Source organism: Barbus barbus, assembly GCF_936440315.1.
Source record: "Barbus barbus genome assembly, chromosome: 3".
Taxonomy (NCBI): Eukaryota; Metazoa; Chordata; class Actinopteri; order Cypriniformes; family Cyprinidae; genus Barbus; species Barbus barbus.
The window spans coordinates 6,724,885-6,865,891 of NC_136731.1; the positions used below are offsets into that span (position 1 = coordinate 6,724,885).

The 141,007-nt window shown below is 40.1% G+C and overlaps 2 protein-coding genes across 2 annotated transcripts; one reads left to right on the top strand and one right to left on the bottom strand.

Moving 5' to 3' along the window:
* Positions 1–31,628: 31,628 nt before the first annotated feature.
* Positions 31,629–34,979, bottom strand: LOC306858180 (patched domain-containing protein 3-like; the record flags this gene model as incomplete). Its single annotated transcript, XM_079398593.1, has 4 exons — positions 31,629–33,265; positions 33,337–33,482; positions 33,561–33,688; positions 34,293–34,979. The coding sequence occupies 4 exons, from the start codon at positions 34,977–34,979 to the stop codon at positions 31,629–31,631; spliced, it is 2,598 nt and encodes an 865-aa protein (XP_079254719.1).
* Positions 34,980–50,452: 15,473 nt separating this feature from the next.
* On the top strand, positions 50,453–120,726 carry LOC306854958 (NACHT, LRR and PYD domains-containing protein 12-like). Its single transcript, XM_079393279.1, has 11 exons — positions 50,453–50,550; positions 52,824–52,979; positions 56,594–56,665; positions 65,692–67,474; positions 67,651–67,821; positions 72,818–72,988; positions 74,075–74,248; positions 74,356–74,526; positions 77,488–77,661; positions 106,500–106,546; positions 118,977–120,726. Exons 1-11 carry the CDS (start codon positions 50,478–50,480, stop codon positions 119,501–119,503), a joined length of 3,519 nt encoding a protein of 1,172 aa, XP_079249405.1. The 5' UTR covers positions 50,453–50,477; the 3' UTR covers positions 119,504–120,726.
* The last annotated feature ends 20,281 nt before the right edge of the window (positions 120,727–141,007 follow it).

Below are 141,007 nucleotides of genomic sequence, written 5' to 3' on the forward strand. Positions count from 1 at the left end.
GGCTGCAGTGATGGTTGACTTTCTACAACTTTCTCCCATCTCCCGACTGCATCTCTGGAGCTCAGCCACAGTGATCTTTGGGTTCTTCTTTACCTCTCTCACCAAGGCTCTTCTCCCCCGATAGCTCAGTTTGGCCGGACGGCCAGCTCTAAGAAGGGTTCTGGTCGTCCCAAACGTCATCCATTTAAGGATTATGGAGGCCACTGTGCTCTTAGGAACCTTAAGTACAGCAGAAACTTTTTTGTAACCTTGGCCAGATTTGTGCCTTGCTACAATTCTGTCTCTGAGCTCTTCAGGCAGTTCCTTTGACCTCATGATTCTCATTTGCTCTGACATGCACTGTGAGCTGTAAGGTCTTATATAGACAGGTGTGTGGCTTTCCTAATCAAGTCCAGTCAGTATAATCAAACACAGCTGGACTCAAGGATGATCAGAAGAAATGGACAGCACCTGAGTTAAAAATATGAGTGTCACAGCAAAGGGTCTGAATACTTAGGACCATGTGATATTTCAGTTTTTCTTTTTTAATAAATCTGCAAAAATGTCAACAATTCTGTGTTTTTCTGTCAATATGGGGTGCTGTGTGTACATTAATGAGGAAAAAAATTTACTTAAATGATTTTAGCAAATGGCTGCAATATAACAAAGAGTGAAAAATTTAAGGGGGTCTGAATACTTTCTGTACCCACTGTATATAAGTAAACCTGCCTCTCATTTTAAAACACCACAGCATGCCAATGATATACACTGCTCAAAAAAATTAAAGGAACACTTTGAAAACACATCAGATCTCAATGGGGAAAACTATCATGCTGGATATCTATACTGATATGGACTGGGTAATGTGTTAGGAATGAAAGGATGCCACATTGTGTGATGGAAATGAAAATTATCAACCTATAGAGGGTTGAATTCAAAGACACCCTGAAAATGAAAGTGAAAAAAATGATGCAGCAGACTAGTCCATCTGTATCTGTAAACAATATTCTTCTATAAATGACTAAATATTTCTTGCATTTTTCTTTTTCATCACTTTGAAGGCTTTTGTAGGCTATAAGAAATAATCTCATAAAATGCACAAAACGTTGGTTTCACTTAGCCTATTAAGATTTGTGTATATAAAATTTTCCCAGCAGAAGTGCTGTTAACAAGTCATCTTTGTTAATTATTGTGTGCTCGGGGAGGACTTATAGACCATAATATCAGTGTGATCTTGCATTATTTCCAGTGGTTTATTGTGACAAAGTAATAATACTTTGTTACAGTACTTAAGAATTTTTTGGGAGTATCTGTACTTTTACTTGAGTTTTTATATTTCAGACAACTTTTACTTTTACTCCACTACATTTCCTAATTAAAATGTATATTTTAAGCCCGATACATTTTCCATATTCGTTATTTACTACAAAATAGTCAGAGGTCAGAAGAACACAGACTGCAGTAAAGCAGGTTTGATGAATCAGTGGTCTGGCGCTTGCAAATTAGACTCCTAAAAACACCTTTGCTCATGTGCAAACAAGTGCACGCGCAACTGCGGATAATTTCATTTTCCACTTTTTATGTTTATGTAATTTATTGTTAACAATCTATATCACACAAAGAGTATCGTTTTTCTGCAGATATGTAATAATCATTTTATACAAGTTCAGTAAAGCAATAAGTGACTAACATTTTAGACATAATGCTTGTTTTTGCCAACGAAAATAGTTCCAAACAAAGATCACAGCACTGTTTTGCGTCTATGAGCAATGGACGGTGTTTACCCATTGAATGAATCAGCTTTTTGAACGAATCGGCTGATAAAATTGATTCAGTGATTCACTCATTAACAAAGTCAAATGTACTATATTTATTTGTTTGCCCAGTGTCATTGTGGGTTTTGGTTCTTTTGCTGTTTTAGGCTGTAAGGACCTTTTGAAATAACGCAAATCATTTGGCGAAGTGATATGGACATGTAATGCGGTGCCTGGAACTACGTTCGCCGTGCGTTTCCCTGAAAATAATTGCACACCTTTAGAATGTTCGTCAGCCAATCAGATTCAAGCATTCAATGGCCCCGTAGTATAAATATATTTATCTGCTTCTTTTCCATTTTGCATTTACTTGTACTTTTACTTTCAATACTTAAATATGTTTATTAAGATTTAAAAAATAGTTTTCATACTTAAGTACAATAAATATCACATGGGCTACTTTAAGACTTTTACTCAAGGAATGTTCTAAACGGTGACTTCAACTTCTACCAAAGTCATTTTCTGGTAAGGTACCTGTAATTTTACTTGAGTATGGCTTTCAGGTACTTTATACATCAATGGTTATTTCCTTATCACTTCTCATGTACGTTTGGCTGTAGTTTGCGGATCAGACAGAGTTGTCGGCGATTCTTTCTATTGTAAAGTCATGCAGTGTGTAACCTCCTGTCGCCGATCCATCATGCAATGTGAACACAACAGCAACTGATTGCTACCCCAGATACACATGCAGTTTTCATGTTTTAATATTATCATAATTAACTAATTTCATTTTTTTTTAATTAGTTCCAAAAGTTTTGCTATGGCATCGACATTGGTGTCAAGCACCATGAAAAATTGCTTGATTCAGCTGCGGGCACCATTTTCTGGCGAGACGTGGGAATTCACTCGGCGCGCGACTCTCACAGGGCATTATGGGTTATCTCTAGCCGTTGAGTGTACATCGGTTGTACACTCGTTTTTGCGGTGCATTGTGGGATTGAATGAGTGCATCACACTATGGTTTCGAACACCACTTAAAATGGCTGTCCCCTCAAATAATTAATTTCCATCATTTGCGATGCCTTTGATAAATATTCTCTGTAATGTATTAGATTGTAATGTATGACCTTTTTTATGTTATTGAATATAACATAACTGCATGGGATGGACAAGAAAGTTGAAGTTCTAAGCTTTCAAATGTTACCATATATGTCTAGTTCACTGCTCCACAACATTAATTTTTTACAATAGCTCTGATTTGGTAGGGCAAATTTGGACCCACCGGGGGGGTGCAGAACTGAAGGGAAACGTGGAACAGTTAAGCAGGGAACACACTGCAAGAAAAATCTCAGTGAAAAAAAAAAAAAAGGATAATGTCCTGGCAAAAAATTACCAGTACTTTTCCCATTAAGGACATTTCCAGGTGTACAGTTTTAACACCAATAAAACAAATCCATACAGAAAATTCCTTCATGTCCTTAACAGTACTTTCGGACATCTTAAGAGTGCATTGTATAGGTTTAAAGATGACACTTTTCTGCCTATCATATTTTTAAGTAAGCAATGTTATATAACTCTGGCTATATATTACTGAAACTATTGCAGTATTTAATCTGGGAAACATAGACAATGGTTCTAATAAATCCACCAACTGGACTTTCTCTCTCCTCAGGGTTCAGTGCTGAGATCGCTGCGTTTGTGCAGACAGGAGCTTCTGTTCAACTGGATATACAGACACAAGAACTACTAAAGGATAATGTGCAAACACGCACTCAAACAATGCATTTGCAGTGCAAATCTATCAAATAAGTCTCATTTAGATTTACCAAATCTAGTCGAACTGTTAAACTGTTAACTAACCTTAGATGAACTGAACTTAATTCTATACATCTCATTTTACAGAGAATAATCCAGTGCGTATCCACACTAAGCCCTCTGCCCTTATTGCATCGATTTCAGTGGCAGTTTGTATTTTGCCGGCTCTTTTGGTGATTATCTTTCTCCACCGCAAGTGTAAAAAAGGTATTTCACTGTTCTTTCTTTCTAAAATTTTGAAATATAAAACTGAAATAATATTTTTTTGCAAAATGTCCTCCTATTGACAAAACATTTATAGTGTAGTTCAATGAGTTCATTGCCTGTTTAGTTTAGTAATTGTTAAGGAATGCATTTTAAAAATACTACTTTATGTATTTAATTAGGTCAAAGCCCAGACGCATAAGGAAACTGAAGATACTCCACCCACCACAACCTACTCCACAGTAGGACAATACCAAAAACCTGCAATCCCCCCCTGAAACAGAGCATACTATTTATTCTGTGGTGAACAAACATCCAAGCAAGAAACCACCCACCATTTCATCTGATGATGCTTAAAATTCACTTTGTGGCTATTTATTACATGGGGAAATTGTCACACGGGCTTATCTCAAAATAGCATCCTACGTTTACTATCTCGGATATATTTTTATATTAATAAATATTAATATTTATATTAATAAATATTAATATTTATTTTATCAGAATTACGATATGCCGATATGCATGGCCGAGTGAATATGCTGTCCAGGGGGCCATAGAAACCGTAGTGGCGCCCCTGATGTATTATCTTAATTATAAACACAATGGTTTGTGGTGCAAACAGTTTTACCGTTTACTGCACTTCGTTATTCTTCACACATAACCAAAAGGTGGATATTGAAATTTTTGGTTTGTGTTCGCAGAACGTTGCACTTCCCATATGGTACTTCCACTGGTGGTTGTTAGCAGTCTAATTTTTATTGACATAAACTCTGACTTGTTAGAGAGTTGTTTATCTCTTTTTGCTTTAAAAAATGTCACAGATACAGTGATAGAAATGTCTGTCATTTATGGCTCGTAGATGTACACACGCTTACAAAAAGTCACAAGCAAATAAAATTGAAGTATAATTTGATATTCAGTTTATAGCTTAATGTTCTCCAATAAATTGTAACGTGTAAGCTGTTTATCCTAATGTGCTGGTATTAATACTATAATCTATCATTTTAATATTAACCACGTCTAATATATTTAAAACATATACTGAAAATTGCAACATAGGAACATTGGTGTTACTTATTTGTGTATTTGTATTATTGTTAATATTTTGGGTAAACCGCGTTTTCATTCATTTTCAATGTGTGTATGAATGCTTTTTTTGGCTTTTGTATTTTATTAATAAAATTGTTCAATTCAGTTAATATCTTTTCAGATTCATTTGGAATGTTTTTGGTTATTGGAAACCATGAATTAGCCTAATGTAAAGGGCAAGTTCATGAAAAGCAGCCCATTAGTTACTCACCCTCCAGGCATCCTAGATGTATATGACTTATTTCTTTCAGACAAATCCAATCGGAGTAATATTAACAATTATTGATTCAATGTAACAATTTGACTCAAAAGATGCACACTTTTAGAAAAAAATGGCTTTACTTATGGTAAAATTACCCATAAAAGGTAAAAGTCCATTTAAACTCACTGATGTGAAATGACCACACAGAATAGAGCTGAAGATCTTTGTATATTAATTTATATAATTTTACACAGGCTCGGGCCGGCCTCGGGCTTGCGCGGTAAATGAGCGGTCATGTGATGCATTTCGATCAGCGCAATAAAGATGTGAAAATGGATGCTGAGGAGGTGAAACGGAGGCTTGCCTCTGGCGATTACTTTTTGGTTGCACCAGCAACTAAAGCAAAGTCTGAGGTGTGGAAAAGTTTTGACCATGTAATTATATCGACCATAATGAGAATAATGAGCCAGTGGGTTATGTGAAATGCAAAAAATGCGACATTCTGTTAAAGTATGACAGCAAAACGACAGGGAATTAGAGTTCTGAGATGTTACGATGTTACAGAGGACTTTTTTTATTTCTTTGTTCCAACTTCCAAGTGGCCTATAGCCTACCATAAATTATGTTAAAACACCTATAAATGACTCATTCTTGACAAAAGGCAAAAGAGCTGTGTGTGTGCACACATTTGAATAATGTCGGGCTGTAAACGGGTTCGGGCTTTTAAAAAGCTGTCGATCAAAATGTACTTGTCAGACTCGGGCCGAATTCTGTTGGGCCTAACATTTAAGGACTGATTACAGCTCTAACACAGAATATGAAGAATATGAAAAACTGCATCTGTCCACAGTAGTCAGATTACATCACAGTAACACACTCTGCAAATATCGTCTGATTATCGTTATCAAAAAAATCCCCAAAAATATTAATATTGAGATATCAATTTTTTTTCAATATCGCACACCGCTATTTGAGAGACATCTTTGTTTGTGAAAATGGCATTTAGGCTGTTCCTGTTATTTGCTCTTCTTATGGACGACACAGTTACAAAATCCAATTATTTTATTATGATAAATAAATATTCTTCTGGTGATAATGAAGTGAAGTGAACTTTTAGTTACAAAATAACAGAAATAAGCAAACAGCTACTACATTTTTCCTATAAACTAAGACTTATTTTCTCTCTCCTCAGGGTTCAGTGCTGAGACCTCCGTGGTTGTTTAGGCTGGATCTTCTGTTCAACTGGATGTACAGATACAAGGACTACCAGAGTGTAATTTGTTTCTTTAATATCAAAACATGCTGCACATATTTTACTATGTTAACATTATTTATGTTCATTTGAGGACATCTAGATTAAATATAGGAATAAATTACTGCATGTTTGGTCTTGGTTTACTTAAGTTGTGAATTGGCAAGTCGGGCATCACTGAATCTGTGTGTGTGGCCTTAAATGTTTTAATATGTGTGTGTTTAGATGCAGTGGATGCTCCAGTCCTGACTGTGATATAAAATTGATCCAGCCCTGACCCCTGTAACATTACATGTAATGGAAGTAACATTATCATCAGCTTCATGTATGATAACAGCTGTTAGCATATTATAATTATGCAATTATAATTAACAATAATTAATATAATAATTAAGACTGAGCTGCAGTGGTGCATTTATCATGTGTAACTACAGCAACCCAATGAGCTGGAAGACTGACACAAAGAAGGTTAATGAACTCTGCACTGTTAACCCTGCACTGTTTGGGGTCTTTTTTGACCCCAAATGACATTTGCTGAAATAAAAAATGTTCCCTTTATCTAAATGGCTTGAGACTTTGTACTTTTGTCAACACGTGGTAGCTCTACAAATACAAAATTTAACTGGATTGATATCTGGTATTATGTTAGTGTGAAAAAAAAGTCACACTCATGATGTTTGGGGTCTCTGGAGACGCCGCATTGAAATGAATAGGGAATTATCAAATTGATACCTCTACTTTTATAATTTGTCAAATAAAATCAATAAATCCATCACAATGCAGACCACAAAATAAACGAAAATAAAGTGGCAAATAAACTAAAATAAAGTGGCAACACTTCCACATGTTCACAATGCAGAACGATTACTCTCGTGCACACACCTTCCCCCCACCCTGCAAAAATCACCCATAGACATCAATATTTTTTGTTACATAATTTGTAAAAAATGTCAGTTTCAATGCAGACAACACAAAATCAGAAGGGGTGACACCACAGCAATCCACGATGGAGGAAAAACACACACACGACTTACGCTAGAGGCCATGGCCTTTAGCCTCCTTGTTAGAGCGCCCGCCTCCTACGCCAGAGACTGCGGTTCGAATCCCACTCAGAGCGGGGCGAAGTAGAACCGGTTACATTTGGTGCCATGACCCAGATGGGAGTGAGGTTTAGGTGAGTGTAACAGACGTAGGCAAGTAGGTGCTGGTGTGTATAAACTTCACTCCACTAGAGCGCCTCAAAAAGAGGTGCGACTAACGCTTGAGGCTGTGGCCTAGCGTCTGCCTCCCACGCCAGAGACCGCGGTTTGAATTCTGCTCGGAGAGAGGCAAAGTAGAACTGGTTACACTTGAACATTTTTAACCCTGTAATGTCAACAGAAACTACTTTTGTAAGATACATCTGTATTTGAGGCCAGATTAATTTACCACGCCACCTGATTTTTTTAGCATTTAATTGCCAAATGTTTACTCTTATTATATGTTTATGATAAAACTTCAGGTTTCTGGATATTAATTTTTATCAACTAAACAAAACAAGATTCTAAACTAAACTAAATATTTATTAATATTATTAAAAATCCTCTTTTAATTTCAGTTTTTTTGACAACTGGTGATTCCAACCACACAATATGCTTCAGGGTTGGCAAATCCACTGTAGTTGGAATAGTTCCATCTGTAGCCACAGCCATTTGGGAGTGTTTGGTAGGAGAGTATATGCCAGTGCCTCGGAAATCAGATTGGAGGGAGATTGCTGAGGGATTCTCAACTAAATGGGCTTTTCCACACTGCCTGGGTGCAATTGATGGGAAACACGTTACAAGCTCCTGCTGATTCTGGGTCCCTTTATTATAATTACAAGGGTCAATTCTCTATTGTTCTTCTGGCAGTGATGGATGCCAACTACCTCTTCAGAGTGGTAGACGTTGGTGCCTATGGCAAGAGTAGTGATGGTGGTTCATTGTCTGCCTGTGCTTTCGGAAGAGCTCTCAGAGACGGAACACTCAATCTCCAAGATGATGAGCCCTTCCCGAATGGTGAACACCTTGGTCCAGTACCATTTGTGTTTGTAGGAGACAAACCTTACGTTTACGTCCTTACCCAGGAAGAGCAATCCCTGTTGACACAATTTGGATTGTTAAAAGCGCTATACAAAAACAGCGACTTGACTTGACCAGAGGATCTTCAATTTCCGTCTGTCGCATGCAAGGAGAATTGTGGAAAATGCATTTGGCATCATGACAGCTCAGTTCTGTGTCTACCACAGAGTGATTGAGTTGAGCTCATGTAATGCTATAAAGATTGTGCAAGCAACCACCATCCTCCACAATTTCATAAAATGGGGTCATCGGAATTCTCCTTCCACCACTAGATGCGCTGACCCAGGTGCTGCACTGAATGCAGCTGGACGGACGAGAAGCAACAATGCGTCGCGGGAGGTATTCAATGTTTTATGTTTAAAATATCAAAACATTATGCATTTGTAACTGCAGATTGAAGTACTCCATGACCCTCTCAGCTGAATTAAATATTGTGTAAATACATCTAAATGCCATTCAGGTGCATCTTCTGCAAAGATTAATTTTGACACATTTTCATTTTTAGGAGAATTATTTCTTTAAGGTTCATGTGCTTTAATTGCCAGAGCTGAACTCATAATAGAATTTATAATAATTTTTCAACTCGGTGACAAGAGAAAAATTCTAAGCGCTCCCACTGCAAACATTTGAATTTGGTATGCTGGCCTCAGAAAACATATAGCATAATTATGTCTATAACAGTTGTTCACTGTATACTGCCAGAGATATAAATGCTGAATGTTTGTCAATACAGGCAGTCTCTAGAGTAGGGCTGGGCGATATGGCAAAAATGTAATCTCGATAATTTATTTCCATATTGAACGATAACAATATATATTTCGATATAAGTTGTTAATGCCCCCAGCTTTAAAAGAGTATCCCAGCTAGGGCTTGACGCTTACCTTTTCCCCAAGGAGCACATGTGCTCCTAAGTCAAAAAATTTAGGAGCGCAATGCAAATTTTTCAAATGAGGTGTTTTAGCTTAATAAGGGGATACAAAGAGACATTTACAAGCACAATTATTTAATTTATCAGAATACAGAAAGTACACAAGGTTTTTAAATAATTTTAATTCAGACACTATTTAATAGGCTAATTATGTAATTAGTTATAATCCTATTAAACTGTGTCGGTATAAAATTTTCACAATAATCATTGAAGCTTTTGTCACGGTATATGTTTTTGTTTTTAAATCACAATATATAATTTCTAAGTGAAAAAAAGTGTTGTCCTCCTAACAGGTTAAATAACTTTATTAAAGATAATTTACTAAAAGACTTTTATAAAAAATACATAAAAATATAAAGTAAACAAGTGTTTCAAGATTAGAGTGCAAAAGATTGTTCAAATGAACGAAAGAACAATAGGTAAGGAAGGTCCCATTTGTTAACATTAGTTAAAGCAGGTTAACATTAACTAAAAATGTGCAATAGCTAATTGTTGCAGTAGTTAATATTCTTTGTTAATGTCGAATGAGCGTCATTCAGCGCGTCTTCACTTTAACTCGCTCCGCTTTTCTTCTCATCTGTGCTCATTTAAATTAAACCGTTGCCTTTAAAGTTCTAAAGTAATCATATGAGGCTGCATCACAATTTTTCCATAAATAAACAGAATAAATTAATACGTTTGTTATAGGCTACTGTATAAGTTAGGCTGTTTTGTATTTTGTTTTGTATTCGCACTTGTGCTCCTAAATACATTTTCCAGTTCGCACACATCTATTTTTAGTCGCAAATGCGAGGGAAATGCTCGCACTTTCGAGCCCTGATCCCAGCAATGACTGAAGCCACAAAAATTAGAGGATTCATTACATTACATTTTAAAGTATGGTTTATTAACAAAAACAGATTACACATTTGGCCTTAAAAATTAAAACAACTTACTAAAATAAATAAAAGTTGTCACAAAAGATGGTAAATGAGAGTAAATGTCCGTTGTGATGCACACATAACGGTCCTCGCTAAGGCCCCAAGATGCAAGTGCATCCTCCAGACCCGCAAAAAGTATTTCCGCAGTATGGTCATCCGGAAAATATGCAGTCTGCAAGCATCTTGATTGCAGACCCCACTCCTCATCGATGTAATGAATGGTGAGGCTCATATATGGCTCGGATGTGCAGCTGGACCATAGGTCGGTGGTAGTGGCAAAGTATCTCACATTTCTTAGATTATTTTCCAGCTTTCCGTGGCATTCTTCATATAGCTGAGGCAGGGAGTTCGTACCTGGAGTCAAGCACTTTAACTAATTTCCTAAACCCATCTCTTTCCACTGTGCTTAGGGGCATCATATCTTTCGCTAGAAAGTAAGAAATGGCCCTGGTTATATCCTTGCTCCTTTTAGAACAGTTTTCATAAGGGGTAATGGCCACGAAGGACGACACAATCGATTTCTGCTTCGGTACAGCCCCAATGCTAGCCCTGCTTGTTGACGGAGTAGCATCAGCCCGCATTTTCATGCTTTCAGTGTGATCGTTTGGGTGATACTTTTTTAGGTGATGGAATAGGTTGGTTGTGTTGCCAGTCTTGGTTTTCACAAAACAACAACATATTTTACAGATCGTTTTAGTCTGCTCCTTGTCACTTTTCAGATAGCCAAACCACTTCCATATAACGGAATTCGTGCTACCTTTTTTGTCAACAATTTCATCATCTTTGGATAATAACTCGAGGTTAGTTTCGCTTTCGTCGCTGGTTCCACTAATTTTTTTATTTTTTTTTGTCGTCCTTGTGTCGCGCTTGCTTGCAAAGTGCGGTAGGAAATAGACTTTGTACTTTGACGTGCACGTGCACGCTGATTGGTTGTTGTCACATATTTACTGCTGTGTGATTGGCTCTTAGATCAATCCATATCGAGTAAAAATGTCCAGACCTCGTTATCGTTATCGACATAAATTTTATCGCGATTTGATATGATATCGTTTATTGGCCCAGCCCTAATATATATATATATATATATATATATATATATATATATATAAAACCTAAAAATAGGTAAATAAACATATAAATATATAGCATATTTCATATATCTATGTACACCAAGAGGACTTTGGAGCACTGAGCAACAGTCCAGTTCTTTTTCTCCACAGCCCAGGTAAGATGCTTCTGGTGTTGTCTCTGGTTCAGAAGTGGCTTGGTAGCCCTTTTCCTGAAGACGTCTGAGCGTGGTGACTCTTGATGCACTGACTCCAGCTTCAGTCCACTCCTTGTGAAGCTCTCACAAGTGTTTGAATCAGCTTTGCTTGACAGTATTCTCAAGCTTGCGGTCATCCCTGTTGCTTGTGCACCTTTTCCTACCCAAATTCTTCCTTCCAATCAACTTTGCATTTAATATGCTTTGATACAGCACTCCTTGAACAGCCACACCTTTCAGTAATGACCCTCTGTGACTTAACCTCTTTGTGGAGGGCGGCAATGATCATCTTCTGGATCATTGCCAAGTCAGCAGTCTTCTCCGTTATTGTGGTTTCAAAGAACAAGAGATACCCAGAATTTATACTGTAGGGATGGTCATTAATTGAATCTCAAATGTAAATATTCTAATATTTTGAGATATTGTTTTTTGACTTTCATGAGCTGTAAGCTCTAATCATCAAAATTAAAACAAAAAAACTTAGACATAGAAGAAAAAATTAACTTTTTCACGACATTTTAATTTATTGAGATGCACCTGAGAGGCAACTATTTTTTTACAGCTAACGTTACATGAGAGTGAACTGGGCCAAAATACAAAAAGGAAGTTAAACATTCAATGTGATGGATATATTATTTGAAGATGTAGTCTATGTATCAAGTAATGGCCAAATAGTTATTTTAAAGAATATATTAATCATGCAAATTAAGTTTACGGTGACAGTACATTTACAATACTTTACATACAGTACACAAATAAGTTGTGAATTTTCTACAAATAAAAATTCCAGAAACTACTGAACTTTCTGTGTTTGATTATTTTCTCTTACAAAGTTCTTAGAAATTCCAGCCACTATCAAATTCACAACAATGTATATTACAGATGATTAAGCATATAAATTGTCAGTTTGATGTTTTACACACATGCACACAGACATTATTTCATACACAACATAGTCGAGATGCATAAGAAATCTTTAGACACGTAACGCAAACCATAATCCATAACAACAAAAGACAGTACTTTATTTGATCTTTTCCGATAAGAAGTGTGCGCTTTATTATTACTGTTACGGGGCTGACGAGACGTGAGACGTACGGATCCATTTGCAAAGCTTTATTATAGGACATGGTCAAGACAGGCAGGGTCAAACAACAGCAGACAGGTATGTAGAGGGCAAGACAGAAGCGTGGTCAAGGAAACAGGTGTAGTCAACGATCGGCGTACAATATCCAAACAGGGCAAGGCAGAAAGAATAATCCAGGAACACGGGCAAGAATCAAAACACAGGAAAACCACGAGGAAAACTAGGAACAGAGAACGCTTTGTAGTGCAGACAGGCTAACAATACTCGGCGGTGAGCAAGAGCAAGTCCCAGGCTTAAATAGAGTGATGGTGATTGTGAAATGGTGATCAGGTGTGGGTGAAATAGTGAACAGCTGTGCAAGTCGTCAGTGCAATGAATTGTGGGAAATTGAGTCCAGTGTGCTGTGTAGTGTAAAAGTCCATGTGGTGAGCGGGTGACCTCTGGTGGTGAGTAAACTGAAGTGCATGGCCAGGATTCGTAACACAGCCCCCCCCCAAGGAGCGGCTTCTAGACGCTCCGATACAATCAAGGAGGGCGGTGGAGCGGAGGCGGAACAGGGGGAGGGATGGAGGGCCAGATCCCTGCGGATGTGCAGAGGCCGGGGATCGAGGCAGAGCCGGCAGGGCAGGAAACCAGGGCGGAGCCAGATGGCACGGGAGCCCACCAGGGCGGAGCAGGCGGAACAGAAGCCCACCAGGGCGGAGCAGGCGGAACAGAAGCCCACCAGGGCGGAGCAGGCGAGACCAGAGCCCACCAGGGCGGAACAGGCGAGACCAGAGCCCACCAGGGCGGAGCAGAGGACCGCCACGGCGGAGCAGATGACCACCAGACCCGAGCATAAGACCACCACGGCGGGGCAGACAATCACCAGACCCGAGCAGAAGACCACCATGGCAGGGCAGAGGACCACCACAGGGAGGCAGACAGGGCAGGAACCCATGACAGAGACTGGGATCTGGGGAGAACAAGGACAGACAACACAGAGAGAGCAGGGACAGACAACACAGAGAGAGTCCTTGTTGCAGGGCAGGACGGGACCAGAGTGCACCTGGGCGAAGGAGGAGACCCCCAGAACCAGACAGCTGACCACCACCGCTGAACAGACAAAGCCGGAGCCCACCAGTGTGGCGTAGACTGGGTAGAGAATCTCCACGGTAGAGCAGACTGCTCAGGAAGCCATGGCAGGATCAGGGATCTGGGGGAAACAGAGACAGACACCACAGGGAGAACAGAGACAGACAACACAGAGAGAGTCCCCATGGTCCCAGGGGCCGTGACAGGGCAGGTCGAGAGTTCGTAGACGGTCTCAATGGCCGTGGCAGGACAGGACGAGGATTCAAAGGCAGCTTCCATAGCCGTGACTGGGCAGGACGTGGATTCACAAACGGCCTCCATAGCCGTGACTGGGCAGGACAAGGATTCACAGGCGGCCTCCTTAGCCGTGACGGGACAGGGCGTGAGCGCACAGACGGCCTCTTTAGCCGTGACGGGACAGGGCGAGAGCTCACAGACGGCCTCTTTAGCCGTGACAGGACAGGGCGTGGGCTCACAGACGGCCTCTTTAGCCGTGACAGGACAGGGCGAGAGTTCAGGAACGGTCTCCGTGGCCGTGACGGGGCAGATAGTGAGTTCAGGAACGGCCTCCGTGGCCGTGACAGGGTAGACAGTGAGTTCAGGAACGGTCTCCGTGGCCGTGACGGGGCAGACAGTGAGTTCAGGAACGGTCTCCGTGGCCGTGACGGGGCAGACAGTGAGTTCAGGAACAGCCTCCGTGGCCGTGACAGGGTAGACCGTGAGTTCAGGAACGGCCTCCATGGCCGTGACAGGGCAGACCATGAGGTCCGGAACGGCCTCCGTGGCCGTGACATGAGAACTGGATTCTCGGGATTCGGGAGTAGGTGCCACCACTTCGGGAGGTTCTGCAGCGGAAGCCGCCACCTCTGGAGGCACGGGAGCAGACTCGTGAACAGGAGAGACTTCAGGAACAGACTCGTGGACAGGAGAGGCCTCAGGAGCACAGTGTGCAGCCCACACACTCAAAATGGCGACCGCCATAACGGGAAGCACTGAGGTCAGGGGAACAGTCTCTGTAACAGCCAGGGTTGAGGCCCTGGGAATGCCAGCTACTCGCACCGACGTTAGTGGTGGGTCCATCACACTGGATATCAGAACTCGAAGGACTGACCTTGAATCTGTGGTAACAGCCTCTGGCAGTTCGGTGGAGGCGTGAAGAGACTCTGGCTGGAGCACTGAGACGTGGTGTGACTCTGGCTGGAGCACTGAGACGTGGTGTGACTCTGGCTGGAGCACTGAGACGTGGTGTGACGACGTGAGCAGGCTCTGGCTTGACAGCGACGACGTGAGCAGGCTCTGGCTTGACAGCGACGACGTGAGCAGACTCTGGCTTGGCAGGCGTGACGTGAGCAGACTCTGGCTTGGCAGGCGTGACGTGAGCAGACTCTGGCTTGGCAGGCGTGACGTGAGCAGACTCTGGCTTGGCAGGCGTGACGTGAGCAGACTCTGGCTTGGCAGGCGTGACGTGAGCAGACTCTGGCTTGGCAGGCGTGACGTGAGCAGACTACACTTTCTCCGCCGGCTGAAAAGAGCAAGTCTCCCTCCACCCATCCTCACCACATTCTACAGAGGCACCATTGAGAGTGTGCTGACCAGCTGCATCACTGTCTGGTACGGGAACTGCAGTGCTGCTGACCGCTAGACCCTCCAGCGGACAGTGAACACAGCTGCAAAGATCATCGGTGCCCCTCTCCCCTCCATCCTGGACATTTTCCTTACACGATGCTCCAGCAAAACCAACAGCATCGTGAAGGACCCCAACCATCCCTCCCACAGTCTCTTCCAGCTCCTACCATCAGGAAGACGGTACCAGAGCATCAGAGCCCGCTCCGCCGGACTGCTCAACAGCTTTTTCCCTCAGGCTGTGAGAGCCCTGAACTCAAATCACCCCGCCCCCCTCTGAAACCCCTACCTCCTGAAACATGGACCCCCATGTGCAATCCGAAGTGTGCTACACACAGGTGAGTGGGCCTGTACAAACCACCTGTAGTAACACACTCTCCTCTATGTGCACTATGGACACTTTACACTATGGACACTTTACACTATGTGCACTATGGACACTTTACACACACTGCTGCGTGTACACAATCCCACAAAAGACTCAGCAATATATGTATGTTTACATGCTCATGCACTACAAATCATCCCGCACTGTTCCCCAACCAGCTGCTGACTCAAATGTCTCTCTTTGCAAATGTACAGTATTTGTGAAGCATTCGTATAGTTTGTATTTTTTATCCTCTATTTTTTTAGTTTGTATAGGGTAAATACTTATATATAGTATATTTATAATTAAATCTGGTCAGTAGGTTAGTTGTGTATAGGTTTATAGTGTTTTTTACTTCATTGTTGTATGTCTGTATTTATGTAGCACCGTGGTCCTGCGAGACACAACATTTCGTTCCACTGTATGTCCCCACATGTAGCGGAATGACAATAAAACTCAACTTGACTTGACTTGACATCCAGACACAGTGACAGTTCAAAAGGTACAATCCCTTCACGCAAATCATGCAAAGCATCAGGGGGATACCCTGATGTGGCCTGAAAGTAACTCAGTTTGTCAGAGATGGGACACTGTATTTTAACTCCACAATGATGAGCTTTAGCATAGTCCGACAATGCTGCTTCGACATGGAGGGTATGGCTGGACTTAGTTCGTAGAGGAAACATTCCTGCTCTTACTTCATATTCCTGGATCTTTGAACGCTCTCCAGTGCAAAAGTGAAAAAAATGTGAGGAAGAAAAGCTTTCAACAAACCCACCGGAGTGAGCGCCAAGATTATCAGCTGCTACGGCAAATACAGTGCCCTTCACCACTTTGCCCAGACTTGGTACAAATATACCATCATCCTCCAAGCATTTTAAATCTTTAAGCAGTGGCTTAAAAGGCTTACACTTTTGGGTATCCATATTGGTTGACATCATCTGCCTTACAAAGAATGGCTAGATAAATGGAACTTAAGAGTAGATCTTAAGAAAACTACATGATGGCGCCGCTGTGTTCGGACGCCGTTAGGGTCGCTCCACTGAGAATTTGCTTCTACTTTCTTTTTTACTTAGTTTTACTTTCTCTTTTTACACATCTCACGTCGGCACTGATCACCTACAACATAGAAACACTTTTGGACATTGGAAACCGCTACACCAACCTGTTTCAGGACACTTTATCCACGAATCCTACGTGGCCTCTGGAGATTCTTCGGAACGCGGAGATAAACAACACCCCCCCGAGGCGACGGATCAAGAAACACCGCGGGAAGTGCGCTGGAATTCGAGTCAGACTCAGGAAAAGGGCTCACAGTCCTCCTCTCCCAAGCATTCTCCTCGCTAATGTCCAATCCTTGGAGAATAAGATGGACGATCTTAGAGCCAGGATTAGTTTCCAACGGGACATTAGGGACTGTAACATCCTTTGTTTGTCAGAAACGTGGCTTTCGTCCTCGGTCCCGGACACTGCTGTAATGCCGAGTGATAACTTCTCTGTCTTTCGGACGGACAGAACAGCAGAGGCCGGTAAATCCAGGGGTGGAGGAGTATGTTTCATGATCAACAAGAAATGGTGTGACCCCAGGAATATCTCCATTCTGTCGCGTTCCTGCTCGCCTCATCTGGAACATCTTTCCATTATCTGCCGCCCATTTTATCTGCCCCGGGAGTTTTCATCGATCATTGTTACTGCTGTGTACATTCCACCACAGGCGGACACTGGATTGGCTTTGTCTAAGCTTCACGATGTGCTCAGCGGCCACATTAACAAACATCCTGACGCTGCCTTCATCATCGCGGGGGACTTTAACAAAGCCAACCTCAGACAGGTCATGCCGAACTTTTATCAACATGTATCCTGTCCAACTAGAGGACCAAACACACTGGATCATTGCTACACTCAGTCCAAGGATGCCTACAAAGCCCGCTCACTACCGGCTTTTGGCAAATCGGACCATGCCGCCATCTTTCTAACACCGAGATACAAACAAAGGCTCGTTCAGGAACCTCCGGTGCAGAGAGTAGTGACGCGCTGGTCCTCCCACTCAGAGACTATGCTGCAGGCGGCGCTTGATGACGTCGACTGGGACATGTTCCGGGCGAGTTCTTCTGATGTCAGCGAGTTCACGGATGTAGCATTAAGCTTCGTAAACACGCTAACCGAGCAAGCTACAGAAACAATAACGATAAGGACATTCTCCAATCAGAAACCGTGGGTGGACAGAACAATCCGTGCCGCGGTTAACACACGCACCGCCGCTTACAATGAGGCTCTTCTGTCTGGGAATACGAGCGAGTACAAAGCATCGTGCTATGCTCTCCGACGCGCAGTAAGAGCCGCCAAACACGAATACAGAGAGAGAATTGAGTCTCATTTCCAGCTCAACGACTCTCGACGGATGTGGCAGGGACTGAGGACCTGAGGACGCTTAGCTGAGCGCATCTCAGGGTCTGCTCTCCCCTCTCTGCAGGACATCTACCTCAAACGCTGCAAAAATAGAGCTGTCAAAATCATCAAGGACTCAAATCACCCTGGTAACCAGCTATTCACTTTGCTTCCATCTGGTAAGCGCTTCCGTAGCCTGATGGCAAAAACTGAGAGACTTAGGAGGAGCTTCTTCCCCCAGGCCATCAGGCTCCTAAACTCTAACTCTGTGTCATAACATCACTTGACTCCATGTAAATATCACCATATCAATAAGCTATTCATAATTTTTCTCTACCTCATCTTGCTGCTATTATATACCCTGTACAACTTTTTTGCACATTATTTTGCACATTCCTCTTAGTACTATTTAAGTCAACAACATACTGACCTGCACATTTATATTTATATTTTTTATCTATCTTTTTATTTTATTCTTTTATTTTATTTTATTTTTTTCTACTTTTCTTCTCTTAATATTTGTATACTTTATAATTGCATTGTCCTTGGAGCGGACCTGACCTACATTTCACTGCTGGTTATACTCTGTATAATTGTGTATGTGACAAATAAAACTCTTGAATCTCTTGAATCTTGAATCTTGAGATCGCAGGGTAGCAGGGATGTCTGCAAGCACCCAGTACACACCAGTGACTTTATGCTTCTTGCGTGACGTCCCCAGAGGGTTGCATATTTCGAAGTCATCTATGTAAAGAATCAATGGGAGTTTAAGTTCATCTCCAGATAAACAGCTGTTTTCTCTGTAGCAAGACCCATCATGCAATGATCTGAATTCAGAAGAAACATTTACATGGCCTTCTGTTCTGTAATATTGTGTCCCGAATGTGTTCATTGATTACATTTACATTTATGCATTTAGCAGACACTTTTATCCATTCAAGTTACAGTTTTTACATTTTATCAGCTCTTGCTTTCCCTGTTCAAAAGAGAACAATACAATAATGGGACAATAATGGGAGAATCGGAACATACTGGAAGGTTGCATTCTTGCTGCTATCAAGTATGTACTCAACTGGCTCAGACAGGGAAAGATGCTCCTTTATAAATTGTTATAAAGTGTGTGCTTAAAGGCCCATCCAATCCTGAAGCAGCACAGAAAGGGTTAAGCTGGCTAAGATCTTTCACCAGTTCTGAAATCACAGAATCTTAAAAAATGCAGCCATTCATGGCAGGTAAGGCTGAAATCCTGCTCCTTGGGGGCGCTGGCTACCCAGGAGTTCCGTACTGAGACGATTAAAGGAAAACCACTTTGGTGTGGGCGCATCAAATACCAATCTCCTACTGTCACTCTACATGAAGTGAAGTGACATTCAGCCAAGTATGGTGACCCATACTCGGAATTCGTGCTCTGCATTTAACCCATCCAACGTGCACACACACAGCAGTGAACACACACACACCGTGAACATACACCCGGAGCAGTGGGCAGCCATTTTATGCTGCAGCGCCCGGGGAGCAGTTGGGGGTTTCGGTGCCTTGCTCAAGGGCACCTCAGTCGTGGTATTGAGGGTGGAGAGAGCGCTGGACATTCACTCCCCCCACCTACAATTCCTGCCGGCCAGGGACTCGAACCCGCAACCTTTGGATTACAAGTCCGACTCTCTAATATTATATCTCTAACCGACTCTTCCCCGACAGTCGTGGCCTACATGCTGGTTGCTTTCATCTGGAAACCATTTCCTTTCTGGTAGTGAAGGGACCCACCGTGGACGTCATCCTGGGGTGCCCCTGCCTCTCACAACACTCACCAGAAGTCAGATGGGATTCCAGCAAGATTCTCTGATGGAGTAAATCCTGTTTCAAGTTCCCTCCAAAGTTCCTACACCCCTTGTAGTACTTCCTGTCTCCAAGTTAACTCCACCCTCGGAGAGAGCCCCGAACCCCTAGAGAAACACACCATACCATCTGACTTTGAGGTGTTCCAGGATATTTTCTGTAAACAGGCAGCCAAACAGTTACCCCCACATTGGCCATGGGACTGTGCCATAGACCTGCTGCCTGGAGCCACACTCCCCAAGGGTCGAGTATATCCCCTGTCCATCCTGGAGTGCAAGGCAATGGAGGATTGCATCAAGGAGGCTCTCAAACAAAGGTTTATCCGTCCTTCCACCTCTCCGGCTGCCTCGAGCTTCTTCTTTGTGAGCAAGTACGGAGGCTTGAATATCGAACCCTCAATGCTCATACCGTCAAACTCCCGTATCCACTTCCCCTGGTCCTAGCCGCCCTCTAGGAACTCCTTGGGGCTTGCGTCTTCTTCAATCTGAACCTGAGGAGTGAGTATAACCTCATTCTGGGAGGGCAACAAGTGGAAGACGGAGTTCATAACCCCCTCCAGCCACTACGAATATCAGATTATGCCGTAAGGCCTTTCCAACTCACCGTCTGTTTTCCAGGGGTTCATGAATGAGGTGTTCCTCCATCCTTTTGTCAGTTTACATCAACGACATTCTAATTTACTCCTTGAAACTGGCTGAACATCGCCACCACGTCACGCAGATCCTGGAACAACTCAGGAGATGCTGCCTTTACCTGAAGTGAGAAGTGTGAGTTTCACTGCTCCATGTTGCATTTCCTCGACTACATCCTCAGTGTAGATGGCATCCAGATGGACAAGGGGAAGGTCCGGGCCATCCGTGACTGGCCCCAGCTGCAGTCTGTCAAGGAATGATTCCTCAGATTTGCCAACTTCAACCGCAGATTTATTCAAGGCTTCAGCCTCTTCTCAGCCCCCCTCACTTCCATGCTTCGTCTCTGTCCTGGACCCCCGAAGCTCGGGCCACCTACAAAAAGCTCCAGGAAGCCTTCAGCACTTCAGTTCTCTAAGGTCTGCAGGGGAATTCCCCTCAGAGGCCTCACCATTTGATAGACCTTAAGTGGATGAGGCTGAGCAAGTGTAAAAGTTCAGTTAAGGGGTAGTCTGAATCCAACATAGCTGTGTCTGGGAACTTGTGGCGTATACACTGGACAACATATGGGACCCCCCCAGCACCAGCTAATAAAGCTTCTACAACTAGCTCCTGCTCAGGACCATTTCATAACCAGCTTATAACCAACTAATAATGACCGGATTAAACCAGCTCAAATCAGCTGCCATGCATCAAAACAAACATCACCAGCATATTCTTGTATCATCCATTTTTTCCTAGTCAGACTTACTTGACGCTCTCTGAATCAAAGTTTGTTGTGTCTGTTGGGGAAGTGTGAATATGATAGTTATTTTTTCATAAAATCCAAAAGCCAACTTGTTTGTTGGTGATTATCTGTGTGGTGTGAATTGGCCTTAACACCGTCAACAAGAAAATGACAGTGGTTAAAGCAACTGATCACAGGGATGTGGATATGTTTACATTAGCTCTGCAATTTAGTATTAAGTCAAGTCACATTTATTTAATCCTATATGGTGCTTTATACAATACAGATTGCTTTGAAACAGCTTAACTACTAAATAGCAAAGAACTGGAATCCCTGAGCACACCCACCTATTGTTACAAAATGATGTGAAAATAATTCTGCTCATTCACAGAAAACAATATTTTGATTTAGCTCTTGCAAGCCATGTTTTGTGTTAGAAAAGCCACATGCGAGGGAGTGACAATGGCCATGAATATTTAGTGATTCACACCTGAGAGACAAAGGGCCTCCCATAATGAGCCATCAGTCAGTAATGTGTCTGTGAAGCAGGTAACATAAAATGTGTGGAGAGTAAAATAATGGGGGTTTTGATTATTTATATTTTATTTATGTGACCGGTGTTATCTGCATTTAGTTTTTTCTCGGAGTAGTAACCAGACGGACATCGGTTGACGGTTCGACTCTTCATTTACTGTATAAAGCATGAAACAGTCTTTACACAGTGTCAGTTCACCCTTTGTCTTTTCTCTCCCGTGCACAGACAGTGCAGAAAAGGGGAAGAGAAAATAGAATAAAACTGTCAAACAATAAAATCAATTTAACGAGTGACAAAACAGCATACCTGTATAAAACATGAAACAGTCTTTACACTGTGTGAATTCGCCCTTTGTCTTTTCTGTTAAATGGAAGGGAAAGGGAAGTGGTGTGTGTTCCCATACTTGGAATTTGTGCTCTGCATTTAACCCATCCAAGTGTACACACAGTAGTGAACATACACCCGGAGCAGTGGGCAGCATTTATGCTGCAGCGCCCGGGGAGCATTTGGGGGTTCAGTGTCTTGCTCAAGGGTCTCACCTCAGTCGTGGTATTGAGGGTGGAGAGAGTGTTGGTTATTCACTCCTCCACCTACAATCCCTGCCGGACCTGAGACTCGAACCCACAACTTGATCAAACTTAGTGAAAATACAGAAATAATCAAATATACATGTAAAATAATGTAACAGATATGATTTAAACAGTATAAAGTATAAAAGTACTTTTTAAAGTAAAAATGAAATTAGATTAATCAGAGCTCATTAGAAACCCACCTCTCCCATGCACAGACAGTGCAGAAAGGGAAGAGGAGGTGCAAAGACAGGAAATTAAGGCTACGTCCACACGAAGCCAGATTTCTCCATATCCGATCTTTTTTTTTGCCTCAAATTCCGTAAACACGGAGTCGTCTCAGGAAATATCTGCGTACACACGGAATCACTGAAACCGACTGAAAACGATGTAGTACACATGCCAGACCAATATGTGGCGCTGTAATTCTGCCACAGAGATACACAAAAAAACAGAGAAGAAGACTTGGACCATGCGCGTAAACCTTGCGTGCTGAATACAAACTAACACACAAAGCAGAAGATTTTGCTTTAATAAAGCTAATGAGCTCAGTAGGTTCTGCAACACGAACACAGGCACGTAGTCTGACATTGTTGTTGTCGCTGTTATGTGACGCAGCGGTGTCTGATTAGGGGCGAGACGTGGGCTGATGACGTCATCGTTTCAGAAAATATACGGATTCGCCGTCCACACGAAAACATGAAACCGGCGTTTTCAAATTTATCCACCCTGGGACCCGGTTTCAAAAATGATCGGTTTCACTCTTCGAAAACGCCGGTTTCGTGTGGACGAAACGCCTATACGGTAAAAAATTTATGCGTATACAGAGAAACCCGTCTTCGTGTGGACGGGGCCTAAGACTAACTCTGCTGTCAGAAATTTAAAGGGGAAGGTGCACACACAGACAAGGATATCAGGTATACATTGTGAACATTTTTGTGTAATTCTACATATGAAATGAACATTACTTTGCGTAACTGTTACATGCCAACACAGTATAATCAAAATATACAGAAGATCAAGGACACAATTGAACATACTGATCTAAACACTGAGACTTGAACAGCAACAGGCCTTTGTGCCAAACATTCCTAGACTAAAACATTCATAATGTTACAATAAATACTCATACCACTTTTATATCTTGTGGTTTTATATTTTATAGAACATTAAAAACATACTGGGTGTTGAGACATTTAGATGCAATGAAATGACACAGATTTCAATAGGTTTCACTTGATTTCACTCATGTAGTCAGGAATTTTAGTTTGGGAAAAGAAAAACTAGTAAAATGTGTACAAGTTACGTCACAATAACACTATTAACAATAACTAATGCAAGTAATCTTACTCATGTAAATGATCTCCTCCACTTGATCCAAGCTGTGCGATGCATCGTGTTCTTCTTCTGAGGTAAATCCTGGGTTATTCCTCTTAACACGTCTTCTTCCAGAAACAAGAAAGTAGCCGAGATGAACCTGAATCTTCACATTTGTTTATGGAGGTGATGAGGGCATTTACATGTCCGCGTGTCTCACGTGGATATTTAGAATTTGAAAAGCGCCATCGGCTCGTAGGTGTAGTCGCATTAGAGATAATGAGCTCAGACAAGAAAAAGTGGACATGCCGTTGGTTTCATACAGATTACTTTATCAGAGAATATTTGTTGTTGATGTGACTTCATTTAAAACGACACATTTCAAGCTTTCTATATATATATTTCTTATGTCTACGAGGCAAGTATTCGCTGAGATTCAGGTTATTTACATGTCTGTGAAGAGAGTGACAGAGACCGAGATGGCAGAGGGCGCACCTTGTTTGTTTCCTTTATTTTACGGACCCCAGAGGGTGAATCTACGCAGAACGAGCGACATGAGGTGCAACATCAAAGTCTACATGACTGACTTTCATTTGTGACAGCAAGATAAGAATGTTTGCCCAAATCCTTATCAGTATTTGTGGAAAAAAAAAAATAATAATAACAGTCAGGCGTTGGTTTAAAGTAGAATTAAAGCATTTACCAGATGTACACATGTAAAATTGATTGCTCTTTCTGACTGTGTCGCATGTTTATTTTGTTGTGTTCTATTTTGGTTACGTTTTCACACTGTTTGCACAATCATCCCCTGTCTATTTCAATCCTTTGTTTCCTGTGTTTAGTGCCTGTCTCCTCTATTGGAATGTGTAGTTGTTATTCTCCTGAGTTTACAGTTTGTAAACATAATAAATACAGTTTTTGTTCTCCATCTCCTTTGTTGTGCGTTTTACTACAGGACTAAATAACATAACAGGCAAAACATTATGGTTCTGTAAAACAAGTCATCATAAACGTTATCTTAAGTGCATGAAGCTACTTTGCCAAAATAGGCATTCCTTACACGTGAAGACTTATAAATCAGGTTAATAATTACATCTGTGGATGGTTGCGTAAACTCCACAAACTAGTCTGAAAAAGTTAGTCATCTGATTTCTTTCTTCAAGACTGTCATAACTTTTTTAATTCAGTTACGAATAGGTAGATTGGTGTAATTTGAATCTGAAAAGTAAGACTGATTACTGCTAGTTGAGCAACCTTGTTCTTAAACTCCATTCACAGTCCATTCAAACCTATTTCTGAATATCAGACAAAAAATGACTGAACTACAGCCATTTGAAGGCAATAGAGTCAGCAGAGTTAATTCTGAGAAAAACAGTTATAGTTTTCTGAAGATTCCAAAGCAAAATCACCAAGCAACATTTTTTTATTTATTATTTATTTAGTCACTTAGCAGACGCTTTTATATAAAGCGACTTACAAATGAGGACATAAGAAGCAATCAAAACAAACAAAAAAGAGTAACAACGTGCAAGTGCTATTACAAGTCTTGGTTAGCCTAACGCAGTACAGATTATTATTATTATTATATTTTATAAATAAAATTAGAATTAGAGAGTGCTAGAGTTAGAGGGTCAAGTAAAGATGGAACAGATGAGTTTTTAGCCGTTTCTTGAAGATGGGTAAGGATTCGGCTGCTCTGATTGAATTGGGCAGGTCATTCCACCAGATGGGAACAGTTAATGAAAAAGTCTGTGAAAGTGTTTTTGTGTGTCTTTTGGATGGCACAATAATGCGTCGTTCACTTGAAGAACGCAAGCTTCTAGAGGGCATATAAGTCTGACGTAATGAATTTAGGTAAAGGGGAGCAGAGCCAGTGGTGGTTCTGTAGGCAAACATTAATGCCTTGAATTTAATGCGAGCAGCTATTGGTAGCCAGTGCAAATTGATGAACAGAGGCGTGACGTGCGTTCTTTTCGGCTCATTAAAGATTAATCTTGCAGTGGCATTTTGGATTAATTGTAGAGGTTTAATATAATTGGCTGGAAGACCTGCCAAGAGAGCATTGCAATAGTCAAGTCTGGACAGAACAAGAGCCTGAACAAGGAGTTGTGTTGCATGTTCTGAGAGAAAGGGCATGATATTTTAATTTTTAAAATAGGTAGGTAGGTAGGTAGGTTAACTTTATTGTCCTTAAAAAGGCAATTCTTTATGTAGATAGCAGTAAACATCAGTAAACATGCAACAGCCACACAACACACAATATCCAACAAGAAAAAAAAAAAAAAAAAAAAAAAATACATTGGCCCGCGGAAACATTACCATGCCTGCATTTGTGATCGGAGAAACAACAAGTTAGCCAACAATAGTCAATGACTCTAGTCCAAAACAGGGGGAGTCACAGCAATCTGTTGGAGACTTAAGGGCTGAAGTCCAGCTGTTATAAGCAGAGGTGGCAGTGCTGCAACTGTGCCTTCATGACTCAATTGACCTACAAATAGGCATGCTTGACCGCTTAGTGCATTAAAAGTGTACTGCACCTTTTAATCCACAGCCAGCCAGCTCAGGGGGAAGTTGCACACACATGTAAAGACTGTGTCTTAAGAACTTTTTCAGATTCAAATTACACCAGTCTACCTTTTCATTACTGAATTTTAAAAGTCTTGGGAAAAAAACTAAACTACTTTTTAAACTAGTCCACAGATGTAATTATTAATCTGATTTACAACTCTTCTCATGCAGGAATGCCTTTGATTTTGGGAAAGAAGATTTATGCACTTAAGATAACGTTTACGATGACTTGTTTTACAGTACCATAATATGAGCTGTTGGTCAATGAACAGAGGAAACGGGGCTAAAATAGACGCGATGATTGAGCAAACAGTGTGAAAACATAAGTGCTGGTAAGTGCTTTTATTCAAAGCAATTTATATAATTATAGCAATCGTGCATTGTGTTATTGTTGATGCGCAAACAAACTATGCGCGCTCTTGGCACATCTAAAACATCGTATTTCTGCTTGAACACAGTTCAGTATATTCACATTGCTGTCAAAATTAATGTACAGCGAGAGTTTTGTAACTGATGCTTGTCGAAGTGTGTTTTGGAGAAGTTTGTGAGGATCAATTATACAGTTAATTTATATTAGAATCTAGAAAGTCAAATAAATCATTTTCAATTAAGCAACTTAAAGTTAAAGTAAACCAGTTAATTCAAAATTGATATATAGTAAAAGAGTAACGATTTCAAGTCCCTTTAACATGCTGCAATCATGTTTGAATGAGAAACCTGATGCAATGGTGTTAAATCAAAATTAATTGTTTAAATAATGTGAACAGCATCAAAATAAATAAATAAGAATTCAGTGCATTTGTATTTACTTCCTTTTTGCTGCTGCAGGTTGCATTTGTTGCATGTTGGTGTGGTTTTCCAGGCTCTTCTCCTGGCAGTTAGATTCTGCTCGACTAATTCTGAATTAAGTCAAGTCAAGTCAAGTCAAGTCAGCTTTATTGTCAATTCTTCCACATGTACAGCACATACATACAGAGAATTGAAATTGCGTTACTCTCAGACCCTTGGTGTAAACAGTTAACATTAAACACGTTCAGATACAGATAATACGGTTTAAACATATGTACATACAACTCTATAGCTATACAAGTAAGGACATTGTAGAAAAAAAATAAAGAAATGGATAAAGTGGCATAAGGCGCATGGCAGATAGTGCAAACCAGTTAAATAAAAACAAAACTGTGTAGATATATTTGTAGTGCAAAAAGAGCTTATCAATCTGAGAACATTGTTGAAAAATAAAAATAAAGAAAAGATAGATAAAGTGACATAAGGCACATGGTAGAATAGATGGAGTGCAAACCAGTTAAATAAACCAAAACTGTGCAGATATATGTATAGTGCAAAAAGAGCTTGTCAGTCTGAGGACACTGTAGAAAAATAAAAAAAGATAGATAAAGTGACATGGCAGAATAGATAGAGTGCATCATTCTCATAGTTCTCATAGTGTCAGAGTTCAGTGTTGTATGGGGTAAGAAGAGGGGAGGGGGGGGCAGGGACGGGAGGGAGTTCAGCTTCCTGACAGCCTGATGTATGAAGCTGTCCTTCAGTCTGCTGGTCCTCGCCTGGAGACTCCGCAGTCTCCTCCCTGATGGCAGCAGACTGAAGAAGCTGTGTGTCGGGTGGGTGGGATCACCTGCAATGCGGAGGGCTTTGCGGGTGAGACGGGTGCTGTAGATGTCCTGGAGGGAGGGGAGAGAGACACCAATGATCTTCTCAGCTGCTCTCACTATTCGCTGAAGTGACTTGCGGCAGGATGCGTTGCAAGCGCCATACCACACAGTGATGCAGCTGGTTAGGATGCTCTCGATGGTGCCTCTGTAGAAGGTGCACATGATGGGGGTCGGGGTCGGGGCTCTGGCTCTTCTGAGTTTGCGGAGGAAGTAGAGACGCTGCTGTGCTTTCTTGGCCAGTGCTGCAGTGTTGTTAGTCCAGGAGAGGTCCTCTGTGATGTGCACACCCAGGAACTTGGTGCTGCTCACTCTCTCCACAGTCGCACCGTTGATGGTCAGAGGGGCATGCTGAGTGTGTACTCTCCTGAAGTCAACAACAATCTCCTTCGTCTTCTCCACATTCAGAGAGAGATTGTTGTCACTGCACCACCCGGCCAGGCGGCTCACCTCGCTCCTGTAGTTTGTCTCATCTCTGTTGCTGATGAGACCCACCACAGTTGTGTCATCCGCAAACTTAATGATCAGGTTAGAGTTGTGTGACGGTGTGCAGTCGTGGGTCAGCAGAGTGAAGAGGAGGGGGCTCAGCACACATCCTTGGGGGGCCCCAGTGTTCAGTGTGATGGTGCTGGATGTGTTACTGCCAACCCGTACTGCTTGAGGTCTCCCGGTCAGGAAGTCCAACAGCCAGTTGCACAGAGAGGTGTTGAGCCCCAGCTGGACCAGTTTGTGTGTGAGCTGTTGAGGGATGATTGTGTTGAATGCTGAACTGAAGTCTATGAACAGCATCCTGACATATGAGTCTTTTTTATCCAGATGTGTGAGGGCTGGGTGGAGGGCAGTGGTGATGGCATCATCGGTCGAGCGGTTGGACCTATATGCAAACTGGAAGGGGTCAAGTGAGGGGGGGAGGACAGACTTGATGTGGTGCATGACTAGCCGTTCAAAGCACTTCATGAGAATAGGAGTGAGTGCTATTGGACGGTAGTCATTGAAGCAGGATGGAGATGACTTCTTCGGGACTGGAATGATGGTGGTAGCTTTGAAGCATGTGGGGACAACGGCCTGATTTAGCGAGATGTTGAAGATGTCTGTGAAGACATCAGTGAGTTCCACTGCACAGTCTCTCAGTACACGCCCAGGAATGTTGTCAGGACCCGGAGCTTTGCGTGCATTGATCCTGCTGAGGGACCTCCTCACGCTGTCCGGGGACAGCGTCATCACCTGGTCGCCGGGAGGAGGTGGAGTCTTCTGTGCAATGGTGCTGTTTTGTGCCTCAAAGCGAGCAAAGAAGGCATTCAGCTCGTTCAGCAGGGGGATGGTGCTGTCACAGGTCTGTGGTGGGGGCTTGTAATCCGTAATGGTCTGTATCCCCTGCCACAGGCTCCGAGTGTCTCTGCTGTCGCTGAAACGATGGGCTATCCTCCTGGAGTACTGTCTCTTGGCCTCTCTGATGCCGCGGGATAGGTTGGCCCTAGCTGTCTTCAGGCCCTCCTCATCTCCAGCTCTAAAGGCAGCGTTCCGAGCCTTCAGCAGTCTGTAGACTTCCCCTGTCATCCACGGCTTCTGGTTGGCCCGGACAGTGATGGACTTTGTGACTGTTACATCATCAATGCACTTGGAGATGTAGGCAGTGACAGTCTCTGAGTACTCTTGGAGGTCTGTAGTGTTGTTGTATGTGGCAGGCTGTTTAAACATATTCCAGTCAGTGGTGTCAAAACAGTCCTGAAGTGCCTCTGACGACCCTTCCGGCCACACTTGAATCTGTTTGTGTATTGGTTTGATGACTTTGACGAGCGGTCTGTATGCAGGCATTAGCATGACAGTGATGTGGTCTGAGGCTCCGAGGTGGGGGAGGGGGAGGGCCTTGTAAGCTCCTCTCTGGGTGGTGTAAACAAAGTCCAGGGTATTTTTTCCCCTTGTTGGAAAGTCTATGTGTTGATGTATTTTTGGGAACACACTCCTTAAGTCTGCGTGGTTGAAATCCCCGGCCAAGATGAGAAAAGCATCTGGGTGGGCTGTCTGCTGCTCACTGGTGTGCTGGTACAGTTCATTTAGTGCCTCACTCCTGATGTTGTTGTTGGAGCTGGGAGGGATGTATACAGCAACGAGCAGTATGGCTGTATATTCCCTCGGTAGATAGAACGGCCGGCACTTAATAATCATAAACTCCACCAAGGGTGAGCAGTGTTTGCAGACCACAACAGCATCGCGACACCATGCATCATTGATGTAAACACAAAGCCCGCTGCCGCGGATCTTACCTCCCTCGACGAGAGCTCTGTCAGCTCGATAGCATGTTAGCTGGTCGAGCTGTATGGCGCAGTCCGGTACGCTGTTGTTAAGCCAAGTTTCCGTAAACACAAAAACACAACAGTCTCTTACAGTCCTCTGAGTGGAGCGGAGTAGTCGGATGTAGTCCAGTTTATTGTCCAAAGAGCGTACGTTCGCCAGTACGATGGTGAGGATAGCTGGCTTGTGTGGGTTGGCCGCTATGTATGCGTATACAGAAAAACACGTCTTCGTGTGGACACTTTCTTGTCTTTTCTAAATAGACAAGAAAATCATTATTTTATAGAAAGATTACTTTTTTTGACTATTTTCCATTGTGGTACAGTAAAGTTTTTTTTATTTGCTTGATTGAAGCTGTTTCATGAAAAACGTAACTTATTTGAAAAAAAAAAATCACGGTTAGAACACAATTCATAGAATGTGGTTGATATTGTTCCAGTGTTGGTTATCTGTAAAACAAGTGATTTAATCAAAGTTTAACAAAGACTGATTTCATGTCCATCTTCATATAACATTATTTCAAGGTGCAAACCTGATAAAAAAAAAAATCAATGTTAAATTTCAACATGAATCCAATGATAGTTAGGCTGATGCATTAACATTGATTCAGTGTTGATGTAGTGTTGGTATACTACCTGGGTTATTAACTTTAGGCTCCTTATGCTTTCGAATCGCTCTTGCAGTACTTTGATATCATACGACGATCGGTCTGCGCTGTACTCTTCTGAATCATTGCTGGATCTTAGTCTTGTTTGAGAGTGTTCCGTGACAATATTATAGACAAATTAGATGCATTATGTCCTTAATAATATCTGTTTAGTGTGTTTAGTGACACAGAATAGATGGTTTACTGTTTAACTTATTGTTTTACTTTTTACATTAGCATTGACTTGCTTTCCACAAGGACCAGGAACAAGGAAATGGTGACCAGGAAATGCTGCCTCAGTTTATATCTATCATGGCATCAAGCTTACAAGATGCAGGAGAGAACATTAGGGGCATTCGTGCATATACAGTGTCATAATTTAATCAATCATTCACTTCAGTGACAATTATGCTGAGATCAAGGTCTTTTAATGCCATAAAATTCCCAGTGTTCAGCAATGTGGTTTAATCAATGTACTTGAAAGTGGATTTGAACTGGTTACAAATTCAAAGCTGTGTTTCCATTGACGGGTTAAAATGAACAGATGTGCATATTAAATAGAAATGCATTGAAAATAATATTGAAGGCAAGGATAAAAAGAAAAAGAAAAACTTGAGTAAAATGTAAATGCACAAAAACATGTAAAACGCAGTGTGAACATACATACACACACACTTATAGACAATTTAGTCTCAATTTCATATGTGCCTTTGGATTGTGGGGGAAACTGGAGCACAGAAATGAACCTTGATTAATAAATTCTACAGGTGACATTTTTCAGAAGAGTAAGCTCAGTAACAGTCAGGATCAACAGACCAGTCATTCTGAATCACGATTGCTTTAACTTTCCGTTCGCTTGTGTCACTGTGCTCTGGAAGATTTTCTTTGTTTTTTTCATGACTGTTACTACAAGTGTCAAGGAAGGTCAGGAACACAGGTATGAATATGATGCCATGGAGGGCCCCAAACAGAATGACTAAGAACATGATCTTGAAGAAGGTCCTGAAGATGTAGCTTTTGGCAGCCGCGAGCACCACCACACCAGCGATAGTGGACACGGCACCCTGAATGATCGGATAGCCCAGTTTATTGATGGCATCCATGGCTTTTTCATTTGCCGAGGATTTTTCACTTGACACAAAAGCATAGGATATGTGAGCAGAGAAGTCAACAGAAAATCCGATACAAATAACAAGAATTATCATAGACACAGCGTCTAAACTAACATCCCATAATGCCATGAAACCGGCCACTCCCACAATGACAGATGCGATGGAAAATGTCACCCAGAGAGAGCAGAGAGGGTTTGGGATCAGCAGGAGTGAAATAACTAACATCGCAACTGTAGCAACCACTAAGTTTTGGATTGTATTACTGATGATGACAGCAAATTGGTCGAAATAGATGAATGAAGGGTGGTACACAATCAGATCAATTGGTGTCTGCAACTTCCCACATATTTCTGCAGTTTCTCTAAATGCATTCAGCATGTTCTTCTCATCGAGCGATGTACGGATGTTCGCAGTCTGAATGAACATACGTGATGCATGAATTTGGTTGTTAGTGAAATTAACATCTTGACTAAATCCAAACTGAGTAAGAAATGCAGTTAAATGGCTTTTGAATTGCGTTTCATTGTCTAAATCGAAACCAGCCTTCAGTCCAAACTTCATGTATGCACTCAGCCAAGAAACATGTAGAATGCCTGAATCTGCCATTGACAGATTTTGAAATTTTTCCAAACACAAGTCAAGACTTTTGCGAGCAGTTGTGTTCCAGTATTGAAAGTCTTCATCCTTTATAACTAACATGACATTGGGACCAAAGGCAGAGAAGAATTCATCTTCTTTGTCATAGTAACTACCAACATAAGAGTCATCTTCTGCTAAATTTTTCACATCTAGACCTTCCTGTATTTGGAAGCACCCATAGATACTGACTGCCAAATACCCGGCGTAGATCAGACACACGAGTGTCTTAACCCACGCTCTTGTTAGAAACGGGCCGTAATAGTTTTTAAAGAATGAATCCATTGGCATCTCAAATTCCTTATGTGTGTCTTCATCATACGCCCCACCAACACAACAACCTGTACCATCACCAGTGGCTTCTGGGACTTTCATGCAGGTCAGCCAGTGTCTGTTGCCTTTCTCTCGCCTTCCGTTCAGTGCGAGACACGCGCCAAAGAAAGTAATGTTGAAGATGAAGCAGAACAGTAGAGCTGTGCTGGTGTACAAGCAGAAGGACTGAACTGAGCGGAAGGGTGTCGCAAGACCGACGTAGAAAGCCAGCACATCCGTCAGCGTGGTGATCGTTATGGACACGCCGGCCTCCTTATATGTTTCTGCTAAGCGAACCTCGACGTCTTTATCAACTTCAGTCTTCTGCCAGCAGGAGATCATAATGAACATGTCGTCAACACCAACACCTGGACAACAACAGAGCCTGTTAATATCAGCTGCGAGACGCCTACTAGGTGAGGAAATAAATTAAATTTACCGAGAATCAGAAAGGGGGCTGTTTGCACGGTCATGGCAAATGGCATCCCACAGAACATCAGCAGTCCAAAACTGGCCAACACGGCCATACCAGCAGAGACAACGCCCAACGCAGCCACCCACACTTTCGTCCTGACACAGTCTAACCTGTGGAAAGACACAAGGGATGAATAACATAGCTAGTGATAGAAATGTGCTAATGGGATTTTTAATTCTGTACCATACCTTAAACAAGACAGAACTGAAATGGTAATGGCCAGGACATACGTAACAGCGAAAAGGGGGATGATAGAGTCTGAGTTGTTCTCAAACTCATTCTGTCTTGATATCGATGTAAAGTAAGACACATGGACCTGTAAAAATTCAACACAAATGACTGTTCATTATAGTTACTGTGAAGAATTCGTTTTGTATATAACATAGTGAAGAATTAGTTAGGGACATGAACAGCCTGCAGAAAAATCAAGAAAATGTACATAGATTTGGTTCATTTTCTCAAAATTTTGGAACCGTTGTCAAAATGACTTTTGGTGCTTTAGTTTCAGTTATTGGAGATTAATTGATTAATGACACTTGAGGTACTTTTACACACACACACATGTTGGTTTTTGTGGTTTATGGGGACTCTCCATAGGCGTAATGGTTTTTATACTGAACAAACTGTGTGTGCTATTGCCCTACACCAACCCTACACCTAAACTTAGCCCTCACAGGAGACTTTGTGCATTTTTAGATTTAAAAAAAAACACCATTTAGTATGTTTTTTTAGCCTTTTGAATTACGGGGACATAGGCAGTGTCCTCATAAACCACCTTCATATTGTAATACCTCTGTCATACCCATGTTATTATACAAATTTGTGTCCTCATAAACCACATAAACATGCGCGCACACACACACACACACACACACACACACACACAATCAGGACATCAGGTGATCATTTCTTTTGCTTACCGTTTTCTGTTCTGTAGAGTTTGAGAGGAGTTTTACAAAGCCATCGAGCCAGTAAGGGGTTTCCTTTGTCTTCTTCTCATCTAAGAAGTAAAAAAGCCTGACCGCTCTGGCACTGGTGAGCTCTGATCTATTCAGCTTGACACCGCCAATGGTTGTTCCCAAAAAAATTTTATTATTTATCGGATATGTTATGTTTGAAGACAACATTTCAGTAGCATTGTAATTGATAATGTCTAAAATTGCATTTGGTATGCACCTTCCCTTTGTTTTGGCACAGAGGTTTTCAAAAGTGTTTCTTGTCATTATACTTTTCACTTGTCTGTCTATCTCTATAATTTCGTTGAAAGCTGCTTCAGTTAATATATTTTCTCCTTGCAAGTCTGTGATGATCAAAGAGGCATAAGTGCCTTCAGACGCAAGCCGTAACTCAGAAAACTCTTCGGATTGTGGGAAATTTTCCACCACAATTGCCCTCTCCAACTTGGCAGGTCCATTGATAGGTGTAAACTGGTCTTCAATATCATTTGCCTCCCTCTCCTGAAGAAAAACAAAACCAGCTCCAAGGGCAGCAGCCACATATAAAGATAATAAAAGAAACACACATGGATGTCTACCAACAACACAACCAAGTTTTTCAAAGGCCAGAGACAGAGGTCGTTCGATGCAGTCTGTTTTACACTTCGCCATCCTCCATACACTTCAACAGTTTACGGTGAATCTCTTGCTCTTCTGCAAAGCCCCAGAAACATCCTCCTTCTACAACGAATCAGTGTTTTCATACCATATTTATAGCCTGAGCTGAACACTAATTTGTTACTTTTTAACAAAATAAGGTTACTCATTAACAGACTTCCCCAGTGTGTCACTCCCAGGAACTGCGTGATTAACTAATGGGACATTTTCAATCTTAGGGGAATTTCCTACAATGCCCGGGAATTCCTCCATCCAGGAAATATTTGATAGAGCTTAAAACCTGCACTAGCCAATTCAGATTCACTTCTGCAAGGGCAAAAGGGCAAAAGACATGGGTCCGTGTGTGACGATTGACAGCCCTGCATTGCTATAGTTTCCGCCCTCAGCGGTTGTACACTGTCCTCCATTTTCTCAGCGCACAAGCAGTTGTAATGTCAACAGTGTCTCTCAAGCAATCCCAGTCCTCTCTGTTTGGATGCAAGACTGAACATAAGAGTCTTTATTTTCTCCCAACATCTGAGCTGCTGAGGACTAGAGCTGCACGATTCTGGATAAATTGAGAATCACGATTTTTTTGTCTCAAATAGAGATCACGATTCTGAACTAAACAAAATAATGTGTGACAAAATATTAATTGCTGTAGTCTATTTAAAGGGTTTAAATTTAAAGAATTAAGCAGTTTAATATATAATACAGTATGGCCCGGTTTCACAGACAGGGCTTAGACTAAGCCAGGATTAGATCATAGTTCAATGAAGACATTTAAGCAATTTTTATAAACTTGCTTAGAAAAAAAACATTACTGGTGTGCATCTTGAGACAAAACAAAGGCACTGATATAAGATCAGTCAGTGCGAGTTTCTTTCAGTTGAAACAGCTCAGACTTACATTTTTGTCTAGGACTAGGCTTAATTTGAAAAGTATTTAAAATATAGTGTATTTAATACACCAACGTTTAGAATTAAAATGCTGAAAAACTGGTTTGTATTAATAACGACTCACTCATACCTCACTTGTTTCATTAATGGATGAATCAGTGTTTTTGAACGAATCTCGAATGATTCAATAACAAATATATTTTTTAACAGTCACTTGTCGTCACCTAGTGGTGAAACGATGCAATCGACACAAACGTTATTTGAAGCGCCACTTACTTTCAAAAGATGAGTGGCTCTATTTTGATCGCTACCATAGACATCAGTGTTTGTAAGCCGAACTATATACTTTTATCCCAATATTTCTATGAATGACTGTAAGACAGAAATAATACTGTGTAGCTGAAAAGACTGTTTGTGAAGCTTTTTCTTACCTAAACACGTTAACTGTCTGCTCTCTGGATCAGCAGCAGCATGAATGCAGATTTGAATGTTCCGGTGTGATTTTCTCAAAGTTTTAATAGACACGGGCGAATCGTTCTCATTCAGAAATTAGATCGTGTGGGTATTTAAATTGAGATCGCGATCTTTTAACGATTAATCATGCAGCTCTACTGAGGACACTGTGGATTACTTTCATTTTTCAAGATCAAAATCTACCTAAATACGTGTATTACTCCAGACTCCTTTGTGAATGTCATGTTGTTACAGTGCTTAGCCTTTTAACTGTATTTGTGTGCATACATTGAGTATTTTTAACTGATCAGCGCCATGCTTGTGAGATTAGTTTGCACCGTTTATAGCACAAGATTCGTTTGGTAGCACTCAATTGATCCACGCAGATAACAGGTCAGTGCATGAGTGTTTCGTCCCACTTTCAGTGCATTTGACTTCCCATATGCAGGGGTCTGTCCAGGATTTTATATTTGGAGTGGCAAAGTGGGGGCAAGAGCAGTATGAGAGGTGGCAACTAGGCTTGTCAGCAGGGTCACAATTGTACATTTGCTGAGGGATATGCAAGATCAGTGTTGTCCCTCGTGCATTCTATTCCCTAACACTAACCCTCACATAAAACTTTATGCAAGTCAAATTAGGGGTGAAAAAAGTGATGAATATGCATCCCTCCTCTCCCAGTTTTCCAAAAGAAGCATTTTATAACAACCCATTAACCCCTGATGGCCATACTGTTCCCATTTGAAGCATTTTTTTTTTCAATTTGTCTCCAAATTATGCCTATTTTTTTAATGCATTGTTTCCCCACCTTTGTCTTTTTCTGTTTTGCACCCCTTAACATTTCCCTCCTCTATTCATTTTATTTAATATAAGACAGTGTCTGTAATGTCAAAGGTTGAGAGATTTATGCTCAGTTGATAATTCTTATTTATTAAAACTTATTTCATCTTTGTTTATGTGTAACATGTAATCTTTTGATTATTATGCACAAATGTAGCGCATCAGAATCATGGGTTTGAATTGATCTCAGGCAGGGGCAGTTCTAGGGCGAGTAGATATACGGAGCCCTAACACATCCGTGAATACTCGGGGGAAAAAAATTATATATAAAAAAAAATAAAAATAAAATATATATATATAAGCTAAGTAGATTTCGACATGCAGGGTTCTATAGCCTAGTTTATATCCACATTCATCTGCACTGTGCTTAGTTACAATTTGTAAAAAATATAAAAAATTGGAATGTAGAAATATTGAATGATATGATACTTTTAAATATGAAAAATACAATTGCCAGTAGATGGCAGCAAACCACTGTCTTAAGTGAGTCGCTGAGTCATTTATGCAATCGATTCTTTCAAAACGATTCACTCAAAGAAAGAAACTATTTTTGCTATTTTACTATTTACTCACAGACCATGCTAACCAAACCGTTCATATAATCGCTCTAAATGCGTGTGTGTGTCTGTGTCCTATAGGAAAACTGCATATAATTGATTATATATATGCTGACCCAGAAGTTCTCTAGAAAAGTCAAACCATGACAGATGCTGTCAAACACACACAACGTAATAAGATTTAGTAAAGAAAAAGCCAAGACTTAAAATGCAGTAACCAACTTTTTATTAACATTAAAAACAAAGCCCAAATGTTATCTGCTATACAGTACAACCTCCTCTCTCCTCACTGTTTTTCAGAAATTCTTGCAGATATCCAAATAACTGCATGTAAAGTTAGAAACAAGGTATTTAACTGAGGAACTAAAAAGTTAACCAGTCCTGATATTTGTTCATTGTTTTGCAGGTGGCAGCGGGACTTCAGCTGGAGGGTTTGGCTCATCGTCAATCTTTATATCACGGCAGAACAACACTGGTTCTTGACCAAGACCCATTTTGTACTGCCACAGATATAAACGCTCATTTGGTTTCAGCTCAAATGTGAGATTTTCTTCCACTTCAGTTGCTTCACTCCAGCTTTCGTTTTCAGTGCTGACATGTGAACCTCCATATTCATCCCTTTGTAGTACTCAACTCCCCATTCTGAGGCTGGCTTGAGGAAGTAGTAGTGGTTTGGCAGGCCCCAGTAATACAGACCGTTTCTGCAGTTGGGATGCAGAGGGTATTCTACAGCATCCGAGTCTTTATTCATGTTTGTTGTTCTTCGGTAAGTGCCTTTTCCTTGGAAGATGATGTAAAAATTGCCAAAAGGCTCCGAGGTAGTGGTCTCCACCCTGGCAGTTGGGATGAAGGCTGTAAACCACACTATCGCTGTCTGTCGTCAGGTTGCTGACTCTGCGGTATGACTTGTCCTTGATGATGTAAAAGTTGCCATTTCCAGTACCAAGGTAATGGTCTCCATTTTGGCAGGCAGGGTGCAGACTCAAAATAGTGATGTCTAAACCGTTATTAAAATTACTTGACTGCATATAGCAGCCGAGGTCAGAGCGGATTATATAATAGTAGTCGTTCACGCCGCAGAAGTCTGTACCTTTGGTTTTGTTCTTGGGAATAATCCCCTTCATCGTGCCTGAACCTGCAACACAGAATAAGCCAAGCGTTCAGTCTCCAGCCCTAATGGAAATCTGTCGTTCTACTCGTACTATAGAGTGGGCTGACTGATTACCAAAACATTGCATCTTAGTTCATGAAAGAGGAAAAAGAAATGTTGCTATAATTCTGAGCTTTTATTTAAGTATGATTAATAGTTTTGCAGGAAAAATAAATGCACCTCTAATATGTAATGTTTTGTGGTGAGTCATTTATCATTTATATTTCTCCAAACAAACTCGTGGCTTATTGATATTTGTATTGTTGTGATTAGGTAAAGCCGTGCTGATGTGGATCTGCTTAAGGCTGCACCAGTCTTGGGACTTGGACCTGCATCATGTGAGGTAAAAGTCCAGGGTCCTTAAACACTATGCTGTCTGAAACTAACAAAAAACATTACTGCATTATCAATTGCACAATACACAGTTAATTGTTCTGACCGGTGGATTTCATTTGCAACTATATAAACCCTTACACTGTTTTCCCCATAAAATCATCAGCTTCTGGCTGAAACATCAAGTTCAGAATTGAAAAATCACATTAAATCGCACTTGTACTGTTTTATCACTTTACAGTTGAAAACCTCTATCTGAGCTACAGTATGTGTGTACATTGGTACACTGTATCAACCATTCCTGGAAATACATGACAGGCAGTTTTTGATAAAACTATGAGTCTGGCGAACAACTATTGACAAAGAAAACTGGAAGACATCTAGAACACTAGACTAAAAAGTTGAGTTTGCTAAATAATGATCACAATAGCAATATGCAAAAATAATAAAAGATGCACGTCTATACATGGGAATGCCACCACTCGTCTAGAAATGGTTTGCATTGTGGTCCTATTGCTGTTATAGTCATTAATTAATCATGTCATCATTTTGCTAGTTAGAATTTTTAAAACATGTAAATAATATTGTTTGAATATTTGTAATAGCTGTCTTCTTCTAGTGGTACCCAGCAAACATATAAACTATAAGCCCACAAGTGCACACTTACTTGGACAACTGTAGACTGCAGAAGTAGTTCTGAAGAGCAGCTCTTCTGTCAATCTTGAGAGATACCCGCGCTCCAAACTCTTTTAAAGCTTCAAAGAGGGCTGGAGAAACACACCCACAGGCTTCCAGGAAGACCAAGTATAGGTCTCTGCAGGAAACCAATGGGACTTACCAGATCGGTGGGCAGGGCCAAAACAGAGGGGGGTTTTCGACCCAGAGCCGTTGAGAAACAGAGTTGCGACAACGGAGGTTCAAAACGTTCGATCGTCACGTGATTCACATACACCTCAAATAGTTTCAGGAAGTTCATGAATCAAACTAAGCATGCTGTTGTAGCATTATTTACACCACATCATTTATTTTTATGATTTTAATTCATCATCATATACGCTTCAAAAGTTTTCATTTACTCTAAAAAATGAACCTGCTCTTGTGCAGCAGACAGTTTAGGCCTCCATTCAAGAATAAAAGATGATGCACTTACATTTTACGGCTTTCTCACGTATCTATAGTGTTTTTCTGAGCTTCCCACACGGCAGTGATTAAAATCATACTTATTTTACTGTGGTGGGGATTATTAAGAGCAAACAGATTTAAATGTTTAATTTGAACACTTTATGTTTGTAATCTGACATCTTTTTTTATTTTTATTTTTTACAGAAATTCTGAGCTGCTGCATGAACTCATGCATGCACATTCATCAAACATATGAGGTGCGAATTCTGGGTCTGGTCCTAATGACTGTAAAAAACTGTAATGCTTAAGATTTAATAATTACCTAACAATATATATTTATACATATATTTCAAGGTTGCAATTTGTAAAAATGTTCAAGCTAATGCTGCTGAAATGGAGGTCAAGGGGACTATGAAGAGGTGGCTCCAGCGGGCAGATCATTTACATTTACATTTATGCATTTAGCAGACGCTTTTATCCAAAGCGACTTACATTGCATTCAAGTTACAGTTTTTACATTTTATCAGCTCTTGCTTTCACTGGGAATCGAACCCATGACCTTGGTGGTATAAAAAGTGTGTTAATGTTTATACTGTAGTGCATTTGTTAATTGTTAATATATATTTATATGAAAGTATTTGGTGACTTTGTAATTAAATCCTTCTTAATGTTTTTAAATGGTTGTATTTGTGTTTCACTGCTGAATTACATTTAGAAGTTTCTAGGCCACATTTGGCCGGATCTGGCTGACTCCTGGGAGTTCTTAGAGGTTCTAAAGTGTTTTTATGCATTTGTTGATGTCAGTTTTTCAAAACTCAAATAAATTCACTTACTAGGGGGTATTGAGGGGGGAACTGCACGTATGTGTGTGATATTTGTGGAAACGACATTATTAAAAAAGACTGGAGGAAGTCTTTAATAATACATTTTTTGTAGTTTTTTAGAGAACCAATTAACTACATGAACAGTTCTTATCCATGTAGGCTATAGCAAACAAGCTAATATTGTTTTGGTAAAATTAGTTGTTGTTGTTAATTAAATAAATATTGGTTTGTATTTCATATACATTTCCATTTGGAATCCAGACTCAGAAGAAATAACTCGGCCCGGATGCGGTTGCCGATGCGCCAGAATCGGCCCGAGTCCGGCTTGCCGGATTTGGCCCGTTATCGGACCAGATCATTTTGGCTACCTGGGGATGTACACTTGCTGAAGCACTATTTCCCACAATCCAATGCGGAGATCCGACAAGCTGGAACAGGGCCGGCTCCAGGCATGGGCAGGGGTGGGCTAAGCCCACCCAAACGACTGCCTTGCCCACCCAATCAGAATTAGATAAAGATTGCGTTGTTTTTTTATGCAGTGATTAAAAACAATCTGAAGCAAACTGCATTTTGAGAATTTTAAGATATAGCTGCAGACTGCCCCAACAATAATAAAATGACACCAGAAAATTGCAACATTTTTCTTTTATTGGCGGAAATCAAGGCGCGCTGAATTCATGCAGAGCTTCTGTCTGTTGCAGAAAAGCAGAGGCTGACAACGAGCGAAAATGGGCAGAAATATTTGCGCGCTATCACGGGGAATTTGTGAGTTAAGGGGAGTTTAATAGGCTACATGAATATGCATCATAGCCTACCACTGAAATTACCTGAGCAGTTTTAATGTTCTAAAAAACCCGCTCGTACAATAACGTACAATAAACAATAAGCATCTAAAATGCATGTAGGCTATACAGTTCAGTTGAAAGCTTACCACTTTTGGCTTGCTGTTTATGCTGAATGTAAGAATGAATATTGAAAGTAAAGAGCCTGTGCCATGAAAGTTGCGTTCGTTACTATAGCAACAGTCTGCTCTACGGTAGCATTCCCCTTATGAAGTAAACCAGTTGTTCTCAGGCTCGCTCTAGTGGTACGCAGAGGAATCACTAAATTAAACAAACATTAATGCTAAAACAATACATTTTAATTTAATCTTTATTTGAGTAAAGTTTTTTTTTTTTTTATTAAGTACACATTTAATAATTTTAAGTTTGTAAGCACCGTGCAGTGTTAATGTTCAAACTGTATTTACAATGTTAAAGTGGCTAACAACAATAAATATTGTTATTAGGAATACAACTGCCTCATTTTTGAACTGTGCAGAGCTGTAGCTGAATAGTTAGGCCTACTATGCTACTGTATTTTAATGTTGGTCATTATGATGGTACTTGGAGAGTCAAATATTTTCTGAGGTGGTACTTGTTATAAAACGTTTGAGAACCACAGACGGTAAACAACCAACAAAATCCAGAGATGTAAACAATTTGACTTTTTTTGAAATCTCCTTTTTTTACACTGATTCATAATTGATTATGATGACAATAGCATTTTTCTGTTTTGCTTTTTCTGAAATTGAATGGATGCATATCTTAAAACAAAAAATATTGTTTGCAAAATTTTACACAAATTCTTATTCTTTTACTGTTATTTTCTTCTTTAAAATTGATTCCCCCAAAATCCATTTAAATCCTTTATTTATTTAGTTTATTTAAATAAATACCATTACCATAGTGGTCTGGTCTTTACTTTCCTCAAAACAACTTGTCCCCCCAATGTTGTACATAATTACGGCCTTGTTTGGTATAAATAAAATGTTAGTTGAAAAGAATCACCATCGCAGAAACAATACATAACAAAGAGGGCTTTTTTATTCAATAAAGAAAAAAGGTCATGATATTATAATCTAGGCTGTCCATGAAAGCTTTTTTCAGTGTACATATAATATAGTTAATATAGAAATATCTACAGTATAAACATTTTCTAGACTATGATATGATGACTACAAAAATGCCCACCCAGGATATCTGCCAGCCCACCCTTCTATAGCCGTCAAGAACTGGGCCTAAGCTGGAAGAGAGAGCAGGAGCGAGTGACTTTGAATGAGAGATTCCATTTAATTTACAAAAATGATGCTAATTTGGTGTATATTTAAAAATGTTCGTTGGTGGCTTATTTATTCTGATGTCAAATGAACGGTTGCCTGAGGGCGCTCATTGTCATCTTATCTATGAACAAAAACGCTGCTCGGGAGAGAGTACTACAAAGATACTACAAACAATAAATACATAAAATTATGAACGTGTTAATGTGAGTTCATTTTTGTTGACAGTATTTTATGTGTTTAATGATGAACATAAGAATTACAAGACAAATTAATATCATCAATGAAACCAAGCTGATTACAATATTAAGTCATTTTAAGTGTTATTGCTATTAATATTGTTTTCTAAAATATATAAGTACATATGTGAGGAAGATGTCTACGTAAATCACGTGACGATCAAGCGTTTTGAATTTGGACTTCCGTTGTCACAAATCTCTCTACGGCTTAAATGTGGGTCCCCACCCTAATATTATCCGTCTGCACTTTCAGAACCACAGTTGTAGGACCGCATTTATAGGACCCTAGTTTTTTGTGACAGCACCACCTACTGAGACGGAGAACTGCAGTCCCAGGAACGCATTTCCAAGACCCTAGTTTTGGAGGACCGAAAAATGTGCCATCAAGGCAGTATTTCCACCCAGTTTTAAATACATTAGAGTTATAGAGTTTTATTACACCCAAATACTATTTTCTTTATTGCAGTTAAACCTGGTTCCTATGAATGTTGAGTTATTATTGGGTCTAAGTAGCGTAATATAATAACTCAAGTAAAATAAACAAGGAATCATGGTGTAGTCTTTTCAGTCACTAGATCAACCACAATTTCAAGTAAAGAGGGAAGAAACAATACTTGTGTCTCTGGGGGTAGATTTAAGATTGTGTATATTTTATCAAATAATATATTACAACAGTTGAACTTGAACAGACACAAAAACAAATTTGTTCATGACATGTATAGCGGCAGCCTGTAGCCGCTAAGAGGCTGAGTAGAGGGATTAAAGATGACGCGTTTCCATTGATCCAGGTGATAATTTATTATAACATTGAAAGAATAGCAACATGATGATGACGGTAAAGTAAACAAAAAAGAAATGAAATAAAATAAAATAAATCTAGATAAAAATGAAAACGGTCAACAGAAAGTGAGCGTCCCAGCTACTCACCCCCTTCCTCCATGCCAACCACACGCAAACTAACAGGTGATATGCACCTAAAACAAGTGACGTCACAAACCAAAAAATACATTTCAAAATAAAAGACATCAACCCAAACCTGGCACCTACAACATGAACCACATAGAAAGAACTTCATGGACAACGTCTTCAATGACTCCTAAGAGAGAGAAGTGAATGAAATGAGGAACATTTAGTTGAACGTGTTCTACTCTCTCATTTTAAATGTCATGTTTAAAAGATCTTAGTTACCACAGAGTGCACATATGATACAAAAATAATTCTATCAATCTTCATACCAATTAATGTTCATAATAATATTATTGCATGCTGTTCAAAGATTTGGGAAAAAAATATTTTGATGTTGTGTGAAAATATTTTGATGTTGTGTGAAAAGGTTCTTAAAACATTCATGTCAATAAAGCCCATCTGAACTGAGAAAATAAATAATATAGAGAGAGGCAAGAAATCTTAATAGAAATAACATATTATTGCCATGACTTTTCCTGACCTTTAAATGTTTAAAGCACACATTTTCTCAGTTGTTTCTCTATCACTCTATTAAATTCTTCCACTTCACTGAAATAGTAAATGGAGAACATAATCACTGCTAGGTTAACAGAAATACTGTTAATGCTTAAAAAAAGGATACAATGGACATTGTGTAAAAACTATTGCATTTTCTACTCTTACCTGAGATGGTAATCAGGACCAGAGAGGAAGGCCTGCTCAGTATCCTGCAGAGACAAATTCTGAAGCCCAGCCAGGCCATATATAATGGCCTATCAAAAAAAAATTGTTAATTGAAATATAGCATAAGGTATGCTATACAGTAGGGTTCGAAAGGGCAGAAACATGCACAATACATTATATTGTTATGCACTTCATATAGAGTACAGTACACAGTAAATGACACAATCTAACACGTGGTATTTTAACAGTCAGTTATTATGATGGCCTCTCTGTTATGTCTGACTATTAAAATGTCATATGTCTCAACCAACATTATAAAACCATGTCAAAATGAAGAGACGTACTCATAACATGTATTGTGGGGTAGTGTTGTCACGATACTGGAATTTCTAACTTCGATACGATACCTTGAAAAATATCGATACTCGATACCATTTTCGATACCACGGTGAAAAAAACTGCCACAATATTAAGGGGGTGATTTTTTTAATTTAAAGATAAATGTAACAAGTCGAGAACATGCGGTATATTTTACGTGAACAAAAAAATGTCTTGAGGTACTGCATTTGTTGATTTATTTATTAGTCTTTTATTAATCTTAGTTAAATGTTAATTGAAACTAACGTTTACTAATACATGTACTAATTAAAATCCAAAGTTCTATTTGTTGATATTCTCATTTGCTTCATAACCAAAATATTTCCAGATATAGGGCCGTATGAAATCCGTTTTATTTTTCCCCAAATTCCGTTTTATTTTTTTCTACATTCAATTTTTTCCATTTTAATTTTTCTGGATTAAGTTTTTTTCAGTTTGAATTTTTCTGGACTCTTTTTTTTTTTCAAATTAAATGCTATTAATCTAAAAGCATGTCTAATTCATTAAAATCATGAAAATTATACAGTTTAACATTTAATTTATTAAAAGTGTAACAAAAATGACACGCTTAGAGCCGTATGAAATGTTTTATTTTTTTCTCACCTTATGTTTTATTGTTACCAAATTCTGTGTTTTAGCATGTCTATTAGGCTATTTGAATGCATACAAACAATTTTTATTTATTCTTACAGTAGCCTTATGAAATGTGTTTTCCCCCTCAGAAATTCTGTGTTGTGTATTTAAATTTTACTGGATATCAGATGAAGGCATAAAACTATTTTAATTCATTTATATTTGAATTAATGAAAATTAAACATTTACATTTTTGGCAAATGAAGGGGATTTAATATTAAAATTAAAATATTTTGTGATTATTTCTTTAAAAAAATTAACAGTAGTAGTAAGTAGTAGTATTATGTACATTCTACTAAATAATAGTAATATAGCCTATTTCTGGCACACGGTCTTTAATAGGCTGTTAAACCGAACTTTTATTTTGACGGGTTGCCGTGAATACTCTTCTGTGTGTGTATGATATGATGCTAGTTTTACTCAAATTAAATGGTAAAATGCTCGTAAAGTGCCTTTCAGATCAGGGGCTCGTTCTTCGTACGTCGCTAACTCAGTTAGCTGGATTTGATTGTTGACGATTTGGCATGATCTTGGATTGTTTGGTTCTTCGACGCTCATCCTGGACTTGCTGTCATAGCAACAGGTGCGCAAGCTTAAACCTGATTAGATCGCGGCTTTATAAGCAGTGGAGATAGGGAAGTCTGTCGCAGCCATGTCTTGCCCGTTTTTACGAGAGCAACCTGTTGCGGAAGGTGCAAGGATAATTCGCAGAGCTTTTAGAATTAATCGCGTTTTGTGACACAGACAGGATCCATTAGCACAGCTTTTGAAAGATATCGTTTTTCACGTGAGGGTGTCATTTACATAATAAACTTGTTAGAACCTCATATTAAAAGTTCTACTCGTCGGAGTCGGGCTTTAACCACAACACAAACTGTGTGCATCGCGTTGAGATTCTTTGCGAGTGGCACTTTCCTGTACACTATTGGGGATGCGGAGAACTTGGCCAAAAGTGCTGTCTGTCGTGCCATTCGTAAAGTTTACCTGGCGCTCAAGCAGTTTTTAGATGTTTTTGTAGTCTTTCCAAGCCACTTAAGACCCCAAGTTGTAAAACAGAGCTATTTCGCAATTGCAGGTACATTCTACTTGTTAATGAAGATCGTATGAATATGACCACACTAGTAAATATAAATCGATTGTCCCCCAGGCTTCCCTAATGTGATTGGTGCCATAGACTGCACACACATTCATATCAAGGCCCCATCAGGCCCCAAATGAAGGGGATTTTGTGAACCGAAAGGGGGTACATTTATTCACAGTATAAATGTGCAGGTGAGTTAAGTATCACTATTCTTAATATTTTATATTGGTAATATATACAATGTATTCCATAAGTATGCAGTTGATTGACTACAATGTCTTAGACTCTATGTGTCATATCACAAATGTGGAAGCCAAATGGCCAGGATCTGTGCATGACTCAAGAATTTTCAGAGAGTCACAGTTATGCACATTATTTGAACGTGGTAAGGATATTAATGTCATGCTCACTGTATTACACACACTTATTGTGGGCCTAACAGAACTGCATTTTACCATTGTACAGGTGATTACGATGGGATCCTGGTTGGAGACAGGGGCTATGCCTGTAGGCAGTATTTTATGACTCCATTCCCTGGACCACAAACCAGTTACAATGCAGCTCTAGCCAGGACAAGGGCACACATTGAAATGACCTTTGGGCAACTAAAGGGAAGATTTCAGTGTCTGAAAAGTCTGAGGGTTGCACCTGACAGGGCATGCGGCATTATTGTCGCATGTGCTGTATTACACAACATTGCCACCATTAGAAAGGAGAGGACCCCTGTGGTGGAAGTGCAGCCTGATGATGACCTCCAGCCAGTGCACTTGGATCAACCTAGTGGCAGAGCTGCACGGGACAGGATTGTGGAACACCATTTTTGAGAATAATTTAATAAAAATTAAGACAAATAAAAAAAACAAGACAAATATGGATTCAATGATTTTTATTAGTTGTTATTTGAGAAAAAACAAATTAGGGTCATCTTTTGCCTGTAAAGAGATATTGTTATGCAAGGTCAACAGTAGTGCTCTGAAATGTGAATGTTTTAGTACTTACTCTGAAGTTCCTTTTGCAGCAACTCTATTTCTAGAGCAATTTTCTTCTTCATTAGCTCTTGGAGCTCCATTTCTCCCCTCAGTTTTTGTTTTTTTAAATGCAAATATTCAACCTTTTGCTGTAGGCTACGTTTATAGAGGGAACGGATGTCACCCTGTGCCATTTGCAGAGAAAATAAATTAGACTCAACGCATACAAAAAAAAAAAAAACTGAAAGTAAAAAAACAATGCAACACTGTCCACCTCTGTATCAGTTCTCTGTGCAGACTCCCTCTCTGCAGGCCTCTGTGCAGACTCCTGCAACTCATATTGCGGTCAAAAATATAAAGGACATTAGTTGATAAGTTTATAGGGTATGTTATATAGTGCATTTTTATGTGTAGTTATGCACTTACAGGTACTTCCTCCAAAGGACACTCATCCGAGAGGGTCTCTTCACTGTCCTGTGCAATGAAAATAAATGGTATGACAAAGTGATACGGTGTCTCCACTATTGATATTGATTTCACTATTGAGAAAAAAAAAAAAAAAAAAAGGACAAGTCCACTTACTGCACATGCTTCAGCCACCACTTGCATGGGAACAGGTAAAAGTGTGGGTGTGTTATGTAAAACTGCACAGAAATAGAGAAAGACATAAAAATTCATTACAATGAGGTACACAGTAAAAGAAACATAGAAACTTTTTAGTTATTATTTTAGTTAATTATTACCATTTTGTAGAATATTCTTGTATTTCACCTTTACTTCCTGTGGAGGCTCTAATATGAAAGATTAAAGTATGAAAATGTTTAATGTACATATACTGTAATAACTGATTGAAAACCTCTAACACAATCACTACTTACGCATTTAATTTGTCTGCAACTTTTTGCCAGCCCTCTCTCCTGGCTTTTGCAGCCTTTGAGGTGTTCCCTGTCGTTTTTATTAAATTTTGGAACTCCCCATAGCCCTCCATCAAGAGTTCTTGTTCTGCCGCAGAGAAAAAGTGGGCGCGCTCTTTGGCCATTGTGGGCAACCAATAACAGCGTTGCTGATCAGTGTTTCTACTATCGATACATATCCCCTTTTAAACCAGCGCATGAACGCGCAGTTATCTAAGATAACTCAATCCAGCGATACTAATCATCAACAACAGGTCTGTTCGAAGAACCCAATTAGCCGGATCATGATTAGCACGATGAAATCATCTCGGATGTCTCATTTGATCTCGGATGTTTTAAGCAACGTACGAAGAACGAGCCCCAGTTCTGGAGATATTGTTGATGTATTTATGTCCTCATTGAGACGGCAGACGCTAAAATCACCGCGAGCGCCACATTAGTAAACAAAACCGCAGGTGCAGCACATTCACACAGAGACGTGCAGAACATGCAGGATTCATATTTAAATCCACTTTTGCAGCTTAATATTTACAGATACTAGTCCATATCGCGATTTGATTTAAGTGTAATGACCTACTTTTGATTAATTCATCCAAACTTTGACACATTCCGCGTTAAACTGTAAATTCCGTGTTTATGACTGGATTTTGTGCGCGTTCTCTGCATCGCGGAGATCCTAGATCCCTACAGATAGCGGTCCTGCTGTGTTCTTTAACAACCAGAGCAGTCATCTTTCTGTTCACTTCACTTTTGCTATTTAACCAGAGCGAAGGAGACGAGTGCGGTCACGTGTGGTGCTTGTTCACGCGCCTTTGGAGAGAAGTGAGTGACAGCTCGGCTAGTATCGGTGTATCGATACTTCGGGAAATTAATATTGGTACCGTTCAGATATTTCAGTATCGATATTTATCGAAATATCAATATTTTTGACAACACTATTGTGGGGTAACGTTAAACAGGCTGACTGTGAGCACGTGACAGTTAAAACATTAAGATCATTTTAACTTAATTAAAATGGAAAAACAATGAGTAATTAACAAGCTTTCACAACGAACGTGCTACAGTTTATTGTGCTGTCAACAAGTCAACACAGGCTTATCATGCCACAGTTTCGTTAAATGAATGTGCTAACAATTCATTTTACAGCATTAGAGGCTAATGATGGCTATGCATTCAAGACTATTTAGCAAATCTCGATCACTTCGGCTATGCGCTGGTCCTCTAATTCGGTAGGTGGTGTCACTAAAAGCCTAGGGTCCTAGAAATGCGGTCCTAGGACTGCGTTCCTGAAAATGGAGCCACCGGTTTTCAGATGAGTCATCAGTGTTTTGTTCGCTGAGTAAATTCTCTGGTGAACCCCACCCTCTGAATGCAGGAAGAGAGAGACGGTGTACAGTGATGAATACTGACCTGATGGCGTCTAAACTAATTAATCCCTCGGCAAGCACAGAAAGCACAGCTCGTGAAGCAGGTACGTGAGCTGTCATCATGTATTTTGATGTATAAAATAAATAGAGCCTTATTTGAAGATGGATCATTATTTGCAGCCATTTATTCTGAGTTCAAAACAGAGCGAGCGCCCTGACGAGTTTTAAGTTTGTGTATGTATGAAGCTTTGAATCAGAACTGATCGACTGTAATGTGGTGAAGTTGGTTTTTTGTTAGACATTAGTTCAGGGCTGCTGCTGGCCAAATGGGTGTCCTAAGCATGATTGTAGAGAAACTTAAGCAGTTTTACTACGATCATGGTACATTTTTGTAAGGGTTGTTTTTACCATGATTACCATGATTCGAACAACTCACGATAAATAACTTCTGTCCAGTATAAAGCACAGTTTTCAGTAACAGTCTCATGTGCGCACAGCAGCAGAGTAGTTTCGTTTTGAGTGAAACTAGGGTGGAAAAGCTGAGGTTTTAAAAGAGTCCTAGAGCCGATCCTCCCTATACACAGATTACGCAAGCTGCGTAGGGCCCCCGAAACACCCTTGCTCTCAAAGATGTTTTAATTTTAGTTTCGTTTTTGAATTTGGCCACCGGTTTCTGCATGCCTTGCTCTGAACTTTGATCGGTTGATGAAAAACAAGCTTATGTGGATTCTACACATTTAAACAATTCAGATAAACTATCTAGAATTATTTCTGGAGCAGATCAAATACTTATCATTTATTAATCAATTATCATTATGACTTAATCCTTTTCTTTGTTTAAAGGCTGAAATGTAAGGTTTACATTTTTATGAAACTTTTTCAAAGCTTTATTTGAACATTTACATTAGATATTTGAACTGTTGTCAGTCAAGTTGTTATTTAAATTCTGAACATCATTGGTCATGTTATTGTTTTAGTAATTATGCAAACAAAAAGTCATTTTGTTTGTTGATTTTAAATATAAAACTTGGTGAAGTGATTTATGTGTAGATACATTTTGAACATCTCCAGCACATTTTAACAATACTGTGATAAAACTGACCTCACCAGAAAAAAAGCTCAACAACACCATCTAGTGGATATCCATAACACATTGATTCTCCGATCATCCACCACTGTTGTCCTCCATGGACGTCCAGGCCTTTTTATGTTGCTGAGCTCAGCAGTGCATTCTTTCTTCTCAGAATGTACCAAACTGTTGATTTGGCCGCTCCTAATGTTCCTGCTAAGAGTGCAAAAAGAGACATCTTTTAAGACATCATCTTGAACAGCTTCGAGCTATGAATAAACATGACGAAACTGCACCGGCAGCATTTCGTTTTCTTTACAGCACATTAACAAAACACTTGGATGCTTATTCTTCATCATTGTTATTATAAAAATATGCAGTTAATAAGTTATCAGTCTAAAACTGGGCTCGTCATGGGGCGCACCGTCCGAAGCGCTGCATGACTGATGTAGCCTGCCTATCCGTTTAATTTAACTTTACTCCAAATATATGAATTTACCTGAAAATAATTTTATCTTTAACATGTTCGTTTATGTCCAACACAAACTACTTTTGATTTTTACTTTGATTGATTTTTAGACTGACAACTTACACGCCGATGCGGCAAACTTGTCACAGTAAGACGTGCGGTCCTAATAGCCATGTATGACTGCTGTATGCGAATATGAACTAGCTGTTTTAAATATTTTTATATTTAACATGTTAGTTTTTCAGTATGTTTGAAAGTATATTTTTTCGGTTATTGGTACTTCCAGGCTCTCTCTCTCTCTCTCTCTCTCTCTCATGCACACATGGTTTAAAATCAGCAAATAGTTATGAAATAGCCCATGCACGATAATATCATGTATCTGCGATCTCACAGGCTGGCGATATGAAAAATGACCATATCGTCCCCAACACTAGTTCACAGCAACAGCTTGTGATGCAAATGGGAAACTTAGAATCAACTCCAGACCTTTTACCTGCGTAATTAATGTAGAAATAATGAAAGAATAACCCACGCTTGTCCATGGAACAGCTTTTGAGTCAACTGTCCATTTACTTATGTCTATTTACAGATTAAAGAGCTGTAATTCCTTAACCTTTCCTCTAATTTTGATGAGAATACTCTTAAATTAAAGCTCAGAGTGTGCACTTTAAGACCATATTCATTATATACGTAACCTGCAACTTGAATATATTTTGGTCAACAGCTAAAATAATAAAAATTGTGTCAGTGTTGTCACAGTGTCCAAATATGTATGGACCTGACTGTATATAATGTAAACCTGTGTAATAGCCGTAAATCAATCTCTCTCTCTCTTTCAGTACAACATCTTCCAGACCAGATGAGAAGCAGCACTTCGAAAGAAGTCAGCATTGATGTGAAAGCTGAAACAGGAGCATGTGTAAATGCTTCTGTATTTAAGAGTAACATCTTCACAGGACCAGTACATTTCTCTGGACAAAATGCTGCAGGAAATGGTACATTTACATCACTATGACAAGACACACCACAAATACTAACATCTGAGTTAAGACTCATACCCCTGGTTTCACAGACAAGCCTTAAGCCTAGTCCTAGACTAAAATGTAAATCTGAGCTGTTTCAACTGAAAGAAACTTGCACTGACTCATCTTAAAACATGTCAGTGCCTTTGTTTTGTCTTAAGATGAACACCAGTAATGCTTTTTTTCTAAGGCATGTTTATAAAAATTAAAGTAAAGTAAAGTAAAGAGACTTTATTGTCATTGTAGTTATTCAACGAAATTTGTTTGGTAGCTCACAGAGGCCAGCAGCAGTAAAACAAGAAAGCAGCACACAGAACATAGTAAATGTAGTAAAAGTATAAAATTACTGTATAAAATAAAATAAAAAGGCACTTAGTATAATAATAGACAAGATAAATTTAAGGATAGAAATGTAACAGTATTTACAGTATAGTAGTTGAGTGCAGACATGAATGTCCCATAGAGTGTCTAGATAATAAAATATAACACTATTTACAATGTGGTAATTTAGTGCAAACATTAATGTGCAATAAGTGTATTTGTGCATTAGCAGCAAACATGAGGAAGGGAGAAGAGAGGAAGGGTTAACTATTTGTGTGTTGGGGGGGTGGCACAGGCTACAGCTCTGGGGAAAAAGCTGTTCTTTAGTCTGTTTGTGCGGGTTCTGATTGTCCTATATCTTTTCCCTGATTGGAGGGGTACAAAAAGTCTGTGTCCTGGATGAGTTGGGTCGTTGATGATGTTGCTAGCTCGCTTCTGTAGACGGCTAGCATAGATCATGTCAAGGTTCGGGAGTTTGATTCCTATGATCCTCTGAGCAGTTTTGACGGTCCGGGTCAAAGCTCGGCGGTTTTCTGCAGTGCAGCTGGAGTACCACACTGTGATGCAGTGACAGAGGATGCTCTCTATTGTACTCCTGTAAAAGTTTACTAAGAGCTGGGTTGGCACTTTTGTTTTTTTGAGTTTTCTTAGGAAGAAAAGTCTCTGTTGAGCTTTCTTCACTAAGTGGGATGTGTTAATGGTCCATGTGAGATCTTTTGTTATGTGTAGACCCAGGAATTTGATGTCATTCACCCTCTCAACTTCCTCACCATTTATGTAGAGGGGGGGTGGTGTTGGTTTCTTGACTCTCCTGTAGTCTACAACGATCTCCTTTGTTTTGGCAGTGTTCAGAACCAGACCGTTGTTCACACACCATTTGATTAGGTGTTGGACGTCCTCTCTGTAGTGAGACTCATTGTTTTCTGATATCCTTCCCACTATAGTGGTGTCATCAGCAAACTTCACTATGGCGTTAGAAGAGGAGTGGATGGGTTTGCAGTCGTGTGTGAATGGGGTGAAGAGAGCTGGACTAAGAACGCATCCCTGCTGTGCTCCTGTGTTAATGGTGATAACAGATGATGTATGGTTGCCCACCCTGACATTCTGTGGTCTGTTGGTGAGGAAATCCAAAATCCATGAACAGAGTGTGGTGGTTAGTCCCAGGTCATTCAGCTTGTTTACAAGTTTGTATGGCACAATGGTATTAAATGCCGAGCTGAAATCTACAAATAGCATCCTAACATATGTATTGGGATGCTCCAGATGAGTAAGGGTGGTGTGAAGTGCGATTGAGATTGCATCCTCTGTTGATCTGTTCCTACAGTAAGCAAACTGTAGGCTGTCCAGGTCAGCAGGGATGTTGGCTTTGATGTGTGAAAGAACAAGTCTCTCAAAGCACTTCATGATAATTGGTGTCAGAGCGACTGGGCGATAGTCATTCAGACATTTTACTGACTGTTTTTTGGGCCCAGGAATAATGGTAGTTGATTTAAGGCATGTTGGGACTACAGCCTGCTGCAGAGACAGATTGAAGATGCTGGTGAACACCCCCGCCAGTTGGTCAGCACATGACTTCAGCGTACGACCTGGAACTTTGTCTGGTCCTGCTGCTTTATTGACATTGATCCTCCTTAGCGTGGATCTCACCTGATGGCGTTCGAAGACAGGTACCGGCTCCTCTATGGGTGATGGTGCTGTCTGGATTTCCATGCTGCTGGAGTGACCGTCAAAGCGCGCAAAGAACTGGTTCAGGGTGTCAGGAAGCGTGGCATCATGGCTGGACAACGAGGGGCTGTTCTTATAATCCGTTAGGGCTTTAATGCCTGTCCACATGCTGCGGGGGTTGTTATCTTTAAAATGGCCCTCGATGCGTTGTTGATACCTGTGTTTTGCTGCTTGAATGCCCTTCTTGAGATCTTTCCGAGCATTACTGTAAGCCAGCCTGTCCCCTGACCTGTAGGCAGCGTTCCTCACTTTCAGTAATGAGCGTTTATTCCCATCAAGCCATGGTTTTTGATTTGGGTACAAAAACCCAATTCTGCAGATCAGAGGTCTGTAGGATGGAATCAGGTCTATAGAGATGTGATCTGACAAACCTAGGTGTGGAGATGGGGCTGCTTTATAAGCTCTTGGGATGTTGGTGTATACTTGATCCAATATATTATTGTCTCTGGTCGGAAAGTGTATGCTGGTGTGTAGTTTGGGCATCACCGTTTTTAAATCCACATGATTGAAGTCCCCTGCTACAATCACAGCTCCCTCCGGGTATGCATTCAGCTGGCTGTTGATAGCTTCATGCAGCTCTTCTAGCGCTAGCTTAGCATTAGCCCGTGGTGGTATATAAACAGCTGTGATAACAATAGCAGTAACCTCTCTCGGGGTGTAAAAAGGTCTGCATTTTAATGACAAATATTCGATGTCCGAAGAGCAATGTGACTTAATAATGTCCGCCGATGTACACCAGGCATTATTAATGTATATACACACTCCGCCGCCTCTGTTCTTACCAGAGTCGGCCGTTCTGTCTGCTCTGTATACGGAGCGGCCCGCTAGCTCGATAGCTGCATCGGGAACAGCGTTATCCAGCCAAGTCTCTGTGATTACCATAACACAGTTGTTAAGGCGATGTGAAATAATCCTGAGTCTTATTTCGTCCATCTTGTTCACGAGTGACCTGGCGTTTGTAAGAAAGATACTCGGAAGCGCTGGTCTGTGTGGGTTAGCTTGTAGCCTAGCCCGTACGCCGGCTCTCTTTCCCCGCTTTTGCTTCCGGTCTCTTCGCCGTCTTCGACGCGTATGATGAGCGTTCCGCTAAGCTCCTCAGAGCGCAGAATCTCCGAAATCTCCGGTGAGATGAAATTTATGTTTCCAGGTGAGTAATCCTGATACTGATTTCCGATTTTAAGCAGTTCGGCTCGTCCATAGTGTAATTGTTGAGTTAGTGCCTGATAAAATAAACTAAATACACTTAAAAAAACGCTGCTGTATGTCTGGGAGCTCCGAGCCACCGCGTCTGCACGCGCCGCCATGTTGCTGAGTTGCCATGTTGCCATGTTCTTACTTAAATGTCCTAATTTAACTATGGCTTAATCCTGGCTTAGTCTAAGCCCTGTCTGTGAAACCGGGTCATAGTGTTACAACCTCATAGTAATTTTCATAGGACACACATTATTTAGCACTATTTTAATGCTATGGGACAATATCTCAAATTATATTTATCTTCCATTTCTCTCATTTTTTAATACATCTTTTTGTTTTCCTCACAGATCAGCAGAAATGCTCAGAGATGAAAGAGATAAAAACAAAAAAACAAAAAAGAGAACAAAAAAAGAAAAAAGGTAAATCAACAATTAATGTGAAGAATTAGGTGTAAACCACCAACCCATTGTTTGGGTTCTTTACTTGAGACTTTGCTTTGCTGCAGTTCTCGAAAATGGTGGCACTGGAGACTAAATGTTTCCTGATGGTTTACACCTAATTCTTCACATTAATTCTTAATTCTTTTGCAGTTAACGTGTCTTTTCTTCTCCACCTGTTTTTTTCTGACCCCACTGCCCAATGCACATTTTGCTGCCCAATGGTCATGTCTTGACTTTGCAATTTCTGTATTGCATTAGTTTTTAATATTTCTCATGGGAATTTAATCATTTTTTGACATCTCAGTCTGAGTTAAACATCTTTTTTGGCTCATTTTATCTGTAAAAGAAAACCTACCAAATATTTCTGCACACCTGAATATAAGGAGTTTTCACTTCCAGCCTCCATGGACAATTATATATCGCTTACAAATGATTAAATACAAAATTAATAGTAGTTAAGATTGATGTTGAAAAATTTTTAATTAAATGATTTTAGTGTTTTTTTCATGTAGATGAATTGGCCGTAGCCTTAAAAAAAAAAATATGTGTAAATAATTTCCTTAACATACTTAACATTTAAAAAAAATGTTCTCAGTAATTAAAGTGTTTAGAAACAAAGTATTTGCATTTAATTTGAGATTTTGTAAATAATGATCTCTTATTTTTGTTCTATAATTTCAGAGTTGCCTTCTTAAATTTAGTTAACAGACTTATTTTTCTTGCAAATTGCATAAACCTGATAAAAAATAAATAAAAATACCATTCACTTAAGCATACTGTAGCAGTGATCCATATCAACCACAGAAATTAGATATTTTATTTTATTTTAATACAGTTATTGCTATTATTGGTCGCACCACATGATGAGTGGTCGCTCCACATGACAAATCTATTTAAAAAGACGTGTGAAAAGTGCAGCACATGGCATTAACTGCAGACGTTTCTTTAGCCCCAGTTATTTCTGTACTTTGCCCAATATTGACTGCTCAATTGACCCTTTCGCCGGGCGTTTGATTAAAAGACAGTCTGACACAGTCTGACGGAAAAACAAACCAGACAGGAGAGTAAATTAACGTTGGTGGGCTTGAACTTGAGAAATGGTGTGTACTGAAATCTTTTCACGGTTGAAACAAGATACCTTCTGATGTTCATTCATGTTTATTTTGTGCTATGACTAGTAAAGATGAAGAGATGAGTGGTTCATGTGCCGCTTGAAATTAGGTGCTACAGTGATCTGTCACTACATGTTAAAGAGCCACAAAACAGTATTTCTTGTTTGAATTTATTTTCAAAAAATGACAAAATTTTAACACTGAGGATTTGTTTCATACTAAAATAAACCAGCTCTGTCTAGTCTGTCAGTGTCCTCTTTGCACCGTGATGTATTTTTCAATGCATGAGAACATGATGTGTGGCATAAAAGTGCCATGGTTTGTCGGACGTAGTAACAGTAACTAAGGGGGGTGGGTCTTTGCAAAAGGTCAATTTAGAGTAAGGGGAGGTTGCTGGCTCAGGTTCTGAGATGACAACATGAACATCTTTCTTATAGTAGAAAATGACCTCTGGAGTTTGTGCTAGACTGCAGAGTCAGAATTAACATGTTGCCTATGGTGAACGTTTATTTTACTTTGCTTGGCAGTATAATAATCTGGTAAAATAGATTAAAATATATAAATATTAATAAATAAATAATACATTACTAATAAATGCATAATTACCAAACTAAAATTACATGCTCTGAATTATTATTTTTTAAATTCTTTTTGCATTTTTTCTCATATTGTACAAAGATTAAACAATAAACAGTCTGAAATGAACCAAATTGCATAAAAATATATTCCAAATTATTCTAAAAGCAAAAAACTGCCAATCTGGGACATATATCTATAATGGAAAACACTCTGCAGTGGTCGCACCACATGATATTTTCAAATTCAATCAAAATTTACAAGCACAGAATTGGTCACCTAAACAAAACAAGCTAGCTTCCCACAAAAGGTCACTATGAAATTTATAATGAAAATAAATAATTGCAGAAATAACTTATTATTCATTGTTTTTTTGAGGTCATACCACATGATATCTAAATGTGGTAACTACATACCAGCCGTTAAAAAGATTTTTTTTTTTTTTTCAAATTTAAAAGAGTCTTACAAACCTGCTTGATGCTTCCATGGGTCCTAAGCAAATTGGTATATGATGCAAAGTCTTATCTTTGAATGGATTTCAACATAAAAGTCCCAAAATGGTAGTTTCTTGATGGTCGCACCACATGCTATTTCATAAAATGGAAATCATATGACAAAGTTTGTTTGTATATTATGACGGAAATATAAATACAAATGCTTTGCAATTTTATACAGTATTACAAAACACTTTGGAAATTATGCCAAATAGTGCAGAAAATTAATCTGAATAAATTTAGGGTAATTTCAAAGATGTTTACAAAACAAAAGTAATGGCCGGACAGTCGCACCACATGATATTTTGACACTTTGAATACCAGAAAAATTACAAATAACTAATGTTTTTTGAAAAGTTAAAGTGAGTTCATACATGGGAGAGGGCCTTCATATACAGTATATGGCATCTTTTTTATGCATTTAAACCTATTTTTAACTGAGAAAATGCAATCGGACTGAAAATTTAGGCGTCACGTCACTAACCCATATATATATATATATATATATATATATATATATATATACACACAGTGTTGGGGGTAACGCATTACAAGTAACGCGAGTTACGTAATAATATTACTTTTTTCAACTAACTAGTAAAGTAACGCATTACTTTTTAATTTACAAGAAAATATCCGAGTTACTTTTTCAAAAAAGTAACGCCAGTTACTTTTTTCCCATTTATTGACTGAGAGTGTGCTGTGTGAACATGCTGTTACTGTAGTTCTAGACTAAATGTGAATGTGCATTAATTCATGCCATTCGCAAAAAATAGATTTAGTATTCATCAAAATGAATTAAAACAGTGAAATGCAAACTCAGAATATGATGCAAACTGCAATAATTAAATATGTTAAACAACACAAATGTATCTAATCCCATTTTATTAACCAATGCCTTTGCTGCTGACCTTTGATGATCCAGTTCAACCATACTAATAAGCAAAAATTACTTTAAATAAACTAACAATTGCTTCATTGTTTTTTTTATTGCCGAAGAGTGTTAAACCTTCTTCTCCTGAGTTCTACTTTACTTTTCCTTCAGCCTGAGGTTTATTCATTACACTTTTTGGTGTGAAAGGGCTTTTACATCTGCTGTAAATAGAACTTCTTGTATTAAAAACAATCAAGCCCTGCTCATATTTAAAAAATAACACAAAAGTAACGTAACGCATTACTTTCCATAAAAAGTAGCGTAACGTAATTAGTTACTTTTTTAGGGAGTAACGCAATATTGTAATGCATTACTTTTAAAAGTAACTTTCCCCAACACTGTGTATGTATATATATATATATATATATATATATATATATTGTGACGAGTTGGCTGCCTCCCCCCTTATTATCATCACCACCCCGTCCTGTATTCGCCACCCTTCACCAGGCTCCCGACGGGAGTGGGTGTGTGGAGGGGCGCTGAAACAGCCAGGGCTGGCGGCGTGTGATGAGGCGCACCTGATCAAAATAGAGCCTCATCACCGCTGTTTAAATGCAGAGCGCGCCTCTTCTCGAGAGACCGGTCTCTTCCCTCTGCATGCACGCTGGTGTCCTTGTGGGTCCAGGAAGGGAGCGTCGAGAATGAATCGAGTTCCGCACCCGCAGGAGGGCTGACGGGCCAGGATGCTGGGCCGTATAACTCTCGGAAGCCCAGCAGGCCGAAGAAGGATGAAGCCGCTAAAAGAAGCCGCCGCCCCTCACGCCCCGGTCCCGAGAGGGGAGCGCTTGCGACCGCCGGACTCAAGTCAAGTCAAGTCAAGTCTGCTTTATTGTCAATTCTTCCACATGTATGGTACATACATACAGAGAATTTAAATTGCGTTACTCTCAGACCCTTGGTGCAAACAGTTAACATTAAACACGTTAAAATACAGATAATACAGTTTAAACATATGTACATACAACTATACAGCTATACAAATAAGGACAATTGTAGAAAAAATAAAGAAATAGATAAAGTGGCATAAGGCGCATGGCAGATAGTGCAAACCAGTTAAATAGAGACAAAACTGTGCAGATATATTTGTAGTGCAAAAGGAGCTTATCAACCTGAGGACATTGTAGAAAAAAAAAAAAAAGAGATAGATACAGTGGCATAAGGCACATGGCAGAATAGATAGAGTGTGAACCAGTTAAATAAAACAAAGCTGTGCAGATATATGTGTAGTGCAAGAAGAGCTTATCAGTCTGTTAAATTGACAGGAGAACAGTCTTTTTATGAGACTATCAGAGAGGTAGTTTGCAGTCAATGCTGGATGAGGTAGTGATCAGTCCAATGCTGCACAAGTGACAGGTGCTGGTCTCAGTTTTAAGTTGGTGGGGGTGGTAGGTCCCGGGGGTGTGTGTGTGTGGGGGGGTCTCATAGTGTCAGAGTTCAGTGTTGCGTGGGGTAAAAGAGGGGGGGGGGCAAGGACGGGAGGGAGTTCAGCTTCCTGACAGCCTGATGTATGAAGCTGTCCTTCAGTCTGCTGGTCCTCGCCTGGAGACTCCGCAGTCTCCTCCCTGATGGCAGCAGACTGAAGAAGCTGTGTGTCGGGTGGGTGGGATCACCTGCAATGCGGAGGGCTTTGCGGGTGAGACGGGTGTTGTAAATGTCCTGGTGGGAGGGGAGAGAGACACCAACGATCTTCTTAGCTACTCTCACTATGCGCTGAAGTGACTTGCGGCAGGAAGCATTGCAAGCGCCATACCACACAGTGATGCAGCTGGTTAGGATGCTCTCAATGGTGCCTCTGTAGAAGGTGCACATGATGGGGACCGGGGCTCTGGCTCTTCTGAGTTTGCGGAGGAAGTAGAGACTCTGCTGTGCTTTCTTGACCAGTGCTACAGTGTTGTTAGTCCAGGAGAAGTCCTCTGTGATGTGCACACCCAAGGAACTTGGTGCTGCTCACTCTCTCCACAGTCGCACCGTTGATGGTCAGAGGGGCATGCTGAGATTGTGCTCTCCTGAAGTCAACAAAAATCTCCTTCGTCTTCTCCACATTCAGGGAGAGATTGTTATCACTGCACCACCCGGCCAGGCGGCTCACCTCGCTCCTGTAGTTTGTCTCATCTCTGTTGCTAATGAGACCCACCACAGTTGTGTAATCCGCAAACTTAATGAACAGGTTAGAGTTGTGTGACGGTGTGCAGTCGTGGGTCAGCAGAGTGAAGAGGAGGGGGCTCAGCACACATCCTTGCGGGGCCCCAGTGTTCAGTGTGATGGTGCTGGATGTGTTACTGCCAACCCGTACTGCTTGAGGTCTCCCGGTCAGGAAGTCCAACAGCCAGTTGCACAGAGAGGTGTTGAGCCCCAGCTGGACCAGTTTGTGAGTGAGCTGTTGAGGGATGATTGTGTTGAATACTGAACTGAAGTCTATGAACAGCATCCTGACATATGAGTCTTTTTTATCCAGATGTGTGAGTGCTGGGTGGAGGGCAGTGGCGATGGCATCATCGGTCGAGCGGTTGGACCTATATGCAAACTGGAAGGGGTCAAGTGAGGGGGGGAGGACAGACTTGATGTGGTGCATGACTAGCCGTTCGAAGCACTTCATGTGAATATGAGTGAGTGCTTTTGGACGGTAGTCATTGAAGCAGGATGGAGATGACTTCTTCGGGACTGGAATGATGGTGGTAGCTTTGAAGCATGTGGGGACAACGGCCTGATTTAATGAGGTGTTGAAAATGTCTGTGAAGACATTAGTGAGTTCCACTGCACAGTCTCTCAGTACACGCCCAGGAATGTTGTCAGGACCCGGAGCTTTGCGTGCGTTGATCCTGCTGAGGGATCTCCTCACACTGTCTGGGGACAGCGTCATCACCTGGTCGCCGGGAGGAGGTGGAGTCTTCTGTGCAGTGGTGCTGTTTTGTGCCTCAAAGCGAGCAAAGAAGGCATTCAGCTCGTTCAGCAGGGGGATAGTGCTGTCGCAGGTCTGTGGTGGGGGCTTGTAGTCCGTAATGGTCTGTATCCCCTGCCACAGGCTCCGAGTGTCTCTGCTGTCGCTGAAACGATGGGCTATCCTCCTGGAGTACTGTCTCTTGGCCTCTCTGATGCCGCGGGAAAGGTTGGCCCTAGCTGTCTTCAGGCCCTCCTCATCTCCAGATCTAAAGGCAGCGTTCCGAGCCTTCAGAAGTCTGTAGACCTCCCCTGTCATCCACGGCTTCTGGTTGGCCCGGACAGTGATGGACTTTGTGACTGTTACATCATCAATGCACTTGGAGATGTAGGCAGTAACAGTCTCTGAGTACTCTTGGAGGTCTGTAGTGTTGTTGTATGTGGCAGCCTGTTTAAACATATTCCAGTCAGTGGTGTCAAAACAGTCTTGAAGTGCCTCTGACGACCCTTCCGGCCATACTTTAATCTGTTTGTGAACTGGTTTGGTGACTTTAACAAGCGGTCTGTATGCAGGCATTAGCATGACAGTGATGTGGTCTGAGGCACCGAGGTGGGGGAGGGGGAGGGCTTTGTAAGCTCCTCTCTGGGTGGTGTAAACAAAGTCCAGGGTGTTTTTTCCCCTTGTTGGAAAGTCTATGTGTTGATGTATTTTTTGGAACACACTCTTTAAGTCTGCGTGGTTGAAATCCCCAGCTAAGATGAGAAAAGCATCTGGATGGGCTGTCTGCTGCTCACTGGTGTGCTGGTACAGATCATTTAGTGCCTCACTCCTGTTGTTGTTATTGGAGCTGGGAGGGATGTATACAGCAACGAGCAGTATGGCTGTATATTCCCTCGGTAGATAGAACGGCCGGCACTTGATAATCATAAACTCCACCAGGGGTGAGCAGTGTTTGCAGACCACAACAGCGTCGCGACACCATGCATCATTGATGTAAACACAGAGACCGCCGCCGCGGATCTTACCTCCCTCGACGAGAGCTCTGTCAGCTCGATAGCATGTTAGCTGGTCGAGCTATATGGCGCAGTCCGGTACGCTGTTGTTAAGCCATGTTTCCGTAAACACAAAAACACAACAGTCTCTTAAGAGTCTCTTAGAGTCCTCTGAGTGGAGCGGAGTAGTCGGATGTAGTCCAGTTTATTGTCCAAAGAGCGTACGTTTGCCAGTACGATGGTAGGGATAGCTATCTTGTGTGGGTTGGCCGCTAGCCTAGCTCGGATACCTCCGCGCTTACCCCTCTTCTGCTTCCTCTCACGCCGCTTGTAGCGCCTCCACTGTGGGCGAGATGCAGTAGTGGGGGTCGGTGATGGAGTAGGCTTTCTGAGCAGACCGAGGTCCCGCAGCTCTTCCGCGTGTGCTGAGTTTAAGTCAAAAAATGTGATTCTGCCGACATCGAGCAGAAACTCACGACTGTATGCGCGCTTGAAGACAGGTAGACGAGACGAAGATGTGCAAAAACATTGCGACTTACAAGACAAAAAACACAGAAACACCGTTCTGTCGGGAGAGAGAGAAGCCGCTGCGTCTGTGCGCGCCGCCATTTTGTTTTTACTCCGCCCCTTACCTGGACCCTTCCTTTCAGAACACTGCCCTCCTTCACAAACCCCGCAGCACGACGAGGACACCAGACCCCCTGTTTATTTTTGGACACTTTAACCCCTTTTGGACACTTTATTTTATTATTTTGTTTAATAAAAGCCTCTTCGAGGCCTGACGCCACACCCACTGTGTCTGCCGTTTGCTCTTCCTGCCACAATATATACAGTATATATGTATATATGCGCCAATGACGTGATGCCTAAATTTTCTGTCCGATTGCATTTTCTGTTAAAAATAGGTTATATACACACACACGCACATATATATATATATATATATATATATATATATATATATATACACACACATCCATGCATAACTATTTAATTTTAAAATCTAATATATTTATTTAATTCTCATCTCACACATTCTGCAACAGGATATTTTATTTGCTATAATGTATAATAAAAATACATATTTAATATTGTAAATGTGTATGTATGTGTATATAATATATCTTATAGATATTCTAAATATTACAATGTGGAAGAAAAATGACCAAAAAATAATTAAATGATAAAGCCATATTATCTTGTCTTTCTTTTCTTTTACGGGGCAGTCGTGGCCTAATGGTTAGAGAGTCGGACTCGTAACCCAAAGGTTGCGGGTTCGAGTCTCAGGTCAGAATGTACAGCGCTCTCTACACCCTCAATACCACGACTGATGTGCCCTTGAGCAAGGCACTGAACCCCCAACTGCTCCAAGGGCGCCGCAGCATAAATGGCTGCCCACTGCCCTGGGTGTGTGTTCACGGTGTGTGTGTGCACTTTGGATGGGATAAATGCAGAGCACAAATTCAGAGTATGGGTTACCATACTTGGCCACATGTCACATCACTTTCACTTTTCATTATGTAATTAGCATCAAACACAATATAATTCTTATTCATTAAATGAGAAGATTAAAAAATAATTGCACAACCACCAGTTAGGTGGCGATAATATGTGAATGTAAATCGCCATAAGAAGAAGAACACATATAGCGCACTTATGGCAAATAAGAGTTCAGGCTATATGTGACTGAAAGTTAACCTTGCTTTCTGGAAAACACCCCTGAAGAAGTTTAAAGAACTCACCATTATGGTGATTAGGGTTTCCTTTAGTTGCGCACTTGACCCTTTTGTTAATATGCATAGTAACTAGTTATATTAAATGACAAAAAATGAACCAGACTTCCCATCACTATGAGTTAAACAGATCATCTCTCAAAGATGCAACAACATACAGCATCTTTGTCATTGAGACACTTAGACATCAGCACTCATTATACAAACCTCAACAATGTATAAAACATCCAGTTTTTCAAGGCTATTTCCTTAATCTTATTTATGTTGATTTTTTTAATTACAGACACTTTGAGGTTGCAAAAATTCTTTGAAATTCACAAAACCAGCATGAAAAAGAAAGTTGAACTAATTTTTGAGGTCAAGGAAGAAAATGAAGCATATCTCAAGGATGTTTACATAGAACTCTTCATCACAGAGGGAGATATTCAAGATGTCAATCAGGAACATGAGATTCTGAAGATGGATGATGCTTTCAAGAACAACAAAACACAGAACAAACCAATAAAATGCAATGCTATATTTACTGAACTGAGGAAAAATAATGAGAAAAAGATTGTGCTGACCAAAGGCATCGCTGGAATTGGGAAAACTGTCTCTGTGCACAAGTTCATCCTGGACTGGGCAGAAGGAAAAGCCAATGAGGATATACACTGTGTGTTCCTGCTTCCATTCAGAGAGATCAACGTGATTAAAGACAAAGAGGTCAATCTCCATGAGTTTCTACAGATATTCTATCCTGAACTAAAAGAATTGGAAAAATTAAACTTGTTTGAGAAATCTAAAGTGGCATTTATATTTGATGGACTTGATGAGAGTCACCTGCCTTTGAATTTTGTAAGTGGAATTCTGTCATCTGTTGAGCAAAGATCATCTGTAGATGTGCTGTTCACAAGTCTGGTCAAAGGGAAGCTGCTTCCATCAGCTCTCGTCTGGGTGACCTCACGACCAGCAGCAGCCAATCAGATCCCTCCTCGGTGTGTAGGTTTGTTCACAGAGGTGCGAGGATTCACTGACCAGCAGAAGGAGGAGTACTTCAGAAAGAGAATCACAGATGAGACTCAGGCCGACAGAATCATTTCGCACATTAAGACAAATCGTAGTCTCTACATCATGTGCCACATTCCGGTGTTCTGCTGGATCACGGCCACAGTACTTCAGAATATTCTCATTGAAACCAATGCAGAGAACATTAGCACAACACTCACTGAAATGTACATCCACTTCCTACTGATACAGATGAACATGAAGAGCCAGAAGTATGATGGAAAAGCAGAAAGACAACGTACAAAGCTCTTACAATCAAATAGAGAAATGATTTTGAAGCTAGCCAAGCTAGCGTTTGAACAGCTGAAGAAAGAAAACATTGTGTTCGATGAGCAAGATCTGGAAGAATGTGGTATTGACGTGAGTGAAGACACTCAGTTCACAGGAATGATCGCTGAGTTCTTTAAGAAGGAAGATGGGCTACATGAGACAAAGGTCTTCTACTTTGTGCATCTGAGTGTCCAAGAGTTCCTTGCTGCAGTTTATGTGTTCCTCTGTTACCTGAACAAGAACATGCAGGAGCTTCAGTTTTTCTTTGACAAGCCAGAAGAAAATATCTTATTGCAGGACCTACTGCATAAGGCTGTTAATAAAGCAATGCAGAGTAAGAGAGGACATCTGGACCTGTTACTGCGGTTTCTGATGGGTATTTCACTGGAAAACAGTCAGAGCCTGCTCAAAGGCCTGATCCCACACACTGAAGACACCACAGACGACATCAGAATAATATGTGCACACATTAAACAATTACTTAAAGAGGATGTCTCCGATGAAGTTTCAGTGAACCTATTTTACTGCTTACTTGAGATCAAAGATCATTCATTACTTGAGGAAGTCCAGAAATACCTAAGCTCAGATGCACATTCAGAAAGAGAACTCTCATCTTCAATGTGCACAGTGCTGACCTACATACTGCTGATGTCAGAGAAGGTGCTGGACGAGTTCAACCCAAAGAGATTCACGTCATCAGATTGGAACTACTCAAGACTCGTTCCAGCTGTGAGATGCTGCAGAAAAGCCATGTGAGTCATTTCATTCACTGTTGTTTAGTACAATTTTGTTCTACGTCACTAAGCAACTTAATGTCAAAATACAGGGTTAAATATCAAGCTGTCCAGATTTTGAAAGGTACAATTGTGTTGTTGCAGAAACACTGAACATCAAAATCTAAACTTGGCTAAACATTCTATTTTGGCAGATTTGACAACTGTGTTCTTGATGAAACAAGTTATGACACTGTGTCTTCAGCTCTCCAATCACCAAACTGCCATTTGACATGGCTGGACCTGAGTAGAAATGACCTGCATGATTCAGGAGTGAAGCTGCTCTCTGATGGACTAATGAGAAACTGCAAGCTGGAGAGGCTGAGGTAAATGTTTTTTTTGTTTGTTTTTAATAAAATAATTATGGACTGAAGAGTTCACACTGTCACCTGAACATGCTGAGGTTTGACATTCATCAGCATGTATTTTCCCCTGTGTATATTGTTGTATGAATATATCATCAACATTTTATCCAAGGACACAAGACAGACAATGCTTACTCAGAAAACCTAATGAGGAAAAATCAGCGTTCCTGGAAAATCTGGAAGCAGTAAAAGAATAAAGAATAAAATAATACTTAAATTTCAGAATCAGACTAACATAAGCAAACTGTCCAACACCATCAGACAAAGATGCTTAGAGGGCAAGAGGAAGACCTTTGGTACAAAGCCCAGGAAGGACAGGAGTTCTCATTGGTCAAAATGCAGTTTCTGTTCTTAACCCACCAACAGACTGTTTCCTAAGGTTTTGGCCTGGGACTGCCATAAACATTCCATAGGACCTTTAGATGCAGCAGCAGTGGGCAAAGAGAGGTCACAGATATACATCCAAATCCATTCATAACTGTTCTCAAACCTTAAACTGGTGCAAACTACAACACACACATCTAATACTTATTCAGAGAAATAAGTGTTCTCAGTGACAGCGACATGTAGTGCAATATCTTACACAAACTCAGCTGTTGATGGACAAATGAATGCATGCACGACAGTTCAATCGTCTTCCATCATGTTTGGACTTAATGTGTTCATAACTTTGCCAAAGGTATTCTGGTTGTGGTTTGGTAAGTGAATGATGCATTGTTAAAACTGTATTGATACTTTTGTAAATGTGTGTTTGGACTATGCAAATAAGTTCCACAGGAGGAAAGAAGGGTGGGCCACACCGTGTCTCCCCTCTCTGATGGAAACAGCCAACCACATCCTGGAAATGGGGAAGTGCCAGATTGCAGTCTCCTCCTCATTGGAAAGAGATAAAGGTTCCTTCCCAAAAGACACTCCTTGTTCTGAGTATCTGGCATGTCCAGGGGACACTAACAGATCATAAGTTTCTGAGTCTCCGGCCTGTTACAGGGAAGGCAGCAACAGAAACAATGGTCCCCTGCCTGCAAGGGTGAGACAATAGCAGATTAAACTCCATTCCAAGTCTGAGTTCTGTCAAGGAAAGGACTGCAACAGATCACCAACGTTCTGAATCTCTGGCCCGTGAGGGAAGAGGCAGTAATATAGACCAAGTCCTTAGTCTTCAGCTTTGAGGCAACAACAGATACGACCACGTTCTGAGCCTCCAGCCTGTGAGGAAAGAGATACTCTACATTCAGACTTCATTCAGAGTCTTCGTCCAGCGAGACAACAACAGATGCAGCACGTCCTGAGTCTCCATCCTAGAGAGACAAAGTGGATCGACCAAGTTCTCAGTCTTTAGCGCAGAGAGGCAGACGACACATAGACATCTGCAACAAGGTTAACCCCCTGGGGTCGACTGGGGTTTTGTGGCACATTTTCCTGATAAGGCCGAAATGAGCTTGAATTACTCTGCCATTTTTGATCATACAGATAAGAGCAATACACCATTCGAATCTGTAAGGTGTCTACTTTTATTTGTATACACTCATAATAACAACTAAACTTTGTGCTTTTGAGGAACAAAGAAAACAAACAGGGTGCGCTGTCTGTCATCTCTGTCTCCGCAAACTGCTTTTAGAAACTCATCACCATAGGTGGGTAGGGTACTCAAAAACTGTACTCAAGTAAAAGTAAAAGCACTTCTAGTAGTATTTACTCAAGTAAAAGTAATCGTCTGAATAGTTACTTGAGTAAGAGTAAAAAAGTATCGGATAAAAAAAAACTAGTTAGTTACTAGTTACTTTGGATTATATAGGTACTTAACATAGTTCATTATTTTGAATCCAACACAATGTTCAATCTTTGCCGTCTATATTTTATTACACTTGTGTCTTCCTGTGTTGATAATGCAGTAAAGGTTCTACAAATTAGATATCCCACCAGTCTTTCTTATGTGATGTACTCATAACCACACCTGAAGTGATCTGGGATCCAGAAATCATAATGTTATCTGTGACCTGAGTACCCATAACAACGCTTTTTCACCTCCCTAGGTAGGCGAAAGCAAAATTCATTACATCTGTGAGGCAAGCATTAGAGTTACGGTTCATTTTTGAGACACATTTCAGAAAGTTGTTCACAGAGACATCAGAAAGTGCACCCACTTTGCTTTCTATATTTTACAAAAGCATTTTTTAACATTTTGTTACCATTGTATATACAAATAACAGTTTACATTTTCTAATGATTTCTTACTCTTATCTGTATGAACAAAGTTCTTTCTTTATGGTATCAGGAGACAATGCAAGGGATCACGCTGACCCCTATACGCCAGTTTCCATCAGAGTGGGGGGACGCCGAAGCGTGTTATGCTCTGAAGATGTGTGAACTCTCAGGCTACGTTTACACAACAACAATGTAGCAATAAACTAAAAAGTTTTTCCATTTTTTTCCCCCGTTTTTAAAAAGCTTCATGTATACACAATGTTTTCAAAAAGATTTGCGTTTACACATATCCGTGAAAATGGGCAAAAACGCTGCATTACGTATGCCAGGCCAGTAGTTGGAACTGTCACCTTGTTAGTAAACAGTACCTGTAGGGAAGTGACGATATGGTGTATATGATGCATCTCCGCTGCTGGTTGTAATAATGGTGAAGTAAATCCACACTTTGCTGAAGAAGCATTAGCAAGCTCTTGAGCAGCAACAACAGTACCATGTACTCCACCATTGTTGTGTATGTATGTTCGTGTTTGCCTTTAAAATTGACACGTACTATGCACGTGCATGACATCACCGTTTTTAAAGACTTGCACTTTGAAACCCATATTCAAAAATATGCGATTTCAGTCCCCAGTTTGATGTTGTTATGTAAACGAACAGTCAAAACGCATAAAAAGTTTCCCGTTTTTGGATGAAAACGTTGTCGTGTAAACAGCCCCATAATCTGTGTGTAATGGGATAGGCAGTAGACAGCATGAGTTGAAAAGGGGCATTTCAAGGCCCCTTTTCCCACCTGTATATGCAGGTGTGAGGTGGAAGTTACTGTACCAAAACTGGTTGTGCAGAATTCAGGCCCTCACCCCCATTCCGCTCATCATTGGCCAGCACGTGTGTCAATAATCATTAAACATCTCTGCAAACATCCCTGTGATGTCAATGCACACCCTCTGCTGGTTGAGATGACAATTGTTTCAACCAATCTAGGCACGGATGGTGGGACTAGGCATCAACAATCATTACTGTTTGGCTCAGAGGAAAGTGGTTCAAAAGAATAGTTATTTTTACTGTGGGCAGCTTTATTTTGACTGGACGCGCTTTTTGAAGCTACTGTGGACTATTTAAATTGAACAGTGCAACTTTTTATATGTTATGTTGATTATTTTATTTTGATAATGAACAGGCTGCGATGTCAAGTAATGCACAATGTGTGCGCCTGAGGCTCCAGCGCAATCACTAGATTTTTTTCCCCCCTCTAATGAGATGGATGAATTAAATGAAATGTACCAGTGGGATCTAATCCAATGCATATAGTGAGGAGTACAGCCAGAGGATCCACACATTTGATTGTTACAACGGGTAAAATAAGTATTGAACACGGCATCATTTTTCTCAGTAAATATATTTCTAAAGCTGCTGTTGACATGAAATTTTCACCAGATGTCTGTAACAACCCAAGTAATCCAACATAACCCAAAATAAGTCAACAGCACCATTAGAAATATTTTTACTGAGAAAAATGGTGACGTGTTCAGTAATTACTTGACCCGCTGTAAATTATCTAAATATCTTTTATATAGTTTCTGAAGATCATTAGATTTTTACATTAGAACAGTTGAACTCAGTATATTTTTCTCACATTTTGTCTGTAGTTTGTGAAATCTTTTGCACTGATTGTATTTTTACTGCACATGCAAGACAATTTTCACAATGGTTTTCATTATACTTGCTATACACTACAGTATTCCCATTTGTTATTCATGTTCAGATTGCAAAGGTGTACACAGTATTAGTAACTTGCATTCCCAAGAATGACTGAATAACTTAACGGCTAAAAGTAAAAAAAACTTAATAGCTATAGTTCTTCCTAGAGCAGGCTGCCCGGCCAAACTGAGTGATCGGGGGAGAATGGTCTTAGTCAGGGAGGTGACCAAGAACCTGATGGTCACTCTGAAAGAGCTCCAGCGGTTCTCTATGGAGAGAGGAAGAACTTACAGAAGAATAACCATCTGTGCAGCACTCCACCAATCAGGCCTGTATGGTAGAGTGGCCAGACAGAAGCCACTTCTCAGTAGAATTGAACTCTTTGGCCTGAATGCCAAGCATCATGTCTGGAGGAAACCAGGCACCGCTCATCACTTGGCACTTGAAAGATTCATCTTTCAACAGGTCAACAACCCCAAGCACACAGCCAAGATAACAAAGGAGTGTCTATGGGACAACACTGTAAATGTCCTTGAGTGACCCAGCCAGAGCCCAGACTTGAACCCGATTGAAAATCTCTGGAGAGATCTGAAAATGGCTGTGCACCGACGCTCCACATGATAGAGCTTGAGAGATACTGCAAAGAAGAATGGGAGAAACTGCCCAAAAATAGGTGTGCCAAGCTTGTAGCATCATTCTCAAAACGACTTGAGGCTGTAATTGCTGCCAAAGGTGCTTCAACAAAGTATTCAGCAAAGGCTGTGAATACTTATGTACATGTGATTTTTTTCCCCCCGTTTTTTTATTTTTAATAAATTTGCAAAGATTTCAAACATACTTCTTTCACGTTGTCATTATGGGGTATTGTTTGTGGAATTTTGAGGAAAATAATTAATTTAATCTGTTTTGGAATAAGAATGTAACAACAAAATATGGAAAAAGTTAAGTGCTGTAAATACTTTCCGGATGCACTATATTCAGCACAAACATGCACTCCAGATTACAAAACCTACCTGATAAACACATTAATATCACTGTTTTGTTCTCTACACAGACTTTGTGAATGTAAACTCACTGATCAGTCCTGTCAGAGTTTGTCATCAGTTCTACAGTCCTCAAACTCTGTCCTGAGAGAGCTGGACCTGTGTAAAAATTACCTGCAGGATTCAGGAGTGAAGTTTCTTTCTGATGGACTGAAGATAAACTGTAAACTGGAGATACTGAGGTTTGAGTTTCAAGTACTTTATTGTTGTTTTTTCAGTAAGTTAATTGCTAATCATATTGAAGATTTATTCTGTATGTTGTCAATTTGTTTTTGTTATTCAGAGTTTCTATATGCAATCTCACTTCTCAGTCTTGTGAGAGTTTGTCATCAGTTTTACAAACCTCAAACTCTGTCCTTTCTTGATCTTATTTTTTTGAAAGATCCGGCACACATCCTCCTCACAGATCTTAAGTGCAGGTCAAGGTGTGGTGGGGGAGAGGTGTGGAAGGATGTGTGGGGAGCAGGTCAAAGCAGGAGATGTCTTTCAGATGTTTCCACACTGATGCAGGCTTTTCAGAGTAGCTCCATTTGTCTATTCTCATTTCTTTGGTCAGTATGTTTTTGGCCAGATTTTACAAGACTTTATCCCCACTCCTGTAGTCATCCTCTTTGGCCTAACAAAGCTCTTTCGGTTTTGCAGTGAACCATGGTTTGTCGTTGTTATATGTTAAGTAAGTTCTGGTAGGAACATACATGAGCTTTATTTTCATTTTGTCAGTCAAATCCTCTGCACACTGTGATCAAAGGATCATATTACTTCTGGTCCTTGTCTCATTTCAGCTGGAAAGATTTAGTGTGTTGATAACTTACAAACTGCTGTTACCGGATCATTGAGTCAGTGAGTTTGACTGGATCAGTTCGATTTACAGTACATTTAACCATTTAGCAGATGCTTTTATCCAAAACAACTTACAAAATGAGGACAATATAAGCAATTAAACCAACAAAAGAGCAACAATATGCAAGTGCTGTGACAAGTCCCAGTTAGTCTAATGCAGTACAAGTAGCAACACAGTAGCACATTTTTATAGTACAATCTGAGCACAAATCACAGATGTGAGTTATTAACTTAATCCTCAAGCATTGAACCTGAGGCATTTTTGGGCCTTGGATGTGTTTTTATTCGCCCTGACATGTATGCTTATTTCGTTTACTTATTTGAATATTTAAAGTCTGATACGCAGTATTCAGCACAGATGTGCTCCAGATTACAACCCCTACCTGATAAACACATAAATGTCACTGTTTGTTTTGTTCTCTGCACAGGCTGTTTGTATGTAATCTCACTGCTCGGTCCTGTGAGAGTTTGTCATCAGTTTTACAATCCTCAAATTCTGTTCTGAAAGAGTTGGACCTGAGTCACAATGACCTGCAGGATTCAGGAGTGAAGCTGCTCTCGGATGGACTCGAGAGTACAGACTCTAAGATGGAGATTTTGAGGTTTGTGTTTCATATACTTTATTGTTTGTTTTTTTCTTTGTTAATAGCTGAATGTATTGCTCTAAGGGTTATACTGTATGTAACTGATTTGTGTTTTTCTTATTCAGAGTTTCCATGTGTAATCTCACCTCTCAGTGTTGTGAGAATTTGTCATCAGTTTTACAATCCTCAAACTCTGTCTTGAGTGAGCTGGACCTGAGTAACAATGACCTGCAGGATTCAGGAGTGAAGCTGCTCTCCGATGGACTGATGAGAAACTGCAAGCTGGAGATACTGCGGTAACGACTTGTAGGGACTACATCGAGTTACTTCCCGGGTTCATTGCGTCAGAAACCCAGATAAACCCCACCCTAGGGAACATGTAACGAACAAGGCCATGTTGCGCTGTTTTAGAGAAGCGGAAGAGAAAACTAAGGGTGCACGTAAAAATCTATTCATTTACTGTATGAATCGCGATTCTGTCTTCTAACGATTCTAATGGATTCACAAGTTTCAAAATCAATGTTCTAAAATACTGTTTTTTATATCCTGTTCCTCGCGTCCTCCAGCTCTGCACATGATCATCAGCTCAGTGAAAACACTTATTTTTACATAGTTATGAGAAGCGTTATACACATGCGGTTGTCGTACTGTATTAAAGCTTTGATCAGGATAAAACCATATATCAAAAGCACAAAGTTACAAATAACAGCTTATCTAAAAGTATGAGACAACAACAACAAAAAACAACAACATACTATTAAGAGCTGTGCTTGCACAGGTTCTGCGCGTCCTCTTCACTAATATATAATGTCTCAATCGGGCTCAAATTGATGAGCAATATAGACGACGCCAATTTTTACAATACAACCAGAGCACATGCCACAGAACTGAGGGGCGTGATGTTTAGATGTGCACTAGATGCGGTTTAGCCAATCGCAACACACTGGACTGGCTAACCAATCAGAGCCCAGTGCTTCATAAAACCAGGAAATGATCAGCGTGTTTATAGGAGAAGGGATAGAGCAGTGAAGAATAAAGGTAAATTATGTGAAAAAATTATTGATTTTTTTTTAAACTAAGCATTAACACATGATGCTGCCTTCACGTGCAATCTGAATTATCATAAATATTAGTTTCCTAATCGAAAATTGGATGTGAACAGTCTCTCAAGTCATATTTACTACTGGGAATTTCTGAAATAATTTTGATACCAGAGTTTCCGAGTTGCGTGGGTCATAAACTTTATACATGGTGGAGGGCACAACCATTGCTGCTGTCAATGCTGTTCTCACAACAACTACATACCTTTGTCTTGTCGCTAAAGTAGTGGATTTATAGGCTAGATATGAACGACCATTCGAAGCATGTTGTATGTTTTATAAGCAGTGAAATAAGCATGTATTTGACCGAAATTCCAGAATTGTCAGCAAACTGCATGTAACGCGCAGTGAATGTTTATATGATTGTCAACCAATGGGATGCTACATTTTATTCTTTCCGAAATTAAAGCACTTGAATACGACAAGCTCGTAATCACGACTTCATAAGTGGGAAATGTGAAATTTCCAATAGCACGTGAAGGCAGTATTAGACTGCACCCCATAAACACAATCAAGACTAGAAAAAAAACAGTCAACCACCCCTTTAATCTCCGCAAAAGCTCAATCTCTGCCACCACTGTGAGTTTGGGTCACTTATATGGACTGGAAAATGGTAAACTTCTTCACAAATTTGTAATGAGAAATGTTTATAAATCTGTTAAAGCAACAAGAAGGTTTAAGGTCTCCCTACAGTTTAATAAATATTATGAAAAAGTTGTATATATTATACCTTATAAAATTAATAAAAGCTCTATGTTTTAATAATTGAAAGCAATTTCCTATATATATATGAATGAATGAATGATGCATTTATATAGCGCTTTATTGTGTATAGCTGTACACCCAAAGCGCTTTACAATCATGTGGGGGGGGGGTCTCTCCTCTACCACCACCAGTGTGCAGCATCCATTATATATAATGTAATATATATATAGGGCAGTTGTGGCCTAATGGTTAGAGCATTGGTCTTGTAACCCAAAGGTCCTGGGTTCGGGTTTCGGTACAGGCAGAGAATGTAGGTGGGTTAAGAGAATGCACAGTGGTTTCTTCCGTTAAATCCAGAGCACAAATTCAGAGGTATGGGACACCATACTTGGCCACATGTCATGGCTTTCACTTTAAGACAATAAGACATTAATATTAGAATGGCAATTTTACTGTAAATGTATATATGTACTACATTTGAACTATCTGCAAATAATATTTATTTTAAAAAGTGAACAAGCATTCAGTACTAGAGGCTCTATAACAGGGGTCGGCAACCTATGGCATGAAGAGGGATAATCACTGGAACACAAGCAATATAGTAGCTACATTTTTGTACATTTTACATTTTGAGGTAATCACTCCTCATAGTCACACAGCCTGTTAAATACTGTTAAGTGCGAAATACTGTCTACAGATGTTCATGGCTCTGGCCGATCAATCAGATCAATGCATCAGCAGTTGTGCATCGATTTGTTAATGTTGTGGTTTATTATTTTGAGTATTTTGGATGCGGTGACACACGACCCTCTCACAATATATTGCGTAACAGATCTATCACGTTTGCCACTCAGAAATGTTCAAGCAATCGTGCTATTGGGGGCTAGCAGCAGAGGATTCTCATTGGCTAGTGAATTTTTGATTAACAGCTTCTTGTCCAGGAATTGAAGATTCAGTGTTGTATTTACAAATGTGACTTTGAAAATCTACAAGCAGCTTCCTGTTTCATTTTATTAATATGAAGTTGGAAGTTTTGTTTTTAAATGTTTGTTGACATAAGATTTCAGTATCAGTATTACTCCATTATTGTCTGCGTGAGATGAAATGACTTAAATGCAAAATATATAATATCCATTGATTTGGGGGAATATTTGTTTCTTCCTGATCATTCTAAATGAGTACAAAGTGGTCTTTTATAAAATGACAGTCAGATAAATTAAAAATGTCACTTCAGGGTTATACCCCTGGTGTCTAGTAACAATGTAGAAATTTTTTGTTCCTGATCTTAAGTACATTTCTACTTTACTGGAGTAAAAATATTTCTGTTGACTTCACTTTTGTTATTTTATGTGACTGAAACTTCAGAAAATCACAGCTACCACACAGATGAATGTGTTAGTAACATCTGACTGCCAAACTAATGTGATGTGGTTTGTTGCTGTGTGTTTGTAGATTGTCAGGCTGCATGGTGACAGAGGAAGGCTGTGGTTATGTATCTTCAGCTCTGAGATCAAAACCCTTACACCTGAGAGAACTGGATCTGAGCTACAATCACCCAGGAGATTCAGGACTCAAGCTGCTCTCTGATACCTTCAACCAACCAAACTACAGACTGGACAAACTCAAGTATGTCGAGGGGTTTTATAATTTTTATAATTTGAACTATATATACAGTATATATATATATATAGGGAAGTAATATATTAACGAGAAGACACATTAACTGCAAAAGAATTAATGTTAAGAATTAGGTGAGTGTATTTAGCTCTTGGTTTAAGTTTTATTTCAGCTTTTAAATTGAATTTTAGCTTTAGGGAATTTAAATCTTAAAATTAGGGTTGATTTGATTTGATTAATTGATATTAATCAAAACGTCCAGTTTATACCTTATTAACGATCGTCCCACGAGTCATTATATCAGTATGTCTGAGCAATTCTGTTTATTGTCGTGGCCACAACAATGATAGAATTAATTGGGTTAAATTTTGAGGTAGCAGTCTCTGGGCAAAGTCTGATCTGAATATTACACAACAGAAGACAGAACATTTCTTTATGAATGGAACTTGAGTTTATTCGGTATTCTAGTTAAGATACATGAATTAAGCTAACAAAACAAACACACATACACACATATACACATGAATGCACTTTAGAAGAAAGTTAAAAGTCTAGCCCTATTGGGCTATTTTGTGAATTCCGCCTAAGGAAGTTACACAAGCAGAGAACCTTATTATCTTTACTTTTAAAGATTAATGCAACCAGACCAGCAAAATAGAGATTTTGTTTATAGTTGCTCTTGAGTTGAGTTTGACAGCTGATCTGTGGTTTCGTTCCTTTCGTGGCTGAAGGGAAACCTCCGACTGATTGGATGCTGATGTGTAGTCGTTGCATGATGTCACTGGGAAAGCCCTCCTGTGAGTGGGTTGGTTTCCTGGCGACGTGCCAGTGGCACTGCTTTGAAGTTCTTTTAGAGTTCTTGCTTCAGGCTTTGAAAGTTTCTTCAGTCAGAAGTTTGGCTAAGTACTGGTAGTTGTTCAATGGTCGGACAGATGTTAACGGCTGAGAGCTCTTTTGGAACACCCAATGAGGCGAAGCCCAAGTTTTCAGCAGCATGTGATTAGCAAGCAGGCAGGCCTTGTGTCATAGGGTTTTAACCGGATGCATTCTGTCCACCTCCTAGAGGCTTCTACCAATCACATTGTTCCTTTAGGGCAGAGCCCCACCCCGCACGGCTCAGTTTTCCGTGCGTAAATCCTTTGCTGAGTTATTTAATCAAATGAAGACACATCTTAGCAGATTCCTAAGTGTTTTCATCATACATTATCATCAGAAAAGTCCATTTTCATTCACACCAAATTGTTGCATTCATCATGACAATTCATCCGAAATCAAACTCGACATATTTCACCCATGTTAATGGCTTTTCCTGCGAAAACACACAATGGGGTTCAAATTAATGATTAGAAATAACACATCATGCATATGATATTAAAAGTCAAATGATTCCTCTACAGGGGAAAATTATACGTTCAAAAGATTACAAAAATACCATCGGTTCCAATAACACAGCAAGCTTAATTTCATTTAATAAAATACAACCTGAATATATATTGTAAATATATTGTATATATTGCTTTTGAGTATATTGCTTTAATAGCAGCAGCGATTATTATTTGTCCTTTTGCAAATGCGAGTTCTTTGTATGCACACGAACGAGAGAGAGAGCGCACGACAGAGCAACGAGAGGTGCCTGAGGTCATGAGAATGTCACTTTGGGGGTGCATCTGCAAAACTTCAGTGCTCGTAAAAGTCTTTTTACACATTCCACTTTAAATCCAATAATTATTGGCAGTTTACAAAGTGACCAACATTTGGTTTTCAACCACTGGAAATGGGTATTATTTAACAATCTGAACATGGGGCCTCATTGAGGTCACCATATCTCTACATTTACATTTATTCATTTAGCTGACGCTTTTATCCAAAGCGACTTACAATTGCTATATATGTCAGAGGTCGCACGCCTCTGGAGCAACTAGGGGTTAAGTGTCTTGCTCAGGGACACATTGGTGTCTCACAGTGGATTCGAAACCGGGTCTCTCACACCAAAGGCATGTGTCTTATCCACTGCGCCATCACCACTAGGGATGGGCGATATCTTATCGTTTGTGATATACCGTTGAAAATTCTCCTCACGATAAAAATTTGTCTCCTCACGATAATAACGATAAGTCTAGTTGATGACGTAGTTTTGTGCGCGCCCGATTCACTGTTCACGTGCGGAGTGAAAACAAGCATGGCGGAAGGCAGGCGTGAGGCTGACAGTGCGTTCACACCGGACGCGACTTGCTATTTGCGCGTAGTTGGACGCGTGAACATTTTGGGTTTACTCGCTTCATTCGCGCGTGAAATTCACTGCACAACAGACGCGAATTCACGGCATGGGCGGGGCTTCTGCCAGGCGCACATGTATGACTGCCACAGAGAGCATATGTATAGAATTTCGCTCTAAACGTTCAATTCGCGCTGCGTCATTCGCGCAAATTGCGCGGCAGGATGTCTATTCGTGTCTTTGCATTGACTTAACATGTAAATCACTCGCGCTTAACGCTTCATTCGCGTCTGGTGTGAACGCACCATGAGGAGGAGCTTGTTGTTATGCGAGGAGCTACCTCCACAATTTGCAACTGGTTTGGTTACAGAAAATCAGATGAGGAGCAAACTACCGTAATATGCAAAGTCTACAGAAAAATGGTGGTTACAAAGAGTGGAAACACGTCCAATTTGAATTTGACATAAAAGATGCCATACTTTTAATAAAGTTAGAAAAATGCCATTACAAAGGTAAAAACAAAATTCCCTGTAAATCACTTTAAGGAGTCAAATATCACCTCGTAATTGGAAGGTTCATTTTTGATCAGAATTGTTGATTATTGATTTGAAGGTGCTGCTAAATTTTTGACCGTGCTCCTAAATATTTTAAATTAGAAGCACAAGCGCTCCTAAAAAGAAAAGTAAGCGTAGAGCCCTGAGAAATATTTCTCATGTATGTGACGAGCCCCAATTTTAAGTTTTCTTTTTTTTAATTATTATTATTTTAAGTTGTTTCATTATAAAAAATGCAAGTGATCCGCGCGAGCACCTCACTGTCATGCATGCGCATTCTTTTCCGCACAAACACTTGCATATGAATAATAGTCTAGACTCTAGAGCATAGCCTCATAAACTTGTTTTAATAAATCGCTTATGCATTAAATAAAGATACAAAACAGGTTGTTAAATATGCTGAATATATTGTTCAAATATTTATAAAAAGTGAAACTGTAGCTATAATCTTATTCGCAGTCTAGCGTTTTGCATCTGCATAACATAGTGAATTATTTTTAACATGCAATGATACAAAATAAAACCAAACAAGATTTGTAATGAAGAAAAAAAAATGTAGACAAATAAGAATGATAGCCCACATCTCTTGAGCGTCTCACTCAGCATGCGCGAGCCGAACACGCAAAATCTTGCTCTCTGAATGAATGCAACGCAGATGGCGACATAAGTTTGTTTGAAACGCATAAAAAGTTTAGATAAGATAATAATATTAACAGTGAACATTATATGACATTTAAAATAGTTTTGGCGATTTTTCCTTCAGTCCGCCTGTGCATTTCTGACCCAAACAGCAAAGCAGTCTAAATCTCCGCGATGTTCTCGTTAAATATGCCATTTCTGAGATATTACAATGAATTAATTTCTAAAATGTTATGATATGGAAAGCCTGAAACAGATCACAGCAGTATAGCCCACACACAGGCTTTCAGTCATCAGCAACGTGGTAAACGTGTGCCAGTATGCATATGATTTAATATGAAGCGTCCGTAACGCATTATTATGGTTGATAAGAGCAATTAATGGAGATGAGCTGTTGATCATAATTAGCATGGCCATAAGTTGGCTGTGTACAGAAAGTTTCAAGTTAATTGCATTAATAATACTATATGAAATAAACTTAATCTTTAAAACTTAATCTATTTATATATATATATATATATATATATATATATACACACACACACACATGTATAAATATATATATTATCGTCATTTGTATCGTTATCGCAATAAATACCTGAAATTATCGTGATAATTTTTTTAGCCCATATCGCCCATCCCTAATCACCACCCATTCATCTCTAGGACTGAATGATACAGGGCCTTAAAAATAAAGATGCCAAAAGAGAAGTTTGTTAAGACCCAGTATCTAAAAGGGCATTAAGATATATTTTAATACTTTTTTGAGTTACAGGCCTGCAAACTTTGAAGAAACTTGAAGTGCTCTTTCCTAATTTTTGAACGGTCACCATTGGCACATAATGGTTGCTAAATTCAACAGATTTAACTAATAGATCTACTAATCTCTGTGTAAAAATAACATTATGATGCTGCCATCTTTAAGTAATTTTTACTCCCCTGTAATTTGGCTCTGAATCTCAGGTGAAAACTGACATTTTGACATCCCTTTACAAAATAGTGGATTACTCAGTAAAGATTCATCCATGACTTTTAATATTTTGGCTTTCATCATCATACAGGTTTATCTTTCTTCAGAAAAAAAAAAATTCTTCAAAATCAAAAATTTGAGGTGGGGACCTCTGGTTGAGATGATATGCAATGACACTTATGTCTACAGTAGTGATCAAAAGCAAAGCCTGAAAGACACTTTTATATATTGTATTTATTTATACTACGGGGCCGTTGAATGCTTGAATCTGATTGGCTGACGAACGTTCTGAGGTGTGCAATTATTTTCAGGGAAACGCACGGCGAACGTAGTTCCAGGCAGCTTTCTTGACCGCATTACAGTTCCATATCACTTCGCATAGTTAACTGTAATAACGGAAATTAGCATACAGTACCTATACACAGGACTAACAAAAACAACAACATGACAGACGATTTTCCGAAAGTTAATTTTAATATTTTCTTCATCCTTTCTGTCTCATTACTGCAATCACACGTCCTTGTACACGCACACTACGGTTACACACTCACACAAAAACGTGTTGTCAGCGCTGCCCTGACGATTTTATCAGTTAGCCTAGTGTAGCAACTTAAAGGCTACACATGACATTTCACACTAGCGAGGTAATAACAGCGCTGCATCTTAAAGCAGACTTACAACAGTTTAGAGACGGTGCTTCAGAACACTGTTGAGGGACACACAGAGGTAGCCTAATTCATACAAGCTCTCTCTCTCTCTCTCTGTTTCTCTTTCTCTGTGTCTCTGTCTCTCTCGCTCTCTTTCTAATAACTTCATTATTAACTGCATTAGTCTGCTATCAACGGCTCAAGCCTCCATTGCCAGCTTTAAAATGACGTTTTGGAACTAGCAAAAGAGTCGTTGGATGAGATGCGGAAGAAATAATCCTATTCACAATAGCGATTTAAGTAGAAAAACCGGACGAATCCCTTGAAATATATAATCTGATCGATGTCTTGAGGTGTGGCAACCGTAGTATAAGCGGAATAATTGACTCCGGACCGTTGAATTATTAGAAAAATAATGCACACCCGAGGTGTAACGGCCACTCCGCTTTGCGTCGTGGCCGCATCACCACCTCGGGTGTGCATTATTTTTCTAATAATTCAACGGCCCGTCGTCAATTATTCCTTACATATATTTGGCTATTTTTATATATTGCCAAGCACTTAATAAAAAAAAATAAAAAATCAGAACAAGGTATACATTGAAAGTATTCAGTGACAAAAACACTTTCAAAAGCAATCCTTAGGCCGTGTTCACACTTGGCGTCTTTTTTGACTAGAAAAAGTTGACAAGAGCGTTTTTTTAATGAAAAACAAAGCTGGCAGCGTCTGTTACAAATAGCAGCTGAGAGCGTCTTTTGTTGTCATAGCAACAGCTGTAACAGTAGCCTAGTGCTGTGTACTGCAGAAATGTCAAGAAAGAGTAAAAAGTTGGCTCTTGCGTTGGCTTTTGAAGTTAACGGGAAAGAAAATGTCGATTCACAACGACGTTTGTGGGTGCACGACATTATACGGGGAAGGAACCAATATTATGATAAGAGTTTTGTGCTCATATCATACAGCTCCTTGTGCTCCGAAACTAGTACGAGCAGTCTATCTACCGGCACCTTCTCCATTTTTCTTCTTGTTGTTATGGAAACGACAGATCTCGCTACTCGCTTGTCATTGGTCAGCTGTCAAAAAGGCGCTTGACGTAGGGCGTTTTTTTCAGAAAAGTTGAAATTTTTTCAACTCGAAAAAACGCTCTGAGCTGCAGAAAAAGACGCCGGCGGTGGCGTTTTAAAAAGCGCTCAGGACTTTTTTGAAAACACGGTTTACTCCATAGGATTATAATGTAAAACAGACGCCGGCAGCTTCGAAAAAGACGCCAAGTGTGAACACGGCCTTATTTGTCTTCACACAAAAACCCAAGCCAACATGACCATCCCCTATGCCAGAAAAAAAACAAAAAAAAAAACCTGACAATAACACTGACATGCATGTTCATCACCAAACAACTGTATGAAATTTAAGACGATTTACATAGGTGTGGGGGCGGGGATGTTAATTGCATTAGTAATTACATTTTTTTCCCCGTAACTAATTAATTAAATTGTGTTAAATCGACAGCCCTTATTGTATCGCTTATCTTCTGCCAGGAGGTGATGAAAACTGACAAAAAAATTAAAAAGTTTTTGTCATTGAATTGTAGATTAATTGACAAATGCTGATTCATCCAATAGTGAAAAAAGTCTTTATGAATCTGATTGGCTGAGAGGTCTTTTCTAACCATGTGCTGTTCTACCAGTAGAGTTTTTAGGTTTTGAATGTAGTTGTTTAGACTTCAAATGTGCAGTTTTAGGTAGCACCTATTTGAAAATGTGTTTTAATGATTTCAGAGATGTGAGATCCAGGGTGTCATCAGCTGTTCAGCGCACGTACACCTATGATAACAGCCTCACCTCGACCAGATCTTCTGGAATTTACCACTGATGTTTCTGTAATTGTTAACACAAGATATAATTTGTTTTAGGTTTATCTAATGGGCACTCTTTGTTCTCATTAATTTATTATTTGTTTCAGAGCAAACAGTAATTTCAATGCTGTATCTCTCGCTGCCTTTGTACTTGACTGACTTGCTTAACAACTGTTAAAACGGGTAATGTTGTTTATTAAATATTAGTGTTCAGTAATTAATATTTTATATAATAATAGTAGTGTTTATTTAATGTATTCAGTATTGAGTAATGGTCTGTGTGTTAGTGATGATGATTGTGACTTCAGTGCAGGTTACATTGATGATACATTGATTTTTAATGATAAAAATCCACCCAGTGTTTTTTTTTTAAATCCCTATTTTAAAATCCCCTTTCTCAAATCAGGCTGTTCTGAGATTCCAGCCAGAATGACGTAGTTCTGCACAGACCGCTCCCACGATAGTTGATTGCCAAGTCCGTCTTACCTTTGTAAGGTTAATTACATATAATATTAATACGTAATTTAAACAAATAGTTTAATTTAGCTCAAAGGGAATCATTTATGATTTTATAGGGATTTGAACAGAATCAGTGTTACGGCGATTCACTGAACGAGCCGTATGACAAACTCTGCACTGGATATTAAAATCCAAAATATAGTGAAAACACTATTAAATAGCACAGTAACGAAATCGACAGATTAAGGCATTAACTTGTGAGCAGAAAACACAAGATACTTCTCTTTTAAAATATAAATCAGATTTTATTTATATAAACCTAAGACATAAACTAATCTAACACATGAACACAAGCATTCACACATTCACACGTTGCAGAAAGAGAGAGAGTGAGGAAAGGATGAGTTTAAGAGAATGGAAATGTGAAATCCCAAGTTTACAGCAATATGTGCCTGAACAACCATCAATCACTTATTTAACCCTCGCTTTGAGTTTCTCAATGAGGCTAAAATTTATATTAAATACACCAATTAGAACCTGTTAGAATCTGGAGGTGTGTTGCTGGTTTTGCCTGTGTAACGGGGTTGTGTCCTCGTTGCAGACAGGGGGGTTCCCCGAAGTGTCTGATTGGCTGGAAGTTCAGTAGTCTTTGAAGTGACGTCTTTGGGCGTTGGCTTGCTGGACGTTTGAAGAAGTGCAGTACTTGTAGCCTGATTTTGTATCAAACTTACATTAACACACAAAACTCCACGGAAAGAAAAGAAACTAACGTAAAATAATAAAATAAAATGATGTAACGAGACTAAGTTGTTTTCCTTCTCATTATGGCACGTGGGCCAGGGCACGCTCAAAGAACAGCACGCACGCGGTGAGAGGGACGAGAGTTGGAGAGAGAAAAAGGCAAGAGAGAGAGAGAGAATGGAGGATGTCCTGAGGTTTTAAACTCAGCTTCTGGACCGTCCTATCTGGACGCCTTGACCAACCAGATACGGTCCTTGCTTAGCTAGGGTGTGTTCATCACATCATAAATCAGCTTGTTATCAGTCACATGGTCCGAATTTTAAAGGCTTTGGCAAAGTATACCTTTTTGAACATGATTTCATAATAAGACTATGATGCATTTGACAAAGAACTGACCGGAAGAAACATTTCAAGCGTGAATTCTCAAACTCATAGATACTAAACATGCAATAGGTCTCTTTAAGGCTCGAGCCATTCAATACTTATTAAAAGCAAGACATATTGAGTTATTAAAACAAGGATATTCAAATGGGTTACATACACAATATGCAGTTATGCATAGAAATTATTAGTTTCATTAAAATTGAAAATGAAAGTCTTTATGTGGTTCTATGGAGAACGAGGCATGTTCTTTAGAGAAGGAATGTTGGTTTGGACGGTCTTTTATGTGTGGAGACACGCCCGAAAGAGTCTGTAGCTAATGATTTTCTATCACAGGTTTACGTGTGAACATCAGTCTTGATTACTTGCAACCAATTTGACAGTCTCCTTCTTGAATTGGAATTATCAATAAGTGTTTCTTTTTTCCTCAGTGTTGCAAGTTGTTTGGTGAAAGAGAGCTTGCGAGTTGGGATTGCTTGCTTCAACCTAGATTTATGACGTCCTGTTCCTTAAGGCCTCTCTGCATTCCAGCTCCTCAGGTTTCAGTGTCCTCATGCATCTTAAAAATTGTCTGATTCAGTCTCTGATATCCTACACCTTAGACCCGCCCTGAGTGAGCTGTAAACAGTCCGACCGCCATTGTGCGGGCTCCGGTGCAGGGGAAGACAAGATGTCTCCTAAGCGATTGAAGTGTTTAATTGTTGGATGTAATAATGAATATAGTCGTCATTTACTCCTGACATCTGAACCGCTGAAGATGCAGAGGATTAACATTACTTTCGCTTTGAAGTGAATGCACCGATCCCCGATCTGCCTAAATACGTCTATGTTCACGCGAATCATTCATGACCCAGCTTCATCTACAGAAGAAGTGAGTATAAGGGGTTTTTATGAATCTTTGCGAACCGCTTTTCCAGTTTCGTGGCTAAAGTAAACAGCACTGCTCGTCACTCCATGGAAGAGAGGGGCGGAGTCAGCAGAGTTCATTAGCATTTAAAGCTACATGGACTAAAACCAGCTTGCTGAAAACAGAGCTCATTTTGACAGGTTAAAAACGGTGTTTTACACTACCATTGAGAAATTTTAACCAAAGTATGTTATAGACTTTTCATTAAGACCCTAAAGAATCATATCAACTTGTGGAAAATGGGCATCCGATGACCCCTTTAATAAGACCAAAGATTAGCCGTTAGATCAAACCAAAGCGAATGATATGTCATGTTTATCCACTATAGAGACCATCTGACATAAGGCTGTTCTCAACATTTTCATGATTGCTGAATGGCCACTGACACCTGGAGGTCCGAAAACATCAGAGCAAATCTTCAAAAAGATATTATCTTTATAAATAAACCACAGATTTGAAGCTTAAACAACTACATTCTAACTTGAAACACTCTTAAACTCCATTATGTGAGCCAACAACAGCAGTATTGATACAGTAAATGATGGTGTGTTTTCTCCTGGCTGTGAGAAATGCTGACTGTCTAGAAGCGCAGAGACAAGCGGAGTGATACAAACGCTGAACAGACCCAGTGCTGATATTGGTGAAATATCACAGTCCTGGAAGACTCTCAGCCAATCAGAGTCCAGGAGCACAACTAACTGATGGAGAGAGTTATACAGTGTTTATCGTGTTAAAGTTGGCCATTTAAATAACTAAACCAGTTCAACATTTACCTCAAAGTTTACCTGCTATGTCATGAACCGGTGCACAATCAGAGAGATAAGATACAAACTTTTATTAAATGTGTAAAATAGAAAACCTTACAACTATAAAGTGACATTTAACATTAAATGTGCAAAAAAGACAAATAAAAAGACATTTGTGCTGACCTTTACCTCAGTGTACAGTGTTCTGGTTTGAGTGGTAAAAAGGACTCTGGTCAATTTTTAGCAGTTACATGAGAAGAAGAGTTGGAAATACAAAACATGCAAACAAGACATACTAAAAATCATGATATAACAAACTTGAAAGGATGTAATTATTCTATAAAGTATATACATAGAAAAATTTAAATATTAAATACAATTAGAAAATGTAAAATAAATAAATAAAATAAATGCAGTTAAATATAGCTTTTTTTATTCATTATATGTTCCCATATCTATTTTGTTTTATTTTTGTATGGTGGTTTTAAGTCACACTTTTATTATAATCTTATAATATGTTTTTGCTGTTTGCATTTTTCATTGTGTGACCTTTGCTGAATTGTGTTAAAACAGAGTCAGTTTAGTTTGCAATTGTCATCATAATTATGAATTATAATAATAATAAGGAACCCACAAAAATACACAAATGTATTGTCCCAGTTTTTTTTTTTTTTTTAATTCATATATAAAACAAGTGAGATTCAAATGATTTTTTGACAACTGAACTTGAAAATGTCCATGGTCTCCATTTCAGAAATACGCTCACTTTAGTTATTCACCGTTTCAAATGGACAATCACTAGTAGTAATCATAAACAGTCTGTTTTCATGATGAAGCTCAAAAACCTCACAAAACTCATAATCTAGAAAAGTTTTATCATTGTAGAATGTAAAATACTTCAATACGCACATTTCAATCAATTGCAATTTATGCAACATGTCAAACCTTTAAACCGTATGGGAAAAAACATCAACCCCCTGCAACAGTTTATAAGTAGCCCAATTCTGTGGGAAAAACACAAACTTGGAATCACTGCTGCTGGAAAGCATTAGGTAGTGGTTTAACCAGTTAACTGCTGATGGTTAGTTTGTTTGAAAGAGGACAACTAATAGAAAACACCTTGATATATCAGTGCAAGGGAAGTTAGTTTATATAGTTGATACTATAATGTATATGTAGGCAAACAGACACTTGAAAATCTAAGTTCATATGTAGAAGGCAGTTCTGAACAGTGGTATACATATAAAAACAGTTATGGAATAACTCCCAAAAAAGTGTGCCTAGTTGCAGAAAAAAGTTGTTCGGTAGTGACGTTCCTTAAAGTTGCACAGATTTTTCTGACTTTTGAATACATTTACTTCAAAATAATGAAACCTATCTACTCACACCTTGTAGTGATAAGAGAGGGGGACACAGGAATATTTCCTGATCATAAATGTATGGGTTTAGTTAATATCAGTCTTGGCCAATAGACTAAAACATACACTGTTTCGGTAGTGACATGAATAATGCGGTACACATTTGTTTTACATACATTTTTATAATTTACTTTTTTTTTAAACAACTTTTTAAAAGTTGAAAGTAATTGAAACCCAATACCTAATAAATTATGATTTTATATATATATTAAGCTTACTAATATTTTCAATAATATTGTGGGTTTCAATAGATAATAGAAGGATCTTAATAAATATTTAAGATTTGAATACTTAAATGCTTTTTAAAGTCGGCATGAAATCAAAATTGAATATTCTTATTTTTTGATGGACTACTGTAGTGTGTATTATAATTTATTCGTGTACTTCATTTTTTTTTTTTTTATTCTTTATCAAAATAAAAATCTTTAATCAAAAATGTTAACCTCCCCTCTCCCTCAAAACGACTCAACTACTCTTCTGGTCACAAGTGATGGCTAGTGATGAGGGGGTAAACGCTGGGATAAACGACAGGGGAAAAGCTGAAGCTGATGCTTCACTTTATAGCACTGACACCAGTCAAGTCACCTTTATTTATATAGCGCTTTTAACAATACAGATTGTGTCAAAGCACTTGACGGTACCAAATTGGAGGATAGAGTGTCAATAATGCATAATAATAAGATTAAACACTCAATTTTCAGTTAAAGGCATTTCATTATTGAATTCAGAGATGTCATTGTCTAGCTCAGTTTATTTTGAATAGTATCTGTGAAATCAAATTGACAATAATCGCTAGAAATTAAGTGTCCCCAACTGAGCAAGCCAGAGGAGACGGCAAGGAACCAAAACTCCCTCTGTGATAGAATGGAGAAAAAAAAACCTTGGGAGAAACCAGGCTCAGTCAGGGGGCCAGTTCTCCTCTGGCCAGGATATTATTGTTTATACATATACATTTACATTTAGTCATTTGGCAGACGCTTTTATCCAAAGCGACTTACAATTGGGGAATACATAAAGCGATTCATCTTGAAGAGGCAATCAGACAGAGGAAGTGCTCTTAATACCAAATCTCAGTCATGTTCAAATAAGTACAAGCTAGTTAGGGAAGGAGAGGAAGATAAAGGGAAAGATTAAGTTTTTTTTTTTTTTTTTTTTTTTTAGGGTGAAGTCAGGTAGTGCCGAAAGAGTTTTCAGTTGTTGCTTGAAGACTGACAGGGATCCAGCATTCTGGATAGGGGTGGGAAGATTATTCCACCAGCCCGGAATGGTGAATGAGAATGATCTGGAGAGTGATTTTGGGTATTTCTGTGTAGATTCGTAGGAGTGAGTGGAGGTAGGAGGGTGCTGAGCCTGTGGTCGTTCTGTAAGCAAGCGTCAGCGTCTTGAACTTGATGCGAGCTGCAACTGGTAGCCAGTGCAAGGAGATAAAGAGAGGTGTAACATGGGCTCTTTTGGGCTCGTTGAAGACCAGTCGTGCCGCTGCATTCTGAATCATTTGTAGAGGTTTGATTGTGTTTGATGGAAGTCCAGCCAGAAGAGCATTGCAGTAGTCCAGCCTAGAAATGACAAGGGCCTGGACAAGAAGTTGCGCAGCATGTTCTGTCAGAAAGGGCCTGATCTTTCTGATGTTGTGTAGTGCAAACCTGCAGGATCGAGCAGTCTTTCCAATGTGCTCTTTGAAGGTCAGCTGTCATCAAAGATTACACCAAGATTTCTGACCGACGTTGATGGGGTAATTATTGATGAGCCTAACCGAATCGTGAAGTCGTGCTGTAGAGTTGGAGTGGCAGTGAAGACAAGAAGTTCAGTCTTTGCCAGGTTGAGCTGTAGTTGATGTTCTTTCATCCATGCCGAGATGTTTGCCAGGCAGCTTTAGATCCGTGCAGCTACCGTTGGATCGTCCGGTTGAAAAGAGAGATAGAGCTGTGTGTCATCGGCGTAGCAATGATAGGAGAAGCCATGTGCCTGTATGATGGGACCCAGAGATGTAGTGTATGTGGAGAAGAGGAGGGGTCCAAGAACCGATCCCTGAGGAACTCCAGTGATCAGTTGATGTGCTTTGGATACCTCCCCTCCCCAGGCCACCCTGAAGGACCTACCGGTGAGATAGGATTTGAACCAGCGAAGTGGAATCCCAGCGATGCCCAGTGATGAGAGGGTGCAGAAAGATCCAGCAGAACGAGGACTGATTGTTTGGATTCGGCTTTTGCAGTTCGTAGGGCTTCAGTGACTGAGAGTAGCGCAGTCTCTGTTGAATGAACACTCCTGAAACCTGACTGTTTAGCATCCAGTTTGTTGTGCCGTGAGAGAAACAATGAGAGCTGGTTAAAGACAACTTGTTCGAGTGTTTTTGCTACAAATGGAAGGAGAGAGACAGGCCTGTAGTTTTCTAAAAGATAAGTGTTTAGTGTAGGTTTCTTGAGCAGTGGGGTTACCCGAGCCTGCTTGAACGCTGTGGGGAAGATGCCTGTGAGGAGAGATGTGTTGATAATGTGGGTGAATGCCGGTAAGAGTGTGGGAGAGATTGCTTGGAGAAGGTGTGAGGGGATTGGGTCAAGGGGACATGTTGTCGGATGGCTGGAGAGGAGAAGTTTGGATACTTCCGCCTCGGTGAGGGGACAGAAGGAGAAGATGGGAGTTTGAGCAGTTGATGTGGTTGGTTGGAGGTCCTTTGTGTGTGGAGGTGAGAACTGGTTACTGATTGTACTAGTTTTGTCTGTGAAAAAAGTGGCAAAGTCATCAGCTGTTATAGAAGTGGTTGGAGGAGGGGGACAGAGGAGAGAATTAAATGTTCTGAAGAGATTACACAAGTCTGGAGCGCTGTTGATCTTCTCGTGGAAATATGAGGATTTGGCAGTGTAGACTTCAGTAGAGAAAGATGAAACCAAAGACTGATACCTACACAGGTCTGACGGATCGTTCGATTTACGCCATTTTCTCTCTGCCGCTCTGAGTTTGGTCCGATGCTCACGAAGAACATCGGATAACCAGGGGTTAGAAGGGGCAGCCCGAGCTGGCCTGGAGGAGAGAGGACAAATGTCATCTAGACAAGAGGTTATGGTAGAGCATAAAGTGTCAGTAGCTGCATTCACATCCAGAGATGAGAAATAGGTAGGAGATGGAAGGGCGGAGGATACTACAGAGGTAAGAAGGGAGGGGGAAAGGGATCGAAGGTTACGTCTGAAAGTAACGGGTAAGGGACATGTTGGCACCTGGGTAGCAAAATGTAAAGTAAATGTAATGAAGAAATGGTCCGTGATATGTAGTGGTTGTACCAGAATGTTGTCTGTAGTACAATTGCGTGTGTAAATTAGATCAAGTTGGTTGCCTGATTTGTGCGTGCTAGTGGTGGTAAGGCGTTTGAGATCAAATGACGCTAGGAGTGAATGGAAGTCTGTGGCATAAGGCTTGTCAAGGTGAATGTTGAAATCGCCAAAGACTAAGAGCGGAGTGCCATCTTCCATGAAAGAGGACAGCAGCCCGTCCAGCTCCTCTAGGAAGGCAGCAAGAATTTGGCCAGGGGGACAGTAAATTACCATAATCTGTAGTTTTATAGGAGCTGTTACAGCAGCGGCATGAGATTCAAATGAGTTATGGTTGCCTGGGGAGAGTGGGTTGAGTATTTCCAATTGTTTGAAATGAGCAGACCAGTTCCCCCACCCCAGCCAACTTGCCTTGGGGTGTGAGTGAAAGAGAAATTTTGAGAGAGAGCAGCTGGGATTGATGAGTCTTCTGGACGAATCCAGGTCTCAGTCAAACCCAAGATGTTCAGTGTGGATTGTAAGGAAAAAGCAGAAATAAAGTCATCTATGTTTACAGCTGAATGACAATTCCAGAGACCCACAGAGAAAGAAAGAGGTGTAGTAGAAGATGTAGAGATAGGGCGCAAGTTAGCAGGATTACGTTGCCGTCTGCGTGTGATGGTAGAGTGTGTTTGAGAGAGAACCGAAATGGTTTGGAAACACATGATAGAGGTGGAAGGATAGAGGGGAGGAAATGAGAGCGTGAGAGAGGAGATACTAATGATACCTAAGTGTGTGCTTGGTGTCGGTGCTCGGTTAAAGTTGTGCAAGAAAAAGTTGTCTGTCTTTACACTCGTCCGTCTTCACACGAGGAGGCTGAACACGACGGCTGAACGCTTCCGCAGACGCTTCCGCGTCAGCGCTCCGACATCAAATAAATACAGTCTAGGAGAACAAAGTGAAAACTTCTGAAATCGGCCAGCCAATAACCTTCAAGGGGTTCTGCTATTAGCTCAAGGCGAAACACTTAAACACTTCGCACAATTGCCCATTTACACAGGCTTGTTCTTAGCTGAGGCGCAAATTATTCTAATTACCAGTAAGTGCGATCAAACAAATGAAGCTTAACCAAAATGCACAATAGAAATAGGTAGGAAACAAATTATTCCTTCCTAGCAGCAAGTAGATAATTTAAACAACAGAACTGCAAACAAGTTTTACAACACTTACGCGAGCTAGCGTCCGTCTCTTCTGGTGAATATTCGCATTTTGTATTTTTTACTTATTGTCTTAATCAAAATTTTAAATGTATAAATTTATTATATGTCTATTTTTATTAGGGATGGGTATCGTTAAGGTTTTAACGGTATTACTACTCTTATCGATACTGCTTATCGATCCGGTACTTTAACGGTATTCTTATCGGTACTTTTTGTTTTACTTTGTTTCTTTGTTCATATTCTTACAGTATCTTATCTTATGTATATAAAACACTAAAAATGCCTGCACTTCATCAATTTGTAAATGCACCAGTGTGCAGGTATTTTTAGTGTTTTATATACATAAGATAAGATACAGTAACAACATGAACAAAGAAACAAACTGACAAATACAATAAAACAAACACACAAACGAAATGAAATAAACAGTGCTTTCATTTTTCCATGAAGGTCTACTAATATTAATGTTCAGGTAAGTAATAGTTACAAAAGTAATCAAATGTAAATGAGCACTGCATAGTTTTCACTGTATGTACTGATAGATTTATGTTTATTAAAGCTATAACGTTGTTCAGATTAAGAGCTGTGGGTGATTTTCTCTTTGCATTTTGTTCTTTGATTAACATTGATGGCTCAAGCTCCAGTCTGACACTTTAAGACAATATACTGACACGCAACGCATTTTTTGGCATATTTTTGTGTGTTATTCCGACGCGCCCGAAGCTCAAAGTGTACTTTGCTTGTCCGTTTTGGAGCACGCCGCCGCGCAGGCACACGCGCGCACACACATTTCAGCCTGGGGAAGAGCATCACTTGTGCAGATTGTACTTTCAACGTTTTACTATCAAATATGTCCTGCAATGTAGCAACAGTAAAGACGGCATTTTATAACAATCACTGATTGAGCTGATTCAGATGTTAAGTTTTGGTTCGGAGGAACGAATCCGCGCCACTATGAAGGGAAGGGAGTTGTGCTAGAAGAAATGCGGCTATAATCCTTGGAAGCCAAAATCGAAAAAAAAAAAAAAAATACTTAGCTTAATATAACAGCCACAGGCCTAAAGTGTGAGCAGATGTTTGAATAGTTGGTTCTCTCTTCTATCATAATTAAACAGGACTTTCATGTTGCATGTGCTGAAGCTCCCCCGCGTGAGCGCGATCTGACTTCTGAATTGCGCATAGCAAAAATGCATCATAGATAAATGTTTGAATATTATTGCACATAAAAACAGCTGGCGACATTATTTATATATATATATATAGAGAGAGAGAGAGAGAGAGAGAGCAACAATAAATGTGTGTTTTCTTAATTTCTCCAATACCGACAGAGGTACCGATAACGTCAGAGCTTATCGATACTCCGGTCTTTCATAATTTAGCCCCGAGACCGATTAAATACCGAGTTTCGGTACCCATCCCTAATTTTTATATTGTTGCAATTTCTAACAATAATAGTATTATGTAGTTTGTTATTTTATTATATTTTTAGTTTTATTGTATTTTTAGTCGAGGTCTTCACTAGGGATATGTCCCCGGGGCTCATCCAGGTGTCCGGCCTCCGTCTACGATCAGGGCCACATACATCATCTCCCGGCGACGATCCACCATCTGATCCGGACATGGATTGAGAAACAGAATAAGAAAGAAACAGACAAATATTAGCGTAGATGCCATTCTTCTTACAGTGTAATGAGTACATTGTGTGTTATGGGGAGTGTCCCCGGTTCCGGTTGATCTAATTAATGCAGCCTAACAATCCTTTAACGGATTTGAATAATAGAAGCGTATTACTGTGTTTTGTGTACGCCAGGTTAAGGAAATGTGTCTTTAATCTAGATTTAAACTGACAGAGTGTGTCTGCCTCCCGAACAGTATTAGGTAGATTGTTCCAGAGTTTGGGTGCTAAATAGGAAAAGGATCTGCCGCCCGCAGTCGATTTTGATATTCTAGGTATTATCAAACGGCCAGACTTTTGAGAACGCAGCGGACGTGGAGGACTATAATGTGATAAGAGCTCGCTCAAGTACTGAGGAGCTAAGCCATTCATGGCTTTATAGGTAATTAACAAGATTTTAAAATCTATACGATGTTTGATAGGGAGCCAGTACAGTGTTGACAGAACCGGGCTAATATGGTCATACTTCCTGGTTCTAGTAAGGACTCTAGCTGCTGCATTTTGGACCAGCTGTAGTTTGTTGATCAAGCGTGCAGAACAACCACCCAATAAATCATTACAATAGTCTAACCTTGAGGTCATAAACGCATGAATTAGTATTTCTGAATTAGACGTTGAGAGCATAGGTCACGATTTAGATATGTTTTTGAGATGGAAAAATGCAGTTTTACAGATGCTAGAAACATGGCTTTCAAATGAAAGATTGCTATCAAACAGCACACCTAGGTTCCTAACTGATGAAAAAGAATTGACAGAGCAGCCGTCAAGTGTTAGACAGTGTTCTAGGTTATTACATGTGGGGTTTTTAGGTCCAATAATTAACACCTGTTTTTTCAGAATTTAGCATTAAGAAGTTACTCGTCATCCGTTTTTTTATATCGACTATGCATTCCATTGGTTTCTCAATTTGGTGTGTTTCACTGGGCTGTGAAGAAATATAGAGCTGAGTATCATCAGCATAACAGTGAAAGCTAACACCATGTCTCCTGATAATATCTCCCAAGGGTAACATGTAAAGCGTGAAAAGTAATAGCCCTAGTACTGAGCCTTCAGGTACTCCATACTACACTTGTGATCGATATGATACCTCTTCATTCACTGCTACGAACTGATGGCGTTCAGATAAGTATGATTTGAACCATGCTAAGGCACTTCCACTAATGCCAACCAAGTGTTCTAGTCTATTTAAAAGAATGTTGTGGTCGATAGTGTCGAACGCAGCGCTAAGTAGAACTAATAAAAAGATACAACCACGATCTGATGATGGAAGCAGGTCATTTGTAACTCTAATGAGAGCAGTCTCAGTACTATGATGTGGTCTAAATTCTGACTGGAATTCCTCACAGATACCATTTTTCTCTAAGAAGTAAAAATTTGAGATCGGTCTGTAATTAACTAGATCTTTGGGGTCAAGTTTTGGGGACATATCCTAATGACAATGATGAATTAATAATAGCCAAAAGAGGATCTATGACTTCTGGAAGCAGCTCTTTTAGTAGTTTAGATGGAATAGGGTCTGACATACATGTTGTTGGTTTAGATGATTTAACAAGTTTATACAATTCTTCCTCTCCTATAGTAGAGAATGAGTGGAATTGTTCCTCAGGGGATATATGGTGCACTATCTGATGCCATACTGTAACTGACGGCTGCATGGTTACAATTTTATCTCTGATAGAATCGATCTTGGAAGTAAAGTAGTTCATAAAGTCATTACTGCTGTGGTCTTGGGAAATGCCAACACCTGTTGATGCTTTATTTTTCGTTAATTTAGTGACTGTATTGAATAAATACCGGGGGTTATGTTTGTTTTCTTCTAGAAGAGATGAAAAGTAATCAGATCTAGCGTTTTTTAATGCTTTTCTGTATACTTTCCCGCCAAGTTATACAAAATACCTCTAGTTTTGTTTTCCTCCATCTGCGCTCCATTTTCCGGGCTGCTCTCTTTAAGGTGCGAGTGTGCTTATTATATCACAGAGTCAGACTGTTTTCTATGATTATCCTTAAGCCTAAAGGAGCAACTGTATCTAAAGTGCTAGAAAAGAGAGAGTCCATAGTTTCTGTTACATCATCAAGTTTGTCTGTGTTGTTGGAAATGCTGAGGAATTGAGATACATCAGGAAGATTACTTATAAAGCAGTCTTTTGTGGTAGAAGTGATGGTTCTACCATACTTGTAACAAGGAGTAGAATTTACAGTTGTAGCTATATGGAGTTTAAACAAGACTAGATAATGATCTGAGATATCATCGCTCTGCTGCAGAAATTCAACACTACTAACATCAACTCCATGTGACAGTATTAAATCTAGAATATGATTTTGACAATGAGTAGGTCCTGAAACATGTTGTGTAACCCCAATAGATTTCAGAATGTCTATGAAACCTGATCCTAATGGATCTTTTTCATTATTGACATGGATATTAAAATCGCCCAACAATTAAGACTTTATTAAAAAATTTGCTGATTTTTGAGTTAGTACTAAAGTCTGTGTGGTGCCCTGGTGGCCTGTATAAAGTAGCCAGTACAAACATCACAGGGGATTTATCACTAACACGTGTTTCTCTAGATAATGTTATACGCCGCACCATAACTTCAAACGAGTTAGACTTAAAGCCTGCCCTCTGAGAAATACTGAGAATATTGCTATAAATTGTAGCAATTCCTCCCCCTTTCCTTTTGGACGTGGCTCATTTTTATAGCAGTAATCTTGGAGGGTACTAGACTCATTTAAAGTAATGTATTCATCTGGTTTTAGCCATGTTTCTGAGCAAATCTAGGTTATTATCATTGACCAAATCGTTTACAAAAAGTGCTTTTGTAGAAAGGGACCTGATATTCAGTAAGCTTGTTTCTCTGTATTGTAAAAAAAAATATTTGTTGAACATCAATTAAATTGTTACTCTTAATTTGGTTTTAGAGAGGATCACAATCTCTATAGTGTGATATCTAGGTGAAGGAGTCTCTGAGAATTAAGTCCTGTGACGTGAGGCGGCTAGCAGACGGTCGGTTTAGCCAGTCTGTCTGCTTCCTGACCTGGGCCCCAGTTAGTCAAGTACGAACTCTAAGACTATGTGCCATATTTTTAGAGAGAAGAGCGGCACCACTCCAGGACGGATGAACACCATCTCTTTTCAACAGGTCAGGTCTGCCCCAAAAACTCGTCCAATGGTCTATAAAACCTATGTTATTCTGCGGGAACCACTTAGACATCCAGCCATTGAGTGACAGCAGTCTGCTATGAATCTCATCACTCCGGTAAGCAGGGAGGAGGCCAGAGCATATTACAGTGTCTGACAGCGTACTTGCAAGTTCACACACCTCTTTAACATTATTTTTAGTGATCTCCGACTAGCAAAGTCGAACATCATTAGCGCCAGCGTGGATAACAATCTTACTGAATTTATGTTTAGCATTAGCCAGCACTTTTAAATTTGTGCTCTGGCTCCCGGTAAACAATGTTTTGTCATGAGGGAGTCATGAGGGAGTACGTTACCCATAAACACTGAAAAGATATTAAGATATTACGACAACATTACTCTAAGGACATCGCAAACTAATTTGTTTCATGAATATGACTTAACCTGATGGAGGACGCGCTCAGTCATTCAGGCAATCTCTGTCTCTTTCTCTCTCGCGCGCGCGCTTGTGTGTGTGCTGTTTAGGCATGTTTTGTGCTGTTGATCATGGTCGTCAACCCTAATAAATAAAACATTCATGCTTGAGTGTTGGCGGTAAATCCAGTGGCGTAGAGTTGTGACGTTCACGAACGAACCGATTCTTTTGAACGGCTCATAAACATGAACGATGGGAGCCGAGTCGCGGCTGGGGGGGAGCCGTTCTTTCTGTCGTTCTTTTTTTTCCTATGCGTGTTTCACACAGATGCACACAAATTAGCTCCTCCGCGAGACAGAACAGTTATAGGGGCCGCTCACATATCGCGTCTTTTACGCGCTCAAGTTCGTTATTTCAAATGGAGACTCGCGGTATGCGCGCTCATAATGGAAGCGTCGCGGTCGCGGTGCGACGCGCTCGTTTTTTCCAGGCGCGTCCGCGCCGCATCGAGATAAAAACATCTCAACTTTTCAGAATGCCGCAAGCGCACCGCAGGTCATGTGACAAGAACCAACCAATCAGCTTCCTCACCTTTTCCGTTACTTTGAAACCTCAGCAGCGTTTTTGAAGTATGGGGTGCACCCAAACACTGCGGCGTTTTTTACTTTTCTTAGTAAATAAATCTTGTAACAGAGTTACAGCAAGTGTTATGTGAATGGCCCCATAGGGGCACGGGCGCACCCAGCGCAGGGGTGCTACTGCCTAACAGCATGATGATTGTTGTGCACGCATCCTTCACATGAGTACTCCAGTGGAAAAAAAACCTGCGTGCCTCTGTCATTGGGTAGGAGCGGAGCCATGACTTGTGCACGCTGCCGTCACATGATGCAATAATCAATATTTAAGAATAATTCAAACTCAGATATTGGTGTGTGATACCTGAGTTTTAATTATTTGACTACAAATCTCACCTCATCATTCCTCCCAGTGATTATTTCCAGGATAAACTGAGATGCCCCCAAGCTGGCTTCTTAAAACTGACTAAATATTTAAAAAGAGCCAAAAGAGCCGTTCTTTTGAACGGCTCTTTGAAAGGAACGGATCGCCAAGATCCGGATCCCCTCAAAGAGCCATAAATCCCATCACTACAGTGGCGAGATATCCCCCACCACTAACTGCAAACTGGGATTTCAGATCTGCCTCCATTTTGTTAGTAACGCCCCAACTTTCAATGATCCAATCAATTCCCGAAGGACGAAATCAAGTCCCGCCCTCTCATTTCAGATGCCGTTTCACTCAGATACACGTCACAGTAGAGAAAAAAAGACAGTCGTAACTTCCGTTTCATGCCGACTTTAAATGTGTTTTTTGGTTGTGAGATAGTAGTTTGCACCAATTCTGTAGAATGGCCCATATAGCCTACTAAAGTCACCCACTTATTTATTTAATTAATATTACTGAAAGTTAAGTCAATTACAACGATTTGAGTGATGTAACTGTTGTCCAATCATGCATATTTTCATACAGTTTTATATTTTGTTTTCGATTTGACACTGTTCGTTTAAATTCCACATTTCAGAATCAGAATCAGAGTGAGCTGTATTGGCCAGGTATGTTTACACATACGAGGAATTTGTTGTAGTGACAGAAGCTCTACAGTGCAACAGAAAGACAGCAACAGGACAGGACACAGACAATAAAAGAATAATATACAAATAGGCAATGTACAAAACACAATATATAATATAGACAATTTGTGTACAGGTCTGATATGTGCAAATTTAAAATGAATAAATAAATAAGTATGTGTGGTGAATAAATAATGTATGATAGAGTTGTGTGCTCTGCATTTATTGTCAAGTGTTCATGAGATGGATTGCCTTCCTGGTCGTTCTGGTTCTCAAAGCTCTGTAGCGTCAACCAGACGGTAACAGTTCAAAGAGGTTGTGTGCTGGATGTGAGGGGTCCAGAGTGATTTTACCAGCCCTTTTGCTCACTCTGGATAAGTACACTTCTTGGAGACTGGGGAGGGTTGCACCAATGATTCACTCAGCAGTCCGGACTACCCTCCGTAGTCTTCTGAGGTCAGATTTGGTAACTGTTCCACCAAGTCCTGTGGCAGGTTGAACTTCCTCAGCTGGCGAAGGAAGTACAGCCTCTGCTGGGCCTTTTTCACAATGGACTCAATTTGATTGTCCCACTTCAGGAGATGGTGGTGCCCAGGAATCTGAATGACTCCACTGCAGTCACAGTGCTGTTCATGATGGTGAGTGGGGGGAGAGCACTCAGTTCAGTTTCTCCTGAAGTCCACTATCATCTCCACAGTTTTGAGCGTGTTGAGCTCCAGGTTGTTAAGACTGCACCAGACAGCCAGCTTCTTAAGCTCCTGTCTGTAAGCAGACTCGTCACCGTCATAGATGAGGCCGATCAGTGTGGTGTCGTCTGCAAACTTCAGGAGCTTGACAGAGGGGTCTTTAGATGTGCAGTCGTTGGTGTAGAGGGAGAAGAGTAGTGGGGAGAGAACGCAGCCCTGAGGAGCTTCAGTGCTGATGGTACGAGTGCTGGATGTGTATTTTCCCAGCCTCACTGGCTGCTGCCTGTCTGTCAGAAAGCTGTTGATCCACTGACAGACGGAGGTGGGGACGGAGAGCTGGGTGAAGGGTGTCTGGGATGATGGTGTTAAAAGCGGAGCTAAAGTCTATGAACAGGATCCTCACATTAGTCCCTGGTCTGTCCAGGTGTTGCAGTATGTAATGCAGTCCCATGTTGACTGCATCATGCACAGACCTGTTTGCTCTGTAGGCAAACTGCAGGACGTCCAGTAAGGGTCCAGTGGAGGCCTTCAGATAAGCCAAAACCAGTCTTTCAAATGATTTCATGGCCACAGACGTTAGAACCACAGGTCTGTAATTTTGGGTTTCTTTAGGATGGGGATGATGGTGAAGCGTTTGAAGCATGAGGGGACATCACATAGCTCCAGTGATCTATTGAAGATCTTTTAAGCTGCCTATTTAAACAAGTATATGAATGATGTTCTACTCTTATGACTAAAAAAATACTAAAAAGTATTTAAATTCTTACGCTATTGTGAGAAAATAATCTAAGTAAATGTGCCGGCGCACTCATCCAAAGCTAACTAAACATGTCAGAATTAAAACCCTATTTTAAACAATGCCACTCAGCCGGGTGTGCCAAAATGCTTGTTTATAAATGTCAGTATTTCATACCAAATAAATAAGCGATTACTTCTTAAAACTGTGGCTGTAGGCCCATTCATATGTACAGGTGTATCTCAATAAATTAGAATGTCATGGAAAAGTTCATTTATTTCAGTAATTCAACTCAAATTGTGAAACTCGTATTAAATAAATTCAGTGCACACAGACTTAAGTAGTTTAAGTCTTTGGTTCTTTTAATTGTGATGATTTAGGCTCACATTTAACAAAAACCCACCAATTCACTATCTCAACAAATTAGAATATGGTGACATGCCAATCAGCTAATCAACTCAAAACACCTGCAAAGGTTTCCTGAGCCTTCAAAATGGTCTCTCAGTTTGGTTGGTGATCTGACAGTTGTCCAGAAGACAACCATTGACACCCTTCACAAGGGAGAGTAAGCCACAAACATTCACTGCCAAAGAAGCTGGCTGTTCACAGAGTGCTGTATCCAAGCATGTTAACAAAGTTGAGTGGAAGGAAAAAGTGTGGATGAAAAAGATGCACAACCAACCGAGAGAACCTCACGCAGCCTTATGAGGATTGTCAAGCAAAATCGATTCAAGAATGTGGGTGAACTTCACAAGGAATGGACTGAGGCTGGGGTCAAGGCATCAAGAGCCACCACACACAGACGTGTCAAGGAATTTGGCTACAGTTGTCATATTCCTCTTGTTAAACCACTCCTGAACCACAGACATGTCAGAGGCGTCTTACCTGGGTTAAGGAGAAGAAGAACTGGACTGTTGCACAGTGGTCCAAAGTCCTCTTTTCAGATGAGAGCAAGTTTTGTATTTCATCTGGAAACCAAGGTCCTAGGAGGAAGGGTGGAGAAGTTCATAGACCAAGTTGCATGAAATCCAATGTTAAGTTTCCACAGTCTGTGATGATTTGGGGTGCAATGTTATCTGCTGGTGTCGGTCCATTGTGTTTTTTGAAAACCAAAGTCACTGCACCCGTTTACCGAGAAATTTTGGAGCACTTCATGCTTCCTTCTGCTGACCAGCTTTTTAAAGATGCTGATTTCATTTTCCAGCAGGATTTTGCACCTGCCCACACTACCAAAAGCACCAAAAGTTGGTTAAATGACCATGGTGTTGGTGTGCTTGACTGGCCAGCAAACTCACCAGACCTGAACCCCATAGAGAATCTGGTATTGTCAAGAGGAAGATGAGAAATGAGACCAAAAAATGCAGATGAGCTGAAGGCCACTGTCAAAGAAACCTGGGCTTCCATACCGCCTCAGCACTGCCACAAACTGATCACCTCCATGCCACGCCGAATTGAGGCAGTAATTAACGCAAAAGGAGCCCCTACCAAGTATTGAGTACATATACAGTAAATTAACATACTTCCCAGAAGGCCAACAATTCACTAAAAAAACAATTCACAAAAAAAAAAAAAATTATTTAATACACGAGTTTCACAATTTGAGTTGAATTACTGAAATAAATGAACTTCTCCTCGACATTCTAATTTATTGAGATGCACCTGTAGTATTTGTAGGGGTTTTTGTGAGGGTCATGGATGCTACTCTGAATAATTTTTTTGCATTCGGTTGAAAATTGGCTTGCTGTATTTACAGATTAGTGATTGAATAGACTGTTATGTGACTATGTATGTGCTATGTGCATAATTTGCAAGTGACTGGGACATGTCCACCTTTCACGGATGTACCCAACCCTATTGTGTGTGTGTGTCTTTGTTACTCAATCAAACAAACAGTGGTCGAGAGCAAAAAATAAATGATTGCAAATAAAAAGTCTTCTTAACACCGTTTTCATTACAAAAATAAAGGATTCTTCAATGAATAAAAAGTAGAAGAATGTTACTTTCTCTGCTTCATCACTCCCCAGTGGCAGCTTAACAGCTCATTAGTTCATGTTAGTGCAATGATGAGAGGGACAAAGCTAGCCGATGCATGCCATTTTACTCTTGCATGCAGATACAATGAACTACACTACTCCTAATACATTTCACTCTGGACTACAACACCCATAGATAGTGGTCTTAAAGTGATAACTCTTATTTCCCCTCTCCTGCAACAAGATGATTCAAAATAGAACTCTGTTCACGTAATTTGAATCGTCTTCACACTGGCTGATTTTGTCAGTCAAAATTTTACTACAAATACAGTGGCTATCCTTTCATATAGATATTGACATGTTAAATTAGTGTTGGATGAATGCTCTGGTGCGCATACATAGAATAAAGCCAGAACTACTGTTCTTTTGAACCGCTAATCCGGACATTCAGAGGCTGCGTAGTGTGCCTAGAAGCATCATCAAAATCTGCTGCTTTGATTTGTGAAGGGAGCTCATGTGGTTTGTTCCTCTGAGCCAAACAGGAATGACTGTTGATGCCTAGTCCCACCATCCATGCCCAGATTAGTTCAAACAATTGTCATCTCAGCCAATAGTAGGGGTAGGAATCACCAAAGGCCGCATGATACGATATTATCACGATACTTGTATCACGATACAATATTATTGTGATTTTAAATATATTGCGATATATTGAAATTTAGTACCTTTTTCCAACTTCAAATTATGTACCCAAAAGAAAACTTTGGCAACATCTGTTTTAACTAAAAAGAAACATTTCTCAGTTTGTTTATCTGACTTCAGTTTTATTGCTGCAGTGCAAAATAGGATTGTCAAATAAACAAACTGACCTGTCATAAATGTTGTATGCACCTGGCAAACTCAATTATTTGTATTACAGTCTAATCTAGTCTCACCTTAATTAAATGTAAACTGTTGTGCTACTACAGGTGTTTTGAACAATGAAACTTGAACTTGTACAAAAAAAGTAATTAAGTTAGGTTAACCGTTAGGTTACACACATTAACAATCAGTAGCTGTCTGTACTGAACAAAAGGGAAACGCTTGCTCTCTAAACATATTGGCATGAAAAAGAGACTAATAAAGAGGGCCGAGATTAAAACTTGCTGTAAAATGCAAACTGTTTTCATTTGTTTTATCTTCATCCGAACAGTTTTCCATTTTGCCACAGTCCATTTTAAATAAGCCTTGGCCCAGAGAAAATGCCTGCGCTTCTGGATCATGTTTAGATATGGCTTCTTTTTTGACCTATAGAGCTGTAGCCGGCAACGGCGAATGGTGCGGTGGATTGTGTTCACCGACGATGTTTTCTGGAAGTATTCCTGAGCCCATGTTGTGATTTCCATTACAGTAGCATTCCTGTATGTGATGCAGTGCCGTCTAAGGGCCCGAAGACCACGGGCATCCAGTATGGTTTTCCGGCCTTGACCCTTACGCACAGAGATTGTTCCAGATTCTCTGAATCTTTGGATGATATTATGCACTGTAGATGATGATAACTTCAAACTCTTTGCAATTTTTCTCTGAAAATTTTCTTCCTTTCTGATATTGCTCCACTATTTTTCTCCACAGCATTGGAGGAATTGGTGATTCTCTTCCCATCTTGACTTCTGAGAGACACTGCCACTCTGAGAGGCTCTTTTTATACCCAGTCATGTTGCCAATTGAACTAATAAGTTGCAAATTGGTCCTCCAGCTGTTCCTTATATGTACATTTAACTTGTCCGGCCTCTTATTGCTACCTGTCCCAACTTTTTTGGAATGTGTAGCTCTCATGAAATCCAAAATGACATTTCAAAATGTCTCACTTTCAACATTTGATATGTTATCTATGTTCTATTGTGAATAAAATATAAGTTTATGAGATTTGTAAATTATTGCATTCCTTTTTTATTCACAATTTGTACAGTGTCCCAACTTTTTTGGAATCGAGTTTGTATTTATTTATTTTTATTTTGGTCACATATTGTAGTTAATGCATGTTGCTTGTCTGTCAGGATCGGGAAAACAAGTATTCGAACTCGCGTCAGTCACGTCAAATACTGAATTAACAAGACCCTGTACTTACCCACGACACCACTCTTTCGGGGAATTTAATCTGATTTTCTATGTGTAAACGGCCTTTGCATTTTGTTTATTTTGAATTTAATTTAATGTATATTTAATTACATTACTTACAGATTATAGCTTCATGGTAAAGGCCCAGTTCAGCCTCTGTGTGGAACCAAACATGTCCAGTGGGCAAGTCCTATTAGCAGATTTGTTATTTGGTGTGAAATTCACTCGCTCAGCGAGAGACAGTGACTGAAAGAGTGAGTTGACAACCCTGATGCTAGTACTATTCTAGCAACTTTAGCACTTCATTAGCATGTTTCTAGCATGATTAGCATGCTTTTGAATATCGCTAGTATGTTTAAAGCATAAGGTAATGTTGTTTTATCTTGAGTATCTTCAGGATAATATATCTTGTTTTTATAATCAGTGGAAACAAAAATCATGATTGAAAATAAAATTGGATTTTGTGTTTGTTTACTGATTGAATGTGACACTGTGTTTGTTTTATAGTGTGGATCATGGAGAAGAGTCCAGGATTAAAGCAGGACTACACAAATGTACGTCTACACACACACACAGTCACACACTTACACTCACACATACACACACTCCCACATACTCTCTCTCTCTCTCTCTCTCTCTCTCACACACACACTCAATGTTTTTGTGCTTTAGAAGGACTTTGATGGATGGTGTTAGTAGGATGGTGGTTTAAGGTGACACACCTTTCCCAGTAAAACGATCAAAATTATGTTTTAATCTAAAGAACACAAATCTGTCTTATAATTTTCTTTATACACCATAGAACGGATAATATAAGTACTTGGTATTGAGAAACACGCGCAAACCTAACTTTATGTCACCAGACTATTTGCCTAATCTTCTCAGTACTTTAGACTGCGATGTAAACGCAGACAGCAACAGGTCTGGGGGAAAAAACATGCGTAGGCTACGTATATGTGGGGCGGATCTATCAAAATAGGGGCGTGTTTGTTTTGGTGATTTCAAATATCAACATTGGCTTCCAGAAATAGTTTACCCTGCCTTTAAAGGGGTCATATGATGCTTTTTTAAAGATCATTATTTTGTGTATTTAGTGTGAAGATATATGCTGACATGTTTTATTGCCGGTCTGCCAGTAAAATACCAGTTAGCACAGCTTTACTCGGAAAGTGTGCAAGTTACATTAAAATAATACATACAAGACAATGAATAAAAGTCTATACATGCATTTTAACGTATACCTACCCATTTAACACCCTCTTTAGGACTTTCACGATAATATGGCAATATGACATTTTGGAGGTACACAATGACTAGTTTCAGCCTCAGACGTCACGCCACTGAACGTTGGCTAAACGTCTGATGCATATGGCACACTTGTCTGGAAACACTTCAGGAGTTTCGAAATCGTCATTGGATTGATTGAATTATACAGGATTTCCGGGAGACGTGTGTGTCTTTAATGTTCCGCCCGGAAACAAAGATGCCGTGATGCCAAGCCCACTCACGAAAAAAGAAAGCCGTCGTGTTTACAACTGTGACGACAAGCGCTTGTCAGGATCAACTAAACGCTTGATTTTCATAAGTATGTGAAATATTTAAAGTTTGCGGAATAGAATCTTTAAAATATGTCTGAGAGTTTTACAACAGTCTGTTATTGTGGCGACATTTCCACACCCCTAAACATGACGCGGCACAAAATGAAATGTGATTGACTGCTTTACCTGTCAGTCATATGGCCTCTTGGGCAGGCCTTGGCCATTCAAAGTAGCCAAAGTTCCCAGAGCTTCAGCCGTCAGTCTGAAGGTCTGGCTACGCGAGACTACACAAGGACAGTCATGCCCCTCCTGAAATGTTCCCGTCTATTACATAATTGGGATTTATAGGGTCTGAGCACACTCATTTTACAATACACGAAGCATGTCAGTTCTCTGGATTACAGGGACCAGTGTCTTATACAGGCAGATGACCATAAACAACACACAGACATGTCAATATGCGTACGGATCAATGTGCAAGCTTTTATTTAGAAACATAGTCAAACACAGGCAGGGTCAAACATCAGTAAACAGATAAGTTGAGGGCAAGACACAAGAGTATTCCAAGAGCATGCGTGGGTCGTCGATTGGCAAATAATATCCAAAGGGCTTGACAAGAGGGGTAATCAGAGCACACAAGCAATAGTACAAGCAGGGGCGAACAGAGTCCAAACGGCAAGACGATAGGGCAATCCAAAAATACAAAAGCAAGAATCAAAACACAGGTAAACAGCCCAGCCAACATTTCCACATGGGCCCCATGTGGGTTTTGTCCACTTGGGCCCCATTTGTGTTAGCCCATAGGGGCACATGATGGCTCCATAGTGGGCTCTAAGTGGGGCCCATGTAGATTTTCATTATATGGGCCCAAATGGGACGCACATACCAAAACAATCAGCAATCAGCAGTAAGGGGTGTGTCTACTCGTGATGTGGAGGAGAGAGCGCTCAGTGAACAGCCGAGCCGAGCGACAGAAAGATAGAGATGGACAATCACTGCGGATAGATAAGGCAAGAAGTAGGACCCGTGTAAATATCGGATCAGCTTTCCAGCACTCAAGAACTCAAGGAGCGGAAGGCCTGCGATCGGACGCCGAGGTTGCTTTGGTTCTTCTCGATAGGTGAATACACTGCGTCTACACCAGACGCACTGCGACGCAACAGCTAAAGCCTGCCTACACTGGACACGTGTATTTCAGCTGAGAATGTAGTTGTTTAAAACTCAAATATGCGGTTTATTTATAAAAACAGCGCCTATTTGAAAATGCGCTTCGCCAATTTCGGAGACGTGAGCTCCATGCAATCAGCGGGCGCTCAGTGCTCATGTATCCCGAAGAGAGGAGCATAACCTCGGCTCGTCCTTCTGACATTTGCCGCTGGCTCTGATGTCTCTATTAGTGGATAAACATAAGATATAATTTGTTTTGGATAAATGTAACAGGTAATATTTGGTCTTTATTCTATTGTTCTATTAAAATGTTTAAATGAAAACGAAAAGAGGCAGTGGTGTTTGATATATTTCGTCTGTAAATACAGTGAGGAAGATTGTAGTACCTACCCATTTAACACCCTCTTAGGACTTTCGCCTTCACGACGAGTCTCTCTGCCGGTCCGCCAGCCGCATCACATTGATCAAAATATCCAGTTAGATAAAAGCAGCAGTAACCCGGCTAATATAAAATTAAATATAAATCTTACCTTGATAGATTAGGCCTAGAGTTTATTCATTGACATGCAGGTGCCCGTGTTTGAGTGTTACGAAATACGAATCAGGCCTCTGTGCCCCTCTCTGATCACCACCGGAGGGCACCCTCTCCGGATTACTAGTTTTCAGACTTAATTTCCCATACACCCCATGCCTGGGACTGATTAGTTCACAGGTGTTTCCCCTTAACCAGCCTATTTAAACTGCCACGGGACTCTTGTCATTTGTGAAGTCTTGTTTTGCCACAGCTAACATTTCTGAGCGTTTATCTCCTGTTGTTTGATTTTCCCTGTGTATGATCTTGGACTGTTCCACCACTCGTGATTCTCTGCCGCCTGCCTTTGTGACTCTGCTATTGCATCATATCATCCTCTGTGCCCTGTTTGCCGCCTGCCCCGACTCTAGCCTGGTTATTGTTTACTCTATCTCTGACGCCGTTGATCGACCCCTGCTTGTTTGACTGCGAGACTGTTTTAATAAAGCTGCAAATGGATCCACATGCCTCTGACCCATCATTACATTTAGTGAGTGGCAAACCCGTTTTTTTGTTTTTTTTCAATGGGAAGGTGGGAAGACATGCACGTCAATCTTCGCATGATACAATGACTGCATAACACAAGTGATTTTAGATTATAAGAATTTTTTTTTTTTTGAGTAGGCCTACTTTTTTGGAGATGCTTATAAATAAATAAAATGAAACTATTCCTAAAGTAAATGGTCTTGGATTGTTCTAGCCTATATACAGTACATTATGATATAATCCTTTAAAAACACATGCGATACTTCAAATTGATTAAATTTATTCAATTGTTAGGGTTATGTAGTTTCCCATAATTGCATAAAAATAAATCAACTGCAAAAAACAAAATTGTTGTAACTATAAATATAGCCTAATATAACCCAAATTTGGCCCATATGGGACCCACAAATAAACAATAATGGGCAACCTAACTGGGGCCCACAGTTTTATCCAAGCTGGGGCCCACATTCAGCCCATCAAAGTGCCCACTCTGAGCCCATGCCAAGTTGACGCCCAAATAGCCCAGAAAAATCCCACGTGGGGCCCATATGGACATGTTGGCAGGGAGGCTAGGCAAGACTAAGACTATGAAACTAGGAGTGGCTCTACGTAAAGTAGCTATCAGCTATGACTGCGATAAATGTCAAACAATACTCAGCGATCGGACTGAGGAGGTTCATGGCTTAAGGCGTGTGATGGGAATAAGCTATGTAATCAGTGCAATCAGCTGTGTGTGTGTCATCAATGCAATGGATGATGGGAACTGTTGTACGAGGTGTAGTGCAACAGTAGTGTAGTGCAAGAGCCCATGTGGTGAGCGGGTGACCTCTGGTGGTGAGTGAACTGACGTTCATAGACCGGATTCGTGACACTAAGGTGATTAACCTGTTAACCCGCAGCAGGACGCCAGCGCACCTAACGCTCTTTGTTTGCATGTGTCATTGTTTTCGAATAGAATAAATGAAACGGGACAACGGGACCGATCGCTGTTTTTCGATGGAAAGCTTATAAGGAATGTATTTGCTACATTTGTGTAAGCAGTACACATCAAAACATGCAGAATAAAAAAGCACTACGTACCATTATCATTGTAATAACGAGCCACAAACGCGTCCACTGCTGAAATCCCGGTTTAGTTAGAAAGATAAGGGTACACAGATCAACATCCCAGCGAGCACTTTTAGTCCAGCGAAACAATAACGTTGTAATAAAGATGAATATTCCTTTGTTTACATTTCTTCAGGAGAGTTATTGTTCGTGTCCGTTATAGAATAAATTACACTCAAAAACAGCATCTTGGTGGTAAAAAAAACAACATGGTGTTGCAGCATACAGTTTTACAAACAGAATGAGACTGTCCACGGAAAAAAAAAGTATTTTTTTAAGCGGAGTAAGCGGAAGTAAGTAAGCCGAATTTAGTTTATTTCAATTTGGCGCTCTCTCGTGACAGCGCGTGACGCACACTGTGACGCAGCTGTCATCTGAGGGGGGTGTAACTTTCTGAGGGGGGTTTAACTTAGCGATCTGCTTTCTCCACAAAATAAAGCTTTTTCTTTTTTTTTCAACATTTTTTCATATGTGTGTGTTGTGTGGGGAATGTGGCTGTATCTGCATGATTATCATCTGTATGGACATGTAACATAGTCGGGACACAGAGGTAAGTAAAATCACACAAACGTTTATTGAACAGGTTGGAGTATATGAGCTGTGCAGAAGTGACTTGAGGTGAGTAGATGATATCTGGATGAATATACGGGTGATGGATATGGCAGATGATCGGAATGTCCTTTATCCACAGATATGGAGATCAATGGAGACAAGGGGATCTTCGGGAGCACACTGACCACGGGGACAGACGATCTGGTAGGAGAGGAGAACACAAGGAGCAGAAACAGGAGGTAAGGATCAAAGGGTAAGTATCGTAAAGCATATACTCAGTGTAAGCTTTGCAGGAGTAGAGTCCACGTCGTAGATACGAGATCGGACACTGAGGGGAATGTGGAGTGTACTTATATAGGTGGCTTGATGACTGTGGTGATGAGGTGCAGGTGATCGTGATTAGAATTCAGGTGAAGCGGATCATTGTGATTGTCTGAGGGGAGAGCCTGGCCGATCCGTGACAGTATCCCCCTCTCCACGGCCCGCTCCTGAGGGCCGACCCGGGCCGACCCAGGCATTGTGGTGGTCTACCTCGGCCTCGGGGAGCTGGACAATCGGGGTGAGCCGTGTGAAATTCCTCCAGGAGTGTTGGATCCAGAATGTCCTCTCTGGGAACCCATGACCGTTCTTCAGGGCCATACCCTTCCCAGTCAACGAGATAATCCAGTTTACCACCACGGCGCCGTGATTCCAAGATCTCCTTCACCCTGTAGACGACACCTTCTAGGATGAGAGGGAGAGGGGGTTCCTCTGTCTGGCCAGGCTCTAAAGAAACAGAGGGAGAGAAGTGTTTTAGTAGTGGGAAGGTGGGATGAATTCTGTAGTGTGAGGGTAACTGGAGCTTATACGTGACAGAGTTGATCTGTTCCAGAATGGTGAAGGGGCCAACAAATCTGGGACTGAGTTTCCGACATGCCAGGCGCAACCTGATGTACCGGGTAGGCAGCCATACTTTCTGCCCTGGTTGGTATATGGGAGTAGCAGATCGTCGAACGTCGGCTGCCATCCTCTGTCTGCGCACTGCCTGCAGCAGCTGGTGGTGTGCTGCGTCCCAGACTCTCTCGCTCTCTCTGAACCAGTAGTCAACTGCAGGGACATCTGAGGGTTACCCAGACCAGGGAAACAGGGGGACTGGAAACTGAGCACGCACTGGAAGGGAGTGAGTCCAGTAGAGCTCTGGCGGAGGGAGTTTTTGGGCGTAGCCCAGGAACTGGTTCCAAGAGTTCTGGTGGTCATGGCAGAAGGTTCTCAGGAAGCGCCCCACTTCCTGGATCTTTTGCTCGGTCTGCCCATTCGACTGTGGATGGTAGCCTGAGGAAAGGCTTACGGTCACACCTAGGAATGAGAAGAATGCTTTCCAGACTCTTGAAATGAATTGGGGACCTCTATCCGACATGATGTCTTCGGGGAGACCATAATTTCTGAAGACTTGATTGAACAGGAGTTCCGCTGTTTGGAGAGTGGTAGGAAGGCCTGTGAGAGGTACAAGACAACATAATTTTGAGAATCGATCGATGATGTCTAAAATGCAGGTGTTACCATTGGAGACAGGCAGGTCCATGATGAAATCTACCCCTAGGTGTGACCAAGGACGGTTGGGTATGTGTAATGGACAGAGTTTACCGGTGGGGAGATGACGGGAGCTCTTGGAGATGGCGCAGTCGGGGCAGCCTTGCATGAACCTTCTCACATCCTTAGCCATATTTGGCCACCAGAAGCGATCTCGTAGCAGCGAGAGAGTGGTGTTGACCCCTGGATGGCCAGTACCTAGGGAGCTATGAGTGGTATGGATGAGAGGAGTATGTTGAGATCTAGGAACGTATTGGTGATCAGGGGGACAGCCCGGCGGATTGGCTAGAGGCGTGGTGGAGGCAACTGTGGGTGAAGTCCACTGAATGGGGCTAGCAATGATCTTGGAAGGCAGTATCTTCTCGGGTTCCTCCGAGCTCTCCTCAGGAGTATAAAGGCGGGATACGGCATCGGTCTTAACATTTCTACGGCCTGGGCGGTAGGAAATTTTAAATTGAAACCGGGTAAAAAAAGAGCCCACCTGGCCTGACGAAGGTTCAATCGTTTGGCCTCTCGGAGATACTGCAGGTTTTTATGGTCTGTATAGGTCCTTCTCAAAAAATTAGCATATTGTGATAAAGTTCATTATTTTCTGTAATGTACTGATAAACATTAGACTTTCATATATTTTAGATTCATTACACACAACTGAAGTAATTCAAGCCTTTTATTGTTTTAATATTGATGATTTTGGCATACAGCTCATGAAAACCCAAAATTCCTATCTCAAAAAATTAGCATATCATGAAAAGGTTCTCTAAACGAGCTATTAACCTAATCATCTGAATCAACTAATTAACTCTACACACCTGCAAAAGATTCCTGAGGCTTTTAAAAACTCCCAGCCTGGTTCATTACTCAAAACCGCAATCATGGGTAAGACTGCTGTCCAGAAGGCCATCATTGACACCCTCAAGCAAGAGGGTAAGACACAGAAAGAAATTTCTGAACGAATAGACTGTTCCCAGAGTGCTGTATCAAGGCACCTCAGTGGGAAGTCTGTGGGAAGGAAAAAGTGTGGCAGAAAACGCAGCACAACGAGAAGAGGTGACCGGACCCTGAGGAAGATTGTGGAGAAGGACCGATTCCAGACCTTGGGGGACCTGCGGAAGCAGTGGACTGAGTCTGGAGTAGAAACATCCAGAGCCACCGTGTACAGGCGTGTGCAGGAAATGGGCTACAGGTGCCGCATTCCCCAGGTCAAGCCACTTTTGAACCAGAAACCGCGGCAGAAGCGCCTGACCTGGGCTACAGAGAAGCAGCACTGGACTGTTGCTCAGTGGTCCAAAGCAAATTTTGCATGTCATTCGGAAATTAAGGTGCCAGAGTCTGGAGGAAGACTGGGGAGAGGGAAATGCCAAAATGCCTGAAGTCCAGTGTCAAGTACCCACAGTCAGTGATGGTCTGGGGTGCCATGTCAGCTGCTGGTGTTGGTCCACTGTGTTTTATCAAGGGCAGGGTCAATGCAGCTAGCTATCAGGAGATTTTGGAGCACTTCATGCTTCCATCTGCTGAAAAGCTTTATGGAGATGAAGATTTCATTTTTCAGCACGACCTGGCACCTGCTCACAGTGCCAAAACCACTGGTAAATGGTTTACTGACCATGGTATTACTGTGCTCAATTGGCCTGCCAACTCTCCTGACCTGAACCCCATAGAGAATCTGTGGGATATTGTGAAGAGAAAGTTGAGAGACGCAAGACCCAACACTCTGGATGAGCTTAAGGCCGCTATCGAAGCATCCTGGGCCTCCATAACCCCTCAGCAGTGCCACAGGCTGATTGCCTCCATGCCACGCCGCATTGAAGCAGTCATTTCTGCAAAAGGATTCCCGACCAAGTATTGAGTGCATAACTGAACATAATTATTTGAAGGTTGACTTTTTTTTTGTATTAAAAACACTTTTCTTTTATTGGTCGGATGAAATATGCTAATTTTTTGAGATAGGAATTTTGGGTTTTCATGAGCTGTATGCCAAAATCATCAATATTAAAACAATAAAAGGCTTGAATTACTTCAGTTGTGTGTAATTAATCTAAAATATATGAAAGTCTAATGTTTATCAGTACATTACAGAAAATAATGAACTTTATCACAATATGCTAATTTTTTGAGAAGGACCTGTATATAAGTGGAATTTGTCCTTTATCCACAGATATGGAGATCAATGGAGACAAGGGGATCTTCAGGAGCACGGAGACAGACGATCTGGTAGGAGAGGAGAACACAAGGAGCAGAAACAGGAGGTAAGGATCAAAGGGTAAGTATTGTAAGGCATATACTCAGTGTAAGCTTTGCAGGAGTAGAGTCCACGTCATAGATACGAGATAGGACACTGAGAGGAATGTGGAGTGTACTTATATAGGTGGCTTGATGACTGGTGATGAGGTGCAGGTGATCGTGATTAGAATTCAGGTGAAGCGGATCGTTGTGATTGTCGAGGGAGAGCCTGGCCGATTCGTGACAGGACACACATTAGTGTGTTTATTACCGACTATATGGCGGCTATCAAAGTAATAGCTGTCAATGGTCAACTATTATTGATTTATATGGCCCATCTGTTTGATTATCATCTGTATGGACACACATCAGCATGTGATTACTGACTGTATGACCATGTCTGCCAAAAAGAAGTTTATGTCTGGCAATCAGAATATATACTTCAGTATACATACTACACACAAAGCAATTTTTTTCTTTTTTATTACTCAAATAATTATTTTTGTATTTTTTAGTGTTCAAATAAATCACTTATATGATGTCTAAAATTATGTCTGTTGTTTTATAATTGAAAAACTGAAGGAATATGTATAATGACTAAAATAGTTTGTATAATTCTGCAATACATTTGGTGGTTATTTTTCCTCAAACAGGGGGGCTGGGGGGACTATAAATATTTTCAGTGAAAACAAAGTAGGAATCAAATTTTTCATGGTATCTTCTTCAAATGTTAAATATAAACTCATGAGACACGTGGCTTTCAACCCATTACTTTTCTGGATTGCTCCAGGACTTAGTTCATGTATTTGTATATGAAATAAAAAAACATTCAGTGTGGAAAAATATTTTTCAAGGCACGTCAGTGTCTATAACTTTTTATCTTTTTGAGCATTATCAACTCTGGATGATGGATAGTAAAGCCCAGAGTGTCTTCTTTCCAAAGATACCTACATTTTGTGTGTAGCACACTTTGTCAGAAACTGTTACCATTTTAATTTAGGTAGGTCATTTTCACCTGTGAGGCCCACAATGGGGAGCACGGGTTAACAGGTTAAAGATCCCGGATCTTAAACACATTACACAACAGAACTTACAACATTATAGGGACCAATGTGCTTTAGAAGTACTTTAATTACAATGTAAAATAGTAACAAAATTGTTTTTCTTTTTTTTTTACAATGCATTACAAGCATCGCATAACATTTTAGGGAAATAGGGGGAAAAATTACATCCACAAACTTAAAAGCATGGTCAATAAAAACAGCTATAAAATCTAAAAGAAAAAAAAGAAGCATACCATATAGTTATTTGTTGATTTGGGATTATTTAAATAAGCATGCATATTATTCAATTAAAACTCAGGGCTTAAAGTTCTCTGGCACCGTGTTGGATCTCTGGGTGGCTGCGGGAAAAAAAAAATCTTACATTTAAAAAAAACTTGTTGTTTATCACTTTCGAGTCCACGAGTTTGCCTACCGATGATATGAGAGGAGCATAGCTTTCACACTCAACCAAACTAACACTACTAGCCAATCAAGATTTTTTTCTCCTTGTAAACATGACACGCATGTAATAGTATCATAGCGCCCGTTTCAGAGTCGCAGCCCTGACGAACGGAGAAGTGTGACACGTTGAAAAAGCTGCGAGGCGCAACGGTCAAAGATGTCCATCTAGCGCATATTTAGATAGAAAAAACTAATTAAAAAGCAGCAGAGCTTTGTACACAGCTCAGAGTAATCATGTCATCTCCATAAGAACGATGATTACCAGAACAAGTCTACCGGGATTTTTTAAAAGGTCCTGTTCATGATCTCTTAATGGTAACTTACTGGTAATTTATCAGTAAATACTGTATGTGTGAAAGGGGCTAAACTCTTCCTCTGCATATGCTGTGAATTTAAATTGCTCATCTGGGAAAACAGTGTTCATTTATCTCACTAGATTTGTAATATAAATCATTTATAAACCTTTGCCAACACAGGATCAATTTTCTAAATCTGCCATGAATTGTACATCGCGATTTCAAAATAAAAGATTCTGAGTTTGCATGTGGCCAAATATTAAAATTGAATGGATTTAAACATCGTTTAATCACGCTGTAAAGTGAAACATCACCAGGCCATTGGCGCCCTCTGCAGGTATTTGTTATAATATATCATGTACTTAAGTTGGGTATGTTCTTATTATGTATAGGCATATTACATTATGTATTTTAACAGTGTAATTACTTGGTTTTGCATAATGCAGCCCAAATGTTCACGCAAAGAAAGAAGGCGTGGTTCCAGTAACCGCAGTAGTGTTGATGCAGCCATGACAGGGAGACTGTGTTTCTAGGTGAAAGCAAAAACACTTTATTTGGCCTGCGAAAGTAGATGCATTTAGGATTACTTACAACAGAACAGAACAGCAACGCATTTTCGTGAACCTAGGAGAGGAGGTAATTCTGACTTTGCTATGACAATCTGGCGCTTCTGAATCAGCAACTGTATGTTTTGCGCATCGTGTATGTGTTTGTGTGTGTGTGCCTGTGTGAGAGAGAGTCACAGCACAGCTTCGTTTGTTTGTTTGTTTTTGTGTGTGTGTGTGTGTGTGTGTGTGTGTGTGCTCGCGTGTGTGAGAGAGGGAGAAACAGTCACATAACCACGGCTTGTGTGCAAATACACACAAGCATCATCACGGTGTCTGTCACGTGACTCTTTTCTCCTCTCGGGCTGGAACTGATGCTAAAACTAAGGACATTATTTACTGTCTTTCTTTACTATCATTTTGAAAGCTGAAGCTTGCGATTATGAAAAGGGGTGTTACATTTCTGACACAGCTTGTGGTGTTTGGCCAATCACAATGCACTGTGTCAGTTGGCCAATCAGAGTAGACTGCGCTTGTCTTAAGGAGGGACTTTGTAGAAAACGAAGCGTTTGAGAGAGGCGGGGCACAGATTACCTACAATAATGAACAGTATTTGAAAAATAATATGTTTTTGAACCTGAAAAGATTTGTCGGACTGAACGAAAAAATAACATTCGCATTTTTGGTGCGCGAATGTTTGCGATCTATGTGGAAGCATCCATAGGAAGCTGTTGTTTTATTCCAGCACGTCATCGCGTGTGAAATTCGTTTAGCTTTTTCTCGCTCAGTGTGGAAAGACCTTTAGATGATGTATGATGACGTGTGACAGTATATTAGTGATGTCCCAATTCTTACGGCTAGGTCAAGGGGTATAAAATAGAATTGGGATTGGGCCTTAATTCCTCACTAGGGTGACCACCTGGCAATAGATCTGTTGCGAGACAGTAGATGTGATTTTGTGGAACACGTGTGAGACAGATTTTCTATTGTTATGCTATGTAAATACTGATTTACAACCATTGTCATATGTACTTGTTTATGTTTCTGTGTGTGCATATGTAAGTGAAAGAAAGTACGTCCGTTTTGTGTGAGAGTGAAGAGAATCCACTCGCGAGAAAGGATATTTGCATTACAACAATGCACTCTGGACATTTGTCATTAAAATAACGCCATAGAAACCGCCTCAAACGAACTATTAAAATAAGAAGAAAGTCATGTCTGAAAGCAGCGTAAATTTTTTTTAATTGGTTAAAATGAATGGGGAATATCACATTTTTCCATTGTGGGGCTGGTCCCCACAATGTCAAAAATTTCAGGTTTTACTATCCTTGTGGGGCATTTGGTCCCCATAATGTAGCATAAACAAGTACACACACACACACACACACACAGTTGTTGTGTTATAAATGTTTCTCTTTTTGTCTTCAGATGCCTGTTCTCTCACACTGGATCTAAACACAATAAACACTCAACTCCGGCTGTCTGAGAACAACAGAAAGGTGGAACATATGAGAGAGTCGTATTACCCGTATCCTGATCATCCAGACAGATTTGATGTGTGGCAGGTGTTGTGTAGAGAGAGCGTGTGTAGACGCTGTTACTGGGAGGTTGAGTGGAGTGGGAGTTTTGGTGTGTTAATATCAGTGTCATATAAGAGCATCAGCAGGAAGGGAGAGGGTGATGAGTGTGCATTTGGATATAATGATCAGTCCTGGAGTTTGGTCTGCTCTCGTGACGGTTACTCATTCAGACACAATAACATAAAGTCTCCTCTCCCTGTAAAGCTTACTAGCTGTCGTAGAGTAGGAGTGTTTGTGGATCACAGTGCAGGAACTCTGTCCTTCTACAGCGTCTCTGACACAATGAGCCTCATCCACACAGAACAGACCACATTCACTCAGACCCTCTATCCTGGGTTTTATGTTAGTCTTGATTCATCAGTGAAACTGTGTTGATGAATCAGAATAGATTAACTACAGATTCTACCCATAATGCTTTGAGCTGCATGATAAATCAGTAACAGTGAGATGTTATAGAGTCTCTAATTTTCTCTTCATTATATTAATACTGCAGCTGAACTTCTGACAGTGAAATAACATGCCAGAATAAATGTGTGTGATAAATCCTCAAGTAGAGAATAAAATGTGTGTGTATGTGTCCGTCTGAGTGACCATGTGTTTCTGTGCTTTTCTCAACCTTCATTTCGCCACCTTGGTATTATAAAGTTCTATATGCATTCTGAGCAGTTTTGAGATATTGAGCTTCAAAGTTTTTGCATTCCATAGACTTCTGTAGATAGAACCCTTTTTGTTTTCTAAAAAAGGCCCAAAATGTACAAAGCTTACAAAAGAAACATCACATAATGTAAGTTGTCACAGAATAAGAATATGTGAATAGCTCCATTTTGACAAAAATGTCAGCTAGAACCTTATAATTCCAAGGTGACGATTTGTCTTGATGGCATTACTGTAATGTAGTTTTTATTGGACTGACACATCAATCTTTTGTATTATTACTATCAAAACTACCTTTTGTTGAAAATTACCTTTCACGAACATGTCATTCTTATATTTTATAATTTTTTTCTGTATTGTTGTGCACAAATAATAAAACACAAATGTCAGATCAGCTTGAGCTCATATTTGAGTTGATGATAAATATGTGAAATATCTGAATGCTGTATGTATCATCACCTGCACTGTGAAATATAACCAATAGCTCACAAGAGCCAAATGAGCTTCAGGAGAGTTACTGGACATTAGAAGAGAGAAACAACATCAGCACAAGCTCAAAGTAAGGAGAAAGAGCTGAAAGTATAGAGCAGACGCTGTGGAGTTGAGCAGTGATGCGATCGCAGTTTCATTACACACGCTAGATACTGTTGCCTGCTTTTGTTGTCTGCTAATAGACCACATTAGCCCTTGTTGTATTGTCTAACATATTGCTATTGTTTGATACATGTATGCTTATCATTACTGTCATTGGCATTTACAGTAATTACCCAATAATGTTGGAGATCCTATAGTTTGTTCCTTGCAAATTCATATTACTGTCTGAGATATGATACAGTAACCTAGGGTTTCTGTATCTGGCAGGTCAAATTCATAGCCATTAAAATGTTACTCCACTTTTTGTCAAAATTACTGATCATAATGTTGAATAAAGGGACACGCATGACAATTCAGCCCCTCTTTTTCTATTTTATAAAGCATATTGGCATCTTTACACCATGGTCTCAAAATCAGTCTCGGAGGGAGAGGGGGGTTTCCATTCCCCTAATGCTGGGGTTTTCAGACCTGTCTTACAGGAGGCTTCATCTTGCACACCTGATTCAATTCAGCAGCTCATCTAGGACAGGTTTGCAAAGCCCAGCCAAACCAGTGCACTCTCAACACCCATGTCAGCTTTTAAAAGTGTGTCGTAACTGATGAGTTTGAATCAGTGTTTGGTGTGCTCCAGGAAAGTGTTTTGGGAACCACGGTGTCAATTTATGAATTGAAAAATCAATGTCCAATATCCTCAAAATTATTTGAAATTAAAAGAAGGGCAGCTAACTACATTCTTCAAAGCAAGTTTCTAATTAAATTTGTTCCTTTTACTTTTGATAAATCTCAGACATGCCCCAGGAAATGCCCCAGTCACAAACAACGACTTTTAAAATATGGAACACAATATTAATACTGATAACAATATAGCCCAGTGCTTCTCAAAGTCCGGACTCCGGTCCAGATCCGGAGGGAATTCAATCCGGACACGCCTCAATTTCATATGTCAAGTGCACTAATTATAATTCCTGCTTTGATAAACGCACGTTAGACTTGTAAATCATTTGTTTAGTTTTTTTTAATGTCTTTTTGGAGGTGGTCCGAAATGAAAGCACAGGCGAGATATTGAAACTTTTCCTTCCATGACATTTGTTGCCATGACATCCAGTGAGCTTAGAAGATCGGGCAAAATTTCACCGCTAATGTTTTTATTTTTATTTATTTATTTTTTTTGTTATCACTTAGATTATGGTGATTTATCTTATAGCAGTGTCCCGTGTTTCCCATACATTGAGTTATTTGTGGCGGCCCATCACAATATCAAAACTGACCGCCGCAAATAGATTTTCCTTGAATAAACGGAGCACTGTTCCAAAATTAAAATGCACCACGGGTGTTTTTATATGAATGTATCTTTAAAAAGAACCGACCGTCTTCTTCAGAAAAGCTTTGATGCAATTTTCATTTAGTGTTTCCTGTAATACCTGATAAAGTAGCTTTCGTGATGAATAATGGAGATAAAATGGGCCAGAAGTGTTTATAGAACTCAGTTTATAGAAGTTTTTATATTATTAATGTCCCTACTCCAATGCAAGTGAATGGGCATCGGTTTTTAGTCATCAAATGTAGAGCTGGACTACATAAAACACAAAGACTCCTAACAGTTCTTTGTGGATCACAAGCAGCTGACCAAGTGTTCCAAGAATTTCACTGCAGTCAATCTGGTGCTCACTGTGGCCAAATAAAATCTAGGGAAGCCATCTGCAAAAGGTACTACTGGCCTGAAATGACTTCAGATACTGATGGTTGGGTAAGTACATATTTGCTGTCTGTGATACAATACAAATTTTTTTTTTACAAATTGTTTCCAGAAATACATCACCCTAAAATGAAACTTCACTGATAACTTACTCAGGCCAATGAACATATACAACTTGCTTTCTTTATGTAAGAGAAATTAACAATGAGTTTCCCCCTCTCATGCAAGTAAAAGAACATGCTTAAAGAGACTTTTGGATGACTAAAAACCGATGCCCATTCACTTACATTGGAGTAGGGACATTAATAATATAAAAACTTCTATAAACGGAGTTCTATAAACACTTCTGGTCCATTTTATCTCCATTATTAATCAGAGCAATAACAGAAATAAAAGAAAACTGAAGATTACCAGTGCACATGAACACTGCCACTATTTCACTCATCCCCAAACCGAATAAAGATCCAACCCTTCCATCAAACTACCATCCTATATCTCTCATCAACGTAGACATCAAAATAATCAGCAAAGTTCTTGAACATAGAATTGAAAAAAATTATCCCATGTATAATTCACCCAGACCAGACCGGTTTCATCAAAGGTAGGCAGGCATCCAACAACATACGCAGATTATACGATTTAATCCATTATTCAAAACACCATTATAGTCATTTTAGATGCAGAAAAAGAGGGACAGAGTGAACTGGAACTTTTTATTCACCACATTACAAAAATTTGGTTTTGGGGAGTCATTTATTAATTGGATCAAGATTTTATACACAATACCTTCTGCCACAGTCACCACCAATCACAAAGCTTCACACTGCACAGGGGGACTAGGCAAGGATGCCCACTCTCTCCTTTATTCACCATCTTCATTGAACCCTTAGCAGCAGCCATCTGCCAGAACCCACTCATCAGAGGAATCCACACACCCCAAGCACAACATAAGATTAGTTTATATGCTGATGACTTTTTACTCTTTTTGCAAAATCCTCAATCATCTCTGCAAGAAATAAAGCCATTGATTCATACTCCACAATCTCAGATTATGCAATAAATTGGAATAAATCCTCAATTCTTTCACTACATCAAACCAATGGGATGTGGCCGCCCAGATATTGCCCATTCCTCTATGCACAGGTCGCATCATTTATTTAGGCGTTAAGGTTTCCTCCAGGCTGTCAAAGCTGACTGGACTCAACTTCACTCCTTTACTGAAAACATTAGAAGACGTCCTTCACCACTGGCTCAATTCACCACTTTCAATCCAGGGCAGAATAGCTATAATCAAAATGACAGTACTCCCAAAAATAAACTACTTATTCACAATGATACCAACCCAACCTACTCTCACTTGGTTCAAATCTTTAGACTCCATCATCACTTGACAATAGCTTCGGCTCTGACAGCTTGGTGGAAAAATCACCGAATCACAAACTCCAATCAGGCTCCATCTAACCTCACCCTGCTCTGGAACAACCCTGACTTCACAAGCAACAAAAAACACTCAATTTCCATAAATGGGCAGAAAAGGGCATCACACGTATTAATCACATTTTTCGGTCTAACAACCTGGTTTAATTTTCCTACTTAGTCCAGGAGTACGGTTGTAATGATGGGTCTGTAACATTGAGATCCATTTGCAGCTTTATTAATGCAAAGAAGAGATTAAACAGGCAAAGTTCATACAGCAGTATCAAGAGCAACGTAGGCAAGGCAGATACATAAACAGAGTCAATGCAAAAGGTTGAGGCAGGTGGCAGACAGAGAGAATATCCAAAAGGCAGGCAGCAAACGGTCAGAAGAATAAACAGTCCAGGTAGCACACAGGGGATAAACGCTCAGAAATGTCAGCAATCGCAAAACAAGACTTTCATCGAGGTGTTAGAAGGCACTGGTTAAATAGTCTGGATGATAGCTGACACCTGTGCAGGTGATCAGTCTCCGGTACGGGGTCATGGGAAATGGAGTACTCCGGTGATGGTTCCCTCTGGTGGCGATCGGAGGGAGCCACAGAGGCTAGATTTGTGACAACGGTATCGGGAGCAATCAATTCTTGAATTATTTACAACTCAAATCAGCTGTTTCATCTAAAATCAAAACCAGTACCTTCAATCCTCACCTTCCTTCCGCAGTAGCAGATTTAGTTAATATATCCTCCCCGAAAAAATTACTTTCCAAAATATACAAAATTATAACCAATTCAAATAAAACCATAACTTTACCAACAATCAAATGGGAAGAAGACTTTGTAGTGCTCCTGATGCCGATTTCTGGACTCAAATCTGTAAAAATATTTATTCCATGACTAAAAACGCCAACCTTCGGCTCATACACTATAAAATTCTTCATAGAACACACTATACTGGGGAAAGGTTGTCTAAAATGGGATTCACATCAGAAAGTTACTCGCACTGCTCACAAAATTGTCCGGACACATATATCCACGCCACATGGCACCGCCCACCCAACAAACACTTTTGGAAAGATGTCACTGAATCCCTACCCTGCCTCCTGGGCTGCCGCATCCCATTATCCCCCTTACTCTGTCTACTGGGCGATCTATCAACTCTCAATCAGGAAATAACAAACAAAAGGATACTCTTTGTAGCTTTAGCCATCGCCAAGAATGGTTGCCGTCATCACAGAATATTGTTATCATCACCATCTTTAGTATTATTACTATTATTATGCATGTTAATACTACTTAAATACTACTAGTATTATTCAGATTGTCATTTTTGTTTGCTTTCATCGCTGTTATTATCATTGCTGTTCTATTGCTGGTTTTGTGTTTACCGTATGTTGTATGTTTTATACTCTCTTAATAAAAATAAAATATAAAAACTTACTTTCTCTTCAGATAAAGAAAGAAAGTATATAATTATCAGCTGATTTTCTTTTTTGGTTAAACTTGAGTGAATGGTTTTGGATGAACCATCACTTGCAGCAGTCTGATAACTGAATAATATTTGTTATGCTGAAGGTCACCAGGTGTATAGTATGCCAGTCAAAACTAATAAGATGTGTCCACTACTAATTATGTACTTAATTTGCACAATATTTGTATTGCTTTAATGTGTTTGTATAATTTGTTATACAGGTCAGCAGCCCTTTTGAACTTGAAGGCATGGACCTTATAGGACAGCTGACCCCCTACTGAGGATGGACATGAGTTTTGATTGACTATTTTACAAAGTGGCCCCAGGCGTACCCTCTCTGATCAAAGTCAGCCAGTGAGGTTACAAACTGCATTGTGAAATTCTTCTACCAGTTTGAGGCCCCCAAAATAATTCTGACTGATCGGCGAAGGGAATTTTTCAATGCTGTATGTTTCTTGATATATGTTATTGTGAATGAAAATATGTTTTTTACAGTCTATTATTTTTACATTTTAGTATTTAAATTGTTGAATATATACAGTTGTTATGTACTACAGTTAAAATTATTCACATTTTGAATATATCTTGAAATATTTAGATTTTATTGCACTTTACTTCCTTTACCGCTCATGTTTAATTTTCTGTACTATAATGACTGAAATTACTTTCAGATAAACAGATATGTATGCAAAATTTGGGGGATTAAAAAGAGCTTGTGTGCACCTTATTATCCCCAAACCAACGGAATGGTGGAGAAAATGAATGGGACAATACAGAGGTAATATGTGGATTTATTATTGTTAATTAATTTGTCTTAATTGTTAAATAAATATTATTAGGGATCACAACAATAGAGGTACTCCCTGAAACCCTGTTGCACTTATACTACATCTCTCTCTCTCCCTCTCTCTCTCTCTCTCTCTCTCTCTCTCTCGGACAACCCTACCTAGTTCGTTTTCCTCCATGTTTGCAATGTTTGTAATATCTGATCAGCTGCTCAAAGATCTTGCCTTTGGAGAAGACTGTTGATTTTACACTCAGAAAATGTAAGTATTACTTAGAAATTAAACACTGCATCATCAGAGTATTGTGGCTTTATCAGACACTTAATGAAAATCAAGCTCAAATGGAGTTAACAAGGTTTTTGACCAGCGAAGGACGGAAATCTGTGTTTCTGTCTTCTTTAGAACGGAGGTATCTGAAGCAGCAAGTGCATCGCATTATAGCCTATAGAACACTGGCAACAACTAGATGGCAAACGCTCACCTCCGCTCTTCAAACACACAAAAAACAATAGCCTTTACAGACATAGTGTTTGAGTAAAGAAAACATTGTTCTTTTTCAAACATGGATATTTATTTACCCTTGCATTGTGAACAAGCGGAGATCTGTCTCCAAACTGTGCGCACTGCGCAGCACTTCGTTCTGAATGGAGGTGGGGTTAAATTATGAGGTTTCACTGACAGTTTGAGGATCCAATGGGGTTCAGTGACTAGCTCTTTTAAATGGTTTTCATTGGTTAAATACTTGTTAAACCCTCAAACAGACATAAGACCACTAGCACCAATTTAAAATAATAATAATAACAAAATATGAGATATGAAATTTTCCACAGGACTCCTGACTGAACTAGGGTATGGCGACTGCCATACGGAAACGCCACCCCCGTTTCTGACCCTCCATAGACAGCAAGGGTACTATCACGTTCAAGGTCCAGAGAGGTACTGAGCATACAGGTATCGACAGAATTTTCATTTTTTCTAACTATCCCTTTAAATTTGCAGGCAAAATAAATGCAGGTTAGAAAGTAAACGTTCCGTTTTAAAGTGAATTAATAGATGAATAATTAATATCTAGATTAAGGCGAGACACTACAGGTGAATAGGGTAAAATTTTTAACTAGCAGATATCACCATGAAACTTTCCCAGTTGATTACCTACATTAAGATGAGAAAAAAATGTATTACAAAGTTTCTGTAATTTTATGTTTAAATATGCAAATTAGGCATTATCTAATTAAATATGCACTAATTTGCATATATTTAAAAAAACGAAATCTCAGAATTGGATAAAGCCAGGTTCAAAATTATTTTTTCATTGTGTTCACATATTAGATGGGAAAAAAATTACAGAGGGATTTATGGATATCTACTTTTGTTATCCTGTAAATCAGAATATACTGTCAATAGCCTTAAAAAATGTATTTTCGCCATGTTTTTTGGAATAAAATGTTATATAAATCAGGCTAGGAATAATATATTTACAAATCCCTCTGTAATTGTCTTCATAATATAACTAGGTACAAGACTGGAAAGTTTGGTGTATATAGATGCTACTGAAGAGGAGATTTCAGACTTGGAGTATGAGAGAAAAGTCATTTTGAGAAAACGGGCTTTAAAGATTTATATTGTAAAAATCCACACATTTTTATATGAAAACATTGCTAACAAGCAAAACAACTGGCCAAGTAAATGTTTATAACAATGTAGACCATGAACAATGACAACTGAATAAAACAACATTGCCAAATAAGACCTTCAACTAACCACAGAGAAGCACAAATACAGACACAAACTTATCATCAGAACTGCAACTCTAGTCATCTATGTCCATCGGAACACAAAGTTCACCCATGAGGGTTGAAAGCCTAGCTCTCCATGCCTGCACCATATGTAGGCCCCTCACCTCTCTCTTGCTGATGCCTTTTCAGCTTTTTAGCTGTGCTCAGAGTCTTAAAAGTTGAAATGGCCATACTTGCAGCTGCCTCAACTCTACTCTTACCTACAAACACTGTTTTTGGACAGCGGGCCCAAATGACGGAGTTGAGGCACTCATTCGCATTTTGAGTGCCACCATGCTGCATGCGCTGCAGCAGGCTGTCACTTGACATGCGGTGGTATACAGGTATCAGCTTCTGGCCCACCTCCCGAGACAAAAAGTTTCCTGCATGGAGCCTGTGGCTCTCTGGAGTTTCTCCATTTTCCTCCACTCTCCTATACCAACACCAGGACAGGTAGCACCTGGTGTGTAAGGGGACTTCGTCACAGGACATGCTATGGAGGAGACCAGCCCAGATCTCATTTTTCATTTTCTCTATGGAACCCTGGTTATTTAAAATTGCCCCCCTGCAATAATTTTGTAATGTTTTACATTTTTTGGCCGTTAATTTTCCCAGACCCTTCCCCCCCAATTTGCGTTCAACACTTAATCTTCGTAGTGCTGTGCCCATACGCTTATGGGCATGGTTGATGCATTCTAATTTTACTACCTCATGCCCAGGGTATGGGTTGAGAGATACCACCTCCCTGAATGCAGCACTGTCCCCATCTGACAGCATCTGAATGTATCTCAGCTGGTGGCGACTCACAGACCTGGCCCACATCCTCTTCGCTGCCTCCTGCTCCATAGCCTTGCTTGAGCCCCTAAAATTTTGTGCACAGTCATGCGTTTCTCTCCAGCTGTCAATTTCCTCATCTGTAATCTTTCCCTCATGCCTGGCAGCTTCTTAAAGGGCACAAGCATGGCAATAGGAGGATAGAACCTAAAAGTCGATCACCAGTCCCGTAGAAATATCGATGCACACCCCGATCCCATAGTGTGATGTGAACCCTCTTTTCTGCCAAGTGCCATCAAAAGACACAGTGATATCTATCACCGCATCTGCATCCTCTCTCAGCAACTCTGCCACATCTGCATCAATATCTGCATAAGCCTGCCTGACCTGCTCCCTGGTCCTGTGAAGTGACTCAAGACCTCTCTCAATTTCTGCCGCTAAAATGAAATGTGTATTGTATCAATAACTGTTCATTTGTTTTGTTTTTATAGATACAGCACACAGAAATCTGTACTGTAAAAGTAAAACTGACCACCGCAACACAACATAATGAATGAGATGGCACTTTATTCTATTCTTATAAATCTTATAAATAAATAAATAATTTCATCCATAAAAAACAAATATTGTTACAGTAATGTTATGTTACAAGGTGGTAACAGCCACACGTATTGGGCTATTTCTGACATTAGAAATTCTAAACCTCCCATCGACAGCTTACGTTCAGATGCGCTTCCCGAGGGCATTTCACTGGGTAATCCATCACTAATTTTCCTTTTCCCCTTTGCAAGTGACAACTGCTGTACTCTTTTCGATGATTGACGCGAAGTCATTTTCATTAATTCACTCAAAAGATCCCGCGGAAAGCTTAACCAAACAAGGAAGCGTCAAAGCATACCATGTCATGTGACGATTCTGAACGAATCACGTTGTCAGAAATTGTCTTCAGCCAATGAGATTGCGCATTTAGAGTTAAATCCCCTCTTTTACTTTCACGATTGGTTGCTGATAAAAAGGAAATGACCATATTTGGATCCGACAGCATTGTAGAGAAGAGAGAGAGCTTTCCAGCAGTATACGTGATGACTGGGTACAGGCAGAGATCGCGGAGCAGCATGTTGATTTAGAACGCCAACTTTTGTTGAATTTATGAGAAATCTACAGACGCAAACAGACAAAGTGTAGTAAAATAAAGACCTAAATGTGTATTTCGGACTTTTTTTCACCACAAGTCTGAAAGAAGACATGTTATTGAAGACAAATATCCAAAAATCTCAAAATTGACCAATAAAAAAAAAACGATGTTTTTGCCTGCCGTGTCTCGCCTTAATAAGTATTGAATAGCTCGAGCCTTAAAGGGAAATATTGCATATTTAGTATGTATGAGCTTGAAAATTCATGCTTTAAGTGTTTCTTCCAATCAATTCTTTGTCAAATGTATCATAGTCTTGTTATAAAATAACAATAAAGTTCTTGAATAATGTGAAAAAGAAAATCAGAATGGCCTTCAAAGGCTTCTGAGGTTTTCTGAAATCTGCAAATTAGCTGAAAAGTTAAGGAAGGGATAATTCCTTTGACTGACATCTGTAGAGATAAGGTACAAATATGGTAAATCTGTAATGGCAGTAAAGCGGAGTACAAAGAGATTATGATTTAAGAAGGAATTAACCAAGCAAGTTAAGAGACAAAAACAGACGACCCTGGATGGAATAAATGTGCTCCAAATGCAACCATGAGTGATGAACAAATGTAAATGACAAACTTTGATCAAGTGAAAAATGGCCAAAAACTGAAAGCAAGAATTACAGTGAGTCAGATTAATTGCATAAGGGGGATGTTTTGTAATATGCATAAGAATACAATTGCCCTGCCTCATTGTTTTATGTATTTAGTTAATATAATATGTCTAATGGTGTATTATTTAGTTTATTTCCTGGAAAAGCCTCATATGGGCAATTATGTAACTGCTACATGTTATTGTATTTGTTTTATTGAGATGGTAGTTTATTATGAAAGACACCACACGTTATTGTAATTGTTTTATTTAGAAAGTGGTTGATTAAGGAAACACCACACATGTTATTGTTTTAAGCATTTATTGAGAAAATGTTTATAACATGTATTAGCAAGAGCATGTTTGCCTTTTTGCCATATGACTGATTACGCCACACTTTAATTTCATACCATATCATTTATACTGATTATTGCTTATTTCTCATTTTTCATCTCACATATTTACTGTAATAAATCACTATTTTTTGTATCTTTTTCCACGTGTGGTCTCCCATTTTATGTTGCCTGGGCAAAAAGGAGCCTGGTCAGGGTTACACTGTTGTTCCATTTTTCTGGATTTGTAAGGTTTATATATGAGCTAAGTAAAATCAGACCTTACACATTCACTGATTCTATAGCGCCTTCTAGAAATCTAAACTTGTCCAATCTTATGCTCCGCCTCCTGACAACACACAAGCAGCTGGACTAACAAGTTTATCATTCCCTGTATCAAAATATGACATTTCATTAAATAATGGGTGTAACACTTACCTAGGCCTGTCTGGCCAATATGGATGTCTGAAATGTAGTTTATAAGTATATCCAGTGCATCAAGCTTGCCACGCCAGGTAAGGTCAGTGAAATTGGGTTTATCTCTGCAAAGATATCATAATCTTTTATCATAATCAATCAAAATATGAATGTTTTAATGGTTAATTTAATGTAATTTCTTAATCAACATGTCAGCTCTCTGAACGGTAGTTTTAGAAGATTTCTTGTGCGTCAAAATTCCCACAGCACCTAAGATGAGCATAATTAGGTTTATTTCACCACAGCACACCTCTGTGTATCATAATCAATCAAAATATGGATGTTTAATGGTTTGTGTATGATTTCAGAACTTTTGTTGACCAACATGTCAAAAATATGCTCTCTGAACGGTAGTTTTAGAAGATTTTTTTGTAGTTTAAATGCGCATAAAACATACATCAAATGTATATGCTAATACAGAGCAGCACTACAGGCATTAAATAATAATACATTTAATTTGTATAGTGCTTTTTAAGACCATAGAGCAGTGTTTCCCAACCCTGCTCCTGAAGGACCCCCAACACTGCACGTATTCTTTGTCTCCCTAATCAAACACACCTGATTCAGCTCTTTAACCCATGTGATAATGAGCTGATGAGTTGAATCAGGTACTGTTGCAGTAGTCCAGTCTGGAGGTGATGAGGGCATGGATGAGATTGATGCATTGGACAGTTAGTTCATCAATATAGAATATGGGGCTATGCAGTAGTGGTTTTAGGCACGGGCGAACCGGGCAGTCGCCCGGGGCGTAATTTTTTCGTGACACATTGGGGGCGGCAGCACGAGCAGTTAAAAAAAAAAATCCTCTGCGTCGCAAAGCGGTTTTTCATTATCTATCATTTCAAATTGGCGCTCCCTGCAGCTGCCAGCGCCCCTGCTTGCTGAAAATGTACCATGCATGCACAGAAGCTGTGTGTTGTGAGAAGTGGAAAAGGGGGTGGGGCGAGGGGTGCGGGCGACATTTCACCTCTGGGTCTCTCTCAAATGGAACGGACAGGGGGGTGGACGGGGGATCCACACTAGAGCAATACTCTAATAGAATGAATGGGCTAAAGTCGGTCACACACCTCGACTTTCTTCCAAATAACGCACATTTCATTCATAATATTATAAATACAGGCCTATAGTTCCTGCAAATAAAAATAGGTAATACAAAACCATTATGTGGTCATCAAGGTTAATTGGTTTATTATTGACTTCTGGTCGTGAGTGACAGTTGGGGGGATGGGAAATCTGTTGATTGTCGAGTGCCAAATAAACAGGAATGGAGAAGAAAAGGTCAAAGCCATCAGGTGCCCAATTTCGGAAAAAAAAGAAAAGAAGAAGAGGAGAAACGAGCAAAAGATAAAGGTATGCAACTATGTTCTCTCTCTCTGTATGATTATGGCATCCATGTCATGAATGAAGGGCTAATGTTAATTGGTGGTGGGTATAACTCTTTGTTAGCCTTTTTGCTATGATGCTTGCTATGGTTATACAACAATAATTTGGTTTTTAACTCAATCACGAGATCTAATTTCTAATATTGTGCTTTGCAATAAAACTGTTACAAGTTCAGTTATCATTTCCATCAGTTGGGTTAACGTTAGACCCTGTAAATAACCAACGGGATTTTCAAATCTGTAGGTAGTGTTAAAGACGAACATTTGCTATTTATTTGCTACAGTATGCTAAGTATAGTTTCCTAAGTATAGTTTTACAAGTCATAACTAAAAGTGTGTCATGCATAGAATTTGACGCAGTAACCAAAGAGCTAATGGTTCCTCCATGAAAGTTAGATTAATATACAAATTTTGGTTGAAAAATATCCTGAAACCCAAAAAGTTATTGGTGATTAAAAAATAAAATCCCATTGTTTTTGCCTGTACATATAATTTAATGTCATTTTATTTTTTTAAACAAAGTCCCAGTGACCACTACATAGCATAACATGAATAAAATATAATTTTTCAATTAAATTTTTTTTTAAGTATTTTTTTTTTTTTACCATTTGTTTCTTATGCTCTAAACAGTGTGATGACATGAAAAAAAAAAAAACGAAATAGACAAAAATAAAATGTTTTTTTCCGGGTCTAGGAGGATATAGCGTGTAATGACAGACATTTAGCGTGTAAGAGCATGTTTATGTAACTCTTCTATTATGTTTTGGGTCAATTTGACCCCAGGCTGTTTTAGCTGTATAAAACATTATCCTATGGTCTTTTGATTTCAATTGCAATTTCAGGGGCACTTCTAAAATATTTCGGAGCATCCTCTGACACTGGTCAGGATGAGCCAACCACCTCCCCCGCTACACAGGCCTCTTCTGGAATGGTCTCGACCCTTCAGGATGAGCTACCATCTATGTCCTCAGCTACACACATGTCTCCACAAATATCACCACAAATATCTGATATTGAGGATGAAGACCTCTTTGCCTCTACTTCTCCACAGCATGAGCCTTCAGGTGAGCATATCATGTGTGTGTGTGTGTGTGTGTGTGTGTCTAGGCTACAAGACAACTGGACAACTGCAATTTAATGTAATTTTAATATTTCTGATAATTTATGAGTAGGCCTATGTGTTGTTTCACTGCTATGTGTTTTGAGTAATGTGCCAATATGCTGTCTGATAGAAATGCCTGGAGCTGAACCCCCACTGAGCCCCACTGGTGAGGATGAGCCTCTGTCAACCGACCCTGCTAACTGGCCCTCACATCTGACTGACAGGATTCGGACTGAGCTGGTTCGCAGAGGACCAAGTAAGGTGCCACCTGGCTTTGTTTTCCGTAGGAATGAGAGTGATGGACGAAGTTGCCACCACCAATATTTTAAGAAGACATTAGTAAGTGGTGAAAAGATGGCAAGAAGTTGGCTGATTTATTCAATTAAGAACAACAGCCTATTTTGCTTCTGCTGCAAATTGTTTTCCAAGAGGAACATCAATTTAACAAGTGCAGGAATGGCAAATTGGAAACATGCAAGCAATTATCTCACATCACATGAAAACAGTCCAGAACACCTCAATTGCATGAAAGCATGGAAGGAACTGTCAGTGAGGTTAAAAAGTAGGACAACTATTGATAAGCTGGAGATGGCACTTCTGGAGGCTGAAAGGGCGAGATGGAGAGCAGTGCTGACACGTCTCACTGCTATCGTGCAGTCACTGGCCATTCAAAATTTGGCTTTAAGGGGACACACAGAAACACTGTTCACATCATCAAATGGGAATTTTCTCAAAGAGGTCGAACTTATGGCCAGGTTTGATCCCATCATGAAAGATCACCTTAACCGTGTCGAAAGAGGAACAGCAAGTCATAACAGCTACCTAGGCCATCATGTGCAGAATGAGCTGATTGATTTGTTAAGCAGCAAAATCATATCTGATATAGTGGATGACATCAAGCAGGCAAAGTTTTTTTCAATAATTCTGGACTGCACCCCAGATATAAGCCACACAGAACAGTTGTCAGTGGTCATTAGAGTGGTGTCACTGATGGAGAAGCCCCATATCAGGGAACATTTTATGGGATTTTTGAAGGCAGAGGAGTCCACAGGGCAGCACTTGGCATCCATGATCCTGACAAGACTTGAGGAGTTGGGAATTCCTTTTGAAGACTGCAGAGGACAGTCATATGACAACGGGGCAAACATGAAGGGCAAAAATAAGGGAGTTTAAGCCAGACTCTTAGAAAATAATCCCCGAGCTCATGTGGGGCGCATACATTAAATTTAGTTGTGTGTGATGCTGCTAAGGGATCTGTTGATGCTTTAAGTTACTTTGGTGTCCTACAAAAGCTGTACACATTATTTTCAGCCTCCACCCAAAGATGGTCCATTCTGAAGAACCATGTGAGCATCACCTTAAAGATGTGGGCAGAAACAAGGTGGGAAAGCAAGGTCAAGAGCGTCGAGCCCATGAGGTACCAGGGAGCTGCCGTGAGAGAGGCTTTAATTGAGGGGAGAGACACACCAAAGACCTTGCTATAAAGGCTGAGGCCCAGTCTTTGTCTGAGGAGGTGGGGTCGTACCGCTTCAGCATCTGCACGGTTGTTTGGTATGACATGCTATCTGCAATACAGCATGCCAGCAAACTCATGCAGTCTCCTAACATGCATGTGGACCTAGCCGTGAGTCTTTTGAAGAAGACTGAGCGAGATCTCCAGAGCTACAGGGCAACTGGCTTTGTTACTGCACAGATGGCGGCCAAAGAGATTTGTGAAGATATGAATGTGGAGGCTGTATTAAAACAAAAAAGGCTGAGGTCCACAAAGCGCCACTTCTCATATGAATCACATGATGAGCCTTTCAGTGATATGCACTTAGGAAGTTGGAGGTTGGATTCTTCAATGTTGTCGTTGATGCAGCCACGTCAGCCATCAAAGAGAGATTTTCCACATTGGAAAATGTGGGAAAGAAATTCGGCGTTTTGACCAATTTCCCAAGTCTTGCAGATGTGGAGCTGACAGATCAATGCGAGGCACTTGGCACCACACTGCACTTTAAGGGGCACTCTGATTTGGACAGTAGAGAGCTTGTGCAGGAAATTAAGAACTTCCCTCACCTGCCATCAAAGACCATCAGCCTCCTTGAGCTTATCACTTTTATGGATGATAAGGATCTATCGGAGATCTACCCCAACTTTTGGACTGCTCTCAGGATTGCACTTACTCTGCCAGTCACTGTGGCTCAAGCAGAGAGGAGCTTTTCAAAACTGAAGTTGATCAAGTCATACCTTAGGTCCACCATGTCCCAGGAACGGCTCACTGGACTCGCCGTCATCAGTATCAATCACTTAATAGGGGAGCAGATTGCATACGATGACATCATTGATGATTTTGCATCAAGGAAGGCCAGAAAGGTCAGGTTTTAGTTTGTTTTCTGTTCTGGGCCTATGCCCTCTTTAGTGTTTTTTCACATTTGTGCGTTGAAGAATTTGTGCTATTTAGAATATTTATTCTATATTTTATTTGTATAATATTCTTAATATTTTTTGTTGATAATAATATTGTTGCTCTCTGCTTTTTTTACTTTTTATATATCTGATTGTATATATTTTTGGCATGTTAATATAGTGTATATTTATTTAAGTTCTGATAACTTATACTCATATTTTGTGCAGAATTGTGTTCATTGTCCTTTGGCAATGTTGAAGGTGGAAATTGTGCACCTTAAAAAGTGTGTTTGCTGTTTAAATTGCAATAGTTAATAACTTAATTCTCTTAAGTCTGGCTTTCTAATGAAGGATTTGTGCAATTGAGAGATTATCACTTATGTTGTTATAATAAAATATAACTGTTTGTGCAGAACTTTGTTTGTTATTTTTTGTGTGTGTGGGGTCGGGTGGGTTGGTTGGTTGGGGGGGGGGGCGCTCGAAAGGGGTCTCGCCCAGGGTGTACTTCAATGTAGAACCGCCAATGGGGCTATGTATGCAGTATGATGCACCAAAGTAAGCAGGAAGATGGAACATGTCTTAATTCATATGAATTGACATGCTCAGGCTTTTAGCATATGGGTTACAGTTTACATAGCCCCATATTGTACATTGAGGAACCAACTTTACAGGTGGTACATTTTGGCCTATTTACCAATGAGGGACAGCTGATTCAACCAGCAAAACCATATATTTTTCTAAAAGCCTATAGCCTGTAAATGTTCTGTCAATGGTTGGAGAATTATTTAGGAACTGGTCTGTCCCGAAAATTACTGCCCACATGCTGTCTTATGATCCGAGGATGTCTGGGCCCTTGACTTGCCAAAGCAGGTCAGCTATGAAACTGGATAGATTTTAGCAAAACATATACATCTGAATTTATTTAGCCAAAATTGCACATATCTTTATGTTTTATGGTCGTGAGTATTGTTCATGACATGCTCATGAAATTGTACTGTATCTCTGCATATGATATGCCTGGTGTGTGTGTGTGTGGCAATAAAATGACATGTTATTTAACCAGATAGAAGGAAGCATCCGAGGACATTTTACTGCCCCTGGACCCCAGGTTATCTCAGTAGAGCCCACCAAAGGTATAAAAAATGGCACATTCAAAAGGGCTTGAATCCTTGAAACACTGGTCAGATCTTTCTGAAATGTGTTATGCTTATTACTTAAGATATGGTTTATAATTATTATATCTGTTATTGGTCCATCTCATGTACAAACATGTTATATGAACCACAGCATACAATGACAAACAATAAAAACAGTGTAATTATACAAAATATATATAAAAATGTGCACTTCTGACCCCTGTTGCTAGGCAACACCCTGTACAGCTTGGCTAAAGAACAATGAATAGGCTGCATGAAACTACAGAAACTTATAATTTAATATGCATTAAATTATAATGCATAAGAATCATGAGATTGTTATCACCCAATTACGTATTGAGTCATTGTTAGAAGGAAATAATTTGTATTGTTACTTATGCTATGGATTATCAATACATGAACATTCAGTCAGAGGAAGAGTGTCCACTCCACACACATTGGGGGCACACCCGGAGTAATGGGCATACTCTATTTGACTGTAAACATCAACACCCATCAAATCAACTCAATCACAAACTGCACAACTACCTTTAACAATAAAACACTGTTAGCGTACTAAACTATTCCATGTTTATTAATAAATAAATTTGTGATAAATTTATCACTCACTGACTGACCAGAAAACTCTGGAGTATATCCATTGAATATAAGGGCATGTGGCTGTTGTTAGGGGTTTGATTTCTTCTACCCATCTCTAAGCCATTATAATTCCATTATTTTGATAGATAATTACCCGTTCTTCATATTGTACAATGACCATTTTCTGGATATTTTGAACCATTTCTATAGATTTTAAAATAACTCTATGTAGATAAGCATTTTGCAGTAACTCACAAAGGCTGTGTCCAAATTCAGGGTCTGCATCCTCCTTAGGATCCTTCCTACCCGGTTGAAGGAGGAGGGATCCTCCGACGTCCGCAAAACCCGGAAGTCGGTGTTTGTGAATTTGGACAGCCTACCCTTCTTTCAGTTCCCTCCCTTACCTGTTGCTCATATCCTGTCGCCTAGCAACCGTGACAGCGCCAAGCAAGAAGCGGGAAAATGGACAAACAAAGAGTTATTCTCCTCATTTTAATTATTTTGGAAGAAATAAAGCAATTAAATAAATTAAATACTTTCTTTGCTCGTTGTCGGAGAGTTTTTTATATCAGACTACAAGACAGTCACATCCAGGTAAGCCATTATAGCCTATTTTTATTTGTTTTTAAGTATTCTACTAATTTCTCCTACAAATTCATTGAGTCGAAGCATAAACTTTAGCTTGTTTTGTCAGAGAAACTCCTCTCCCACTCCGCTAACGCTCGCTTCGTCCGCATTATGCTCTGCCGAAAAGAATTATGGGATAGGTAGGACGGGAAAGGATCCACCACACCCATCCTTCCAATTCGGGGAAAAGGAGGACGTATTTGTGGGCCGCATTTGAAGGATCCTACGAATTTGGACAGCCTTCGTCGCGGCACTGTGACGTAACATCCTTCAAATGAGTACTCTGAAGGATGCAGACCCTGAATTTGGACACAGCCAAAGTCAGACCACTAAAAGTTGACACTTTGAATATGTAATGTCAATGATTAGGGTTGGAATTAATGTCTGCTTAATACCCACACTCCAGGACTGGATTTGAAGAGCCATGGCCTGAACCCACATACACTATATTGCTAAAAGTATTGGGACAGGGACACCCCTCCAAATCATTGAATTTGGGTGTTTCAATCACTTCCATGGCCAGTGAATTCAAGCGTGGTACCAGGTTTCCACCTGTGTAATAAGTCCATTTGTGAAATTTCCTCACTACTTAATATTCCACGGTCAACTGTTAGTGGTATTATAACAAAGATTATAAATTATAAATGTACTGTATATAATTGTTTTAATGATTGTACAGATATATTTACAAGTAATTTATGATGTAATTTACAGATGCACAATTTATATTTATTACATACCTAATTATATTCACAATAATACTTTTATGTATTTCCCAATTCATAACCCATATAGAGATTACATATGTGGGAACCACCTTGGGCCCATGTAGGCAGCCTTTATGGGACAAATTGCGTTTGCTCATATCTGACCCATATTGTTTATCAAAGTAGGCAGTGGCACCCATATTTTTTTCCCCATTCATAGTCCATATAGAGATCACCTATGTGGGTACTACATTGGGCCCATGTATGCAATCTATATGGGACTGATTGTGTTTGCCAATGTCTGACCCATATGGTTTATCAAAGTGGGCCCTATATGTTTTTCCCATTCATAACCAATATAGAGATCACCTATGTGGGTACTACCTTGGGCCCATGTAGGCAGCCTATATGGGACTGTTTGTGTTTGCCCATGTCTGACCCATATGGTTTGGTCAAGCGGGCCCCAAATGTATTTACCCATTCAGAACCCATCTAGAGATTACCTATCAGGGTACTACCTTGGGCTCATGTAGGAAACCTATATGGGACTAATTGTGTTTGCCCATGTCTGACCCGTAAGGTTTATCAAAGCGGGCCCCATATGTTTTCCCATTCGTAACCCATTTGCAGATCACCTTTGCAGGTACTGCCTTAGGCCCGTGTAGGCAGCCTATATGAGACTTATTGTGTTTGCCCATGTCTGACCCATATGGTTTATCAAAGTGGGACCCCATATTTATTTCCCCATTCATAGTCCATATAGAGATTACCTATGTTGGTATTACCTTTGGCCCATGTATGACACCTATATGGAACTGATTGTGTTTGCCCATGTCTGACCCATATGGGTTATCAAAGTAGGCCCCAGCATTTATTTCCCCATTCATAGTCTGTAGAGAGGTAACCTATGTGGGTACTTCCTTGGGCCCATGTAGGCAGCCATATGGGACCAATTGTGTTTGCCCATGTCTGACCCATATGGTTTATCAAAGTGTGCCCTATATGTTTTTCCCATTCATAACCCATATAGAGATTACTTATGTGGGTACTACCTTGGGCCCATGTAGGCAGCCTATATGGGACTGTTTTTGTTTGCCCATGTCTGACCCATATGGTTTGGCCAAGAGGGCCCCATATGTATTTACCCATTGAGAACCCATCTAGAGATTACCTTTGCGGGTACTACCTTGGGCCCATGTAGGAAGCCTATATGGGACTAATTGTGTTTGCCCATGTCTGACCCATAAGGTTTGGTCAAGCGGCCCCATGTGTTTTTCCCATTCATTACTCATTTAGAGATTACCTATGTGGGAACTACCTTGGGCTCATGTAGGCAGCCTATATGAGACTTATTGTGTTTGCCCATGTCTGACCCATATGGTTTATCAAAGTGGGACCCCATATTTATTTCCCCATTCATAGTCCATATATAGATTACCTATGTTGGTACTACCTTTGGCCCATTTAGGAAGCCTATATGGGACTGATTGTGTTTGTCCATGTATGACCCATATGGTTTGGTCAAGCGGGCCCCATATGTACTTACCTATTCAGATCCCATCTAGAGATTACCTATGTGGGTACCACCTTGGGCTCATGTAGGACGCCTATATGGGACTAATTATGTTTGCCCATGTCTGACCCATATGATTTTTCAAAGTGGGTCCCTTATGTCTTCCCATTCATGACCCATATAGAGATCACCTATGTGGGTACTACCTTGGGCCCATGTAGGCAGCCTATATGGGACTGTTTTTGTTTGCCCATGTCTGACCCATATGGTTTGGCCAAGAGGGCCCCATATGTATTTACCCATTCAGAACCCATCTAGAGATTACCTTTGCGGGTACTACCTTGGGCCCATGTAGGAAGCCTATATGGGACTAATTGTGTTTGCCCATGTCTGACCCATAAGGTTTGGTCAAGCGGGCCCCATGTGTTTTTCCCATTCATTACTCATTTAGAGATTACCTATGTGGGAACTACCTTGGGCTCATGTAGGAAGCCTATATGGGACTGATTGTGTTTGTCCATGTATGACCCATATGGTTTGGTCAAGCGGGCCCCATATGTATTTACCTATTCAGATCCCATCTAGAGATTACCTATGTGGGTACCACCTTGGGCTCATGTAGGACGCCTATATGGGACTAATTATGTTTGCCCATGTCTGACCCATATGGTTTATCAA

Excerpts from the sequence above, each read along its gene's own strand:
- LOC306854958 (XM_079393279.1), top strand. The coding sequence starts at position 50,478 with ATGAATACTGACCTGATGGCGTCTAAACTAATTAATCCCTCGGCAAGC. Across the intron at positions 52,980-56,593 it reads ACAAAATGCTGCAGGAAATG|ATCAGCAGAAATGCTCAGAG; the intron begins GTACATTTACAT and ends TTTTCCTCACAG. Across the intron at positions 74,527-77,487 it reads TGCAAGCTGGAGATACTGCG|ATTGTCAGGCTGCATGGTGA; the intron begins GTAACGACTTGT and ends GTGTGTTTGTAG.